General features: G+C 43.6%; 3 protein-coding genes across 5 annotated transcripts in view; 2 read left to right on the forward strand and 1 right to left on the reverse strand.

Annotated features, from left to right (window-relative positions):
* Positions 1 to 37,355: 37,355 nt before the first annotated feature.
* Positions 37,356 to 39,638, reverse strand: ASCL1 (achaete-scute family bHLH transcription factor 1). The gene is made up of 2 exons (XM_081060452.1): positions 38,825 to 39,638; positions 37,356 to 38,403 (listed from the first exon to the last, which is right to left on the reverse strand). The coding sequence occupies exon 1, from the start codon at positions 39,541 to 39,543 to the stop codon at positions 38,872 to 38,874; it is 672 nt and encodes a 223-aa protein (XP_080916578.1). The 5' UTR covers positions 39,544 to 39,638; the 3' UTR covers positions 37,356 to 38,403; positions 38,825 to 38,871.
* Positions 39,639 to 60,314: 20,676 nt separating this feature from the next.
* On the forward strand, positions 60,315 to 121,186 carry PAH (phenylalanine hydroxylase). Of its 3 annotated transcripts, none has more exons than XM_081060450.1 (13): positions 60,315 to 60,512; positions 66,211 to 66,318; positions 77,556 to 77,739; positions 91,817 to 91,905; positions 103,149 to 103,216; positions 106,097 to 106,293; positions 108,642 to 108,777; positions 110,164 to 110,233; positions 113,830 to 113,886; positions 115,351 to 115,446; positions 116,112 to 116,245; positions 117,838 to 117,953; positions 120,521 to 121,186. In XM_081060450.1, exons 1-13 carry the CDS (start codon positions 60,453 to 60,455, stop codon positions 120,562 to 120,564), a joined length of 1,359 nt encoding a protein of 452 aa, XP_080916576.1. In that variant the 5' UTR covers positions 60,315 to 60,452; the 3' UTR covers positions 120,565 to 121,186. The 3 variants fall into 3 exon arrangements, with proteins under 3 accessions (XP_080916576.1, XP_080916577.1, XP_080916575.1); XM_081060449.1 differs by lacking the exon at positions 60,315 to 60,512 and adding an exon at positions 62,929 to 63,267 and having other exon boundaries at positions 120,521 to 121,117; XM_081060451.1 differs by lacking the exon at positions 115,351 to 115,446 and having other exon boundaries at positions 120,521 to 121,117.
* Positions 121,187 to 130,664: 9,478 nt separating this feature from the next.
* LOC308501824 (phenylalanine-4-hydroxylase-like) overlaps positions 130,665 to 133,180 on the forward strand; it is a gene marked incomplete at its 5' end in the record, with an annotated part of 49,300 nt that continues 46,784 nt past the window's right edge. The window contains one exon of the mRNA XM_081058915.1: positions 130,665 to 130,781. Within this exon, the coding sequence (XP_080915041.1) occupies positions 130,665 to 130,781 (117 nt within the window). The remainder of the gene's footprint in view (positions 130,782 to 133,180) is intronic.

The raw sequence follows: 133,180 nt of genomic DNA on the forward strand, positions 1-133,180 counted from the left end.
TACATAGCTTGAATTCTTAGTAAACCAAAAGAAGTAATTTAGGAGCACTGTGGAAGGTATTTTATATGCTAATTTAGGTACTCAAGTAATATCAAATGCCAATAAAAAAAAGCATAAGAGTCTCCCTAGTTCTCAGTAGGGACTCAATATGTTTTCCTTGAACTTGACTTAAATGTTGGTTTACATCCACATACTTCTTTTTGCCTCATTCTACACCTCTCTTGGCAATTTCTCTTATTCCTGCACTTCAACAATTATTTGTAGGTGTGTGTATAAATCCAGCTGGATTATTTTCCTTAGAGCTCTGTGCCTGTATATCTAATTGCCTAATAGGCTTTTCTGTGCCCTTGAGGTCAGCGCATCACAAAATGAGCTCATTGCTATCCTTCCCCCACCCCTTGCATTTTATCCCCATTACTTATCCCAGTAAATGAGACTCTAGTTGACTTATGCGAAACCCAGATTCTTCCTTACCCTTACATCCAATCAGCCCTCAACTTCTGTTAATTCTACCTCTAAAATATTTCTCCTTCCACATTCTTTCTCTTTCTCCACTCAAATTCTCCACTGCTGATATTTCCCAAGGTAAAATCTTCACTCTCTCTTTCCTCCTAACTCTTCCTACTATCCCCAATCTATGTTCCACCCAAGTGTCAAAGTGACCTTTTTAACATAAAAATCTTATGTTAAAAACCTTATGTGTTCACACGCTTCTGATTGCCTTCTTTCTCCAGGATAGAGTCTATCATCTTTAGTTTGCCTTGGCATTTCAAGGGATTAAAAAATAGTACCGCTTCACTCTACTCACATTTTGAGACAAACATCAAAATGTCATCTATATTAATGAAAATACAGTCAAAGAACAAGACTTAGGTTTGGGGAAACAATAGCTTCCTCATCCTACGCTCTAGAATTAGAGCTAGACACCCACAGTTAGGTCTCACCCTATAAGGACAGGCTCCTTTTACAGCATGGTCAAGAACAGATCAGAAAGCTTCCTCTGTATAGGATAGAAGGAGCAAGTAAGGAGAAACCCGGAAAATAATGCTAATAGAGGTCCCCATGCAGGTAAACATGAAACCAGCAGAAAGAAGGTTGCTGCTCATCACCCCATCCTCAAGAGCAGACATGTCAACGAAGCCTTTTATGTTGTTGTCACTAATTATTTCTCCAGTACCTTCCTTCTCAGCCCTCATCTCTCTGACTTCCATACTCTGAAGCCATTCTTGCTAAAGGGCTGTCAGGGGCATGAACACACTTCCCACTGCCTGGAATGCTCCCCATATAGCTCTCTGCCCAGTAAAATTGTCTCTGCTACTCATCCTTCAAATCACAGCTGCCTCCTCCTGAAGTCTCCACTTCACTCTGGCAGAGCCTGCTCTGGTGCTGCCATTGTATGTTGCACATGCCCAACCAGAAGGTTGGAAGCTTTTTGAGGAGAGGAACTTGCACGTTGGTCTTTAAATTTCCAGGACCTAGGATAGTGCTTGGCACACAGAATAACCTCTAATAAGTAGGTGATGATTGAATGATTGAATACTGGACCTCCATTATTTTGCTTCTTCAGCATTCCATTCTCCCTTCCTACAGAAACAGCAGCTTGATTTTCCTTTGGAGAGCTGACACCCTTTTCCCCTGCCCCATACATGACCAAAACAAGATCCAAGTTGAATCTGAACAGAGGATCACAAAAATCAAGAAGGGCAGTGTTTATTATTAATTTTGATAATGGTGCCCAAATGCACCTAGCTGATAATGAATGAGGAATGTTTGTTGAAGGAAAGGAGACAAAATGAGGGAAGTAGGAAGGGAGAAAGGAAAGGGAGAGGGATAGGGAAGGAGGGGAGAAGCAATTTTGGATAGCACTCTGGTCAGGACCCCGAGAACAGCTAGAATCACCCCCGCTGAGCAACAGACAGGGAGCTGTAAAGCCCGGGGTCTGCAATCCTCCTACCTTCTCGACTAAACAGCTCTGTATTTAAATGGCTGATTCCTTGCCTGAACTATTTTGGTACATCTATTATAGGCTCCCATTCAGTGTCTGTTTATTTAAATCTGCTTTCAACTGAATCAACTGGAACATAATTCTCTTGCTTATCGGTTGATGCTGTGACACAGTAGGGACACAGATAATTGTCACTGTGCACATTCTGCTGGAAATATAAAATTATTATCTTTACAGCAGTTGATAGGGTATTTGAGCTTGGATGTTATGCAGCGTGGGCACGTGGAATTTCTAGAGTGCTAATTTGTTGGCTCCTTTGCCATCCTCCAGGGTTGTCATCTGAGACTCCCCTGGGGACTCAGGCAGACACCCAGCTCCCCAGCATTCTACCCTTTACTCAGCTGTGAGGAGAGTGAAGTCTCCTCTCACTCCAAAGCTTGGGCTTTCCTTCGTGGTTATCAGGTACCAAGAGGCTGGAGGGACGGACCCAGGGTGCAGTCTCTGTCTCAGACTCCACTGCCTTTTGGGGGCTGCCTGAACTACAGTACAATATCTGACTGAGGGGGGAGCTGCACAGCCCAAGTACAGAGCAGCCTAAAGGCATGTAGTTAGAGCAGAGATTGATTGAGGCCGAGGTTTCTCCACTTTCCACCCCTCCACTCCTCACCTCCTCTTCCCCTCAGCCACTCGTCGCCTTGCCCCTACTTTTCACCTGCTCCCATCCCCTATCCCCCACACCTACCTCCAGCCCTTAGCTCCCCACCCTGAGGGAGCTGCCTCTTCATTTACAAGCAGCATCACTAATTGCTTTTTAGGGTCCCTTCTCTGCTCTCTGTTCAAAATTCACGGGGCGTTCCCCAGCCCCTTTTATGCTACTTTTCTGAACCTTTTCAGCCTCTTTTACAAACTTAGCACTTTCTGTGCCTCTTTTAGTCTTTGCAAAAAGAAAGAGACTTGAGAGGGTTTTTTTTTTTTTTTTTTTGGCAGGAAAGCTCCTTCTCCTGTACCCCCTCCCCCGCCCTTTCTCTCCACCCCCTGTCTCCACCCCCCCCAAAAGCACACGCATTGACCCTCCTCCCACTGAATGGGGCTTTGTGCAGAGAATTTCCGGAACATAGCCCAGTGCCCAGGCCTCTGTGTGAGGAGAGGAGGGGCCCAGCCGGGCAGGGAGACCCTTAAGCCCACCCCATTACCACGGTCACTGTTTGCCCTGGATTCTCTAAAAGGCCTATTGTTGCCGGTTGCCAGGTATTCCTTAGCAACACTTAAGCCAAGCTGCCTACCCTATTTAGGCCCAAAACTTTTCAATGGCCTCCAAAACCCGTGCTTGTCAGCACTGCAGACCGCTCCTCAAACAGCCTCAGAAGGGAGGGAGAAGATAACCATCCCCCCAGCGTCTCTGCCTTTCAAATATCTGTGTTTGAGGCTGCTTGGGGGCTTCTTGTCATTTGCCTAGGATCAGCAGGCCAAACAATTGCAATTAAAATTTCTCTCTCCCCAACCCCGGCATCTCCCTCTCTTTCCACCCACCCCCCACCTCAGTTGCAGACCTCCCTCTAACTTAATATTCAGCTATGACTGGATTTCATCATATTCTGCAAGAGCCTCCTGACTTTCCTCTTCAACCATTTCAAAGGAAATTGCTTTATTATTTTAGGGGAGTTTTGGTGCACTTGCAGGCAGGGTGTTATGCTCCTTTCTATCTCTGGTGAAAAGGAAAATAATAGAATCATAGGGTCTGTGTTCTAGAAGGAATCTTAATGATGGTCCCCAATGAGGGTCTGGAGGCCCAGATCCGGCAATGGACTGGCTCATGTCACAGATTTATTTAATAACCTATGGGGCTCCAGAGCCCAAGGCCCCTGGCCCCCAATCCTGTGCTTTCCCCCACAACACAGCCCCAGAGTGACATGAGTAGCAGACTGGCAGAGAAAGAAAAACACAACAAGTGCTCCTCAAAAATTGAAAGTGAAAAGAGGGCCAGTTCTGATTGCAAAAGAATATGGTATACCAGACCTGAGTTCTTTCCACTCCTTTTTTTCCCAAGAAATGTCATTGACGTGCATACATATGATTTTTTTTGTGTGTTCTTTTTATAATTTTTTCCCCATTGGGGAATATTGGAGAACAGTGTCTTTTTCCAGGGCCCATCAGCTCCAAGTCATTGTCCTTCATTCTAGTTGTGGAGGGCGCAGCTCAGCTCCAAGTCCAGTGGCCATTTTCAGTCTTTAGTTGCAGGGGGCACAGCCCACCATCCCATGCGGGAATTGAACTGGCAGCCTTATTGTTAAGAGCCTGGGCTCTAACCAACGGAGCCATCCAGCTGCTCCAGGAGATGTATAAGTTTTATTGTCTACCTTATTTTCCTCACTGTCAAGATTCCAGGCATCTCTCCCAGGTCCTGAATTAGATGAGGCTCGATTTAGCATTCTAGAACTATTCAGCTGCTTTACCCCCACCGCCCTATACTCACCATTTGACAGAAATTGAATGACTTGCCCAACGTCACAGAGCACTTAGAATGAAATCAAGCTCTTCCCAATGGCCGGGCCCATCTCCTGCCTCATCTTCTACCTCTCTCCCCTGACTCAATCCATTCCAGCCACATCTTTCTGTTCCTTGCACACGATAAGTTCACCCCTGTCTCAGGACTTCCATCCTTGCTCTTCTCTCTGCCTGGAAAGCTCTGCCCCCAGATCTTTGTGGGTCTGAATCCTTCTTACCATTGAGACTCAGCTCATGTGTCACTGTCTCAGGGATACCATCTCTTTTCATGCTCAGCTTTTCCTGTTGTCCTTTTAAAGTGTCCTTATAGCATGTATTATTACAAATTTTTAATTAATTATTATATACTATAGACATATCTTGTAATTGTATTTATTATCATCATTATTATTGATAAACATTTGGAGCTTAATTATTATTTGCTCCATTCCCAAACGTAAACGTCATGAGAACTCTATACCTTGTTTATCATTGTACCTGCAGAGTCTGTGGTGCCTGGAATATAGAAGGTATTCATAAATGCTTGAGGAATAAATACATGAAGGCCTGTGTTCACCGGTGGTAGATATGAAAATGAGAACTCGGGTCTCCTAACTCTCAATATGATATCCTTTTTCTTGAGGGCACCGTGAGGATGAGAAAAAGAACAGCATTTGTGTGTGTTTAAGTATTTTCTTAAAACCAGTGTTTCCCAAAGTTCAAAACAAAATTTTATTACTATTATAGTTGTAATTATTATAACTCCTCTAAGGAGATTTTTTTAGACAGTTTTTGTCTTGTTGGCCTGTATGAAATTATCAAAGATATAATGTATATATTAGGGGTGCCCCAAAAATGTACATACATTTTAAGAGATGTTATCTATGCTCAAGCAGTAGTTCGCCATAATCAGAAGTGCCTGGATGCTGATGGTAACCACTTTGAGCACCTCTTGTAATTGCAGAAGTCAAATGTGACTTGTATTCATCTTTTGTTATCGGTATATACTGAGTGCCACAATTGTAATACAGTTTTCCTTTTTTAAAATGTGTATACAGTTTTTCGGCACCCTCTGTATATTTATGTACTGTGGTCCTTGTAATGTCTAAAATTCCCCCACCCCAAAAACCAATTTTTGCCTTTTTGAGAGTGTTATCTCCTCCCTGGAGAATGTAAGTTATAACAAACACAGTCATTCACAGTGGAAGGATACAGATTTCTGATGGTGCTACAAAACCAGGAAATTTATTCTGTCCCAGATGACAATGAAGGAGAGTTGTCTCGGAGCTTAGGTATGGAAGAATTTTAACCATGAAAAGTGACAAGAATGGGCAGAAAGGATAGTGGATGTGTTAACTTTGGGCTTCAAGCCCAGCCCTCATATTACATACTTCACAAAGGTGCTTTTTTTTTTTTTAAGATCTTTAGAAAAATCCTTTCAGCTTAGGTAAATGTGGTGTTAAACCTCTAATCGTTAACCCCTTGCCTCTTCTTATTCAGCTCTTAATCAGATTATACAAAACCTTTCAGAAGTTCTTGGTTTCCAATGCCAATGTGTGAGGAGGAGATGGAGTTTCTAAAATTCTGGTTGGGAACTCTAACTTTTAAACTTTTACTGCTGAATATAGGACCACAAAATAAATTCTTCATTAAAAACAAAAACAAAAGACAGCACTGCCTCCTGAAAGTACCTGTAGATTAAAGGCTGATAAATCTGTATTCGGTATATTCATTTATGCAGTCTTTAATTCAGCAAGTGTTTATTGAGTCCCTCCTATGTGCCATGCACTGTGCGAGGGCCCACTCAATTATGTTGTCTTCCATGCATAGTTTTTGATGATGCTACACAAATTTCATTATCTTCTTAGTAGAAAAGTGGGAGGTCTATCAGCGGTGTAGTTTACATCTGCCAGCATCCTTCCTTTCCTTCTTATAGTTATAACAATCCTCTCTTCTTAGGGGAACTAAGCTCCCCATTCTACATGGTTCTGGAATTATTGCAATTCAGAGTATATTACTCTTCACCTGGACAGAGGATAGATAACCCAGGCACAGACAATCCTTGGCCAATTGATTGCATAAGACATGGAGCACATGGCCCCAAAGTGACAGACAAGAGCCTTTCTCTGGGTGCTTCTATCTTTTAAAGATCCAGGTGACACCTCCAGAACCTTCTGCTCAAGGGGTCTGATGGAAGGAAGAGATCAATTCTAGAAGTTGATGGTCCCTGGGGTTCTTGAAGCCTGCTGTAACTGCTACCACATTGAAAAAGAATGGAACCAACCCAAATTCCAAAAAGGAAGATCAGGGGCCATATTCCTGAATATCAAGTCTGGATTTATACCGAGGAGTCAAGCCAGGAGTTTGAGTTGATCAGGGAAGTCCTAGAGAGCAAATCTCTAGGTAAATAGGTCCTGGACAATTGTATCATATGCCATTTGGTATTTTTGTTGACTTCATAAGCCAGCAATAAGGTAAACTTAATGACTGGCAGGCTTATAGGCTCAAAACAAGGAAGACTCTTAGGTTTTAATTCCTTCTTTCAGAAAGTTCTTGATCCATTGACTTTTGAGAAACATTTATTGTGCAGTTACCTTCCTTCCTCTTTTTGCCCATTGATGTGCCCCGGAGTTTTGCATTTAGTCCTTCTATTTACTCATTCTACCATACTTTCCTCATCTACCCCTGTGGTAGGCTGAATAATGTTCCTCCCCAAAGATGTCCACATCCTAATCTCTAAGTTGGGAATATGTTATTATATGGCAAAAAGGAATTGTGCAGGTTTGATTAAGTTAAATATCTTGAGATGAGAGGATTATCCTGGATTATCTAGATTGGGAGTGGGGTCAGAATCAGAGAAGGGGGTGTGATGACAGACGCAGAGTTTGGGTGATGCACTTTGAAAATGGAAGAAGGGGGCATAAGCCAAGGAATCAAGGCAGCTTCTAGAACCTGGAAAGGGCAAGGGAACAAAATCTCCACCCTAGAATCTCCAGAAGGAACACAGTCCTGCTAACATTTTGATTTCAGTCCCGAAAGACTCATTTCAGGCTTCTGAAAGATAATAAATTTGTGTTGTTTTAAGACCCTAAATTTGTGGTAATTTCTTATAACAGCAGTAGGAAGCTAATACAATCTCTATTTTCTAATGATTCCCAAATTCGTTAACCTTCCGTTCTGACCTCTCTCCTGAGGTCCAGTAGTCATTTGTAATTGATGGCTTGGACATCTCCACCGTGGTGTTTTCCAGGTATTTTAAACTCAACACCTGAGTGTCTTCTCCCATCTCGCTCTTCTAGTTGTGCACTCTCTCAGTAACAGCATCACCACCTACCTGAAAGAGGCTCATTGCATCCTTTGGTTCTTCCTTTAGTCTTCCTTTTCTATGAAATATCACTCCATCATATTCTCTATGCCTACCTATCACTCCAGCTACCCTCGTTCAGATCTCTGAAAAGTAGGCTATCCTGACAGCCTTTTAACTGCCTCCCTACCTCCAGTCTCTCCCCCAACAAGTCATACTCAATAATGCCAACAAGATTATCTCTGATAACTGAGCATATCATTCTGCCACTTAAAAATATTAACAGGCTACATCACCTAGGGCCAACATACCTACAAAATAAAGCCCAAACTCAATATATTCAACTCTCTTTGACATCTCACTTTTCCCTTTTTAGTCTCATCCTTTATCATTCCTTCCCCAGCAAATGCACACACACACACACACACACACACACACACACAGAGGGAGAGTATAATCATATAGACTACATACAATTCTCCCACTCAAAGACTTCTATATCTTCATACATGCAGTGTTCTGTACCTCACGTGCCTTTTACCATCACACTTCTCTGACACCAAACCTCTTCTAATATTTCACTGTCCAGGCCAATGGGAAGTCTGCACCAGCCCCTCCATGTTTCCATCTGAAGTGAAGGGTCCGTTTTTTTACCCTACCCCATTTAGTTCATGCTCTGTTATAGTATTTATCACATTGTATTATGGTCTTTTATTTGTACATCTACATTTTCCCCCAATGAAAGGTGACCTCCTTGACCACAAAGATTGTCACATTTCATCTTTCTAGTCTTAATACCTGAATCCCAATATGCTGCATTACCTGGACCGGCTCCTTTGAGAGGCCAAAGGGGAAAAATAGACCAGCAAAGTGCTTGTTTCCTATTCCCAGAAGGCATCAGGGGCTATAATTTAGTTTCCTATTCCCAGGGGCATCCAGGGCTAAAATTCAACTCCTCTGTGTGACAGTAGACCTGGATTTCTGGTTCCATGGCAAGTCCAAGAAGACTTTCTGGCTCCATGGCAAGAGGTGCCTTGCAAGTTATAAGACCATTGGGTAAGGATTTTGTTCCGTCTCAGGGGTTTGGGGTTTACTGGCACCGAGAATTCATGTTTGTCCTTCAGAAATACGTTTATGTGCATAATGAAATAGGTGAATGTTTTTTAACCTGCAAAATATTAAACAGAATAAATAGGTGTGACTAATTTGCACGGATGGGGGGAACCTCAAAGGAGGCTATACCTGGAAAGTTTCTGCAATTTTCTATAAAACCTGGAGCCCTAAACATACCTTAGCCCAGCCTCTTTGGCGGAATCCAAGGTGTGAAAGGTCATAAATATATGTTCCGAAAAGCTCCCATCTTCCCCATATCTCATCTATAGTGAGCCTGAGACAAAATGGTAACAAATTGTAGGGAAGAACCACAGAAGGTGGGAATGTCAGGAAATAGGATTCTTCCTGGACAGGAAAGAAGAGTAGTTCACATTAGGGAAGTTAGAGAAAACAGGTCCTTTAGGACACATAAAAACTCACTAAAAAACCAAACGAATATCTTGAAATGTGTCCCCTTTTAGAAATAGATCTAACACCGTGCCTAGCACATAGTAAATGTCAAATCAATAGTTCTTGAATTTAAAAAGTGTAGAATTTAGTGTTTTATATGCTTTCCCTTTGATTCTGGAAAAGTCGTAATTATCATACAGCTTTTCGATTTTTCCCTTCCAACATTATAATTTTCTCTAATTACTCATCAACTGTTTGTTAAGGGAAGCCATAATCACTCCAGCAGCTTTGTGTGGAGTGGTGCTGGGGGTTAAAGGGGCAGAACAGTTAGAGAGGACAGTGGTCCATACTCATCCATTTCTCTGCTGTCCTGCAGTAAATCAAGAAGTGACCCAAGGTAGAACAGAGAGTGACAGAGATTACAGGACACTGAGAAGCAGATTCCAAAGCTCAGTTCCAAGAAAACATCAGAGAAAAACTCCTACTTTTCCAACCATACACTCAAGGAAGAAAGCCCTAGAAAGGCAGATTGGGGAAGTGGGAGATGAAACACGCTGGAGTATCAGTCGGCTGCTACCGACTTACAAAAGCCAATTGCTGAATTTTCCTCAGTTTTGTGAGTCAGTTTTTAAATATAACAATTATTAAAAATTAAATTAACTTACAATACATTATGTTAAAAAACAAAGGTAATAATGTCCCAAAGTAATTACTTGCTATTTTACTACATCTTACGCTATTTACATCTAATGTATCAGTAACTGTACGAGGTCTGACAACTACGTTCGCAAACTCATCCTTGTCCAACCTCGTATATTCAGCCTCTAGTGGGAGGAACTAGAAGGTCACATGGCAATAGTAGTAAATACAAAAAGGAGTGAGGAAATGGGAACAATTACCCAGTCTTCCAACAATTGCCAGATAAAAGAAAGAGAAAATGAATACCTTTTCAAAATAGATAATATTTGTGAAGTTGAAGAAGATAAAGGCGGTCTACTTCTATGATGCAGGCTCAGGTAATCTCAGGTGATGGGAGATTGCAGATGGAAAGATGAAAGCACAGAGAGCAGCCTCACAGCCAGCTCTCAAAGGACAAAATGACCACTTCTTTGACTCCCCCCCGCACCCATCATCCAGGCCCCCATATTTTAGTAAAGGAGCCTAATTTCTGTCAAACAAGATTTCCTACAAGTCTCTAACTACAAGCAGTTCCAGATGAGGCATTCGGGCTATCTCAGCGATTTTAACTCTTGGAGTGAAGTTGGAGTTGAAGTTGACTCATTGCAGACGCAGAACTGGGGAGGGCCTTGCTTCCAGGATTCCCAGAGATGTCTGTCTTCTGCTCTTTGCCACACCTGTTTCCACAATTACCCTTTAGTTCTAAGAGCCTTCCCACATCTTTCCAACACACTTCTTTTTTCCTCAAGTTACCAGAGCTCATTTTTATACTGTGCAGTCTAAGAGCAAACTAATTTTGGGATTACTATTTGGGGTGCTTCAAAAACCCAGTGGTCTGGATCAAGTCTCTGGTGACGCAATAACCACATTATTAGCAGTCCCCTCAGAAGGCCCTGCGATAACTTCTCCATAGTGAGGACTCCCGTTCTATCTGCTTGCACTACACCTCTCTCTAGATAATCTGTTCTTCTGCCTCTCAGCTTCTCCTTCCTAGTGGTTTCTGTTTACTGCTTTCCCTCAGCTGATACCACTTCATCGTCCATCTTTCTTTTTGCATGTCTCCAGTCCAACCCTCTCAAGAGAAAAGAGTTGTATGGGTTCTGTGGTCATCATATGGCATAGAGCTCCCTTGCTGGCCAGAAATCTTACGCTACCCTAGTCTACTTCTTAGACTGCCTGCAGATAGCTCCCTTTGAGGCAGCACTGATGCCTATAGTCAAATTTATGTGGACAGAAACCATCAACATGTGTGCATAAAGTGACTTCCCTCAGAAAGGGCTGTAGGTACGGCAGGCTCCCTGAACGCTGCACGCGTATCAGCCTTCATGTAGGTGAGAAAGAAGTGAGGATGAGATACAGGGAAGGGATGGGAATGGAAATTAAAAGTCTAAGTTTATAAATGAGGGACCTCCAAGGGTTTCAGCAGAGGGAGTCAAGCAGATGTTTCCAAGAGTGATTAAAGTGCCTCGGTGAATATCTTCACAGACATTTGTCTTGCCCGGAGTTACTCAAGTTGAAACAGGTCTAGAGCAGCCAGCCACGAGAGAACTTGGAACAACCACAGACCGGTGCAGGCTGCACAGGTCATGGAGTGTGCAAACAAGGGTGAGCTCATGAGGGACTTGTCAGAGACCCTGAGCCTCAAAGAGCCTAAAACCTGCTGATGCTACCCCCTACCCCTTGCCAGCAGTAGAGCATTCGGGAAGTCTGTGGCAGGTGCTTTTGTCCTCCTATGTGGCAAATCTCCAGCCAAGGGAGTAGCTCTGCCTTTTAGAGTTGTGCAGAAGTTAAAGTTATAGTTAATGATCAAACCTGGGTGATTTTCAGTGGGAAAAACAAACAAACAAACAAACAAAAAACAAAACAAAACATAAAAAACAGAGAAATTGCCCTGTCTTCTCAGAGCATATGGTTCCACAAAAAAACAAACTAAAATGTAATTTTAATCACTGGCATTAATTGGAACTTTGCTCTTTAGAAAATCTTTAAATACCTAACTATAAATTGTCTTTGAGGGCTTGTTATGGCTAGATAGTAAGCTAAATGTGTTAAATATATAATGCTACTGGATCTTTGCAATAAACCTTTAAAGTAGAGGATAGTATCTCCTTTTTACAGATAAAGAAATTAAGGCTTAGAAAGCTTATATGACATGCCCAGAGTCCCATAGAGCCAAGACCCCAACTTAAGGCTGTTTGAACCCAAAATCCAGCCCTTCCACCACATTCTACTTCATGTTTCTAGATCCTCATAAAAACTCATAAGGATGACATTTATTAGCTCAATTTTACAGAGGCAGGATTTCAGCAAAATTAAAAGAGAATGAGAGACACTCCGGGTCACACCACTCAGTAGAAAATGGACCAGGAATAGAATCCAGAACTCCGGACACCAAAGGTGAGGCACCAGGGTCCAGTAGAAAGATAATGTCTTTGCAATCAGACAGACTTACATACAAAGGCCTGTTGCAGAATGTATTTACTGAGTGACTTAGGTCAATTTCTCAATATCTCTGAGTTATAAAATGGGATTTTTATACCTACACAAAAGAGGAATGGTAATGATTTAATGAGACAACTTAGTATCATCCACGTTTGCTTCCTTCTTCCTCTCCAAAGTCTCTGCTCTTTCCATCAAGCTAGACAAAATGGCACACTCCCAGCTCGAACCCACAAATATATACATAAAGATAAGATGCCCAACTTACACTGGGTAGTCTTCAAAGGATTCCTTTACCAGGTATTATTTGGAACCCTAAATATTCAATACTGTATTTCCAGTACAAGTAATTAAATAATGTATGTTTTTGGTTGAACTGTGTCTCCCCAAAAAGATGTTGAAATTCTAACCCCTGGAACCTGTGAATGTGACATTTGGAAATAGACTTTTTGAAGATGTAATCAAGTTGAAGTCATACTGGATTAGGGTGGATCCTAATCCAATGACTGGTGTTCTTATAAGATGAGGGAAATTTGGACACAGATGCACAGAAAAAAGAACAGAGAGACAAGCGTTGGCGTAATGCATCTATATGCAAGGAATGGCAAGGATTGCTGGCAATTACGAGAAGTTAGGAAGAAAGGCATGAAACAGGCTCTTCCTTGACCTTCAGAGGAAACTAACCCTGCTCACACCTTGATGTCAGACGTCGAGCCTCCAGAACTGTGAGAGAACAAGTTTCTGTTGTTTGAAGTCATCCAGCTTTTGCTGCCTACAAAATAAAACAAGCACAAAGCTCAGTGGCTTAAAACCACAACGATGTATTTAGCTAATGATTATGTGGGTAGGCAGTTCGGGCTGGGCTCAGCTGAGCGGTTCCTCTGGTCCTGGCTGGGTTCAATGGTGCAGCTGCCGTCAGCTAGTGAGTCAGCTAGGGAGTAGCTGATCTCTGGAGGCCACAGCTGGAATGGCGGGTCTCTGTACCTCTGGGTCTTTTATCTTCCAGCGGGGTTGTCTGGTCTACTTCTGATGGCAGCAAGGCAGAGGTCCAGAGGCACACAGAGCAGAAACACACAAAGCCTTTGCGGTCTAGATTTGGAACTGGCATGGCATTTTTGCCATACTTTATTGGCCAAACAAGTCAGAAGGCCAGTCCAGATTCAAAATGGGGCAATAATTCTATCTCTTGATGGGAAGCTCTGCAAAGTCATGTGGCAACAGGGCTTGGATACAGGGAAGGGAATAATGGTGGCCATTTTCACCAACCATCCACCTCAAGAGGTACAGGGAGCCACTATCCTGCTTAAGATAGATCTGCAGTGGGTTCTGCTCAGTCCCTTTGCTCCAACAAGTTACAGAACAAGGAGTTTTGCCTTTGCTCCCAGCACAGCTCTGTTGGGTATCTGGGGCCTCACCCTCCTTCTCTTGGATTTACAAGTGTCCTGGGATATTTAAGGAGAGAGATGTCCTTATGAGTGTATCAGATGGGATGAAGCAAACAAAGTCTTGGGGTCCACCCTTCTCCCCATTGCCTCACTCCTGTACAAGGCAAGGTGCTGGAGCTATAGAAAGTCTTTGTCAGATGCTGGCCATACAATCAATCGGCTCTCATAGTCTTGGGACACCAAGAGTGGGCAAACACACTCACTGAAGTGAGGGCTTGGAAGCCTTACAGATGATTCAATTTCTAGGCACTCTGAAAAGGTCCTGCATCCTTAATTCCTGAATGCATAGTCTTAGGGCCCCCTGACCTCTTCAGTCTTTATCCTACCTATTCCATTTTACCCAGAATTCCCTCTATTACTAAATAGATAGGTAATGAAAATGAGTCAATTGGACCAGGTCCTCTGGGGATCCTGTCCCTTTGGAAAGGAACTGGCATGACCAACTAACTGTTGCCATGAGTAGGTCCTTGTTCCCAAACTTTGCAAATTTTTAAAAGAGGCCAACGATCTGTATTTTTATGTGAAATCCAAGGATTTTTAAATATTGGCAATTAAAATTCTAAGCATATACGAATATGCAGTTTTAAAAGATGTTCATTGGAACATATCATTAGGCTAGATTTGGCCAGAGGGGGATGAGACTGTGAAATTTTGGAGAGGAAGGAATATTCCTTTATTTCTATTTCCTGTCCTCTTAATCTTTCCCTTGAGGCAATGAGTACAGAAGTGACTATCTTCTTGACATAAGTCCTGTTTGGGGAGGGAACACAGGTAAGATGCTGGAAAGGTGTGGGCCCCGAGGACCAAAGCATATGAAGTTATTAGGGGTACAGCCCAGTGTGAAGTCAGCCTGCCTGGGTTTGTGACATGGCCCTGCCATAGTTAAGGCCTGGGGTCTGGCAAGTTGATTGACCTCTTGTTAATCAAAGGGCAATGCAGAGACCAGTAGAATTAGCACCACCTGGGAACTCATTAGAAACCCAGAATCTCAAGCCCCACCCTAGGTTTACAGAGTCAGAACCAACATTTTGACAAAATCCTCGATTCTTATGCACATTACAAGTTGAGAAGTACTAATTAACACATCTAAGTCAGGCTTCTATCCATAAAATGGATATAACAATAACAGACTCATAGGATATATAAAGATGAAATGAGTGGCAAGTATAAAACTCTTAGCACAATGTCTGCACACACCAAGCACCCAAGCACCTTACACAAACAAGGCTTGGGTTTCTAGACCTACATATAAAGCGCTATACAAACTATAAAAAGAAACATGTGAGAACCTAACCACCCTCTGTCAGCCGCAAACAAACTGATTGAATGTGGTTGGTATCGGTCGTCACTTTGTGGAAACGATTCATTGTGGAGAACAGAAAACAGTTTGTATTTACACAGAGAAATATTTATTTTCACAACCCAGGATTTGACTACAATGTCATATTAAGGTACACTACCTTAGGTTTCCTTAGTTAGTTCACCTGAAGATGACTTTGTAGTCAAATCCTGGGTTGTGAAAATAAATATTTCTCTGTGTAAATATAAACTGTTTTCTGTTCTCCATGATCAAATGTGCTCGATTTACAAGAGCTAAAATTAGCTGGTCATGTGATATCTGATTCTGTTGTCGCAAGTACATATTTGGAGGCGTGTAACATTGGAACACAACGTAATTTTAGATAGTGATAAACAGGAAAAATGTCTAAGAGATACATTGTGACTAGAACGTTTATTTCCCATTGTGGGTATTACTGGGTTCAATGAGCCTATTTTCCCAATTTCCCGACCAACTTTTCTTGGGATTCGGGAAGGGGAAAGCAGAAAAAATTCCCAAGAAAGTGCAGGAAGGAATTCCCACCCGGAAACCCTAGGTCCATCCATGTTGTCGTAATTTACAACATTTCATTCTTTTTTATTGCTGAGTAATATATATTCCATTATATATGTACACGTATGTATATACAATATCTAAGTACTTCATTTAAAATTTCATTTAATTAATTATTGGTGACATTAAATGTTTTTCTAATCTTTATCGACCATTCTCATATTTTATAAATTATCTATTTATAAATTTTTGGTACAGTCTATTGATTTATAAAAAACTCTTTTCTGATTGAAAATACTAAATAGTTGTAATACATGTTGCACATATTTTTCCAGTTTGTCCTTCACTTTTTAATTTGATTATAACAATTTAAAGTATTACATTTTAAATTGTCTTTACAGTCTAATCTATTTTTTCTCTTTTGTGGTTTCTTCCATTGTTTTTATGCTTAAAGATGTTTTCACATCCCGCAGAATAGTTAAATAAAGACCTGTGTTACCTTCTAATTGTTCATTATGTATACTCAGTCCCTCACTCAAGCCAGATTTTATTTTGTATTATAGAGTAAGGTCAGAAACGAACTTACTCTTTTCTCCTCAAATAGCCAATTTTTCAACATCATTTGTTGAATAAATCATTCATTCCTGATTGGTTCATAATACTTCCATTATCTTATACTACTTTTTGGTAAATATTGTTTCAAGATGTTGTATTCTCTTCCATTGATTCATGTATTCATTTGTGAATTCATTTGAATTCATTTGAAAACAAAACCATACTGTTTTAATTGTTGTATGTTTCTAGGAACCTTTAACTTCTGGAGGTTGCACCCAGACTTTACTGGGTCCTTACTCTGTTAGGACTTCTACACATGCTGGTTACACATTAAAAAAATCATTAACCATTATACATTTGAGGTATAAGAGCCCTCGTATCTTGTATTGCATTGAACAGACAAGTTTATTCATGTCAAAAAAGCTGAAGTGATCTGCCCAAGATTTCTCAGCTCACTAGAAATAGGGCTAGAACTTGAACCTAGGCCTCTTCCCCCAGTTTAGAGAACCTTCCACCACATCATACAATGTTTTCCTTTTACTGGGTCTCAACAACATGCAGCATTTGTGGTCTCAGTTCAGCAAGGAGTGAGCGTCAACTATGACGTAGGCATCCTGTTCAACCAGCAGGCGATATAACATGGTTCCTGACAGCGGGGGCACTAATACGCTACAAATGGCTTCAATAAAGTATCAGGTGTAGGAAGTGTCGAACAAAGAGGAGAGAGGCAGAGAGAGATTCATTCCAAACAGAGGCTAGAGGTTTCCAGCCAGGGGTGACCTCTGAGCTGATGCTTAAAAGGTGGGTCGAGTTGGGGAAAATAGAAATGAGAGGTGCCTGCCCTACAGAACGAACAAAAGCATGAAGCGTAAAAACATTAGTATCTTCAGAGAATCTTTTCCTTGGCTCCCCCCATCCCAATCCCACCCAGCCAATCCTCTACCTAGCTCTACTATTGACTCTACTTTCAAAATAAATCCTGATTACCTGCGTTCATCATGTTAGTGGTCATCTGAGGTAGAGTGTGTCCCTTCAAAATGCCATTTACCCCTCTGGTCCTGTGTGTCTGCTGAGCTCCTCAGAACTGCCTCTGTATACCCTCCACCTTTCCTCTCTACATAGTTATTTCTAACTAGCTGTCACTTCTGTATCCTAAAAAGAAGGATCTCTACTTCTCTCAGAAATATGATCTTCTGCAGAATCAAGTTTGGGGATAATAGGAGTGTGCTCCATTCATGACCAAATGGGGCTTTTAAATTAAGTAGATAGCAGCTCACCAGGGCTGTTTGTAGCATGATTTTTCTGAATGGTCCATTCTGTAGGTTCTTGGGTTCCACCCTCCGCGTTTTTGTAACTCACGGGATTATGTGAAGACAAAATGAGACAACATCGGAGATCTGACAATTAAGTTCACAAACTTGTTGCAACGATGTTGCTAACCTTTTTTGAGATCAGAGGGATAATTCATTATGGATTTGTACCAACTGGACAGTTAACCAAGTTTACTATTTGGAAGTGCTGAAAAGGCTGTGTGAAAAAGTTAGACGACCTGAACTTTTGGCCAACAATTCATAGCTCTTGCATCATGACAACGCACCAGCTCACATGGCACTGTCTGTGAGGGAGTTTTTAGCCAGTAAACAAATAATCAGAAACAGTTTTGGGGACAAAGAGGAAAAACTGAGAGTTGTTAGATGGGCGGGGGTGTGGGGATAAGGGGGAAGGTGAAGGGATTAGGAAACAGTTGGTAACCACAAGATGGCCTCAGGGTTTTTGAAAATTAATTTGGGGAACGTAATCAATAATATTGTAAAGATTTTGTAGGGTATCCGATGGACACGTGTCCCATTTGGGAGACCACCTCAGGGATACTATAGATGCCTGATCACGGCACTGTACACCAGAAGCTAAACATTAATGAATGCCAACTATAATTTTATATATATAATGTGATGGCTTGGTGCGAGGTCACAGGGATAGTGGATGGGGGGAGGGAGGGTTCACAGTGTAAGGGATATAAATGATAAACGTCTAAGTATTATCTTGTCTTGTACACCTGAAACTAATAAAAAAAAAACAAATAAAACAAATAACTGTATTGGAACACCTCCCTACTCACCTGATCTGGTCCCCAATGACTTCTTTCTTTATCTGAATATAAAGGGAATGTTGAAAGGAAGACATTTTGATGATATTCAGGATGACAGCTCTGATGGCCATTCCAGAAGAAGAGTTCCAAAATTCCTTTGAAGGGTAGAGTAGGCGCTGGCATCAGTGCATAGCTTCCCAAGGGGAGTACTTCGAAGGTGACTATAGTGATATTCAGCAATGAGGTATGTAGCACTTTTTCTAGGATGAGTTCACGAACTTAATTGTCTGACCTTGTGTATAGAAATGCTTTGTAAAATATAAATGACTCTATAGGTATGGAGTGTGCCGTTGTCCCTGTTGTAATGGCCCTTTTGACATATGGAGCAAGATTGCTGTTGTCCGCCAATATCTGTTCTCATTTTCTCTTTCATAGTAATAGAACCACTGATTTTTTCAGCTGGGTGCATGGCTATTTGAAAACAACCACCACCACCAACATTTTCGGACCTCTTTGCAAGTAGATGTGGCCATGTGACTAAATTTTGTGTATGAGCAGATTGAATGTGATTTCCGCGTGTGTCTTCCTCCTCCCTCTAGCTGGAACGTGGATGTACCTAAGACGCTGGACCACTGCTTAGCTCAGTTGGCCAAAGCACAGTGCTCAAACAAGGAGAATCATCCCTACCGGGTCCAGAGAATTCCACACTGTTTCCAACCACCTCTAACAAACTTCTCTGGGTTGAATTGGCCCAAATTGAAAAAGCAATTAGCATTCATTTATATGGAAAAAAATTGAGTATTCCCAGACCCAGTTTTCAATGCACATACAATATTTTGTTCACCACAATCAAAACACTTAATTACGTCTAGTGTTACGCCACACGTAGCACCCTTACAAGCTCCCTTAAGCGTTTCTGATACCTAAGGACCCTTCCTGCTAATGGATACACAAAATAAATTGAGATAAAACACAGAGGCTCGCAGACACAGTTCAAAGCTTTGGTGGTTTGATGTTGAGATGCCAAGTGTAGTTCCCGGGGACAGAGCTTGGGGGGGAGGGCGCTCTGCTTTGCTTGTTGCTCAGGGTGGGCGTTGCGTGGAGGACAGCTCACGGCAAAATAAACCCTGAATGCTAATTTTGCTTTCTGCCTTTTTTCATAAAAGTAAAAATCCTCTTTGGATTTCTTTCAGTTAGTGACAACAGGTATTACTTGGGCCTTTTATAAAAGTGAAGTGGAGTGAATGCAAACTTTTGAAAAGTGAGGGATACCTATACTTTGTTTGACATTATAAAGTGTGAGATGGCTTTTCCATGACAAGCACCCCCTGGAAAGGTTATGGTGGAATTGAACTGGTTGCTCGAGATCAGTGGTTCTCAACTTGACTGCGTATAAGACATACCTGGGAAGCTTTGTCAACTCTCGATGCCCAAACTGGAATCCAGACCAATTAAATCAGAATCTCTGGAATTAGGACCCAGGTGTCTGTATTTTTGTAGTCTCCAGGGCACATTCAACATGCGGCCAAAGTTGAAACCATGGACCTGGGTGATCAAGTTGCCACGAGCGAGCTAAGTGACTGAAAACCAGTCAGTGTCAAAGAGAATGATGGCATCAGTAGACTCATAGGCTTTGCTCGAGAGATGCTCTCTCTGCCTGGATGTTTCCCCTGGGATATGTGCTTGGCTGACTCTCTCATCTCCTGAAGATCACTGCCAAGGCCCACTTGCTCTCCAAGGCCTGCCCTGACCACCACATTTCATATCGCAGTCTGCCTCCAACGCCCCACCCCGTGGCTCTCCTGTTCCTCCTGACTCTGCTCTACTTTTTTCCTTTTCCAGAGTACTGATTAGCCTCTAACATACACAATTTACATATTAATTATCTTTATTGTGCATGACTCTCTCACCCTGCTAGACTGTAAGCTTCTTGGGCACAGGGATCTTTGTCTGCTTTCTTCCCTAAACGTCTCGAGAGCCTGGAAGAGTGCCAGAGTACATGGTGGGCACTCAATACATATCTGCTAAATGAATAAAACTTAGAGCTGCAAAAGGTCTGCTAAATTCTGTGCTAAACTCAACCTTCTCATTCAACGGATTTGAACATTGCAGCCCAGATGAGAGAAGAAATGCACCCAGGGCCACAGAGCAAGGCAGAACCCCAACTGGGATTAGCCCTCAGGTTCCCTGACTCCCAGCTCAATACCCTTTCATTCCAATATGCAAGTTTCCTGGTTAGAAGTATATATGCAAAGAGTTCTAAAGAGTAAACCTTGAAGAGCAGCCTTTGTTTCTACCTAGAGTTTTCCAAAACCTACTCTTTGCTTTTGGAGGACATTATCAGTGTTAGGCCTTGATGAAGCTGATTCAAAATTTGGGAACGCCACTGTGTGCTGTTTGTGTAATCACTCAGAACCTAGAGACCATTTGGAGAGATAGGTTTTTACCAGGCTTTTTTTTCTTTCTTTCTTTTTTTTTTTTTTTTGGAGCGATGTTTGTTTGTTTTATTTTGTTTTGTTTTCCGTAATCTGGGCTGAAATAAAGAAGCTGTGAGATCTGCGCTTTGGATTTTGTAAATTAGCCCGCTGCTCATCGCACTTTTCAGCAAGATAAGGCCCAAATGGCATCTGCAGAAATGCTTCACTATCTCTCAAGCAATCCGGCTCCTGTTCGGGCCCCTTGGTAACAGCTTGGCAAATCCGCAAAAGGAATGCTACTATATAGTTTGTGTGGGGAGCGCGGAGTTATTACGGCGTCCAAATTGCCTAGCAGGTCATTAATCACAGGCCAAGATAGGCCATCGCCACAGCAGTGGAGTGAAAGCACCCCGCATAATACCAGCGAAATCATGTTTAACATGCAGCTCTTGCCGGCATAGATATGGAAGGGGGAGAGGGTAGGGAAAACATCGTTCCCCTTTTAGGAAAGAAAACTTCTACTTATCTTTGATTTGCATTCAGTCCTCCCTCAATAGTCCTTAAGCCTGTTATTTAATTCATTTTGGTGCCAGGGTTCATCACAAAGCAAAAACCCTAAGCGAGACCTATGCAGTCTGTGACCTCCAAACCCCCTGTCTTTTCTTGTCAGTTCTGTGTCATTTGTGCAGTTGAACTCCACCAATTTGAAATGCTGACCTCTTCCATAGACAACCTTATTCTCCTCCAGTGAAAGAAAAGGCCCGGGGCCGACAAACCACTCAAGCGGGAGATGGCAAGAAAAGAGAAAAGTGGTTGACTCGTAAATCAATTTCCACAGCCCACCCAAAACCCACACATACATTGAATGTCTATAAATTTAAAAAAAAAATTGCTGAATGGATTTATAAAGAAGAGAATTCCAAGAACAAAATTAAAAAAAAAAAAATTATGAATTGGAGCCAGAAAGAATGGAAGTCGAAACCTTGCTCCCAGTGGGCCAGGACAGTGCTGAGGGTCCACCCTCTTCTTTTACACCTGGACTCCTAGAGGTTGTTTGAAAAGTTGAAACTAAAATGCAGGAATAAAGTTCCATGTCACTGGCAGAGGCAACAAAAGAGAAGGGGGTGGGGAGACTACTAGAAAAACAGGACTTAGGTTATGGAGACTATGAGTTGTTAGGCATGAAAATTGGGATGTATACACAGCCCATCTGTAGTGTGCTACATGTGTGCACATAACACTGGGTGCAGGTCCTGCCCCCAAATATCGAACGAGACAATCCCCTGTGACCTGCGGTTTTACACAGCTAGTGTTTTTATTGTTTGTTTTTAATGCCATGTCTACCATGTCTCTTGGATTTTAGATCTTTTCCTATCAAAAGCAGTCATCACCTATATAATGGTATTTCATTAAAACCTGCATTTATTGAGCACTTTCTATGTTTCTGCCCTAGGCACTGAGGATATAAAGCACACAGTCCCTTTTCCAAGTACCTAACAATCTAGTGCGGAAACAAAATATAAAAGCCACCTCTTACAGGACAAAAAAAAAATATGAGAATAGAAATATGAGTTTCTCCTTTAACACGTGAATCAGTTTTTCTTAGCTTTTTCTCTCCATGCTCCCATTTTTTTAGGCTGAGAAGAAAAGACCCAAATCAGTTTGCATTTTGCTATAGCCTGTTCTTTCTGTTTCCTAGAATCTTCTGACACCTAAAGTATAAGAAAAAAAAAAAATAGTTCTATTCTTGTGTTCTGAAAATTGAGTGTTTCTCCGTATTATGAAGCACACACTAATGACCCCTCTTATTTCAGTTACTTTTAAGACTTGTGAAACATTGTTGGACAATTAATGAGGATTCACAAATTGTTATAGTTGAGTAAGATGAAGCATCATGGAGTTTCCTAGATGCTTTTCTTAAGAGCTATTGTTCTCAGAGCTACAAAATGCTCATTGTAACTCCTGGTGGTCAATATGAAAATTGTCACCATTTCTCTTCTTGATACAGCAGAGTCTATTTAAGAAATGTGATTCTGGCAGTTTTTCTGAATTTTAAACACCATTCAAAGTCCTTGGGTTTTGATCATTTCTCCACCCTAGGAAAAAAAGAAGGGCTGTAATGAAATAAATGTACATCAAATAAATCACATTGTGAAAAACAACAGAATATGTAAAAGTTTCAGAGAAAAAGTAATCTGTGTAAAGTGAGGTCAAGGAAAGCTTCCTGGAGGAAGCAATGTCCAAGCTGGAACTTAAAGGTAAATGAATATACTTGACCAACAAAGAGAACATGTGCCAAGGTAGTGAGAGGACAAAAATGCAAGGTGTGCACAGGGAACCATGCAACGTTTGGTATTTCTGGGATATAAAGGTCAACAGGGATGAATGGAGATCTGGATGAGGTTGCAGACAAAAGTTAGGTCATCACTATCCTTACCGACCATTTATTAGAGCAGAAGCTCCAGGAGAGTAGCCACCATGTTTGCCTTATTCAGCAAAGCATTGACATCGCATTGTCAAGCCTAGTACTGGCACATAGTAGGAGCTCCATAAATACATGTAGAGTAAATAAAGTGACTACTATCGTGGGCAGTGAGGAAACCATAGAAATGTTTTAAACAAGAGAGATGTATGATCACACTTCAAAAAGATCACTTTGGTGGCAGTGGTGTGGTCTGCATATTATTTTTAAGATACTCAGGTGGCCACAATGTGGAGGATGGATTGGAGTGATAAAAAACGAGACTGTGTAAGAAGCAGAACTCCAGGGAGAAATGATAAGGGCCTGAACAAAGGCAGAAACAATGGGGTTGAGCAAGCAGGAGATAAAAACAGGGTATCTAAAAAGTCTGGAAACTGAGAAAAATTATGTTTAAATAATACAGTAGTTACATTTTCAAACACTAGGCCCCATATGCTTCCTTCGACCTCTAGACACTTTTACAGGCAAAATATCTCTAAATTTAAAGCCTAATGTGTCTAATAATTAATCTGATGAAAGAGTTCAATAATTTGAATATTTTCCTGTTTTTATAAATTTTTCAGACATTATATAGAATCTTTTGAACTTAATGATGTTCGTTGGGTGCCAGTTGGAGAGAATGAGAGAGAGAGGATCAGACATGACTCTTGGGTTTCTGCTTAAAGATATTGGGGAGACGGCAATATCACAAACAAAGATCTGAAAACATGTTTGGCATGTTTTTGTCAACCAACATATTCAGAGCCTACTAAACACCTAATGAGGGTTGGATTAAGATCTTTAGAGGCTCTAGGAATGGGGAAAAAAAATAGGAAGGACTGAAAATGTAGTTCAAACACCAGTGTCAGTTCTTTGGGCTTAAAATGCTGATTCCAATAATGAAAGGAACTAGTCAGAGAAGATTCAACCTGCTCTTGATGGTTTGCAATTCTTGCAATCTTGAAATCTGACTGATACCATAATCTTTTGAAAGAATATACCGGCATTCTTTCCAGGTTCTAACCTTGGGTATACCCCTTACTAGCTATGTGATGGTGGGCAAGTCATTTAATATATCTGGGCCTCCATTTCACCATATGTACTCATGGGGTTGAAAGAGGAGACTTCTTAGGCAGAAGCCTTTAAATATTTAGTGACTCCATGAATTAAATGATGACACTGTGTTGAGAAAACTGACCTACTTTCCACCTTAGAAGTGCAGACAAATAAAGAAGACTGAACCGCTTGGGAGCAGACACCAGCTTGTCAGTGGGGCCCATGAATTGATGCAAAGCAACTTCTAGGGTAAAATCTATTGTAAAGGGACCTTGAGTCTCTTTGAGACCCAGTATTCATTGTCTTCTTCCTTTCTAACTGAATCCCACTTGTGTTTGAAGCAATTACATTTCTGGCGTCTAAAGTCCATTTCTGGCCTTTTATGCTCATTCTGTTAGCCATTCGATATAGTTCTGTCTAAAGAGATATAAGTGGGACTTACTTAGGGGACTCACAGGAAGGCATTGTAGAGGAGAACAGCTTCAGCTGACACGGCCCTTCTGCTCTTTATCCTTCCCCTTGTTGCCTAGAAAGCACACATGATCCGGAGATGGAGCAGTCATCCTGGGACCATAGGGCACTAAGCCCATAAGTAAGGATAGAGTGCTGGTCAGCACCTATGGCTTATAAGTATTGTGAGCCATCATACCAACCCCAAATTCCACATCCAGACTTCTCAGAGAGTAAGGAAGGGAAGGAGGGAGAAAGGAAGGAACAAGTCCCTCATATTTGGCTTCAACATCACAGGTTGGGTTTTCTGCACAAGCCATCAAACCTATTTCTGATAAAAATGATGACTGACCTCCCTCACGTACTGATGAATGAGCCCATTTTCCTGCAATATTTAGCAAGCGTGGGAGATACAGATATAATTAAAAGCTTGCTCATAAAGACAACACTATTTGAACATCCTTCAGGACAGAGACCATATTTCGTTCATCTTTATAGCCCCACTGCCCATTGTTGACATGCATACTTACGGATCACAATTCCTATGAGTTAAATGAATGATGTACAGAAGGAAACAATCGTTTTCCAACCATGAGCTATATTCACTATATCATTGCTAACATTCACGTGTGATGATTTGTCATTAAGTCCATTGGATTGGCTCTCCTCCTTCCCCAAGTCACATAAACCATTTATGGGAACACTACATAGAAAACTTAAGAAAGTACCGATTATTTCACCTATGTGGCTGACATGCCCTTAGAAAGAAACTCCAGGATCCTGGAGTAGATTCAGTGCCCTTCTGATACCATCCACAGCAGGCAAGGATGATACTGCCCCTAAAAGGTGTAATAATGAGGCAGAGCTGAGGAGAGAAGCATGTAGGAGACTCAGAAGAGACCAGGAATGATTATGCAGGAGGACAGAAGATGGAAGAAGCTTCCTCTTCTGTTCCCTCTACTCTCCCACACTCCTCACCCCAGTGAATGCTGAGATCTTAACTGCAGTTCTCTTTGAATGCAAACAATTTACATGTCATTAACCCCCAGGCTAGGAAACAGTTTTCACAGTGAAACCAGCAGTTACCAGGGGCAAGATATCTGAACGAGGACAGACATCTTGCTAGAGCACAATTTACAGAATTGTTACTATCTCCACTGCCTCCATTTCCAGTCAGGATTCAAAGAACAGTTTCTAAAGTTGCTCAAGTTGTCACCATCATCATCACTCTAGAGCAAAGACCTGCCAGCTATGATCTGAAAGCCAAATCCTATTTTTGTAAATAAAGTTTTATTGAAACACAGACACACTTTCATTTACATATTGTTCCTGCTGCTCTTACACGATAATCACAGAAAATATTTACTTGTCACCCTTTACAGAAGTAGTTTGCTGACCCCAGGTCTGAAAGCTTTTTGCCTTTTTTTGTTGTTGTTTGTTGTTTCGTTTTGTTTTGGGCTATCTAGCGTCTGAGCACACTTTCTTTGGGTGTTCTTACGCATTTTGGTAGAAAGCAGAGCCCATCTCCTAGAATATAAGTGAGCGAGACTAGACACCACTTTCCTGGCCTCCCTAGCATCTATGTCTCAACTAATCAGACTCGATAACGAGTGGCACAAAGAAGCAAGGACTGCAGAGAATCCATCTTTGTCACAATGGCAGCTAGAGCAATGGCTACAGCTACCCAGTTTCCAGGAAGCGGCACCATCAGTGCCAGCAGGACATCTAGGGTCTAGTCCTGGAGATGGTGTCAGTACAAATGGTGGTATCCACCCACCTATGCTGGGGTGTGGTTTTAGCCATGATTTTGGCTGCTGTTCAGCTTCACCTTTCCTAGCCCATTTTCTGATTCTGCAATCAGCTTTTCCAGTAATTTAATAAATGACTCAAAACCTTTCAATAAGTTTCTTTTCTGTTTAAATCAGCCGAAGTTTGTTTCTGTTGCTTGCAACTGAGAGCTCTGACCAAAAAAAAAAAAAAAAAACCCATTATTTATTTATTTGTTTATTTATTTATTTACATTTGTAGAACAGCTAGCAGGTTACAAATCACCATCACCTAACCTGTTTTGTTCTTATGACAACCCTGTGAAGTGTGTTTTTATGCCCACTTACCAGATGAAGAAACTGAGGCTAAGAAAGGTTAAGTAATCTCTTTGAGCCAACACTGGAATCCCTTTTGATGAATCTCTTTCCACATGGAATCTCTTTCCACTGTGCCAAGCAGCAGAACTCTCCTGGAACATCAGGCACACGCTCATTGGTTTTCATTATAAATTAAACCACCCCTACCTCTTCTTTAAAGCCCTGTTAATGCTTACCAGCATCTTGTCATTTTTCGCCTTCTTTATTCCAGTCCAGGTGGCTTTGTCTTTCATTTGAAAAATGTCATCACCACGTCATTAGCAATGTGCTGTTACCTGACAGTAGGAAGAAGGGTCTCCAGGCCATATGGCTAAACTTAATCTACAGTCACGGTGTAATCCCTTTGAAATGGCTTCCCTTTGCAATCAAAACTGAATTTCACACTTTACCGAGATGGGGACAGCTCTTGTCTTCCCCAGAGTAATATAGATCTCCCCAGGTAGCCAAGGGCAATGGGAGTGGCTTTTTTCTCTAGGCCAGCAGCAGGTGGGGGGCAGGGCTGGGAGGTCAGCATGAATGGGAAGAGGCTGGAGAGGAGAGGCTGGAGCACTTGGGGAATCAGAGTCCAGAGTAAGCCTCCACATTCCCCTCCTATGGTTCACGCTGGGGACATTTAACCCCTGGAACTTTGGCAAAATAAATTGGGGATATGTCACCTTTATACTACTGGAGGTTTATCTTACCCACAATTGCCATTTCTCAATTAGTCATCTGGCTTATCTCCCCAGATGAGCTAAAATTAACATCACTGTCCACAAACTGGCCTTTTATCAGAGCCACTTAGTTCATCAGAATCTCCAGAAATATGTATTTTAAGCAAATGTTCCCCCATTTATTATAATGTAGCTCATCTCAGCCCAGTGTATGCTGATCACCAGTGTAAATAAATATGAAAAAAAACTGAATGTCACCAGTGATATAGAAGAAGCCGTACAAAAGCACAAGATCACTTCTTTTTAAATTTACCAATTGGTAAAGTTATTTGTGTAACAATACCCAGTGTTGGATATATCATATCACTGTATTTTAGTACTCATATCACCGCTGATGAAATCATGACTGATTCAAATTTTCTGAAGGCAGTTAGGTAACATGAATTCAAACAACTTCAAAAAAACACATCCTTTGACAAAGCAGCTCTTCAGAGGACATAATTATGTATTATTATTTGACTATAAGGTTTTTCATCACAGGATCTATTTACAAATATCAAAAAATAAAAATAAGGAGAAAGAAACCTCTGTGTAAAAATACACAGATTGGTTAAGATGTTATTGTACTTTCAATCAACATTGAAAATTATGTTGTAGAAGACTACTTGGTGACTCAGAAATATGCAACTACTAGATTTTGTAATGTCTTTCTTACCTCATAAACTTTAAGGTCTGAGATCATGTTGGTCTTCTTCATTACTGTATCCTGAACGCCTAGAATAGGGTTTGGAAAAATATTTGTTGAATTAGTAACTCAACTGATTAATGTTCGTATTTTAGTAGAAACATGAATTACATGATGTCATTTTGTTAAAAAAAAACATAGATTAGAGGTTGACTGGTTTTCTCTGGTTAGTAGAATTATATATAGGTGATGGCTATTCTCTTTTTTTTCACTTATGTATAATATATTACAGATATATTCCATGAGAGTAACTATAAATCTACACCACCATTTAACATTCTTCACAATATATACCATTATATGAGCCTGCCAATATTTATTTGGACCAATAGACCAACACTCAAATTTCAGGTTGTTTTATACTTTTCAACATTATTTTTAAAATAATAATAATAATAATAATAATAGAACAACTACTCTTTGCTGGGGGTCTTTTGAGCATGTCTGACATTTTTCCTTAGAAAAAGTACCTGGAATTAGAATTAGCATGTCTATTCCCATCTGTAGATTCTCTCTAGCAACTAGCTGTTAGTCTCTCAATCAATTAGCTGTTTACTGAAATGTGCACCCTATTTAGATGCCACAAAATTAATCCCATTTATTTGTGTATCCCAGTGAAACAGGGTAATAATATTCTAGAGAGTGGGGAGAGGGATGTAGAGCAGACCTCTTCTTGGCTGCTCCAACAGGAAAAGACCAAGGGGGGTGCTGCATTCTCTCCCAAGCTTGGTTTTCACAATGACTGTCTGAACACTCTTTCCCCAGGCTGCATGTTTGCTCATTCTGTTTTATCATGGACAAGATCTCAGCATTACTTTATATAAACCTCCATTGGCTACATCACAGCAGTTATACAAACACAGATTTCACTTCAGCAGTCTTATTACCATGTGCTTGGGGTGGGGGCGGGTGTTTTCCTAAGGTGGGCCTGAATTTCAAACATGATTGCATTCTGAACATCTTCAGACAATGTAATATTTTCACAAAATATCCCCAAAGTAGACCTGAGTTTACACTCCTTTATTTTTGGCCAGTAGTCTGAAGTAATCAATATCTATCAAGAACAGAATCTGTCTTCTGGAAAACAAGAGAAGTGCTCAGAAAAGGAGGAAAAAGGAAAAATGTGGGAAAAAATGTTGTGTGGAAACCAAAACATTCACACAAGGAAATCAGTGAAAAAACAGTGATTGAGGAGCTGACCAACTGTTGTAGAATTATTAAATATTTCTGGCATTATAAATTAGAGCTTTCCTTCTTTCCTTCCTTCCTCCCTTCCTCCCTTGCTCCCTTCCTTCCTTCCTTCCTTCTTTCCTTCTTTGTTTCCTTCCTTCCTTCCTTCCTTCCTTCCTTCCTTCCTTCCTTCCTTCCTTCCTTCCTTCCTTCCTTCTCTCTCTCTCTCTCTCTCTCTCTCTCTCTCTCTCTCTCTCTCTCTCTTTCTTTCTTTGTTTCTCTCTTTCTTTAATTGTTTTAGCACTAGGAAGTGGAGTCAGAATGAGGTGGGGACAGCAATCCTGGAGGTTTGGGAATTCATGCAAATTTAAATAATCTCACCAGTGACAGATGTAATGGAAGTGGTGGCCATCCCTTGAATTTCTACAAATAGTTTTCTAAACATTTTTTCTCTAAGGCTTGGGGAAGAGGCCAAAGTTTGGAATCACTCCAGAATGCTGAGAGGATAAGGCTCCCTCAGGAGAGCACAGAGGCCAGTGCTAACGTCTAGTGCTTACTATCTCCTAGCAAAGTCAGCACTTCTAGGTGCTTCATTCTTGTCTTCCACAAAACGGCCTGAGGTTTCCTACCTGCTTCACCTGCTTTCACTGGAGGATGACTACTCACTCCTTGGAAGCCCTGAAACTCTTCCACACAACTGTACAGTCTCCCTATAACCCATGAACGTGGACTCTGCTTTATCTCACGCCGCCCTGGTGGCATGAACAGCATAGAACAACAGAAAACAAAATTTCCTGATGACGTAGCTGTAGTACAGCATTTTTATCTCGTGGATATAATCGTGTGTGTGACATATATTTTCCTGATACACAAAAATAAAAGACTAAATCTTATTTCATTTTCAACGCAATTTTCTTTAGCACCTACTATGTGCTGGATACCATGCTAGGCACTTTTGCATAGTTGATCTTATTCTGTCTTCATAATTACCCTCGCAGTTAGGTGTTATCTCTACTTATACAGATGAGAAAACACGGATTTAACTCCCTACCTACTTGATGGTGCATGGAGAATTCCAGCCAGAATGCTTGACCCCAAAATCATGTTCAGAGAAAATCAAATAACCTTTCTTTACAAGGAATCCCTCCTTTCCTCCTTCCTTTTGTTTCTCCTTTTCTTCCCTCTTTCCTTCCTTCCCCGAATTTTTGAGTGTCAAGCAAATGCCAGATACGTTCTAGAAGCAGGGGAGGGTCTTTAGAATACAAGGAAGATGGCAAAGAACGTGCTCGCATGTTGGTAATGTTTTCAGAAGCAGACAAGCACAGAGTTGGTCTCTGGATCTTATTGGAGAAACTATCAGCTAGATGATGGTGGAAGAAACAGGAATTTGGAGTCAGGCAGAGCTGACTTCAAATCCTGGCTCTGCCACTATCTAGCTACGTGATCATGGACAAGTCATATAGCTTCTCTGAGCCTCTCAGATTTTTCATCTATAAAGTAAATATAATAATACACCACCTTATAGGATTGCTTTGATTAAAAACAAAATAAGATGCCTGGCACTTGGAAAATGCTCAGTAAACAGGAGATGAGAGGGTGTAGCCATGTGCATATATTTTAACCAGGTCCATTGCAGGCAAAGGTCCTACTAGACTGCTCTGGTCTGGGAGGTCTGTCCATCTGCCCATTGGTAGGGCTACTCGATGACCTCTCCCAGGCGTCTTGTACTGACTCAAAAGGAAAACACTGGGGGTATCTCCACACATCCCGACACTGCAGAAACCACACTTAGGCAGGCTCCATCTCCTTTGGCTTTCAAATCCCCTGCTCCTTTGGCTGGCGGGTGCTTCACAGGGTGGAGGGCCAATTCGCCATGGCGGTTTGTATCTGGAGCAGGCCTGACAGGCTGGGAGAGGAAGGCGTTAATGTTTTCTGACAGGCGACCCCTAATTGTGGGAGCTTTTCTTCTTGGCCTTTCTGTGAAATTCTGACTTAGGCGAGCAGCATAACAAAGTGGTAGGGCATTGATCTGGGCTTGCACTACACTGAGTGGGGAGCGGTGCGGGGACTTGGGGAGGGGGCAGCATTATTCATGAAGACTTTCAGCTGTTTTTGTCTTTTAACTAACCTTTGAGTTTGATCTGAGGGCTGGCCGGCCTCCCTTTTGCCCAAGGCCCTGCTGGCACCTGGACAATGGAGACAGACTGTTTTTCCTAGTACAGAAGATAGCTGGGGGAGGCCAAGGGCTGTGTGTTCTGGAGGTGGGAGGGGAGGGCTGGGGGGACAGCTTTACTTCTGTCTTGGTCTTGGGGACAGGGGTTGTTATTGATAGAATTTCCAGCTCCCCAAACACAAGCAGCTGACTCTGACTGCTGACTCTCTAAGCTCAACAACTTTATCCAGGAAAATGCAGTGGACTGGTTTCCCCATGTGATTTTCAAGTGCCACATACCCTTCCCCCTCCAATATCTTTCTTCTGCTCTTTCCCCTCACCCCACTCCCTCCTTCCAAAGGGCATTAGCTGGAGTGGCGCTCCAACCTAGAAGTGTTTGGGTATGGTGGTTGGTTTTTTTTATTGTCAAAAATGAGGGCAACAAGGGAAAAGAGAAAATGAGTGAAGAAAGAAGAGGGGAAGGAAGAAGGGAGAAAGGGCAATGAGAGAGGAGAGGGAGAAAGTGACTCAGAGGAGTGTTGTTAGAGAAAGACCCAAAGAAAGGCAGGCAGAAGTGCTTTGGTCCAGAGAGGATTCAGGAGCTGGGATTCAGCTGCGGTGGGCGCCAGAGGCGGTGCTGGGTAGCGCCGGAGCCCAGCGCTGCAGCGTCCCCCGCCCGCCCTCAGGGGAGCAGAGAGCGTGGTGAGGGGGAGGTACTCTCCAAGTGCTCTCGCTTTTGGCAGGTGCCGAGCTTTTGTCCCCTGCATCCCCTTCCTGCCCGGATCGCCGGACCAGGGCCAGTCCTCTCAAACGGACTTTGCAGAAGTGACTCCCTTCAAGGAGTGTGAGTTGGCGCCTTTCCCCCATTTCGTCCCCAAAATAGCCCTGGTAGCCAGGGCATCAAAGAAGGCTTTGTGAGCAGCCGCCTGCAGGCTGCCTGGAGGGGGGCGCACGTGGGACGTTCTGGGAGCGCGTCCCACTCCTCTCCCCAACCCCTCTCTCTAGTCTCATTCATTCTTCTCCTCTCCTCTCCTTCTTTTTGTCTCTCCTTGTTTTTCTCCTCTTCTTTCTCTCTCCATCTCTCCCTCTCTCGTCCCCTCTCTTCTTCCCTACCTCATCCTTTATTTTTCCTTCCTCCTCTACTTCCTTCCTCTGTCCTGCCCTTTTCTCCTCTCTCCCTCTCCCTCTCTGCCAACCTTCCACTCTTTCTCCTTTTCCTCTCTCCCACTCCTCTCTCTCCCCCTACCTCCATCTCTCTCATTCCCCCCCACCCCATACACACACCACTACAGTCTTTTCACACCTTTCCCTTCCGGGCGGAGGCCCAGGCCTCAGCTGCCCTCCACCCCGCCTCCCCCGTCCCCGCACCACCCCTGCGGTCAGGTAGCCAGGCGAGGCCCCGGCGCGCGCAGCTGACAGCGGACGCATGCCTGCAGCCAATCACCGCCGGGGTGCGCGGCAGCTTGAATAAATCATTAAACCTGACACGCGCTCCCGGCCCGCGTCGGCGCTGCAACTTGCTTCCTGCCATTAACCTACACACCCTCTTTTGTAACAACCTAATCTTGCATACAAAGGAAGAAGGAATATAACTTCGACCTGCGCTAGAGCCCAGCCCTTGGCGTTCGCAGCTGGAAAAGAACGTTAGTGTCGGCGAATCCACTTCCCTTCCCACCTTTGACTCCGGATAACCTGGAGTTTCTGGGGAAATCCGAAAATGGATCATTTCTTGGCCCAGGAATGGAGAGAGGTAGAAAAATGTTCAGAGACTTCTCAACAGCAGGAAAAGGGAAATAGGGTTGATGAAGGCATTGGTGCATCAAAGAAGCAAGTATCCGTAGTGTGTTTAAAAGGGGTTGCAATAAAACAAGTTCCTCGGAGCTACCTCTAGAAGATACAAATTACGATAATTAGGTCCTAGAAATGTTGACTAAATTTAATCATTTGTCCCTCCCTTTTTAAATGAGAGCATAAATGGCTAGTGAATGAAGGGGTGAATGAAAGCATGAATAGCTTCTCAACGCCAGCATGGTCTTTGTTCATCTTGGTGGCATGGGCCCAGCACCACCTCCTACCTGGTCCAGGACGGTTGTGAGAAGTGGTTATCTCTTTCACTGATATAAGTCATTGAGAACTCTAAAGCCATTTCATTTTGGCCTCTTCAGGTTGATCTATAAAAGGGAAGAATTATCCTCATTTTCCAGAAGAGAAAACTGTACTTGACTTCTTTTGCAAAACTTTGGGTAAGACATTCCCAGCTCAAAAACCATGAAGTGATTTTTCCAGAGTTAGGTTTTGAATAGAGCTAGGTTCCCCTCTGCCCTAGGAAGTTTCTTACTGATAGCCCTATGAGTCCCAGAGAATCTTACACAAAACTAGTACATCCCTGAGCACCTGTGCGAGAATGGCCTGCGTAGCCAGCGTCAGCAGGAGCACATAGCACGTTTGGAAGGTTCAATGAGAATAGTTTAATAGAGAGACAGAGATAAGCATGGGGCTAAGAGAACCAGAATGATGCAGCACCCAGAGACTGCTAATGAGGGGAGCTGCTACCACCTCTGGGCCTAAACCAGCAAAAGGAAGCTGTTACTACAGCTCAGCGAGAGCTGTTGCTGTGGGAGAGAAGCCTCCTGACCAAGCAGCAAACCACTGCCAAGCAATTGAGCCAAAGCAGTGAGCAGTAAGCGACAGGGATCGAAAGGTCCTACCTACCTCCTCTCCCAGTCTCCTATTGGTGCCTCCTAGTGGTCAAATCTAACAGGAAGCCAGAGGGCGAGGACCTCTAGTGATGAAGTACATTGAGATCAGCCTACTCAGACACAGGACAGAGCAGAGAGGGCAGAGGGTAGGTCTGGAGAAAGAAAAGAAGACTAGGTCACACAGCTGTCGATGCAGCACAGCAGACCATCATTCAGTCACCAAGTACCTGTCTCCCCAGGGGCTGGGGAGATACCAGTGAACAACACAGGTAGGGTCCCTGACCTTATGAAGTTTACCGTCGACTAGGGGGCGGTTGACAGCCATCGTATAAGCAAAGGCAAATGGAGTTTTCTAAGATACTGGTAAATGGCAGAAAGGAGAAACAGCCTCACGGATGGATAGTGAATGTGGTCCATAGAATGCAGCTGTAGGTAGAGTTCCCAGGAAAACCTACCTTCACTCCACATCTATTCTCAGACTTCTTTCTCTGTGGTTGTACATGAGCCTCCAAGCAAAGCTGTGATTTAGAGGCGTGTACTGACCAGTCCCCATGAAAACCAGAGGCAGGACTGGAAGATAAGAATAACAACAGGCACTCACAGTTACAGATAGCTTGCGACCTCCCCCACAAGGCCGTGTGCTAACCTCCTCACATTGCCTCCTCTTGCCAGCTGTGGGTCCAGTCAACCCCATGTTACAAACAAGAATACGTAAGCTCAGAAGTCACTGGGCTGTCGGTTCTGTGTTCTAAGATCCCCAGCACTGCAAGAGTGGGGCAGTGGAAATACACAATCGACTCCCTCTTTTTTACTGCGTCTCAGTCCTACTCCTTTAATGCCCTATGCAGGGAACAGACCAGTTTTTTATTCTCTCTTCCTGGGTGGGCCCGCCTGATGCGAACTTGAGGTAGATTGTTGTTCATAGATACGCTCCTATTCCCAGTTTAAAATTTTTTGCAGGCTGTGTCAGAGAGGTGAAACGTGTGTCCCAATGGCTGTAACCCAGCCTCTGCTAATACTAGTCTTCAACAGTTTTGTGGCCAGCCGCAGGTCTGTTATTTCTTTCCCCGCACTCCCCGCTCCTCCTCGTCAATCTCAGGCGTGTCTCCAGGCTTAGCTCAGTGGTCTCCGGGCCAGGGCTTTGAATAGGTGAGATTTCTCAGTCAATAAAGTCAAGGAAGTTTTCTTCCCCAACACCACCCCTTACCCACCCCCAACCCCGCAAAGGAAAGAGCGGTGGGGGCTAGGACGGGGAGAGGCCGCGATTGCTGGCCGCTGGGGTCTACATTTTGTATTTCGCTGACAGCCCAGAGCCGCTCCAAAGCCCGCTGCGCAGCCAATGGGCAGCGGTGATTTATGGAGCTGACTAATGCTGGCTGAATGCGGCCTGTCACAGCTCTGTGAATGGCTTCCCTTCCCCGCACAAGTCCAGGCTTTGTGTTGCTAAGCGATTAGAGCAGATGTAATGAGATTTTGCCCAATCCTCGCTTTGCCCTTTCCTAGCTTCGGCAAAATTGTGTGTGTGTTTGTGAATTTTTAGAGTTTGCCTTCGCATTGTGGCAAACAACGACTAACTTTGCCTCGAGTTTAACGAGACTGGATATTTCCTATTCAGAAGTGAGTAAAAGAACACCTGTCTTCACAAGGAGAAGGGAGGGGAAAAACCTTTTGTGGGGGCTGAAACGTTATCCTAATGTTATATTCATAGCCATAAATGACTTGCTACACTTTCTTTGCATACCTTATCTGAAAACTTGCAAAGGAGCTAAATTAAAAGAAAAAGAAACTGGGGGGGGAGGGGGCCCGCGGGGGAGGGGAGCCCAGCCCTGGTCCTCCAAAAGAGAAGGTAAAAATAAAAGCAGGCATCACAAAAGCATTACTTCCCTCAAGTAAGCTCTAAATTGGCCCACTGCTGGCAGAAAGTCCGATTATTTATGGCGATGAGGAATTTACTGATTTTTTTCCCCCTTAATTACGCTCATCTCTTTGAAAGGGACTGAAGCCTCAATGTGCATTCTATAGAGGGTCATTTAGCAAAATGACATCAGACGCTGTGGCGTGCTCCGCGCATCGCAGCTTTAAAAAATGATTATTCTGTGCCACTAAATGGTATAGATGTACCAACACAGACTAGATTTTTAACTCTGGAAGACGTGCTGGCTCCCCGTTCTTTGTTGGGTTTTGTAAGATGCATTTTGCGCTCGGCTTTCCGCTTGGGTGGAGACACGCAAACTGAATGTGCAAGTAATGCAGTCGGCGAGCGAGGAGCTGGCGAGAAGCGGAGTGGAATTCTGATCACGTCCTTGCTAACTGACAAGAAGCAAGCCAGCCAAAAACCCACCAATTTCTTTTTGAATCTTGGTAATTGGGTACTTTTACACGCAGCTCACGCTATTCGGATAGAGTCACAAGCTTAGATAGGCCAGCGTCTCAAAGCGACCACACATTTCTAAGGCTTTTATTTCTTCAAATCTAACTCCTTTCACAAGGAATTCATATCATGCGTGCCCTTTACTTAAAATCAATATGAAAAGTGTGTGTCCTGGGGAAAAGGAATAGAAAATGTGTGCCTGGAAGGGAAGGACGGACACACCCACCACTGCCAGCATGGAGAAGGCTACCTCCTCCAGGCCCAAAACCTGGAACCACCATTCTTCCACCTAACCCTGGTGCCTATTAGCTCACCCAGCCCTTCCACAGTTTCACAATGAGAAATGCAGAATGGGGGTTAGAGTTAGAAAGTAGGGTGAGGACTCTCTTTCCAGTTCAATTTTGGGGGCATTTAAAAAATGTACAATCATTTTACTTAAAGATGATGCAGCCATTAATCACCACCTATCTCTAGGTGTAGGTGTACATTTGCAGCATAAAAGGAGAATAAAACCGTTTTTACCTATATGTCTTTTTCCTCTACGTTCAGCAGAGAGCCAACTCAGGTACGACCGGTCATAGCACTTATCTGTGTCATTTCTGCCATGTAGCATGGGTTTCCCCACCCTCCTCTCTCTCACCCACCCCTTCCTTTGGGTGTTTAGATAACTAGGATAGGGCACTGGCGTCAAAGAAGACTTAGAGGCAGCTGATTATTTTCACTTGTAAAAAAAAAGTTTTATTACGAAACTAGTTTGTATAAAACAGGGTTATACATTTTTTGTAAGTTTGTAATAAAACAGTAAGAAAAAAAAAAAGGCAGTGATAGAAATTTCCCAAAAGGCAACCTGTCATAAGCACTGGCTGCCCCTTTGCGTTTGGACAGTAGCTGCATAAATTTTGTTCTGGAACAGTATTTAATAACATCATTAATACATTAACAAAGTTTCTATAAAGTAAGACACATTGGTGCTTAAGTACATCTGGTGGCCTTTTGATCTCACCTATGAGGAGAGTTCTTTACAAAACCACATAGGGAAAATGGCAGTTATAAGAGAACTACACATCTAAAATATGCAGAGGTAATAGCATTACATGTTAAAGTATCAAGATATACACATTTTAAACCATTTGTACAAAACTCTATAAAATTTTTTTTCTCTTTCTCTCTTATGTACAAAAATATCTTAATATATCCCCAAACTGGTTAGGATAGATAGAAATAGATTTTTCTTATAATAAAAAAATTCACAAAAGATTGGAAGCATTCTATGATGAAAACGGTAGAAAAGACGGTGTGAGGGAGTGGGGCTCCGGGAGGGGACCCAGAGGATCTGGTTTCAAAAGACTGAGTATAGCATAATTCCACTGCAGACGATGTCCACAGCTTATTGGGATGGAGGATACTGAGAGGAAAGACACCAACCCATTGCTGGAGGCTTAAGAACTGCGCTTTCAAAGAGGGCGGGGAGGTGAAGGCACCCGAGCAAGCGCTTTCAGCTCTGTGGGTTAGTGGTGGGTGGGAATTTCTACAGGGCTTGTGCTGCTCCCTTCCGCCAGGAGCCCAATGCGTTTGCACACAAGCTGCCTTTTGCGCATTGGCTCAGGTCTAGTCACTCTTCGTATCTCTGTGAATGGTTGGAGTGTAACGACACGGTTCCGAGCGCATCCCTGTTTTCTGAGAGCCTTGCTTCGCAGGCCTGTGTTGCTTAGTTGGCTTGGGGTTGGTGGCCTGGGTGTTTTTTCCTTCTTTTTTTCTCCCTTCCAACATCAATGACGAGAACGCACTAAAGATGCAGGTTGTGCAGTCACCCTATAACAGAAGGAGAAGAACAAGAGAGGTTAATTCGAACTTGGAAGCAAGTGGTGGTGGGAGGTGGGGGTGGGGAATAGTGGTTTTGTAGCTCTACACCTCTATTTAGGGGAGGATGTGTCAAGTAGGGGAGGATCTGTCAGGTAGAGCGCCTCTTTGGGCAGGTCCTAGTGCTCGGTTCTCCAGCGTCTCTCCACCTCACCCCTATCCTCCAGTCTTTGGAGACCTGGCCAAAGGCACCCTCAGAGGCCGGTGCTGAAACTAACAAACCAGGATTTCAAATCGACTCACAAAGCCTTGAAATCAACTCCCCCCACCCCATCTCCATGGAGATCACCCTTCCTAGTGATCTGGGGTGCGTGAGTGGGGTGCGTGGATGAAGACAAGTAAACCCGCTTGTTCACTCTGAAATGCAACCTACCTGCTTCAAAAGTCCATTCGCACCGGGGCCTGACCAGGCCAAGGCCCTCAGAACCAGTTGGTGAAGTCGAGCAGCTCTTGCTCCTCGGGGCTGAGCGGGTCGTAAGAACCCTCGTCCGAAGAGTAGGACGAGACCGGCGAGCCGGCCATGGAGTTCATGTCGTTGGAGTAGTTGGGGGAGATGGTGGGAGACAGGACGCCGGCTTGGAAGGCGGCGCTCACGGCGTCGTGCTCGTCCAGCAGCTGCTGCAGCGCGCGGATGTACTCGACCGCGGAGCGCAGTGTCTCCACCTTGCTCATCTTCTTGTTGGCCGCGCCGTTGGGGACGTGCTCCCGGAGGGTGGCAAAGCCCAGATTGACCAGCTTGACGCGGTTGCGCTCGCGCTCGTTGCGGCGCGCCACGGCCGCCGGCTGCTGCTGCGGCAGGCTGTAGCCGAAGCCGCTGAAGTTGAGCCGGCGTTTGCAGCGCATCAGTTCAGGCGAGGACGAGCGCTGTCGCTTGACTTGCTTGGGCGCTGATTTGTGACCGCCCCCTGAGGGCTGTCCGTCGGTCGCCGGACTCAGTTGCGGCACCTGCTGCTGCTGTGCGCTCTGCGCCGCCGCCGCCGCGGCTGCAGCCGTGGCAAAGAAGCAGGCTGCCGGCGGCAGGAAGGGCTGCTGGGGCTGCGTCTGGGGCTGCTGGCCCGCGCCGCCGCTCTCCATCTTGGCAGAGCTCTCCATGCGCAGCGGCTGCCAAGGAGTCGCGGGATCCGAGCGAGAGGGGACGCGAGGTGTGGGGCGCGCGAGGGAAGACACGAGGACTCGGGGGGGAGAGAAGGAGAGAGATGAAGAGGGAGCCCCGAGGGAAGTTAACAAAAAATACAAAATCCCCGGGAGACTTCTTAGGGTGGGAGCAAAGAAGGTGCAAATGCTTTTCCTCCTCCCTCCACTTTTCTCCTCCTCCCACCCCTCCTCCCTTCGCGGGTTGGCTTCGGGAGCCTCGCGTGGCGCTCGCGTGTGAGGCTGCCGCTAGCGCCTTCTTGTTTCAAAAAAAAAGAAAAAAGAAAAAGCAGCAGAAGAAGCAAAAGTCAGTGATGAGCGCGCTCTGCTGAGTCTCCCGTTCCTCTCCCACTAGGGCTGCGCTCTCTTGCTCGGGGTCTCGGTCTCTCCAGCCGTGGCTCAGGCTGTTTTTATGATTTTGTTAACCTCTTTTCTAATTTCCTTCTTTCACTCGCCCTCCCTGGCCGGCTCCCTGTCGGTGCGCCTTCCACGTTCCCTGGCCAGAAGTGAGAGAGTGCTGGGCGGCCGGAGAGCGGCTGCCTTTTCAATGGGACACCCAGCCCCACGCGCAGCCCTGGCCCCGCCTCGCCCCCCACTCCCCGCTGCTGCAGCGAGCGGCTGCAGCCCCCACTTCCCCCTCCTCCTACCTCCTCCTCCCACCCATTCCCTAAACTCCCCTCCTCTCCTCCCCTCCCCCGCCCGTTCCCTGCGCCCGCTCCTTGCAAACTCCCCCATTCCAGCCGGGTTTGTTGTTGCAGTGCGTGCGCCTGGCGCGTGCCGGACTCTCGGCTGAATAAACAGGCGGCGCGCTCGGGGTGGACTGCAGCGGGGGTGGCTCTGGAAAGGGGGGGCCGGCGTTGCAGGAGGGGCGATGGCTTTGGAGTTGGGGTGTATGAGTGGAAAGGTCTAGGGTGAATTCCCTCTGGAGTCTCCCGAGAACTTGGAGCAAAGTACAGGAAAGGATTTGGGCAGAAAAATGGGGCACCGGGCGTTGTGGAGGTTAGCGGGGAGTGGAGCTCCTTGTTTCCTGCTTTCTTCTCCTACCCACTGTCATTCTCTTGGGGGTCTTCGCTGTCCTTGGGAGCTGAAGCAAATTTGTGATGGAAGTTTAGAAAGAAGGGGGGCAACTCTGTCAGAAGTCCTTGGCTATTAAAGGAAAAGCACTGCTAAGACGGTTCTAGCCCCAGTGCGTCATCTCATTAGCTCTGTGGCTCATGGTAAGTGACATCTTCTCTGAGCCTCAGTTTCCTTGTCTGTAACAATAGAGGTTGGATTAGATGGTCTCCAATGTCCCATCCAGGTCTGAAAACTAGGATGTGCTGGTCACAACGAAGCGAGTGTGGCGGGCGGAGGAGAAGGGAAGTGTGATCGCATTGAGGGATGGTTGTGCTCAGCGCCTTAGGTAGGGAGGCCCCCAGGATGACCTCCGGCTGCCTGTAGTATTGCCCCCCCCCCCCCGCTAATTTCCAGACTGGCTGGGGGTGAGGGTGCATAAAGAAGGGAGTGATCTGGGATATTCCGGGTTGGGTCTCAGAAAAAAGATACGGGGCACCGAATGGGGGAGGGTGATGGAGCTTGAGGGCCGGAGGAGCTTCTCTGGTCGTTCCGCGCCGCCACAGGCACCTCGGCGGCCCTGGCGCAGTCTCCACCCCGCCCCAGGCGTGTGCCCGGCGGGCCGGTGGCAGGCGACTGGGAGCCGAGCCCGGCGGGGCCGCGTGCTGGCGCTGCGAGGGAGGGGGAGGCGCTTGCAGCGGTCGCTCCGCTGCTTGGACAGCGCCCGCCCAGGAGCCCTTTCTGGGCCCTTGGCCCTGGCGCTCTCTGGCCGGAGCCTGGTCCAGCTTCGGGGCGCCTTGGGACGCAGCGCTGCGGGGAAAGCTGACCGAGCAACCGCGCCCCATCTCTGTACGTCTTTGGTGGAGGCAAGGGAAAGAGGATGGGGCGCATCTCAACCCGCGTCTACATAGGCAGAAGAAAGCAGAGGGTAATCATCGGGTTGATTTGTCCAATAGCAATAGGCAGTTTTGATTAGAGACCTGGGTGCAGGGAGGGACGGTCCTGGTGAATTCTCCAGGTAATGGCTTCTCATTGAACTCTTTGTGGAGATGGGTCTTTCTAAAGGATCCGTGGGGGTGACCCAGGGAACTGCCCTGGGTGTGCGCGGCCGCCTCTGAGTTTTGCGAACAATAATGGTGGTGGTGGTCAGTAAGGGCTGGTGGCTCCCCAAGCGAATCAACTCTATTCTCTGCCTCAGTTTCCTCTTTTAAAACGAGTGGGTTTGGGAAGTATATCACCGAATCGTCCCAACGGAGATCGGTTCCGTAAAACATCCCGACCCACACCTCCCCCCTTCCCCTATTAACCTATGGCTGATCCCACAAGACTTCGCTGAACATTACTGGGTTTACACCCCTGGCCTCTCCTCCTATCCCTACACCCCACCCCAGGAAAGGAGCCGAGAGGTCTCCCAAATCACATTTGTTTCCACCCCCGGGAAGTGTCAGAGGCGATGGGGCCCAAAGCAGAGAGCCACACCACCTGCTTTCCAGGGAGCCTCAACCACCTGGCCAAAGAGGTTATTCGGGGCCTTCCCGCCACTCACTTGCCCCAGCTGTGAGCTTTGGGTACAGGCCGCTAGGAGGCGTCGAGGAAAAGCCTCGTGGGGTCCCACCCACTCCTCTCCAGCAAATATGTGTGTGTGGAGGGGTGGGGGGCGGGGCAGATAGAGGGGGGTCACCAACATCAACATATCTAAGTGCGGTTTCTTTCGCGTTAGTCTGAACAATGCGTGCTGAGCTCTCTTTCAACTCAGACTCTAATCATTTCAACTTAAAGGTCCTTAGTCCTGCCTCGACCACTCTTTTGGGTTGTAACCTTGAATAAGTCCCGCTTCCTTTACTGCCCTCAATTTCCCGATCTGTACAGGAGGGGCGTACACCAACTAATTTCGAATATATCCAGGAGCGCAAAACGTTTGAGGAAGCCAGCACAGGTTCTTGGTTTCCTTTTCGGGTGCAGGTTTCACGCGTGCACGGAGACCCTAACTATCAGGGACATAAAGCCTAAACACACACACACACACACACACACACACACACACACACACACACACACAACCACGAAACGCGCCCAAATAGAAGCCTGCGCCAACCAATGAAGCCGTGCATTGTAGCGGCCCTACGCGTTGGCCTCTGCCCAGGAGAAAAGACAGCGGGCGCTGGGATCCTTCCGGCCAAAGCCACTGGAACATTTGTCCCTATTCTCCCCGCTCCAGTCCCGAGCCAAAAGTCTGCCCTCACTCTCCCCACTCCTGCATCCTAAGCCTACTTCCTCATATGCTTTGCAAAGCTCTCCAAGAACCCAGAAATTCTCTTCCTCCAACTGGAGTAAATACAAAGAACGTTCCCAATCCCAATCCCAGACCAACACTGTCGTCTCCACCTTCTCCTCCAACCCTAAGGGAGGGCAGTCTAGAATCTCTTTTTAGGGATTTGCTCCTCTGCCTTTGGGGATTGTGCACCACCAATGGGAGTATCCCAGGGAAATTGGCTTTCTGGTGGTTTTCCCGTTTGGAGCAAAAGACTGAGGCTCTAGAGCCAATTAGAATCCTGCCTCAGATCCTGCAACCTAGAATATGACAACCCCCCACCCCACCCCCACACACATGCCTGAGACAATCGCCATATACTGTCTTACGCCCAGGGAACTCCAGATCTTGCAGTGGGGAATGATGCAGATAGACTTGATTTGGTATCCAGGCTGTTCCTTACCAACGGTGTGACCTGGAGCAGGTAGCCTGCACTGGGAGTCTTGCTTTCCTCATCTACCATGCCCCTAGTTATAGCATCTACCTCCAAGAGTTGTGAGATTTCAAGGAGATGTATGTGGAGCACTCTGGAGCAGGTCTAAATAGGGCGAGATGAATAAGAATAGCCTTTCTAAAACAAGGAGAAAGTCCTGCTGCTGCTCAAACAGCCCAGCCAGGAAGGCGTTTGTAGGAGGAGGATGCCCACCTCTTGGTTTCCTGAAACCACACTTGGATAATTGCTAGAGCCATTGGAGATCGAATGCCATCCTGACCCACGGTTTCAGCCCCTGGGAGTGGGTAATTTCTGTCATATTTGAGGAATGGTGGGGATGCTTGCAAATCAAGGTCATGGAGATAGGAACCAAGTGTTTAAACATAAACAGTGGAAAGTGAGATCAAATGCAGGCATGCTTCATGGTGGGCATGTGGAAGGGGCCTCCACAGACCCACTGGCCCTGCCCTCCCTCGCCACCCAGTGGACCTGACTCTGAACAAGACCCCAGGCTTTACTTGACCAGGACACTCAAGGTTCCATTTATCTAAATGTGAAGGAGAAAGTAGCAACTCACAAAAGGAGTGTTGGATGTCTTCATCCCCAAATGCAGCAGTGGTGCTCCCTCTGATCACCTGTCAAGGCTGTCAGGAGAATCAAATCTGAAGTTGCTTGTGAATTAATTTTGTAACTCCTTCCCCACTTATCAGAGATTGCCATTCTTGTGATGGGGAGGCAAGAGACTCACCTCAGAATATGGACATCCCAGAAAAATGGGAAGGTTTCTCTGTCTTCTGCCATACAATAAGAGTTTTAATTTCTGCACCTTCAGCCCCTTTTACTATGTTAGGGAATCCCGGAGCTGGACCACATCCTACAATAGATTAAACTTTATCTACATTCAACACCAGGAACTACATGGGGAGACAGCTTTTCTAATGATGCACAAGATTGCTGCCCTGAATATCTGAAACTCCGGTGCTGAGTCTCCTGCCACCTTACTTTCCACTAATAGTTGAAGGCCAGGCCAGTGCCATCTCTGCTCACACACTATCCTCATGCTCCAGGATTGTGCCCTTTCTCTCTGTGGAAAAGAGATATGCCTTGTCTCTTTGAAAAAGTTCACTCTGTGCTTTTCCTTTGGGGATGGAGGTGGGGAAGGAAAGTTAATATTAAAAGTAAAATTAGGGTTTTCATTGAACAAATAATTTAATAAAATTATACTTATAGTGGGTCCTGAATAAGATACAAAGAGAGGATAAAGATGAGCACCAGCCTTAGATGTTTGATTGGGTGTAAGAGTTTTCATGCGGCCCTCAATTTTGATAAGCACTAAGCCAGAGAAGCCATGGGTGCTTCGAAAAGAGTGTGCTGGGTGTATGTAGCAGATACTCGGGTTCCAGTAGCGATTACAGTAGCTATTACAGGGCCTCTCTCCTGGGGTGTCTGCTGCTCTAAGCCACAGAGCGGTGTCTAAACTAGACACTGTCTTTCCCAGGGAAATGGAAAAGTACATTACGGCACAATGTAGTGTCTTCAGCACATTCTCCCCAAGGTAACTTCAGAAATGGCTGCTGCCTAGCCTGAGTTAAGTCTGACCAGCCTGGGATGGCCTGTTCAGGGGGGCAGACTAGCACAAACCACGGATTTGGCTGGGCTTCTTGGTCACAGCAGCCAGGCCTGCACCTGCATTAAGGAATCCAGGCTGCTAACAAATCTATTTGCTTTTTCAATATGCCTGAAAAAGAAAAAAAATGCTGGAAAACAAAACAAGAGAAGCACAAACTATTATTTTACTACGGCTTTTTGGTTAGGAAGGGGAGGTTAGGGTGGAGGGAGGGGGTAATTTGCAGCCACCCTCACAAGTCCTTTTGAAGTTCTCCAAATAAGGAGAAGTAACGCTAAGTCTTTATTTTTTTTGTAAAGCCCCATTTACATTATGATTAAATACCTTCCTGGGATAAGCATAAAGAAAGTCGTTAATCTATATAGCTCTCCAAAGAATCAATACATTCTAAACTTTTGTAAGATTTGTTACACTCTATTTTGTTACAGTAGGCCAGCTCCTCTGTGTCTAGGCACATGGCTTTCCTACCGTCCCCCTCCCCACCTCCTCCAAGAATGAAAATAAAGTAAAGGTCTTTCACGGTAAACAAAACCAGCTGATTCTTCACAGAGAACCCATGAATAGTAGGAGAAGAAAAAAAACTTACAATAAATGGTGCATTTTTTTCTCTGCTGGGTATAGTATTCAAGGATGGGGCAGTATTGAAACAGAGGTCCATTTTTTGCTCAGCAAGAGAGTTTAGAAAAGAAGCGTGGGGTCCATTCAGCGCTTTCCCCCCTTCACAATCGCAGGGTTCTATGAAACCTATCTTCCATGCCTTGTCGGAGTGTTTCTGGGGACCAATTAGTGCTTTGTTGCACGGCTTCTTTGCTGAATCTTTGAGCAGCAAGAAAAAGCGCTCTCGAGTCTCCCCTTATTTTGACCATTTCAGTCATTACTCAGTGTAATAATTAATATGACAACTGGACGCTCAAGTTTGTATAGAAACACCTCAGCTACAGGAGTGAGCGTGCAGTGGGTGGTAACGAGCCGCACATCAGCCGGGGAAGCCACACACACAAAGAAGGACTGAATGGCCAGAGAGAAAGAGAAGGAATAAAGATAAAATAGTTGGCACAACGCAGGGGAACATAAAATAGACTCGAATGGGGAGAAAGAGGAGGGGGAGGAGGACAATTAGAAAGGGAGGGGGAAAAACACCCTACAGAGGTTAACTTATTTTGAAACTGTTTTCTGAATAGAACCGTGGACGTGAGCGGACGCGCCCCACCCCCCCAACTTTATGAACTCTCTTGGAACGTGGTATGAGGCTGGGTGCGAGAGAAGGCAAGGCAACGTTTGGGTTCACCCCAGGGTCCTTCTGGATGGTGCACTAAGCATACCACCCAGCCCGAGTTCCCAGCTCCTTGTTTGGCTTCCATTTTTGCATTTTTGCAAAAATCCTGTGCTCCTTCGCTCCAGCTTGGGGGCTAGCAATAGAGAAGATCCAGCGCCAGTGTAGACGAGAGAAATGGGTGCTGCGCCACCACCCTGGGGGTGAATTTTGAGGAGAGGGCTTTTCTGATACACCCCAACAACGGTGCAACGTTGCCTCGAGTAACAGAGGCCTGTGGGGTTCCGGGCGGAAAGGTCTCGCTGGCTGCGCGCAGCCAGACTGGGCGCTGCGCCCCGGCCCCCGCGCGGTGCCCGCCTCTGCCAGTCGCGGCAAGGGCGCCCCGGGGTTGCGACCTGCTCCGTGACGGCATAATAAATAATTAGAGGGTTTAAGCGCGTTAGCCACAGCTCATGCTAATGAGCCAGATAAGGACTCACGCTAACCCGAAGTGACAGTTTGCATATAGGAGGGAAGAAAAAAAGCCCTGCTGTTTTTCCCAACTTGATTGCTCCCTCTCAAATTCATATGCGCCCAATTCCCTGACGCCAGTCCTCTGATTTCCCTCTCTTCGTATCTCCCCATCACGCCACACACACACACACACACACACACCCTCCACACCTTTTTGACCTTCCTCCGTCTGCCCCCTGTCCCCCACCCCCCGCATTATGATGTCACAAAGTCCCCGGGTGCCTACATGTGACCTTCGGGGAAAGTTCACTGCCAGCGCGTCCTGGCCAGTCGCAGTGCCCAAACGGAGATTGTTCGTGTGCCTTTCTTTACACAGTGTGGAACGCACCAAGGCTCCCATCCTAGGGAGAGGACTTCGAAGCTGGGTCAGGGGCCTCTGGGAGCTCCGGGGCCCTCGCACCCCCTTGGGTGTTCTCTGTGCTCAACAGAGCTAGGGGAGCTCCCGGCTGGAGCGATGAACGCAGGCGCCAGAGCACTGGAGCTCCTGAAACAATCCTGCCGCCTCCTTAAAGCAGGGGCAGTTTGCCGAAGTGACTGAGGTCAGTCGTGTGTCCCCATTGTGTGGCCACGTGTCCTATGTCCATCATCACCTCCCCAAAGTCCGAGCGCAGCCCGACTCCTTGCGGCGCGGCCGGGGAATGCCCTGGCGGATAAATCAGCCGGGAGGCTGCGAGCCGTCTCCCCCTCGGGGCAGACCTGGACAACCGCCCCGCCGGGCCCGGGGGAACGTTTGCTCATCACGGTTAGGAAGCAAGCAGCCTGCCACAGCACGACGTCGACCTGGGAAACTGTGCGCCCCCAGGTCGTCCAATTAACTCTTTCCTCCCTCCAACCTCTCTTCCCCAGGTGGTATTTGCATCACTGGCAGGTTTTTTTTTTTTTTTTTTTTTTTTTTTTTTAAGAGGAGATGGAGGATGGGGAGGAAGAAGGCGATTTCTAATACATAAATATTCATGGACATGGACTTTTAAAGAAACAGCAACAAAACCAAAAAGCAATGAGTTAATATTTTGTAAAATGCTGAGAACAGTGCCTGGCACACAGTGAACACTGTATATGCATTATTAAATACGTACACGCATACTGGATACATGAAAGGAGGGAGGTAAGTGCTGGTCATCAAAGTTGTTAGAAAACACCATTTAGATGTAAAATGATCAACTTTGATACGCTCACTGATTCATCAAAAACCGTTGAACATAATCAGAGATAAATAAGACAATCATTGCCTTTGATAAACTTGTAGTTTAATGGGCAGAAAAGAAGGTCCAATCAAACACACAGTGGGGCAATCAGATGGAGAGCTCTCTTCCCTCATTCTCCATTAGCCTGGACTCCCATTCTACCTCATCTGCCAGATTACCCCCAAATAAACACACAATCTAGGTGTTTTTTTAAAGGTAGGTTTGTTATGCAAACACATCCTAAAGTCACCCAGCCCCTCTTCCCCAACCAGAATAGTCACCCCTCGCTTCTATAGGACAATTCATGAGCCGAAACTAATGCACTAAACACACGCCTTTAAACACCTTTAACACATGTGGGTCAAGTCGCTTGAAGTTGAGACAGACTCCCGGTTCTGGAACGTTCTAGCTCTATGTCCTCAGGGAAAGTGATCACCCTGTCCCAGGCTGTTCTACAAAATGGAGAGGCTGAGAAAGATGCCTCCTCTCCAGCTCCAACTATACAGACGATATAGGCAGGACCACATATCCTCTAGTGGCAACAGGCTTTCCTGTTTGAGCAGGTAAACATCATCTGCTGTTCTTTTCCGCAAGAACCTTTAGAGGGTAAATGACCTCATCCACAGCTTCACGACTAGACCAGTCCTTGCTGGTGCCAGGATTATGGATGGCCAGAAGGCGGCGTCATGGATTCGGTAGGGCTTGAGGCCTCGGGGCCAGGGTAAAATGTGGGCCATTGGCTCATCGGAACTCCCGGGGAAAGAGAAGACACTCACTACTCTCGCTAACGGCATTGCTTGGGAAACAGGATTCCTCACCACTTGCCTGAGCAGTTTTTAATTTGAGATTTGGTGGCGGGGCTACTCGAAGATTTTTCTTTGCGGGTTGTGTGAGTCGCTCGCCACCTCCCGGTCGTTCCTCGAACTGCAGCGAAAATTGTGTGAGTCTTGCAATTTGATTCATTGCATACTGCTGTCACGAGCCAATCTTACAAATACTACTCCACACAATTCAGTTCAGCCGTAAAGTACCGTGTTGCCTGTATCACGTCCCCCCTCCAAATATCCACATTAGAAATATATGAGGTGCCTGTTAATATTCAGATTCTGAAACTTCAACTCAGACCCACCAACCCAAAATCTAGCCAATCGGCCTTTTTAACAATCTATAGTCCTTTTTTTTTTTCCATTAAAGTTTATTGGGATGACAATTGTTAGTAAAGTTATATAGATTTACAGCGTACAATTCTGTAATACATCATTTATATATCACCATTGTGTGTTCACCATCCAGAGTCAGTTCTCCTTCCATCACCATATATTTGATTTGTTGTTTTCAGTTTTGTATACCACATATCAGTGAAATCATATGATTCTCAACTTTTTCTGTATGTCTTATTTCATTTAGCATAATAATCTCAAGATCCATCTATGTTGTTGAAATGGAACTATTTCATCTTTTCTTATGGCTGAATAGTATTCCATTGTGTATATATACCACAACTTCTTTATCCATTCATCTATCGAAGGACATGTTGGTTGTTTCTATGTCTTGGCCACTGTAAATACAGCTGCAATGAACATTGGAACACATATGTCTTTATGGATAAATGTTTTCAGATTTTTTGGGTAGATACCCAGGAGAGGGATTGCTGAGTCAATTCCTTATAATAAATCTCTCTCTCTCTTTCTCTCTAGATAGTTAGATAGATAGATAGATAGATAGATAGATAGATAGATAGATAGATAGATAGACAGATAGATAAATAGACAGATTTGGTAATTCTATTCGTAATTTTTTGAGGAACCTCCACACTGCCTTCCATAATGGCTGCACCAGTCTGCATTCCCACCAACAGTGGATGTGGGTTCCTTTTTCTCCACAGCCTCTCCAACACTTGTTACTATTTGTCTTGTTGATGATAGCCATTCTGAATGGGGTGAGGTGATATCTCATTGTGGTTTTTATTTGCATTTCTCTGATGATTAGTGATGTTGAGCATTTTTTCATATGTCTATTGGCCATTTGTATGTCCTCTTTGGAGAAATGTCTCTTCAGGTCCTCTGTCTATTTTTCAGTTTGTTTGTTTGTTTGTTTTTTGTTGTTGTTGAGTTGTATGAGTTCCTTATAATTTTGGATATTAGCCCCTTTTCAGAGGCGTTGTTTGCAAAGATCTTTTCTAATTCAGTTGGTAGCCTCTTTATTTTCTTGATGGTTTCTTTTGCTATGCAGAAGCTTTTAAGTTTGATATAGTCCCATTCATTTATTTTAGCTTTTACTTCCCTTGTCTTTGGAGTCAAATTCATAAAATGCTCTTTGAACCCAAAGTCCATAAGTTTAGTACCTATGCTTTCTTCTATGCAGTTTATTGTTTCAGGCCTTATGTTTAGGTCTTTTATCCATTTTGAGTTAATTTTGGTACATGGTGACAGATAGCAGTCTAGTTTCATTCTTTTGAATGTGGCTTTCCAATTCTCCCTTCACCATTTATTGAAGAGGCTGTCTTTTCTCCATTGTATGTTTTTTGCTTCTTTGTCAAAAATTATCTGTCCATAGTTATGTGGGTTTATTTCTGGGTTCTCAATTTTATTCCATTGGTCTGTGTGTCTGTTTTTCTGCCAATACCATACTATTTTGATTATTGTTGCCCTGTAGTACAAGCTGAAATCAAGGAGTGTGATACCTCCAGCATTGTTCTTTTTCTTAGGATTACTTTGGCTATTCAGGGTCTTTCATGGTTTCATACAAATCTGATGATTTTTTGTTCTATCTTTAAAAAAATGCCATTGGGATTTTGATGGGGATTGCACTAAATCTGCATATAGCTTTGGGTAATATGGCCATTTTAACTATGTTGATTCTTCCAATCCATGAACATGGAACGTCTTTCCATTTCTTTGTGTCTTTTAAACATGTCTTATAGTTTTCATTGTATAGGTCTTTTAGATCCTTGGTTAAGTTTATTCCTAGGTATTTTATTCTTTTTGTTGCAATTGCAAAACTAATTGGTTTTTTAAATTTATTTTTCTGAGATTTCATTGTTAATACATAGGAATCCAATGGACTTTTGTACATTGATTTTCAGCCGGCAATTTTACTGTATTCGTTTATTGTTTCTAACAGCTTTTTGGTGGAGTCTTTGGGGATTTCTATATACATAGCATCATTTCATCTGCAAAAAGTGATGATGTAACTTCTTCATTCCTAATTTGGATGCCATTTATTTCTTTCTCTTGCTTGATTGCTCTGGCTAAGACTTCCAATACTATGTTGAAAAACAGAGGTGATAGGGGATAGCCCTGTTGTGTTCCTGAATGTAGAGTGAAGGGCTTCAGTTTTTCACTGTTAATTATGATACTAACTGAGGGTTTGTCATATATGGCCTTTATTATGTTAAGGTATTTTCCTTCTATACCCATTTCATTAAGTGTTTTAATCATAAATGGATGTTGTGTCTTGTCAAATGCTTTTTCTATGTCTATTGATATAATCATGATTTTTGTCCTTTATTTTGTTTATGTGATGTAGCACATTGATGGATTTGCGTATGTTGAACCATCCTTGTGCCCTTGGGATGAACCCCACTTGGTCGTGATGTATATTCTTTTTAATGCATTGCTGCATTAGGTTTGTTAGAATTTTGTTCAGGATATTTGCATCTGTATTCATCAGAGATACTGGTCTGTAATTTTTTTTGTGTGTGTTGTCCTTACCAGGTTTTGGTATCAGGATAGCTATAGTCCTTTTTTACACTGAAGATGGAAAACGAGTAATCTAAAGATATTTGAGGTGGTTTAGACACAGTCTCTATTACTGAGACCAGTGAAGAACAATTCTCTCCTGATACAGAAGTTATACTAGTCCCATAAATATACTTTCTTTGGGGAAAGGGATGCCCCTCGTGACTTCTGAACGGGGTGAAGAGGATTGGTAAGTTATCACAGAGGTGGTCTCTGATGCTGGCCCTGAAGAATGGTTAGAAGTTTGCAGTGGAAAAAAGGACCATGGGAACAACTTGCTCCACATGGAGCCTTTCACTTCCTTCACTTTGAGACTCTAGCAGCCTTAACCTCACTCCACTTTGGCCACCCCTTTCAAGGCTACATATTGGGCTTTGTCTGTACTCAGAACAGCTCCCCTTTGAAATCTTAATTTTCCATCGTTCACTGTGATTACTTCTTATCCTCATTTCTGCTATTATACCTCCCTCTAGCCTCCTTTCCCAAGCTCCATTTCTTCCCAACTTGGTCTCTCCTCAATGGAATGCATGATTGATTATTCAATAAACCTATAACTTATAAAATGTTTACCTTCCCATTTTAAAAACCAGTCAACTCATTCCTTGATCTTATGACCACCTTTACTCCTCAGTCAAATTTTTTAGAACAGTAGTCTACACCCATGGTTCCATTTGTTTATCTCCTACCCACCCCTCTGAGGTTCATCACTACTGGAGTTCCTCACTGTGATGGTTAATTTTATGTGCCAACTTGACTGGGCACATAATGTTTCTTTGGTTAAACATTATTCCGTGTGTATCTGAGGGTATTCTGGGTGAGTTTACATCTGAACTGTAGACCATGTAGAGCAGATGGACCTCCCCAGAGTGGGTGGGCCTCATTCAATCCATGAAAGGCCAGAATAGAACAGAAAGATGAGTAAGGGAGAATTCATATACACATTCTCTCTGCCTGATTGTCTTCAAGCTGGGTCATTGGTCTTCCTCTGCCTTCAGACTTGAACTCAGACTGAAACTACACCATCTTCTCTCCTAGGTCTCTAGTTTGCTGACTGAAGATTTTGGAACTTCTCAGCTGTTATAACCACTAGAGCCAATTCCTTATAACAAATATCTCTTTCTTCCTCGATAGATAGCTAAATAGGTAGGTAGGTAGATAGATAGATAGATAGATAGATAGATAGATAGATAGATAGATAGATAGATAGTCTGGACCTCTCCTGAGGATCTCAAACTGTGTGACCAGCATCTCTACTGGAGTGTTCCACTGTAGACTCTAAACATGGTCTACAAGTCTCTGCCTGGTCTGGCACTCCCTAGCTCTCCAGCTGCATCTTCAGCCACGTTCCCCATTGTTTCCACCACATGACTTTTGTGTATGCTGCTTCTTTTGCCTGAAAGATTCCAGGTGATTCTAGGTTCTTCCCTTTCCCTTTCGTTTAGGTATTTTCTACTTCCTATCCTTAGATCAAGAACACTTCCTGGAGAAATGTTCTTATAGCATGAAATATATCTTCTTCATTTGTTGAAATTGTGGATTTGGATTTATTCCTATGGTTTGATTAATGTCCATCTCCTAAAAAGAACATAAATTTATGGAGGCAGTCGTATCCTTGAACTTAGAAGAATGGCTGTCTTACAGCAAAAACTGAGTATTTTTATGTTGGATGGATGAATCTCACTCACTGCTAGTCCCACAAGTATCCCCTCCTTCTCCTTAGAGATCAGCTAGCTTCCCCAACAATGAGACAGAGGCAGAGGAATTAGAGATATAATCCATGCTTAAGATCATGTACATGTCTTACCAAGAAACTGAGTACCCCATGGTCTGCTGGGCTTTGTGCCTCGTAGATGTGCTTCCACAAATTATTACTCACTCAATAATGACTACAGTCACCAAGAACACAGCTTTCAAATGCTCAAACCTACGAAGGCTCTGCAAGGGGCTGGAGTCTCTGAGTGGACAGGGGTGTTTATACCACCCTCTCCTTCTACCAAGGGAAAATGTGATGGGTACTTTTCCTAACCCTAACATCACTATCCCAAGTCATTTGCCTCCTATCCCACAAGACCATAGTACTTCTGATTCCTCATCCATACAATGGGTATAATAAAAAATTATCTCATTAGATATAGAAGTAATTAAATAAAATGACCTCTGCAATATGCCTAGTACTTAATAAATATTTAAGTGCTGGATACATATTTGTCTCTTTCTATTCCCAGAGAGGATGACATGGAAAAAATAAAGCTGAGGAACAGCTCATTTATGTCTAATAGAAATCCAGTATGACTATGGGCAAATTCTCTAGGCAAGCACGTTAGTTTTCTTTGCAACTTTACTTCTTTACATACATTTAAATGGAAAAGTAAAAGACGAAAAAAAGTAATCTCTTTTCTAATCCCACTACCCAGAGAAAACACTTCTTTCTCATTCTTTGATGATGTTATTGTATGCCTCTTGACATATCTACACATGGAGAATACAAAATTTTACATCTAACTTTTATCAATAACTAGTTTAATTGTGTGCATTTAAGATATGATAAAATTTTTGTGATTTAAAAATAATCTTTATGTCTGCCTCTATTAAGTGAATGAACTGTAATTGATTTAATTATTCCCTCATTGCTTTTTCTCCAAACTTTTTTGAATAATGTTGCATTGAACACTTTTCTGCATGTTTTTCTACATTTCTGATTAAAGTAATACGAATTGAGTACTGACTATGTATCAGGCACTAGGCTTAGTCTTGGAATTTAGAAAGACTAAGATTTAGTCTATGGTGTGAAAGGTCTTAATCCAGGAGGAGACAGAAGAGCAAAAACAAGAGTTGGTGAGTTTAGCTATAGAAAAAAGTTCAAGATGCTATGTGATCCAAAGACGGGTGACCACACTTGACTGGGGGTAATGAGTCAGAGAAGTGTTTTTGGAAGACGTGGTACTTGGGCTGACCGATTGAGTGCCAGCCCTAACTCCTAAGCCTCACCATTGTGGCAGCCTCCCTTGGCTTTGACCTTGGAAGTTCCTTCAGACCACCTCTTACCCTGATCTGCTTGGACTTGATGCTCTGTTGACTAGTAGCTGAGCCCCCTATGCCCAAAGTGTCTTCAATCTCTGAGTGACACTATTTTCCTGCCCTCTGAGGCACATGGCTTCAATCCAGTCCTACTCGTGGCTTTGCTGTCATAGTTATAGATGGTGGGATGATGGTAATTGTTTAGCACCCCACTAACTTCACCCCTTATTTGTAGTGTTTGCTGATTTTCATGGAGTAAATGTTCCTAGGATGGCAGAATTCAAGCTACCAATGTGAACATGGAGTTGAGAAGAGATGTGCAGTAGCATATTATTATGTGCTATTTCTACCACACCACACAGGTATAATGGGCATAAATAACTCCAAGAGCATGGATGATAAAGTAATTATGAAATAATGAATTTTGAGTATTACCTTTATTTCTAATATAATGTATTTAATTGTAAGCTTACACAATTTAATTTTTAATAATGGATGTGTTTAGCAACAGGCTCACAGAACTCCTTAAAAAAATCAGCTCTAAGTCTTCCCTATACATCCAACTTAAATCAGCCTCTTTAAAACAGCTTATCATTTTTATAACATTTCTTTTTAAAACTTTATTCTTTGGCTATTGTCATAACTAAGTGTATGTCTTGACTTTCTCTTTCTTTCTCATTTTTAAAATTTTTTAAATTTTTTGGGTCTTCTTGTTTATTGGCCCTGTCTCTAATAGAGTGTGAGAATATGAGAACATGACTGCTTTGCTCATCAGTGCCTTGCTTATCAGTAGAACCATGCCTAACACATAGCATGTATTCAACAAATATCTGTTGAATGAACGAGTATATGAATGACAATACTCAGTGACCTCATTCTGATGTTGCCAAGCAAGAATCATAATGTAATGGCTCCAGAGTCTTGAGATTTTATATATATTTCATTTAATAAACCACTGATCAAATGTACTTGATTTACCAACTGATGTTATTATTAAGAAATGTCTAAGTTCTGCTAAGAATTCCTGGAATAGCCCACTATAAATCTTATTCTGATGAAAGCATGACTTCATACATTAATTGCATTTATTTTGTGTGGGCATTGGTTGATAGTGACCTTCAGATTTCTGGGTTGTCTGCGTGGGGAAAGTTCCACCAAAAATAAGAATGATATAGAAATGAGGTTCTGAAGAAGCTCTCAGCCAGCTGACTTTGCAGGGTGGGACTTTCCCAAATTTTTGCAATGAGATATTGCATTGTTGTCTATATCTCATTGCAAAAACTGATCTGCAAAAAGGAGAAGAAGGACAAGTCCATGCTTCCTTTAGGGACACACCTTAGATGTTGCACAGACTACTTCTTGAATTTGTTTGGTCAAATATTAGGCCTGTAGCTACAGCTAGCTGCAAGGAAGGCTGGGAAATGTAGTTTTTATTCTGGGAGACATAGAGCTGGCTAGCTAACATTCAGAGCTTCTATTTCCATGAGAGAGAAGGAAGGCAAACAGGGTGACTAGACATATATGCACACATCAATTTCTTCTTTGTCAAGTTGGTCGAGCAGTTTCTAAACATCAATGTAACTGCTATGCTGATTTGCCACACTTCCATGAAATTGGCCAGTAAGGATAAATCAAGCTCATATGGATTCAGACAGTCTATTACTCAGAGCACAATGGGCAACATGAGTTTCATGTTTATATTGGTCTCCCTTGTTCCCCAAGTCCCGTGGAAGTCAGTGCAGAGTGAATTCACGCAGATGCTGAACAACATTGGACCTATGTCACAGCTGAGGAGCGCTGAGCTTAGGAAACTCTCCTCCTCTCCAAAGAGAGACATTATCTTTACAAACATAAGCAAATATTCTCTGGGGGTAGGGGAAGAACTTATTATCATGGAGTGTCCTCAGGGACGAAGATGTTCTCTGTCATACTGTCAGGAAACAAATCTGCCTTTTGTCCTGAGCAAAATACTACCATGTTTCCCTGAAAATAAAACCTAACTGGAAGATAAGCCCTAGCATGATTTTTCAGAAGGACATCCCCTGAACATAAGCCCTATGTGTCTTTTGGAGCAAACCTTAATACAAGAGCTGGTCTTATTTTGGGGGAAACACGGTACCTCCCTCTTCCAAGTCTGTTGGCTGCACACACAGCAAACAAAATCCTTGAAAAGGTAGTCCAAGACATGTGGAAATGCCAGAGAAATTATCTCCCAACATTTCCCCTTTCTAAATTCTGCTTATATGTTTAGACCTAGTTAAATATTTAAGGGAATAACTCATGTTTTTCGAAACCCATAGATTTAGTTACTATTCCAATAGTGTATTAAATTCTCACACAGATCTATAAGGGGTCAAGCATGGGGATGTTGATCTCAGCACTCTTTGGGGATGGTGAGAAGTTAGAGGCAGCCTAGGTGCCCATCACTGGGGAATGGAGAAGTCAAATGTGGTGGATACACACTATAGAATACTCTACACAAGTTTTTAAGAAAGCAAAACACTAGACCTACATGTATCAGCAAGGCAAGATCCTAAGAACATGGTTGAAAGAAAAAAGTTAGAAACTACCAAATCTATAGTACATCCAGGTACTATAATGAACTTGTACTACAATATCACTCATACTCATAAACAAGACATACATGCTCCAGGGTTTTCCACACATTTAAAAAATCCAAGGCTCATTAGTAAACATATTAGGGACATTGCCTCTGAAGGAGGGGAATGAAGATAAAAGAGAATGAATAAATAAAACATGAGAAGGGGTTCTATGTGCCAGGAACTCATAGATTATGATTAACTCAACCCTCTACACATGAGGTTAAATGAAAAGGGATCGATAACCCCCAGTGGTTGGGAAATCTTCAACTTCTGAATCGGTGAAGGTCAGCTCTAATTTTACCAGGTTCACAACCGCACATCTTGTGACAGGGTGCCCACCTCTTCATGGCCATTGGCAACATCTCAGTGGTTTACAGGCTGAATTCTTGGATGCTCCTTCTAGACTGACACTGTCAAGTGCAATTTTGTTAGGAAGGACCCAGCATTGTCCTTTTTAGTAACAGCAGCACAGTGCATTTTACCCACATTAAATAAGAAGGTAGCTTAAAAATCATTTACAAAATTCAAATCACAAGCAATCTCATCTAAAGTGGGTTTTTATTTTAGTACATGGATACGTTTTACTTTTTTTTTTCCGCCAGAAATAGTTTTGTTTTTTTTAAAAGAGGCTATTAGTGTTTTTCTCAGAGGTAGCAGACAATTAAGTGTGTTCTCCTCCCATCCCAGATCTGGGGCATTTTTTTATGGGAGATGGGATTAAGAATTCCATTTTCAGTTGGTGTGAGGAGAAAAGAGAAGTGTTATTATTTCGTTGTCCTAAAAAAAAAAAATCACTAGTTCCAAAAGGAAAGAGTGTTTAAGACCCAGTACCTTGGAACTGGGTGAAATGTAGTATGGCTTTGGACTGACTATTCATTTAAGCTTTATGGGCCTCAGTTTCCTCGTCTATAAAGTGAGGACGCGTAGTTCACAGGCTTGTGGAACCATCCATGCGGAGAACTTGGCTCAGTGTCTAACATATAGTGAGCATGGAAATAAGAAGCTGTTTTTGCTTGTCCTTATTTATTGTGTGCCTTTTATATCACTGGTGCTGTCACATTCATTGCTCTCCTTAGCATACCAGCAGCCTCCAGGGAAGAAATGATGTTTGCAAGGCAGTCCTGGGACGGAGGAAAACTCTTCATTTTATGTCTACCACACTAGAAAAACGCTGGAGTCAGGTAAAGGATACAGAGTCCCTTGAGGGTGGAAGTCAAAGTTTTGCCTTTTATGTTCAACAACACTGAGCTTCCAATCTACCACAGGAAATACTAATCAGACACCCAACGGCTCTTGGATAGAAATTATACTCAATTATGTCTGTATTCTTAGGAGTCAGTAGAAAGCCTGGCATATGAAAGAGGTTCAAGGAATCTTAAATAACAACCTTTAAAACACCAATTTTAAAGACAAAGAAACTGAGGCATGGACTTGAGACCTGACTAAAGCTCCACAGTTAATCAGTCGTGGAATCCATTTGTTTTGAATTACAAATGTGAGGTTTTTTGTTTTTCTCTCTTTTGGCAGACGTTTGGTCATTCCATCAAAGAATTGTGGGAGGGGCAGGGGTGGATTTCTAGCCACCTGTATTATTGGCTTGTTTTCTCTCAGTCCATTACCCTCTCCTGGGTAAATATTAGGCAGCCACTCAAGGCCTTGATGCCCCTGATTTTTCACATCCTTTCTGAACCTCTGACTTCGCGGCATTCTTTCATATTTTGTTTTTTTCCGTCGCTGGCCAAGAATGCTTCATTTGAGTTTCCTAATTTGAAAAAACCCAGTGAAGGACATCTTCGTGCCTTCTTGAAGAAGTCTACTCTCCAACACCCACCAGCTCACTCCTAGCCCATCCCCTTATTTTATTTTCTTCAGAAAGTTTAGCTCTGCCTAAACTTATCTGTGTGTGTATTTTCTGTCTTCCTCCCAGAATGGCAGCATGGTGGGGGAGGCAGGGTCCTCTATTTCACTCACTGCGGTGTCCCCAATGCCTACAATACTTCCTGACACACAGTAGAGGTCCTCAATAATTATTTGTGGTCATATGCTTTTAAACAATATCTTCGATTTACTGAGCGTTTAACTCTGTGGTAAGAACTGTACTGAATGTTTAAAACATTTTTATTCATATTCTTTTAAAAAATTTATTTATTGGGGTGACAATTGTTAGCAAAATTACATAGATTTCAGGTGTACAATTCTGTATTACATCATCTATAAATCCCATTGTGTGTTCACCACCCAGAGTCAGTTCTCCTTCCATCACCATATATTGGATCCCCTTTACCCTCATCTCCCACCCCCCACCCCCTTTACCCTCTGGTAACCACTAAACTATTGTCTGTGTCTATGAGTTTTTGTTTCTCATTTGTTTGTCTTGTTCTTTTGTTGTTTTTGGTTTATACACCACATATCAGTGAAATCATAGGGTTCTCTGCTTATTCATATTCTTAAAACACCCTGGCACGGTGGCTCTGCCGTCCTCTTTAGGGAGCTCCCAGCAGTTAGGTAAATAGCGAGAGGACACATGGCTGGATTCCCACCAAGGTTTCTCTCTTTCTTACCTTTGCTCTTTTGCAGCTGTGCTCAGCGTTCACAACATCGCCTTGTGTATAGTTAAAGCCCAGAAAGGTAGTTTGCCTAGTGGTTAATAGAAAGGACAAAAAATAAATAAACAAATAAAAATTCGGGATCCTGGCTCAGCATCTATGGGTGGAGGCCGGGCTAGAAAGGATTATTTCTTATCACTGTTATCATCAGGTGGTCGCAGGTTTAGTCCAAAGCAGAACACACGCTTGCCATGCTTCTGAGAGTCCCGGAAAGGCCAAATCTGTCTCATCGCCTGTCACAGGTGACCCTGCGCGCGCAGAGCGTGTTCCTCCATCCTGGGCTGGCAGCCAGCAGTCAGATCTCCGCCCCACCTCCGGCCCCGGGCGGTGACCTGGAGCTCCCTGCGTCAGGACAACGCCCACTGGGGGCCGTACTGTGGCGGGGAGCTCCGCAGGAGACACCTTTGGAACCCTACCGTCAGGTTAAAAACCCCCGCACCACGTGCTGTTGACACACCTGCCGGCGACTGACCGTCTCGAGCTCGAGACCTCACCCATCCCGAGCCAGCATGTCGGCGGTGGTCCTGGAGAGCCAGCCCATGGGCAGGAAACTGTCTGACTTCGGCCTGGTGAGCCAGGGCGGCCCTCAGCTGCGCAGGGAGGGGAGCGTGGCCCCGGGTTCAAAGAGGTCCCAGGAACGTTGGTGTTTCCTACTTCTGTAAGCACACCACGAAGTCTGAAGCCATTTGAAGAGCTTGCAATGTGCAGGAAATCAACAGATACCACAGGTCCTCAACAACTGTTTCCCAGGGAGAACTCCTGTCCTGCGTGGCTCTCAGGGGAAAGAGAGAGAGACACTGTAGGAGTTGCTGTCTGGCTTCAGGGGCTGCCGCCAACTCTCTGTGTGTCTTTGGGCGGGTCCCCTTTCTTCCCTGTCGCCTGCTTTCTCTTCGGTCCAGGGGCTGGTCCTGAACGATCTGGAATGGGAGATGGGATGGTTCTGCTCTGCTCTTCTATGATGTTTATATAGTGCTCTCAGCCAGGTAGTTAAATGGCAAAATTGCAGCCTCTTTTCACCTTTGGGAGAATATGAGGCATGATGAAGAAAACAAGGGATGAAGAAAGTCTCAGACTTTCTTAGACCCGGGGAAGGAGAAAATTACACAGAGAGGAACATGAACAAGAGTTAGACTTGGATTTGGAAGGGGAGAGAGCCCTAAATGTGACTTGGGGATAATGCTCAGGGTGTGTCCCAGTCTCTGGGATTTGTTGCTTTTCTCCTGAGGTGAACAATGGCAGAATGCATTCTTGAACTGATTCATCACACTCCTGGGAGTTAGAGTTCAGGCATCACCCCCAGCTCGGAGTGATAACGTGACTCTGCAGGCACCTATCTTCTGGAGGGCTAGTGAAAATTGTCTAGAGAACAGGAAGGTTGGGGAGGAGAGGGTGCCTGATGCTTTAGTATAACCAGAGAAACTGCAGAACTTCGGACTGACTTTTTTTTTTACGTCCCGAGAGAAAGACTTCCTTTGAAACTGATCTGTGGTGCTTGGGAGATGGCATGACTTGTGTTGAACAGGGATAGCGTGGGGGCCAGATGGGTCCCAGAACAGATCCAGGCTCTGTCCTCATTGAGTTTCTGTGTTGCTGGCAGCAGGGTCCCCACAACCATGGGCGGAGGGTAGAGGCAACAGTAGGGTTAGGGAGCCACGGGAACTTAAAGTTTTATGTACAAAGCACTTAGAAGATTGAGAACCCCAAATTGTCACTCTCCGTGACGACGGGTAAACAGGAAGGTACCCCCTCTGCATGGAAAGTAGGCTTTCCATGCAGAGGCTCAGGTTTATTCATTTGAAAAATTGGGATAAAAATACCCACATCCTAGGGTTGATATGAGAATTAGATGAAATAATGTCTATAAAGCTCTTAGCACTGTTCCTGGAAGAATAGGCAAGTGCCAATGGTGCCTAGCGGGAACTGATTCATTCGTTCAACAAAATGTGTCTGGGACACTGGCAGGAGGGACAAGCAGTGAGTCGAGCACAGTGACTGGTATAGCTTCTTCACGGGACGATGCGGGACATAAAGTCAGTAGAGCTGGGCTCTCATCTTTGGTTTTCCTCAGCAATGCATTGGGAAAGCAACCTAACCGGGGCGAGGAGGCTCCATTTGGTGTCTGCAAAACGGGGGGAGGGTTTGGACCAGAATAGTCTTTAGGACTCCTTTTGGCTCTGGCAGTCTGCAGAAAAGACAGTTGATGCCTTCGTGCAGCTCCTAACTTAGATGAAGAGCACACAGTGAGTGCAATTCTGGTAGAAGGCTGGAGGGCATATGGTATGTCAAGCACTCTATATATGCAACAAGCACAACAATCCTGCAAGAGACGTTGGCTCATTCATTCACCCAATGAAGACTTATTGAGCACCTACTATGTGCCAAGCACAGCAGAGTTTCTACCCTGCTGAGACTTAACATTCTGGTGGAGGAGACAGACAATAAAAAAGTTAACCAAATGAACATGTAATCTAATGTGGAGATAGTGCCGTGAAGAAACGTAGAGTAGAGCAATGGAATAAAAGATAAGGAGACTCAGAAATCACAGCTCTGAATGGCAAAGCCAGTGTTCTAACCCAGATCTGACTGGGACACTTGGCACGGTTCTCTACCCCACGGCTTCCCCCTGTAGCTAAATGCTAGAATGTAGAGAGAGAGTGTGTTCATGGCAAGATGTTTGTATCTTGTTTTCAGTTGTCTTACACTGTAGATTTGTGTGTGTATAATCACACAGGCAAATATACACCTTCTATCATGCCCCCCAAAAGCACTAAGATTGAAAGGCAGTGCCCCTGGAATATCCTTGCCCAAGAGTATCATTGCTTGTAAATTTGAAAAGCGTTCTTTCCCAAAGATAATACATGTATTTGTTAGGCACAACCAAAGCGAATATATTTCTATTGTTAAATGCATTGCTCAATCATCAAAATTCTTTCCTTCCTGGTTCCTAGTAAAGTTCTTTCTCTCTGTCCTACTTCTTCCTATTAGTGTCCGAGCTACTCTGCTCGACCTTGACCCATCTTGGATGTACCTGTGTTTCTAAGTCAACTCACATGTCTGTTGGAAACAAATAAGGTAGAGATTATGAGCCAACAGAAACATTTCTGGAAGAGATCGCCCAAGGTCTAATGCTGGATCAACATAGCAATGTTGGAATTAGTATCCACCCAAGGCCACACCATTTCACAAACTTCCATGAGCTTCCTTTCACCTAAAGTCCCTTGGCCTTGGAAAAGGGGACCTATCGTCCCACTTGCGTCTGTCACTCGGAGGCAGAATGAGGACTTCAGTTGTTCAAGTCCAGGCCCTGCCTCTCATTGTGCCCTGGTAAAGCTACTTAAACTTGCTGAGTCTATTTCCTCATTTGCAAAATTGTAGCCCCCGCTTCATGGGGGCTATTGTGCAGACTAAGTGAGCTGTTACATGTAAACTCTTAGAACTGTGCTAGTTGCTGCCAATGATGAGGCTTATTCACTGTGAAAGTACCAAGTATGGCTCCTGGCACATAATGGGTACTCAGGCAATGGCAGGCCCTACTACTATTATGAAGGACATCAAAGAGTAGTGACTTATTGTACAGTAAATGTGAATTTGCAGACACATTTGAGAAAAGTCATAATTTAAAAAATAGGATGTGTATTTGTCAGTGGTTTCAAAATCTGCCAAAAAATCTGCCTGGTTAGGAATCGTCTGGGATGCTTTTGAAAATGCAGATTCTAAGATCCTACCCCAGATATTCTGATTTGATAGATTTGGGAGGAGCCCAGGAATCTGTCTTTGAGCAAGGAATGACCAGGTCATTTTAGAGTGGCAATCTAAGGAACACTCACTGAGAAACCCTAATTAGAAAGTGTTTGGGGAGAATGGGTACAGGCATGGGTAAGGAGTCACTGAGTAACTGGGGAGTAGACTAGAGTAAAGCCCTTGCTTTGGAAGAAACTAAGGCCTTAATATATGGACCTTATGTTCATAGAAGAGGGAATTGTATAGAATGATATTTAAGAGCCTCAGTAAGCTATTTGAAAGGGAGAGAGAGAGGGGTGCCATGCATTTACCCCAATAAGGAGTTGAAAAGGCAAGAAGGAAACAAGTTTGTTGTGGGGGCTCGAGGGAGGTTCCTGTGGCTGGGCCTCAGGAGACTCTTGAATATCAGGAGGTATTTGATCCTGCTGGCCATGGGGAAACTGAGGAACTCTGAGTAGAAGGATGTGAGCAAAATTCTGTGAGGGCTGAATCAATGTGGATCACTAAGAGCTGGATTAGTATGGTGGCAATGGGAACAAAAGAAGGACCTGACCTCTAGAGTCATGTCTGCAGAAGGTCAGATTGGACTTGATGATTGGCTGGACATGCACAGGAGTGGGAAGTTGGTGCTGATGGAGTTTGGAGCATGATGCATTCGAGTCTGAATTGCCCCAGTCATAGGTGACATCTGTGGAGACGTATCAGGAATATGTTATGTTTCTTGGAAGCCAACAGGATAAGAGAATGTTGCTAAGGGAACTAGAAACAGGGATGTTCTTTGTCATTGCAAGGAAACCAGGAAGGACTAAGGGCTCAGTGTCCTCTGGTAGGAAGAAGACTGACGTCAGAAACTCACCTGCATATCTTTGGCAGGGCTTAAAAGACGGAGAAGGCAGGGTAGGGTCTGTAAGAAGTTGTGATTTGTAGATAATATGCTGGGATCAATGGCCTGGGTTCCTATCCTAGGTCCACTGCTAACTGTGTAACTATGGGTAAGTTACTTGACTTCTCTAAGGCTTCATTTGGTCATCAGTGAAAGGAGACACTTGGAGATTAATAAAATCTACCTTCTCTAGATTGTTATAAAAATTAAATGCATCATCCAAATCAAGTGCTTATTATAATGCCTGCAATATTATAGACTCTGAATAAATGATGGGTTAAAAAATTTTTAGAAAGATAACATCATGGTTCGTATAGGGATATACAACTGTTCAGTTTTCCAGTTCAGTCTTCCAGTTCTAATCATACCAACTGATAATTTTGGTTCTTCTTCCACTCCTCTGTTTCGGGTGAGCTTTTGGGAAAATCTGAATTTTCTGAATTGAAAGAATTTCGTCCTAAGGGCCATCAGTATTTCTGTAGGGTTTATTATGCAGTCACTGACAGCACCTGACCAATACAGCCTTCTTGCTGAGATAACGTAACACCCATTCCACTAATTTCTTTAACTTGCGTACAAGAAAGTAATTCTTCAGCACATTTTTTTCTTTCCAGTTTTAGGGACATGCCGCTTCTTTGTAGGCACACGTAGAACTTTATATCTTATTACAAAATTTAATATAAAAATTTTAAGATTTCAGCAAACTTTCTGGAATGCCAACCATAATCCCACTGTAATTTGCTGTTACATGCACATAGAAAGTGCTAGATCCTTGATATTCTTCACTATTTTGTTTAAGATACCTACCTTCTAATAGGTTATTTGTGTACTTTTATGTATTGTGTGACTATTTTTGTACAATTGGATATCTAAGATCCTAGTATAGAAGAACGAGTTACTGCTTCCTTGAGATCTTTGCCAAAGGCTAAGAAGTCATTCCTGCATATATATAATATTTCCATCATTTTTATAGACTTCTCTGAATATTTTATGTAAGCAATTTTATCTTTTTCTTTTCTCATCTGAATACCATTTAGACAGGGCTTATAATTAGCGTGATTTTACAGGTAAGGAAACTAAGAAGGCTAAATGATTTGCTCAAAGTGGTCCAGCTGATAAGTGAAAGAGACAATGCCAACCCAGGTCTTTAGACTCAAAAGCCTGCATGTGTTCTATTTTTATGACTTTCCATCATATGTTGTTCAACGGTTTTTCTTGGGATGCTTTTTGAACCACCTCTAAGGAGTTTTTGTTGTTGTTATTTGATTTACTGTGTGTCTATTGAGCCAAATTTTGAGCTCCTGGAGGATGGGGCATTGTCTTTTTCGTCTTTGTGTCTTAGAGCCCTGGCACTTGGTAGGTGCTGATTAAAAGCGTAGAATATAGGGTGATGGGTGACATCAGTGAATGACTGAAGCTTCCTAAAGTTGAAATCTGACCTAGGACCATAACTGAAAATATCACTGCCCTTGACTTACTTGTTTTCCACCATACTATATACTTCCGTATAGAATATATGTAGCTCTTTGTATTCCAGTGCTTAAACTAGAAGGAAGTTCGTGATGGAGTCTTCCTTGCACATTTCACAGGAATGAATCGCAAACTGTAGAAAACATTGTAACCAAGTGCATTTAATCCTGTAGGAAACAAGCTATATTGAAGACAACACCGGATCAAATGGTGCCATATCACTGATATTCTCACTCAAAGAAGAAATTGGTGCTCTGGCCAAAGTGTTGCGCTTATTTGAGGTAAGAGAGTTATTCATTTCTGCCCTGGGTAATGGCATCGTTGACTTCTGTGTCATTTTCTGGTTGGATGCAGTGAACATAGGATCTGGCATCAGAAGACTTGATTTTCAGCTTAGCTCTTACATTAACCAACTGCGTGACTCTATGTGGTTGTCTTTCATTTTCTCTGAGCTTCAGATTCTGCATTCCTAATCAGAATCAGTCAGAATTACTGCTTGCACACCCAGGAAGCCAGCCCAGGCATCAGAGTTCTTTTCTCAAACTTTTCTTGAATTAATTACTACCTTCTCAGTTTTCCAAAACACTTGTTTCTTTCTTTGTTGTTTCTTTTCTTTCTTTTTTTTAAAGCACTTTTAACTGCAGTGCTTATTTGCCCTAAGTGTATATATTTCTCTCTGGCCCTGGATAGTTTCCTCAGGCAGGAAACCTTGGCTCAGTCACCTTGTATCCTCTACAGACCCACATTTTTATATATTAAAGTATTCAATTAGAAAAGAAATTAAATTTAAATATAAGCAAAAGAAAGACTTTTCTGTTACCCCTTTGCCCTGGATTTTAAGAAGGAATATTTTTGAGCCAATTAATTTTTTACCTCGAGTTCTTTACTAAAATTAACTCTGATGACTGAATGCATAAGCAAATGGAGAAGAGACAAATCTCCCTTGCAGAAGAATTCCAAATAATTTAAGTAGACACTCTGTACTCAAAGAAGGACAGCAAAACTCCTCACTCCTTGAGTGTGGGCAGCACAGAGTGATCTTTTTTCCCAAAGAAAACAGTATGAAAATGGGAGGAAAGGGTAACTTTTCAGTGGAGAACTCAACAAACAGTAGCTCACCCCGGTGATCAAGGTCAACATCAGTGGTGATAAGTCATGTAGATAGTATGTACCTTTGAGATGATGTGACAGTAATAGCACTTTCCCTCTGTTCTCTTCCTCTCTAAAACCCATAACCCCAGTGCAACCATGAGAAAAAAAAAATCTGACAAATTCCAATTAAGGGACATTATGCAAAATACCTGACCTGTATACCTTCAAATTGTCAAGGCCATCAAAAACAAGAAATAGCTGAGAAATTGTCATAGCCAAGCGGAGCCTTAAGGGACATAATGACTAAATGTAATATGGTATCTTGAATGGGATCCTAGAACAGAAAAACAGACATTAGATATAAATAAACTAGAGAAATTCAAGTACAGTATAGCCTTTAGTTTATGATACTGTGTCTATATTCCTTCATTGAGGTTTCACCATCAATAGAAGATGTTAATAATGAGGAAAACTGGGTGCAGAGGCTATGGGAATTCTCTGTATTAGCCTCTCAATTTTTCTGTAAGGCTAAAATTGATCTAAAAAAAATAAGGTCTATTAAGGAAACTTAAACTTGGCTATCCCAAAAGGGGGTGGGGTGGGGAAATGTCAGCTTGAGTGAGAGCAAGCACTGAGTGGAGACTAGAAATAGAGTGTTCTCTGAATGACAAGCTGTTCATGAGAAATAATATTTCTGTAAAATGTTCCTTTGTAACATTTTAGCCTTTGTATTATGCAGTTAATCAGCATTTTCCCCATGAGAGGTCACGCCTTAGTCAGAGTTAATAAAGAAAATAATAGTAAAGTAAGAGGGTGTTTTCAACTTAATAAATAAACCACAAGTCACTAAATTACTCAGACTGGATGAAATGTATCCTGGGTGGCGGGGAACTCTGGGTGAACTTTTTAAAAATTGAGGAGACATTTGTTGGTAACATTATATAAGTTTCAAGTATACAATTCTATAATTCATCATGTGTATATTGCGTTGTGTACTCACCATCTGGGATAACTTTTTAAAGCATTATTTAAAATTTCAATTGCCCTGGTCAATAAGTGGTATTATTACATGCATTTACCAAGGAGGAAACAGAGGTTCCTGTACTGGATTAGTGGAGAAAGGGTTGCTATGAGTGTGTATTGATTTTTTTTTTCTGGACCTATTTCAGAAGTTGCCTTAGACATTGTACAGGCCAGCAAACCTTCTATCCTTATTACCAGCCTGGCAAAATGCAGAGTTAAGTTATAATCATTCAAAGTGCCAAGGCAAGAAAAAAAATCTCATTCTAGTATTTGTGGAGCCACATTATGTAATAAGCCATGCACGGATGATGCTTCATTTCATTCTCATTTAACTTGGTGAAGAAGGTATTACTCCATGAATGAGGGAACTTTCATTCTGAAAGGCGACCATGCAGTTAATGTGTGGTGGGTGGAGATGGGGTTGAACTCTGGATCTCGGGGTCTAAAGCCCGTGAGCTCCCTCTGACCCCCACACTTCTGCTAAGTGTAGCTGTCTATGCACATCTGAAGGCACCTCTGCAGATTGTTAAAAATGCAAATATTCTGGCCCCATCCTCCCATTCTCTAGGGGGAGGGGAATCTGTAACCAAGTATTTTTTTCTATTTTTCAAATTGAACAATGAGTCGAAGTACAAGAAAAATAACTACTCATAATTCCACCATCGGCAATCAACCACTGTCCACATTTTGGCATATTCACTTTCATTTTTTTCATGTATGATTATGGTTTCCAAAATTACAAATTAACATATTGTTTGTTAAAAATGCTTAGAACGTTTACGATATAGCTGTAGTCCTCTCTGATCGCCCCTCAATCCTGTCACTCTACAAACTTCCTGGTCGAGGCAGCATTCTTATGAGTTTAGTATATTTCCTCCCAGTCCTTTAAAAAGCTATATTGATATTGATAGGTACCATGCTATGCACATTGTCTGGAAACCTCTTGAAGTCAGTTCAAGGGCACAGAGTCAGTTCAAGGGCACGGACTCTGGGCAGACAGGGCTGTGGCTTTGGGAAGGTTGTTTGATTTCTCGGTGCTTTTAGTTCTTATCTGTAAAAAGGGAATAATAATAATGTCTGCTTCAAAAGGTAGTTCTGAGGAGTAAATGATGTAAGAATACATGTAAAACCTTCCGAGGAGTTACGTAGTAAGTGTTCAGTAAGAATTGCTACATATAGTTTTTGAAAGCAATGTTTTTGAGAGATATAGTTGTTAACATATGCAGTTCAAGTTCATAACCTTTACATTCTGAAGAGTAGTTCTGAAAATGTGTACTCCATGTGATGGAAGCTTTCTTAGCCCCTGAGCAAGACATACAAGGAAGACATCCCCGCTCCTCAGAGAACAAGAGAGGTCTGCAGATTTCTCCCAGGATGGCCAGGTTTCATGCCCTGCCTGAGAACCCATCTTGTTTCTCAGATGATTAGCTCCCAGGTCACCATTCCATGAAGACATGACCTTCCTTGCCCAGGGGTTTGTGGCTTTGGAGACCTCAGCCACTAACAACATCAGAACACAACACAATGGGTTTGAGGTTTATAATAGAGACACAGAGGTGTTACGTTTATATGTGTTTGGTGGGTGGTGGGGGCAAAGAAGCAGATGTTTTAGTGAGTTGGGACCAAATTCCAACTATATTATGAACATACCGAAACCTCTACCTACTACATGCAAATGTCCCACTGTCCTCAGTACATTGTTCTAATCCTCAATCCTTTATGGATTTATTGAAACATTTTCCATAACTCTCTAGTTTTTAGCTTCCACTACTTCATGTCCCGTGTTTTCTTCTTTTTTAAAAAAGTCTCTTGAATCTTTACTGCAAATGGCTTAGTAATGGGGTATAAGATTAGAAGCAGACTCCTTGGGGAAGTTGCAAAGAAGAGGTCTCCTTTCCTGCACCAGCACTCCACTAATCACCTTACTGAGGTATTTTTGTGAGTTCACGCAAATCAGCAGATATACGGAGCTCTGAAGTGCAGGGGTATGTTCTCTTTGCATCACTGAATTGATGGAGACACTTAGGTTTAGATGAAGCACGCTGCCCACGGCTAGACACGGGGAGATAAACATTGCTTCAGGGTTCCCCCTTCATTTGCACAGCAGAATGGTCTTTTGGAAACACATGGAAAAGGCACAGTCTTTTTGTCACATTCACTGCCTGCACTTGACCTCTGCCCCGATGACCCACGCCTTCCCCTCACCAGATATTCAGTGAGCTAAGACTCTCTCATTTATGCAATTCAGTTAATAGTTTTTGAGTATCTACTGTCATCAGACCTTATGTAGGTGCTGGGGAGACTGTGGTGAGCCAGGCATTTTCCGCCCCTACACGCCTTAGATGAGCTCAGGGTTCCCTGAGCATTCTTAACCCAGCCTTGAGATAAAGTTGGCCAGGGGTGGTTTCTTGCAGACAATGTTTAAATGGAAACTGAAGGGGTTGGCCAGGGGAGAGGCAGGGGGAAGTAAATTCCAGAACAAAGAAACACATGACTTGAAGTGAGAGAATAAACAAGCAGTCAGTTCACAAAATCTTCAAATCCTTTCTCGTCTGCCAATCTCAGCATTCCTGGGGACAGAGGCTGGGTAGCAGAAGGGACATCCAGGCAGATACATGGTTCATTACTCTACAGTTTGGATTTTAAGGCCTGCCAGTGACCTCTGGGCCTGGTGAGCAGGACAGGACCAACAGTGAATCACGAGGGTTGCTTTTACCCCTTTGTGGCCTTAGGTCCAGGACAGAGGTGCACAGTAAAATGTTTACAGGGAACATTTCTTTTTTAATCAAAGTAAGAAAAGCTTTGAGTCCCACTGGAGCAAAAACGTTCTTAAAACCCAGATGAATTTTTCATTTTATTTAAACCCTGAAATGTAGACAGAGAACCATGTAGCTAGCTTCCTGCTTAAGAAATAAAACATTGTAAAAATAGCTCATATCGCTGGATACCCCTCCCCATATACTCCCTCCTCACAGGTACCTATTAATCTGAATTTAATATATGTTATTCCCATGCATCTCTTTGTACTTTGTAATATGTAGCTATCCATTTGTGATACATGGCATAGTTTTGCAAGTTTTAATCTTCATAACATTGTACTCATATTGTAACTCTCCTTTGGTAGCTTTCTTTCTTTTGTTTTTTTAATCGGGGAATATTGGGGAACAGTGTGTTTCTCCAGGTTCCATCAGCTCCAAGTCGTTGTCCTTCAACCTAGTTGTGGAGGGCGCAGCTCAGCTCCAAGTCCAGTCGCTGTTTTCATTCTAGTTGTGGGGGGCACAGCCCACCATCCCAAGTGGGAATTGAACCGGCAACCTTGTTGTTAAGAGCTCACGCTCTAACCAACTGAGCCATCCGGCCACCGGTAGCTTTCTTTCTTGAGGAGAGGCTAGTGAACATGATATTTGAGATTTGTCTATACAGTTCTTGCTCATTCACTTTCCCCTCTCTCTATTTAGCTCTAACTTCCTCACTTGCTATTGGTGGAAGTGGCTCAGTAATGAGCTGTAAGGTGGATACTTAGATGGTTCCCAGCGTTTGTCCATACAGGTAGAGCTGCACTAAACACTTTGTACAGGTCTGATGACCTATTTTTTGACCAGAAGAACCTCAAAAGGAAAACCAGCCCTGTTTTTAGCTGCTGAACAGTTCAGAGCTGGGCACACTTGAGAAACAGCAACACAGAGCTTACTTTTCAAACTTGCTTTATGCACTTAGATCTCACACCTGTGACCATTTCGACACAGTGCTGTGGCCCATTAACGGCATGTGTGTTCTGATTGTCCTGGGCTGGAACAGGCCACAGAGCCTTTTTGATTTTTATTGCTCTGGGGGCAAGACAGGGTATAGAATGAGGAACATAAGAAAAAGTCCTTTTTCTCTAAAGACTTGAAAAGAATCTGGATTAAGCTACTCCCCCAGCCCTCCCCAGAAAGGGGTCTCCTCTGAGTTAGATGCAATCCCAACTGCATGGAGGGGAGGGTGGGGAAGAAATAATCTAACAAAGAGGGAGAAGACTGAGGAAGAAAAGGCCAAGAGATTACAACAGAGACACTTCCAGAGCAAGCAATTACAGGATCCTGAAAGATGGTCTCCAGGGTGTGAATCCTACTGAAAGGCTGCTTGTCCCAGTAGATTTAATTTCCAGACTCTTGATCAATCAGCGCTGTTGCTCGCCCTGTCACAAGAGAAGATCAGTAAAATGTATCAGAAGCCCTGCCTGAACCTCCATGAGACTTCTTCTCTAATATTTGTTACTGTCATTTCTTACCCCCAATACTGCAGTAGCATCCAGAGTGTTTCTGCCCTTGCCCCACTACCATCTATTCTTACAACAGCTACCAGAGTGTTCCTTTTAAAACACGAATCAAAGGACATCTCTCCATTGCCTGATCACGTGGCGTCTTACGTCACTTGGAGTGTAAACTAGAGTCCAGGTAATGGCTAACAGTGCATTGCCAGTTCCTTCTCTGCCTCATGTCCTATCACGCTGCTCCCTCTTGCTCACTCTGCCCCAGTCACTCTGGCCTCCTTGAGGGTCCTCAGTCATACTGTACACTATCGTACCCCAGGACCCTTGCATTTGCTGTTCCCTTATGGCTTGCTCCCTCACTGACTTCAGGTCTATGCTTAAGTGTCGCCTGTTTATTTGTCGAGTCCTTCCTGCCCACACTGTTGAAAATAGCACCTCCATTGCACGCCTGGAATAACTGATTCCTCTTTCCTGCTTTATTTTTCCGCATTCCATCCGAGGACTATATTTTATTTATCACAGTTACTGTACGTTTTTCTCCTTTGAGAATGTAAGCTCCAGGAGGGCAGGGGTATTTTCTTACTCTGTTCACTGTTGTACCCCAGCACCTAGAACAAAGTCTGGCACATGGAAGGTGCTTGATTGGATGCGTCATGCGAAGCTCCTGTCTGTTGACTTGAGACCAATGATTTGGGACATTCTCAGTGAATGTCTTTGATGTTACCTCTGAAATGGGCCACCACATAACTTCTTTGATGCTTCCTCTAAGGCAGCAGCACGCAATGGTCCAAGAAGTCCTCCCATTCCAGTCTAGTATCATCTGAAAACATGCTCACCTTTTCCTTCTCCTTTTTGAAACACGCTCTCAGAAAAGGAGCTGAGAAAAAATTGAGGGCAAAGTAAATATTAAAGGGTAAAATGACACATAAAACTTAATGTATTTCTATTCCCAGGGAAATGTGTATCTATACCAAGTTGAGAGAGGCAGAAGAGTATAATGAGTTCTTACTGAATACATATGAATGATGCCAAAATTGTGCCTTTTCTCTTTTCAATGCTCACTAAGCTGCCAGGTAATATTATTATCTTTACTTTAAACACAAACAAACTAAAGTTCAGAATGGCCAACTAATGTATCCAAAGGTGGTGAGTAACAGAACCAGAATTTGAACTCAAATTAGTTCCAACCAAAGCGTACACTTGTCTCACTATACCAGTCTCCTTTCCTCAAGAAATGAAACAGAGAAGGAGAGGAAAGGGCCCTAGGCTTGAAGTCAAGAAAATATCCAGAAGGACAAATTCATTTTTCACCGTTGTGAATTCTGTGTATTTATAGTTTTATTCTCTTGTGACCAATTCCCCTTTCAAAAGATTTTCCTCAAGGATGGGAGAAGAAAGGGGTTTCTGATCAATCTTTATTAAAATGGACTATTTATTTCACTTTTCTTTTCTCTGGGCTCCACTCTCTGCTCAAGAGCTCTCACTATCAAGGTGTTACACAGCTATCTTTTATGCATAAATTAACCATTAGGTCACGAGATTGTCTTTGAAATATTTAATTCTAAACCTTCCTTGCCTCCTCTCAGATGTCCACATGGAGTAACAGAGAGTTTTTTTTTTTTTAACTTTTATTTATTTTAAGTGTGTTTTTCCAGGACCCATCAGCTCAAGTCAAGTAGTTGTTTCAGTCTAGTTGTGGAGGGCGCAGCTCACAGTGGCCCATGTGGGGAGCGAACTGGCAAGCCTGGTGTTATGAACATCGTGCTCTAACCAACTGAGCTAACCAGCCGCCCCCCCCTCCCAGAAAGAGTTCTTTCTTTATCCCTCCCCCAGAAATGTGATGAGTGTGTATGGGTCTTTTTGTAAACCTACATAGAGCCCTTGTTTAAAAATAAAAATTGATTTACTAAAAAGTAACTATAATCATAATCAGGTTTGGAGGTTCATTTGTAAAGCTTTGCTTAGCAACCAAAATTATTGGTATCTAAGTATCTATACTGATAAGCTGGAAAAACTTCAATAGAGAAATTGCATGACAAACTAGAGAGTTAATTATTAACAAATTGATTAAAATGGGAAAGAAAGAGTTTAAGGAACTTGGCTGGGTGTGCTTAGTCAGAAACTTCACTCACGTTTAAAAGTTATATTTTTCTTTTCCTTGTACAGGTAATATTATAAGACTTTTGGCAAATAAATGGAAGTTACATATAATCTTGTCATAACTCATTTTTGATGCATTTCATTCTAGTTTTTTGGGGGAGACTGGGCATAGTTTTTTAAAACATGTTTTAGTTATCATATACCTATATCTGTCTTAAGTATTTTCCCAACTGGTTGTCATTATAACAATGTAAGAGGTAAAGTGAATTTTTCGTTATAAAAGTAATAAATGTTGTTTTCAGCAAAACTGAACTATGTTTAAAAAAAAGAAAATAGAAAGAAGGAAACAAAATCCCCTGTTGGCCCATTATCTAGAGACCACCTCTGTTAATATATCTTGGAGTGATTATTGACACTTTATTTTATGCAGGGTGGTATTGCTTGCTTTTTTAAATCTCCACTGAATGATTATACTATTGTCCACCTAACCATTCCCCTATTATGGGAATTGCTTTAGTTTACAAATTTTGGTAAAAAAATGTCCCCGTAAATTAGACCTCCAAAATTGTAAAAACTGAGGCTTAGGGCATAAATTGTTTTATGGCTAATCCCAAAGTCATAAGCTTCCCTCTGGAAGTGCTGATGCCAGGGGTGGGGTGTGGGTGGTGCACAGGAACAGCCTATCGTCAGCCTCCCACCCTTCTTCCACCCTACACCTCCCCTCACACACACACCACCACTTTCCCTTAGTCAGCACATCAGCTCGTCATTGCTATGGCCAGTCTGGCTATTGGCTTTGCTCTAGTCTCTGCTCTCCACAAGGCAGGCATTGGCTATTTCTCCTTTTGAAGTTTCAATTTAGGTAAACAGCAGGTGGAGCTTACCCATTCTCTTTTTTCCTGTGCCAAGAACGATGACATTATTCTTTGCTTTGCTTAGGAAGTTACCTGTGTTTGCCTGGAAAGCTTCACACAATGCTATCGCCCTGGCCTTCCCTCCTCCCCGGTCTCTGTCTCTCTAGTCGGTGTCCTCCTGTCGGGTAACCTGGCATCGCTGCCAGGGGTCTGTGCAGTGCATCTGGCATTCCCAGATAATGACTCTGTCATGTGCCCTTGGGGATTATGAGAAGAAAGAGCAGGAAGGGTGCCTGCCGGGGGGCTATTTATTATTGTGCTTACTACACCCAGAGGTTTTCAGTTTTTGTGTGCTTGGCATCAGAGTCATAATAATGACAAAAGGTGATATTTGGGTAATGCTCACTATTTCCCTGGCAGGAAAGGCAGTGTGGTCAGAAGACCAGTGACTCTGAAGTTAGAAAAAATGGGCCTCTCTCTCCCTCCACTTTTGGCAAAGCATCTTCATTCCTGATTTCATTTTTTCCATCTCCTTTAACCTTCTCAAAGGATTGTTGGGGAAGTCACAGAACAGAATTCTAAGCGGTAAAGTAATAGTCAAAGTGACACGGTACCATTGTCGTATTGTCCTTGTTGTTTGTCTTTAACCACAGGCCATTAACCATCAGGGAAATAAAAAATACACTTCTTGAATTATCAAGTTGATGAATTTTGTTTCTTGAAATTGTGGAGTTATTGAAGTTCAGCATTTTTTTCAGGGTACATTTTGTCCATTTTAGTCATCGGGGTAACCGATGTTATTTGTTTATTTTAATAAAGTTTAGGGGGTACTCCTTAGTTTTTTTCACAAGGAACATTACTATCCATGAAATCACAGACTTTCTGAATAAGTAGCAGATAACTTGCCATGCATTTAAATTTGAGGGCCAATTTAAGTAAATGACTCTTTTTTAATGACAAAACCTCTAGAGCTAAAATATCACCAGCCAAAGACATGGAACTTGAGTAACTATCAGTAATGATCATTTTTATGGCATTTGATAAAAGCAGCGCGTATGCGAATCTCCCCTTTTCTTTGACGCCTCATGCATGCACCCTAGTAAATATTGCCATCTGCCCCACTCCCTCCAGGACTGCCTGTCTCTCCCACTCTGTTCTGCCTTGTGTATTTTCCTTAGCCCTTATCATTATAAACTAATAAATAAATCAGTTATCTTTTATGTTTGTTGTCTCCCCACAACTTGAATGTCTGCTGTATAAAGGGAAGTACATTTGTTTTGTTCATTGAAGTATCCCTACCATGTAGAAGAGTAATCAGTACCTGGTAGGTGCTACAGATGCGTTTGTTGTATATTTGAATGAAAATTATAATTATATATTATTAATTATATAATTAATATAAAATTATATAAAGTAATTAAATAAAATTAATATTAGTAAAGTAAAAAATTAGTAAAGTAGAATTAGTAAAGTAAAATATTAATAAAGTAATTATATAAAATTATATAAAGTATATAAAGTAAAATTATATAAAGTAATTATATGAAAACATCAGTGGTAATTATATTAGATCGATTTTACTGAGAATTTACCATGTCCCTGGCTGCGTGCACAGCTCGTCCAATGTGCACCAATTGATAAGGCAGGTACTATTAAAACCATCAAAGTACAGATGGGGACACAGGATTAGAAACATGAAAACAAATCATTTCAGGTCTCATAGCCAATGTAATTCAGACCTTCGATTTAAACCCAGTAAGTCTGACTCCGGTGGATCTTCTTCAAGCAGAATGATGTTGCATCTATATTCTTGATTTGTTGAGATATTATTATTGAGATTCTATGGGATTTAATTTTGGAAAGGGTTTTTTTCCTATGTAAATATTTTTAGCAACCGTTGTCCTAGACATTAGAAACAAATCAATATCCTATGGTCGCAACTCTAGGCCTTCAGCTGATGTCCATGTGATGAAATCTTGCAGCATTGGATTGCTTTCCCCCACCTCATGCCATTCGTTCTAAAAAAATAAATAAATAAAAACAAAAGTAAACAGCTTGTGCAACTTTAAGGACTTTCTTTTACTGGAATAACAAAAACAATCCCCTTCCTCCCGTGTCTGCATTTCCCTGTGTTGCGTGTTTGGTCTGTGTTAATTCCAGTGTCTGTCCCCTTCACGTGCCCAATTCTCTTTTCTAGGAGAATGACATAAACCTGACCCACATTGAGTCCAGACCTTCGCGTTTAAAGAAAGATGAGTATGAATTTTTCACCTACCTGGACAAACGCAGCGTGCCTGCTCTGGCCAAGATCATCAAGATCTTGAGACATGACATCGGCGCCACCGTGCATGAGCTGTCCCGAGACAAGACAAAAGATACCGGTGAGCAACAGGGGATTGTGCAACACCAGTGACTCTACCATCTAGTCCTCAAATAATGGCAACATTAGTATGTCCCCTGGAACACCCCTGAGGGATTAGGGAAGAGGATGTAGTTTAGGGACCCAGACCAATCCCTAGCACATTTTAGACATGCAATAAATGTTAGTTCTTTCCCCCTTCCTCCGGATAGCTATTTCTTTTATTAGTCACTTTCTTTCTGTTGCTGTAATTTTTATACAGTTTTCATTCCTGCATGATCATGCTTTCAATCTCCTGTCTGCAGAAGTGGGATGATGAGGGTGTCCAACTGCAAGACAAATGCTGTCGTTATCTCCGTTCCAACCAGAGGGCTGTCCCTGTGTCCTCACCACATGCCAATTCTGGGCCTGGGCACTGCCTGGCTCCATGTTCCTAGGCTCTCACTGTCATTGTCCCTCTCTTTATTTTCTCTTCCACTAGATTAGGAGCTTCTTACAGGCAGGGGAGTCTCTTACTTATATTTATATTCTCGGAGTTTAGCCCCGAGCTTAGAGCACAGGTGCTGAGCAAATCTTTGGGAGTAAATGATTAAGCTGAGGAGTTGTCAAGACTTGATCTACCTCTGAATCAACTTGCTGAAATGCTGCGCGTTGATGTCCCCTGAACAGTAAGGCAGTAAAGTAGAGCAATCAAGTGTAGGCATTACAAGTATGGGTTTGGGGTCGGACAGACTTCAGTTCAAGTCCTGCCTCTTCCACTTCTTGACTTTGAGACCCCTGACAAGTCCCATAAATGGCTCTAAGGGCTTTTGTGAGGGTTGAATGAGATCAGCTATAAACAATGCTCAGAATAGTACCTGTCGGGATAAATGATCATAAGGGGCTGTGTTATGATTATGATCATCCTGAAAAGAATAGAGGGGAGCAAGGTGACTGCTTTTTAGGATACAAAGCCTATTCATATGAACTATTTTTAATAGACTTTTTATTTTTTAAAGCAGTTTTAAGTGTACAGAAAAATTATACAGAGGTCAAGGAACTACAGAGTTCCCATGTACTCTCTTTCTCCCTACCCCCCATACGCCAGCTCCCCGTTATTGTCATCTTGCATTAGTGTGGTCCATTTTTATAATTGATGAGCCAAAGTGATATGTTATTATTAACTAAAGTCCATAGGTGACATTAGAGGTCATGCTTTGTTTTATTCAGTTCTCTTCTACTTTTTTTTTTTTTTAAGATTTTATTGGGGAAGGGGAACAGGACTTTATTGGGGAACAGTGTGTACTTCCAGGATGTTTTTTTTTTTCTCCCCAAGTCAAGTTGTTGTCCTTTCAGTCTCAGTTGTGGAGGGCACAGCTCAGCTCCAGGTCCAGTTGCCGTTGCTAGTTGTAGCGGGAGTAGCCCACCATCCCTTGCAGGAGTCGAACCGGCAACTTTGTGGTTAAGAGGATGTGCTCCAACCAACTGAACCATCCAGGAGCTCAGTGGCAGCTCAGCTCAAGGTGCCGTGTTCAATCTTAGTTGCAGGGGGCGCAGCCCACCATCCCTTGTGGGATTCATTCCTTGTGGGATTGAACTGGCAACCTTGTGGTTGAGAGCCCACTGGCCCCTGTGGGAATCGAACCAGCAGTCTTCGGAGTTAGGAGCACAGAGCTCCTACCGCCTGAGCCACCGGGCCAGCCCCAGTTCTCTTGGTTTTGACAACTGCAGATAATGACGTGATGATTGACAATAGTGGGTGATGTCATGTATCCAGCATAACTGTCTCATGCAGAATGGTTTCACTGCCCCTAGAATGCCCCATGCTCCACTGGTTCCCTCCTTTCCTTACTCGGTCCCTCTGGCAACCGCTGATTTTTTTTACTATCTTTACTTGTCTTTCCCAGAATGTCATATAGTCGGAATTACAGAGTATGTAGCCTTTTAAGACTGGTTTGTTCCACTTAAGAAATTGTGCGTAAGGTTTCTCCATGTCTTTTTGTGACTGACTAGCTCATTTCCTTTTAGTACTGAATAATGTTCCATTGTATGGATGTACTATATTTTGTTTATCCATTCATCTACCAAGGGACATTTTGGTTGCTTCCAAATTTTGGCAATTATAGATCAAGCTGTTATAAACATTCATGTGCAGGTTTTATTGTGGGCCGAGTTTTTAGCTCATTTGGATAAATACTTAGGAGTGCAATTGCTGAGAGGAATTATTTTTTTCCTAAATAATAAAATAATTTTCCTATTGTAAAATCAAGTTTTTTTTTTGTTTGTTTTTGTTTTTTTTGTGAAAACACTGAAGACTTCACATCAAGAAGATTTCAGGCTCTGTAGCTGAAAATAGCATTTTAATAGGCAGAAATGCTTTAAAATGAGACAAGACTCACCTCTTTGCACAGGCCATTGAAATAGTTTCTAAAAGATCGCTACAAGGCCTTCCTAGGAGATCTCTCCTCTCCTGCCCTCGTCCTCCTATGGCTGTCACCCAGACGAGGAGGTCCCAGGGTCCTGTCCTTGCCGAGGGTTGACAACCCTGCTCACAGGCTCAGGTCACTGTGGGTGGGAACTTGGAATTCCTCCTGCGATCAACCCTATCTGCCTTCCTCCCCCTTCCACCTTCCAAACTGCTTCCCTGATGATCGTCTTCTTTTGCTTTTCCGGCCACCTGCTCCCAACAGGAGCCGCAGGCTCTCAGGACAAAGGGCCTGCTGGACCCGGGGCCAAGCTCTGCCTCTGCTTGGAGCAGGTGGAGGCCCGGCCAGCTGGGGCTGGGGCCCTGGGATAGGAAATCAAAGCAATTGACAGGCAGGCACGCGGCCCCTTGGGGGTAAGGGAGGATGTATGTAGATCAGCTGAATGGCTGGCAGCCTGTACTGGAGACTCAGAAAGGAGGAACTGAATGGCCATGGAAGAATAGTGAGGAGCAGAGACTCTGAGACGAGGGCGCACCACACTTGGTGTAACTTTGGGCAAATTGTTGACCTTCCCAATCTCCCACGGGATGAGATGGGAGTAACAAGAGTCTCTATCTCATAGGATTAATGAAATAACACCAGTGGAGCATTATGAACAGGAGTCACGAAAAGCCAGCCTGTACACAACTACTTTTTCAGAGATTCTGAGAACTGGAAAATGACCTCAGAGGTCACGCAGCCCGACAGACTCCTTCATTTTCCATTGGAAAGGACAGAGGCCGTGACTTGCCTTAAGGCACAGAGTGAATTCTGTGCAGTTGTGGGTGTGTGTTGAGTGAGGCTTTGTGTCGGGCGCTGTGCGAGGAGCTGACAGAGGAGGGTCAACACTGCCTTTTCTTAAGGAGCTTGCAAGGCGGAGGAGGGTGCCGGGACACTGAAGGAAATACAGTATGAGGGACAAGTACTGTAATGGGACAAGGCTGTGGAACTTGGCCTCTTTTCCACTGTTTAACTCTAAGGACCCAGCAAGTGTGAAAGTGAAAATGCCCACATTTTCACACAGAGGTATTATGTCGTCTGTGTCAGGCTTAGGAGAGGCTAAACCTAGCACAGGTTCAAGTCCCTGGTGAGGTTCAAGATAGTAGGACATTGACATTTGAAGTTGGGTTGACAGTCTACTTAGTGAAGAAAAATTGCTAAGACTAACCCTTTAAAACAACACATGTTTTGTGACCCATATTTCTTCAGATGGTTGGTTACCCCATCCCACACTGGCTGCCCTTACGTGACACGGTTTCCCGACTTTCATTGCCATGTAATAGAACAGCTGCTATGGAATGGCGAAACAGCACGGCTTTGCACCTGCAGAGAGAGACGGGCCCTGTGGGTTTCTGGGATAGTTTTTGTGAACTGGAATCTGGGCCCAGAAATAGATCTTTTTAGGGGCAACAACCATCCCTTTGCAGAATTATTCTTTCTGTAGAACTCAGTGGGAGAATGATTAGAGGAAGAAAAGCATCATTGGAGATCTGAACCTTTGATTCTTTTCACTGACAAAATGCCCTTTCTAGTGAAGGGCTCAGATCTCAGGGGCGAGTCTGACAGCAGGTTGAAGTGGGAGATCTGAACCCCTCAAATCAATTAGGCTAAACCACTTTCCACTTAGTTTTTAAACCTTTCAAAAGGCTATGTGGGTGATAGAAAATGAAACTTTTCAGTTTCTTAATTGCTAAAGTTCTCCACCCAAAACAGCTTAAGGGAAGGTTAATTATGGTGACATGTTAAAGAAACCCCAAACTTCTAAAATGCCTCCTGGAGAAGCTGATGTAAGTTTAATAGGATTTTAATCCAGAAAGTCTTTTGAATACTTGAGGTCTATTCTCCTGCTACTCTCTCTCCTGATGACCTCAAATCCTTCTTCAACCCAACATGAAAGAGCATTAATATCGTCCATCGATCCATCTCCTAATCCTTTTACCTTTCCCTTTGAGTCTTCTGCATGACATTGCATTTAGAGGGGGAGGGAAAATTCCTACGTGGAGACAGATTGCAGCCAAGAAAAGCAGACGGACACAATGTCTTGGCTAGACAGGATCATCACCTTTTGAGAAAATTAACTGTTGGGAGTTATTTTCTAAGAGCAAATGGACATTTAGTAGGTTTTGTTCAAGTTGTGGTGAATATAAGCACCTTGGTGTGGAAGCAAAGAGAGTCCAGATTGCTCTGTGGGGAGCAGAAGGGTCATGTATTTATTATCTATCTATCTATCTATCTATCTATCTATCTATCTATCTATCTATCTATCTATCATCTATCTATCTATCTATCTATCTATCTATCTATCTATCTATCTATCTATCATCTATCTATCTAGCTATCATCTATCTATCTTTCCACCTAGCCTGGAAGCAATTGGGATTTTATCTGTCTTTTTTATTTAGATAAATTCCTAAAGCAATGGTGTGGGGATAGAGTCCCGGAGAGCAGTTTCCAAGCTGTCGGCCTCACGTGGAAAGGTGCTGGCTCAGGTAGTAGGTGGCCATCAGCTGTGACTAGCTGGCCATCAGCTGTAATCAGTTAGCCATTGGCCACTAATATTACTGCCATGGCTACGCTAGTAAGCGCAGATTGTGGCTAGCAAGTTGTTGGTTGGTTGGTAGAGAAGCGGAGTGCGGATTGCGCATCATGGGCTCCTGCCTCCTGTGTCTCCGACCCAGCCACCAGCAAGACTATAGTGTTATGATTCCCCTATCTGTGGCTCCGCTGGTCTTCCTTTTTGGCCTCACCATGTCCTGTGTTCTTAGGTGGGGAGCGGGAGCTGAGACCCTGCATGACAAATGATTTAAGGGAAAACATTATTGTGAGAAGACAAAGGAACATTGTTATCCGTATTCCTCCTCTCTTATACACCCTGCTTCCCCTCCCAGTCCTCCTGAGTTTCCTCTTTTCTGCTTCATTAGTGCTGCCCTGAATAGTGCCATGGTAAGGTTGAAGTTTCAGATCAATTGCTGGGGGAAGCAGGATAGCATTCCTTGGAGGAGTCTAAAAAGCTCCTCGGATGGTGGGCAAAAGGGTACACTGTGTATACATGAATATTTTTTCATGTAAGAGAGAAGATTTTCTGATTCCCAAAGAGGTTGGGAACCTTTAGAGAAAGCAGCTTAAGGTGAGATGATGGGTCCAGGTGGTCAAATATTTCCCCATTCCCACCACCTGTGCCTGCCTTTCTTCTCTCCCTTTCTCTGCTCCTCTGTTCTGTTGTTTCCTTCTTCCCTCTGACCTCCTCTCAGTTCCAAAACGTCTCCCATGCATTTCACTTGGACCCATGGGTGTCTCTCAGGGCTGTAGATGCTCGTGGCTCTGTGTCTGCAGGAGACCAAGTACCTATTTGTAAAAACACACAGGATTGATGTCCTTTTGCAGTCTACCTGGATGCTGGATGTGTCAAAGTCCTGGCCACTGGTGGTGGGACTTTTGCTTCAACAGATCCCCATATCCCTCAACACCCAGAACTTAACCTCTCCTGGGTCTCATTGCCTTGACTTGTCCCTGCTCTTCAGGATGACGGCTGGTGAAGTCTTTCTCTTAATCTTAGGCCTGGCCAGGACCCTCTGAAGCCAGCAGGGCCAAGGAAGGGATTCTGTGTGTGTGTGTGTGTGTGTGTGTGGGGGGGTGATGAATATTCTACGGAAGAGGTTTTAGATGTCTTCTCTTTGATCCAATGTAGGTTGACCATAACTCCAGTGGTGAGATCTCAGTACGATGTGAGCGCTCAGAAAGTAGCATTCGGTATTTGGGGATATTATGGGCAACCTGCCAAAATACATATTTATGAGATATGTGACATCTTAAGAAGGATATTAGGAAGACAGTTCCAGTTTAGATTTGCAATTGGAATAAATGACCTTGCAGGTCATTTTTACTTTATTCATTATTTCACTCATATCCATTTACTTATTCCATCCATTTATTCATTTTAAGACATTTTCACTCTTTACTTTATGGCTAGATCCCTTTTATTCATATGGTTCTCATTCTCATTTTAACACGTGAACAGAGAGATCAAATGCTTTGCCCATTGTGCCAATAATAGAAGTAGGTCCTGAAGCCATCATGCCCGGCCACTGCCTGTTCCAGCAGGAGGAGGCAAAGAGCTTGGCAGCATTAGCCAGCTTTTGGCTCACTCATTCTTGCCTACACTTTCCTGAAGGGTGTTCCTTCTCTAGAAAGAAAGTAGAGGCTCCTTAAAAGAGGAAAATATAACCATCAAAAGTCTTCTTCCTGCAAGATGTTTGCAAGCCATCCCTTTTCTCTTAGGGGGAGGTGTTGTGTTTAGCACAGCCACTGCTTTTCTTGGGGGCTGGAGGCCATTGCCTGGGGAGGAGAGACATCCAGGAGCCAGGCAACAGGGGGTGAAAACATCTTTCTATTTTGGGCCTGAGAAATGGAGGATTTATTGCTCTCCCTGAGACAGGCTGGAGGCAGAAGTCTGGAGCAAGCCTGGGTGCCTTGTTGGCTAAGCCCTGGGGCTGGTGAACGTCTGGTGGACGGAGGGGGTTAGATGGGACTCGGTCTGCACCTTGAACTGCTATAAATTTAAGAGCCCTTCTCTGACTCGCTGGCCAGGAAGGAGGCTCCCGCCAGGCCTGTGGGGTCTTTAGCTCAGGAGCCCTCTTGAGCCAGCCACCGCTTGGCGTCCGGGCTGAGCAGTTGACCCCGACTTAATGAGACCACGACGTGGGTGTCCAGGGCCAGTTCTCCCCCGGGCTGCTTCCCTCAGAACCAAATCAATATTTATTAATGATCTGCCCCCCGCCCCGGGTGCCTCTGGCTTCACAGACGGCCTCTGTTGCACCAGCCTGCCCGAGTCATTCATTAACCACCAAGCCCAGCAGCCCGTGAGGCCATGACGGGCTCGCAGAGGCCAGCCCACCACCGAGGTATTTGCAAAGGTCATTAATGAACTAATCTGATTTAACTTTTCAAAACAGAGGCCTGGGTCACTGGGGTCAGTCACTATTCCCAGCATTGTGAGTGAGACCGGGTGAGGGGAGAAGCCTGCCACCTTCATTGAAGAAGAGAAAGGGAATGTGAAGGTGTCTTTAAGGAGCCAAGACCTTAGGTGCTAAAAAGCTATGCCCTAAAGGTTTGGGATGAAAGGTGGGAGGACCCAGAGCTGTCCTAGGGATTCTCCTCAAATCCCTTTAGATCCCTGTGTGAGTTCATCACCTCCTTTCCCTCTCCAGGTGGGAGAACAGGAATCTAAAATCGAGGGCCCCCATACCTCCTACCTATTCTAAGCCAGCCCAGCCCGGTGGTTAAGTAAACCACCTGGTGGTTTAAGTAAACCCACCAGGGTTAAGTAAACATGCTGCAGAGGTCTAATTCCGGCTCAGGGATCCTGAGCAAGTCCCTCCATCACTTTGAGCCTCAGTTTGCTCGTCAGTAAAGCAGAAATCATAGTCGTACAGCCCAGGACTGCTTCGAGAATGAAAACAGACAATGGAGTGCTGAGCACAGCGTCTGGTGCAGCGTAAGCTTGTGAGCTGTCAAAAAAATGTAACTTTAAAGGAAAAAAAGGTAGGTAGCTACAATTTTTTTGGCTGGGAAAATTGAAAGAGCCCAGTTGTAGAGGAAGGGATGCGGCACTGCCACCAGTGGGCTGTGTGACCTTACTTACCTAACTAGACAAGTGTCTCTGCGTGTGTGTGTGTGTGTGTGTGTGTGTGTGTGTGTTTCAAGTGTAATGACCACACAGATTGACCTGTGGGTGGTGTGCTTCTTACCCCTATCCAGGAGGCTGGCAAGGGATTGGCTGCCTCACCCATTTCACAGATGAGAAGCTAGAGTCTCAGGCATCAAGTGACTTGCTCAAAGTCACAGTTTGTGGGTGGGAGGGAGAGAACTTGAACACAGACCTGCTGGCTTCCAATCCAGGAGGCGCACAGCCTCTGTACAATATCAAGCGTAGGCACAAATGTAAAGGCTTTGTCCTGATTTTGTTGGGGGTCCTCTGCAGTCTCCCTGCCTTGAGCACCTGGTGTCCCCACACTGCTTGCTTCACAGCGCGGCTCAAGTTGCCTGTTCCCCAGGAAGTAAGGCATGTCAGGACCTTGATCCCTCACCCCCCACAACCAGAACTTGCCTCCCCTGGGTCTCATTTCCTTAGGTCTCTTCCCTTCTCTCTAAGGTGACAGCTGGTGAACTCTTAATCATTAGGCCTGGCTCGGGTCCTCCTTCTACCCGGATGACACATACCCAGGGAGACAACGCCTTAGGGTCTGAGGAAGGAAGGATGGATACATTCAGAGGGATGGCTGGGCTGCTGCCTGGAGAGAGTGTGTACTGGCCTGTCACCCATTATCACTTGATAATAATGATAATAATACCACCAAATACTTACAAAGCACTTGCTCTATGCCAAGCATTGTTCTATGCACTATTCATGCATTAGCTGATTAAATCCTCACATACGATTATTACAGCCATTTTATAGTCGGGACACTGAAGAACAAAGAGGTTAAGTAATTTGCCCAAAGTCCCAAAGTTATGAAGCAGCAGAGGCAAGATTTGGACCCAGGCAATCTTTCTCCAGAGCCTATGTGATTAGCTACCAACTTTGCCACTTCTCCAGCTTGCTGTGTCCTGGGCCTTTTCTGGATGATGATGAGGACACAGAAGCCTCTGGAGGTGCCTGGACTTGGATGTGCGCCCCTCTAGTACTGTCTAGGGGTCCCTCCCAGACTCTGTGACAACAGCCGGTTGCTTTGTCAGCTGCTTCTACCTTTGTCTCCTCTTTGCCAAGACTTGAATCCTTTGACTCTTTGCAAACGTCTCAAGTTCTCTGATCCCCCCCCCCCCCGCCCACCACCACCAAAGGGTCTGAACCCAGCCATGTGGCGTGTTTTCCTTTTGGAAGAGGGGGGAAAAAAGTCACCCAGAGCTGAAAAATATGCTGATTCTGCTGCCCTCTGGCGTTCAGTTGGGGAACAGCCAGCACACAGCTCTGAATCAAGGTGGGGCCCCAAAGGCTTCTATCTGTGGAGTAGAACCTTGTTTCTTTGATGACAGGGGAAAGGTAGGGGCAATGCATTTTGGATACTGAACAAATGTAGTGACTATGCTTCCAGAAACAAGCGAGTTTGGCACACTGATTGGACTGGAAGTGTATTTTCATGTGTCTTCTGGCCAGCCTCAGCTCTTCACAGACATTCTACAGGTCTCGGAATATGAAACACAAAAGGAATTGCAGCAACAAGTAAATGCAACAACCCACTTTTTGTGGAGGGGAAACTGAGGCCCAAGATTAGGAAGCCTGTTAATATCTGAGCTGGACTGACCACCACTTCCCTGACTTTAGTTTCCCCTCTTTCCTCTCCTCCTCCTCCCCCCCACCTCTTCTTTTTTTATCGTCATCATTATAATTTGTGTCACCCTCATGGTTAACACTGAATACTTACTGTGAGCCAGTCACTGTGCTAAGATGTGTCACATTGGCTACAGTATTTAACTCATGCAATAATGCAATCAGACAGATAATTTGTGTCCATTTTGTGGATTAAAAAACTAAGGCTCTGAGAAATACTATACTTGCTTAATTACACAAAAAATAAGTGGCAGACTTCCTGGCCTCACTGGAAGACTTTCTGCTCTGTTCTCTGTGCTATACTGAGCTAATGTTAGAGTGAAGAAAAAAAACACACAAAACCCCTGGAGCTTCCAGCTGAACAATAAGATTACAGTTGACCTTTGAAAAACACGGGGATTGGGGGCATTGACACCCCCCCATGCAGTCAAAAATCTGCACATAACTTTTGACTCCTCCAAATTTATCTACTAATAGTCCACTGTTGACTGGAAGCCTTACCAATAACATAAACAGTCAGTTAACACATGTTTTGCATATCATATGTATTATACTGTATTCTTACAATACAGTAAGCTAGACATGTTATTAAGAAAAATCATAAGGAAAATACAATTACAGTATTTATTGGGTCAAAAAAGACACATATAGGTGGACCCGTGCAGCTCAAATCCATGTGCAGTTCAAGAGTCAACTGTATTTACTATGTGCCTGTACTATTCTCAGCAAATCACACATAGTAACTCATTTAACCTCATATTGTTCCTATAAAGTAGTACTTTATAGTGCTATAATTACCCCCATTTGACAGTTGGGAAGACAGAGGCACCGAGAGGTTTAATAATTTGTTCTGGGTGCCAGCGATAGTGAGTGCAGAGACAGCATTCCAGCTTAGGCTGTCTGGCTCTGTTGCCCAGGTCCTTAACGGTTGCCAGACTGACTGTCGCTGAGACACAGGGAACCAGCTCTGGATTAGTGCTGAACCCTGGGTTATGGCAAGGCAGTGTCAAGTCACCAAGCCCCCAGTCTGGGGTCTAGAGCCTTACGAGGTCATGTAAAATAGCATCCCCATCCCTCTCCATCTCCTTACACTGCTTTCTTCTTCTTCAGGAACTTCCTGGCATTGTTATATATTTACATTTATTTCTTACTTACTTTTTGTTGCCCCTGCTAGAATTTAAGGATGACAGGGGTGACTATTCCACCGTACTCACCCCTCGACGTCCAGTGCCTGGTAGTAGTAGTTGCTGAGCACATATTTGTGGGATCTCTTTTGGCAAGTCTAAGGGTCCACCGAGTCGGAAGGTGGTATAGCAAGAAAGGGCTAGCTTGTCCTGTGTGTGGGGGAAGCTGTTACTGCCGGAAGTATGGATGATTCCCAGGCAAAAGAGAGATGATGAATGAGTAGTGGGGGGATGTCTTGGAAATAAAGTGATGGGGAAACGGGAAGGGTCTCAGAGGGGATCACAGCCTTGGCTCTGACTGCAATGGCGTGTCCTTTCTCAAGTCCTTCCAAACCTGAGTGAGGAAGAGACCCCATTTCAAGTACTGATGGCAGAGATCCATTGTACAAGGCCAAGCACTGGCCTCATGAAAAAAGGAAAGCTTGGTGAAAAGTTCAGGTGACAAAGTGGGAAGCCAGGTTGCATGCGACGTGAGCAGAGCAGGGCTCTGAGTTATCCCAGACTCCAAAGTCTGGCAGTTGGGACCAAGGAGGTCTGTGAAGAGACTTACCCTCCCTGGTCCTCAGTTTCCTCTTCTGTAAACTGAAGGTAGTAACACCCCGTATGTCATGGGAGAGGTAGTACATGAAAGTGTTTAGGACAGTACCTGGCACACAGCAAGGGCCATCTAAGCATTAGCCGGAACTACTCCTACAACGTTTGTTCCTATTCGCGTCATGATAGGGAGCCTATCTTGAGATGTGGCCTGGGCTTTGGGGGCATGGAAACCTCCAGGTGGGAAACTGCAAAGACAATCAGACAGTCCTGGCCCCCGGCCAGCCCTCCTGACCAGCGAGCGCTGCCACCCTCCTGTGAGGGGCAGGTTGGACTCACGGTCAAAACCTGACACCACGGAGTCAGCCAGGCCTGAGTTTGAATCCTGATGCTGCTGTTTCCTAGCAGTGTATCTGGGTTTGCCCCTTAACCTCTCTGTACCTCAGTTTCCTCATTTGTGCTCTGGGGAGACTGATAGTACCCACCGCATAGGTAACGTATTTAGAACAGTACTTAGTGTTAGTTTTTATTACTGACATAGGCAGTAGAGAGCTTAGCACCTCAGACCTGTGGAAACAAGGCTTTATGTGATCCTTTATTCATGCTGTCAAGATAAGCATCTTGTTTTGGTGGAATGTGGCTGATTCTTGCCGGATAATTCTACGTATAGCTCATGGATGACAGTTCCCCAGTTTGGCCACTAGATGGCACACACGTTCTTTTCTGCCCTACCTAGCAGGGCCAGAATAAGGAGCGTGAGATGGAAAGCTACCTTTTATGGGCCAGACGCTGGGCTTCTATGCGCCCTTTGCCTACATTCTCATTTACTCCTCACAGCGATCCTCATACTAAAAGAGGCATTCCATCAAACATGCTTAGCACAGTGCCTGGAACATGGTAAGGCCTCAAAAAATGTTTGCTATACTTTGTATTGTGGTGACTATTATTCACAATTTTAGAGAATTTGGAATGAGAGAGGATAAGGAGGTAGGTGGAGCCTGGATTCTAAGCCAGACCTGACGGACTGCAAGTTCAGCATCTTGTTACCTAAACCTCATTTCAGGAGAATGACGGGTGTCTTGGGCTCACTTCACAGCCCCCTACCGTGTCGACGTTTGTTCTCTGATTTTTTTTCTGGATCTACCACTTTCTTCCTTCCTGTGTAATCTTAAAATCATTATTTAGGTGTTCAGACGCTCAGTTTCTCATCTGCACAGTAGGAGTCCTAATACCTTCCTAATTCTGGAGATACTTCAGGACAGCAGCTAGACCAGAGCTGGCACTCTGAGGGTTATTGTGGTTAATGCCTTACATGTTAACATAATCGGACTTCCTTCCTCCCTCCATCCATCCTTCCCTCCTTTCCTCTATGCACCTGGAACTACAGTGCATGCAGGCTTCCTGCTCCCATGGAACTTACCGTCTAAAATGTCCTACTCTCTGGTCATTCCTGGGACATTTCCACCCCCAGGGTGTCTTTTCTCCTTTAGGCCACCTACTCACGCCCTCCCCTCCACCAGGGTTCCTCCTTTTGCAGGACCCAGTCACTGTAGGCTGCACAGCTCAGGATTCATTTTCTCCTCCACTCTGCTGCTCCAAACATAAGCCCACAGTTGCTTAGGTTCCTCCAGGCACCATCAAATCCCAGGCTACCTGACTCCATTCATTCCGCTTCACCAGGGGCTTTCACATTGGCTTTGCCATCAAACGATTCTGCCAGGAAGCCTGGGGCCTTTGGGAGGGAGACATGTGATAGGAAGATGTGGTCTCATGGGCTAGTCCTTGCTTACAATAGAAGAGTTCTGGCTTTGTTTGATGTGTATTCTGGGGTTACATGTAATATTCTGCTGCGAAAGAAAAACATCAAAAACTACTCGATCACGATAGGTGGGAGGGAGACGAATTTTCAGATAATTCAGAGAAAATCTCCAGGAAATTGAATATGTTTGGGAATGGATTTAAAATTAGATTCCAAGGTGCTAAGTGACATTGACCAGACAGAGAAAGAACTACTGCATGGTATCACTTCTATATGAAACCTGAAAAAAAGTTAAACTCATAGAAACAGAGAGGAGATAAGTGGTTGCCAGGGGCTGGGGGTGGGGGAAACAGGGAGAGGCTGGTAACAGGGTACAGACTTTCAAGCATAAGGTGAAAAAGGTCGGGGGGCTAATGTAAAACATGGTGACTATGGTTGATAGCACTGTATTATATGGTTGAAATTTGCTGAGAGTAGAACTTAAATGTTCTTACCTCCCAAAAAATATAAATACATATGAGGTGAGGAATGTGTTCCTTAACTAGATGGGGGAATGCTTTCACAGTGTTTATGTATATCAAATCACAGTCATGTACATTTTAAATATCGTACAGTTTTATCTGCCAATTATACCTCCATAAAGCTGAAATTTTAAAAAGTCATAAAATTAGTTTCCAAGGAAAATGGGATTTAACTTTTGAATCATAGTAATTTGGGGGTTATCTGGAACCCCACTTGCTACCACCATTGACTTGACTAACTGGGGCTGACCCCACACCTCTGACCTTGCTGTGGCCCTTGGCCATGTGTTGCCAACCTGCTGCTCAGGATTTTGCCTTTTTGTGTTGCAGTGCCCTGGTTCCCCAGAACCATTCAAGAGCTTGACAAATTTGCCAACCAGATCCTCAGCTATGGAGCGGAACTGGATGCAGACCACCCCGTGAGTCCATGGCCCGTGTATGAGATGCTCCCCGTTCCTCCCTCCCCCATCCTGCCCCCCTCCCTTGGAGCAATGTGTCGTTATTTATTTGCTTGTACAGCAATCATTTATTGAGTGCCTACTTACCCAGCATCACCATCATGGTCCTTTTTATGGTTGGAGCAAATATGGATTACCACCCAGAAACTATTGTTTATGTATAGTAGTGATAGACGAATGTAAGTGTGTGTATACACACACACACACACACACACACACACACACACACACACACGAGTACATCATCTTTATTTCCAACTTTGTACGATTCCAGAAGTTTAATTCAAGTGCTTGGGAAACTGTAAACTGTATTAACAACTCTGCCAGGTCCAGTCAGGTGTGGGGATGGTTCACATTGGAACTGGATCTTACAAACTGAGTGGAAGATGCTAGTCAAATAAGCAAATGGGAAGCATGACAGGCTGAGGAAACTGTATATGCAGAAGCTCAGAGTCCTGAAAGAGCCAGAATATTTTAGAAGGGCTGGTTGGTGCTTTAGGTATGAAGATCAGATTTTTAAAGGTCTGATGACGTACCAGACAGAGAACTCAGGCTGTCTGTGTCCTGTGGGTAGGGGAGTGGGTCCTTTAATGGTTTCTGGGTACAGGACTAGTGTGGGGAGATTTTATCCCCCTTTTCTCTGGGGTGGAGGGACCTGGGGAGGAGCAGCCCGGGCTGGGCTCAATGTCTGAGAGCCTTCGTGGGGTGGGGGGGAGAAGTGCCACCATCAGGCTGACTGTCCTGTATTCCTCACACAGGCGAATGGCTCCCTTTATCTTTTTAAATGACTTGAAAGCTGTTTTCATTTGCAGTGATTTAGCATAACTCAATGGGAGCGTCTGCATTTCCTCAGGAGTCTGTTTTCGCCTCACTTCTATGGGGGTCCTTACAGATGAGTAAGTTGTGAACCATTCCCTTTGACAGGTCTGTGTTTGGGGCCTCTCAGCTGTGGGCCCAGAGAGCAAAGCATTTCCAAAGATGTCGTTTTTCTGGAAAAGCTTTCTGGCTGCCTTTGACCCGGTTCCATGGGATCGGCCCTTCAGGGACCTTCCTACTCTTACCCAGGCCTCCTGCCCCGACCCATGTCCCTTCCATTGGGAGCACTGTCTACTCCTCTAGGGAGGTGGGAGAAGAGACCAGTCCACAAACACAGCCATTTCCATCCCTTTATCCTCGCGTCTCCTCAGAGGCAGATGGGCTGACCTTAAAACTGGAATTAATTTCTCCTTACAGACCCAACCCATATCTTTGGCTTCCTGGACTCTCAGAGTTGTGAATTTTATCATAAAAATGCAATTTACCAGGTACACAGTCCCCCTGAAGAGGGGGCCAGGCTCTCTGTGTTCCCTCTTGTGGCTTCTCATCAGATCTGGGAACTGATGGCCAAGGACAGAGTAAACCCTCCAGGGCGCTTCCCCACAGCCCTGCGGGCCCCACAGGCCCTGGCCTCGATGAGTGAGGAGAGGCTTGGGTGTTCTTGTTCAAAGAACCCTCTGTTCCACTCTGTCCCCTGGCTCTCAGGATGATCTTGTCTTCCCCTGACCCCTTGCTTTTGGCAGTATGCACTGATATTTGACCTAATATCTCATTTCAGGGTCTCCAAAACAGCTGCTCTGAGAAATGAGGCCAGGGGCGGGTTGTCCCTGAAACAGACGGCAAAGGGTATCTGCCTTTCAGTGTTCATGTAGTGGGAAAATGAAGTAGGATAGCTGTACTCCTGTCTGTCCATCCCGCTTTCTTCCCTCTGTTGCGAGCTTCCTCTGCCCCCCTCCCACCCCTCCATCCTTGCTCCCTTTCTTCCTTCCACAAACATTTATTAAGAAAATGATTTTCAGAGCTAACATTTCCTGAGCATCGACTGTATGCCAGGCACTCTGCTAAATACCTGCATTTACAACTTTTAAATGTTATAACCCCTGGGAGGGTTGTCATTTCTCATTTTCAGATGAGACATCTCAGAGAGGGCTGTGTGGCCTCACGTGTGTGTGAACTGTGTCCGAGGCCATGTGCAGGCTAAGGGGTTGAAATGATTAAGAAGACAGGACCCCTGCCCTCCAGGAGCCTCCAGGGGTGGGGTGCAGGGAGGAAGGGGGCCTACTTTTCCACAGGGATGGCAGAGGGGCCTGGGTTACAACCTGGGTCTGTTTGATTTCCATTTCTGAAAGTGACTCCTTTTTCTGACCGTTCCCCAGCTCCTGTCCATGTTGTATCCTGGGTCCGGGATGCTTTTCCTTATCCTCTCACCTGCTCTTTTCCTGCCGGAAAACCTCTATTCCCCTTTTAAGGCCCAACTCATATGTCTTGACCTCCCTAAAGCCTTCCACCTACCTGCTCCCTTGGCCCAGTGACTTTCCCACTGGTGCTGTAGAACATTGTGCACTGTGATTTATACTTTGAGCACAGAGTATCAGATCAAAATAAATTCACTACTTTATGACTTACAACTTCATGGGAGGCATAAGATATATATATATATGGGAAAGGGTTATATGCATATTTCCCGAACTATAGTCTATGAAACAAAATCTCGTGATCAGAGGGAGAAATCCTGTGTTCTAGGACCCAATTTTCAGCATTTACAAGTCCCATTATTTCATTAGAGGTTTTGGAAAGCCCTTCAAAAATGAAACCCATTTAACCTAATGTTTCTCAAACTTATTTACCTACGGAACCCCTTTTTAACCCTTAGCAACAATATCTTGAAGGGTAGTGTTCCGTGGAACACAAATATTACACAAATATTTGGGTCATATTTGGTCTAGTCATGAAACAAAAAAAGGTACCTGATTAAATACCACGTTTAAGGAGTTAGACCATGTGTGCTATCCACAGTTCCAAGGTCACTGTGGACTGGAATGCTTAGGGAGGGCTCCTGGAAAGAGGGAGATGTGAGTGGAGCCCTCTAGCAACCAGGGTAGACTAACTGCTTATCACACAACCCCTAAATCTCAATGGCTTAACCCGAGGAAAGGTTATTTCCCTGTAGTCAATAGGGAAATTGCTCCCCACAGTCTTGCAGAGATCAAGTGGCCTTCCACCTTATGGCTGCACCCTCCTCCAAATCCTTGGAGCCCTCTGCACTCTGCCAGTGCATGGGAAAGAGAGTGAGACTTGCTCTCTGGAGGTTTTATGGGCCAGGGTTGAAGGCGACTCACGTCCCCCCCACTCATATTCCACTGACTACAGCTCAGCCCCCCTCAGGGCCACTACTGACTGCAAAGGAGACAGAGAAAAGTAATCCAACAGTATTCTCTGAAAGGTGGCGGCGGGGCAGAGCTTGGGGAGCAGCAGCAGCCACTACCACACAGCCCCTCACCCCACTGCTCCCTGTTTTCAGTTTCCCTAATACTTGCACCTGTGTCTAGGTGGAGACCTGTACCTGAAGGGATCTCCTGGTGGAGAAAATGTCGGCCAACACAACTACTCCTCTGTGTTTATTTCGACCTTTTCATCCAAGTCTTTCCTACTGCTTTTCCATCTTTCCACGTGTAGGTATTAACTTTTTCTACTCACCAACAAGAGCCTTACTCTTGCCCAAGAGCAGAACTCTATTTCCAATCCTTCTCTCCTTTGCTCTTCCGCACCCTAGCCTTCTCCAACGTAGGGTAGGGCCCTGACAGAATCTATCCTAAGGGTGAGGCAACAGTTGAGTTATCAAAGATTTGTTCCTTTTCTACTAAGTTGCTCTGTCAAAGCGCAATTTTCACAAAGTAAGAAAGAACTGTCCCATAGGTATATATAGTGGACATCTGTCAATGCTCCATTTCCTGAGTGGTGAGGGACTCAGCAAGATGAGAAAGGTGGTGTGAGGGAGGATATAAGAGACCAAAGGATATATGGTTATTGAGAACTAGAATACCAGAATAAGACCACAAAGATGGCTCCACAAATGCTTACTGTCCTGTAATGCAATAAAGACATAACTCCTCTGAGTGATCTCTTGTCTACCGGACAGGAATCATTTGCAATTTGATCATAAAGTAAGTGTTGCAATTTATCAATCTTCAGTAAGTCAGCATCTAACTTTGAAGAGTTTGGGCCTTACCAGGTAGTCAATTGTACATCGAGCAAATATACGTGCCCCTAGAGTTCCCAGCGAACTTGTTAAACAGTGATCTAATGACATTCAAAAGGGACACAGTCATTTTTTTTGCCTAAGTTTTGCGTAGTTTTCTAACAGCTCTTACTCAGGAATGTGCTGAGTATGCCGTGCACTGAAAATTCAGTGATAGGACAGATTCTTGAGTTTAATAATTATTAACAAGTATGATTGTCTGGAGAGAGAAACACTCAGATTGCTGAGAGAGCAAATTACAGAGGAAAACCAATAAACGTCAATAAAGGTCTCTAAAAGTTTAAACCAGGATGGAAAGGCCAGGTAGTAGCTTATTGGTCTGAGAGAGTGGGGAAGAGTGTTCTAATCAGAGGGAACAGCATGTGTGAAAGCCTTAGTGTGGGAAAAAGCATGGTGTGTTTAAATACTTAAAATAAGACCAATCTGGAAAAATTTGGAGACATGATATGTGGGCAATTGTAGGTCAGTACAGAAAAATGTAGGCAGAGCCAAATCACACGAAGCCTTTGTAGACTATGTTACAGATTTTGAACTTTAACCTAAAAGTGACGAGAAGCCCCTGAAAGTTTTTAAGGTGGGGAGTGGCCCCACCATATTTGCATATTATAAGTCTACTTAGGCTGAAGTGAATTGGGGGAGTTGTGGAGAAGAGACAAAGGAAGGCCACTTGGGAAGCAGTTAATAGTAGTCCAGGCAAAAAAGGAAGGGGGCCTGAGTTAAGGGATAGCAGTGAGAGAATAAAATGAAAAGGACAAACTCAAAATTTTTGGAAGGAAGAATGGACATAAATTGATTATTGGATGTGAAGGAAGAGAGAAGAGTAGTAAAACACTGACTCCCAGGTAACTGGCTTGGGCAACCAGGTATCTGAATCCTTTCCCGAACAGCACTCTTGGTCTTATTGGTGGTGACCATGGCCAGCAATGCAGAGTGGGCAAGGAGACGGGGTGTGGTCAGCACTGCCTTTGTCTATTGGTCGCAAGTCTTTGGCCATTGTGTCTACAGGATGGCAATGGTAGATACTTCAAAAATACCACTTTGAACCTCTCCTGTGTACTGTCTTTCCTCCAGTTGGCATGGGACTGATGGAATGTAAAAAAGGCTCTCATTATTGGCCTAGATGAAATATGAATAGCAAGATAAGAATTCTACAGATGCTGTATACAGTATAGTAAACAGTATAGTGTGTCCTCTATACTGTTTACTTGATGCCCTGCCTACATTGCCTAATCTACTCCACTCGCTGCTGTGAGGTAGCTACCATTAACAGTCTCATTTTACTGATGAAGAAACTAAGGCTGACCAACCTCAGGCCATGTTCCTAGTGACTGAATGGGTTGGTAATCCAACCCAGCGTGCCCTACTTTAAAACCCCTGTTCTTGTTTGCATTTCTCTGATGATTAGTGGTGTTGAGCATTTTTTCATATGTCTATTTGCCATTTGTATATCCTCTTTGGAGAAATGTCTCTTCAGGTCCTCTGCCCATTTTTAAATTGGATTGTTTGTCTTTTTGTTGTTGAGTTGTATGAGTTCCTTATATATTTCGGATATGAGCCCCTTATCAGAGGCACTGTTTGCAAAAATCGTCTCCCATTCGGTTGGTTGCCTCTTTATTTTGTCGATGGTTTCTTTTGCTGTGCAGAAGCTTTTTAGTTTGATATAGTCCCATTCGTTTATTTTAGCTTTTACTTCCCTTGCCTTTGAGGTCAAATTCATAAAATCTTCTTTGAACCCAAAGTCCATAAGTTTAGTACTTATGTTTCCTTCTATGCAGTGTATTGTTTCAGGTCTTATGTTTAGGTGTTTGAGCCATTGATTCTGGGTAGTGAACACACAATGTGATAAATAGATGGTATACTACAGAATTGTACACCTTAAGTCTATGTAACTTTGCTAACAATTTTCACCCCAATAAACTTAAAAAAAACCCACAAAAAACAATTTAAAAAAACCAACACCTGTTCTTCTCACTAGTCTAAAGATGGCATTTCTAAGGTTTGACCTCAGCCATGATATTGAGAAACAATGAAGTAAAAATCTCAGTTATCCTCTCCCAAAACTCCCACAAAAACAAAATCACACACTTCAACACCCTCAGGTAATAAAAATTCTAATTAAGAAAAGTGATCGCATGTAGACTGCAAGTGATATTATAACTTTGCATTCTGTAGAATTCTCTCTATGTTTTTCCATCCTTCCTCCCCCTTTCCCTCATCACTCCTTCACCAACAATATATTTTCCTGTCAAAATATACTTAGTTACATGCAGTGCAACCAAAATTGCTGCTATTAGCCTAATTGAGACAGGGTGATTATAAATAAATTACATGCAGTGCTACTGAAATTGCTGCTATTAGTCTAAATTGAGGCAGGATGATTAGTCATGACCAACTGTAGCTTAATTCACAGTGTACTCACATGGCGGCAGAAGCCCTGTGGTCACCTGGCAGCCCGAAGGATGCGAGGCCAAATCCCCGAGAGATGGACTTCAAGGTTACAGCTCTCTTTCACGGGTAAGAGAGAGCAAAAGTCCAAAGCCCACACAGCCTAGTTGGTGGGGTTCCCTTGTAGGCTGATCATGAACTTCTTAGCAACTCTTAGCTGGATAGGACAATGGTTAGAAACCTTCCCATACAGAAAATCTGTGCGACATATTATATATGTATGTGTTGCTACATCTAAATGTATGCATATGCCGTCACTTTCCATAATGATCTGAAATGGATTTTTTACTATTAATTTTTTCCCAATTATAAAAGAAATCCACATTCGCAGTTGAAAACTTCAGAAGCATAGTGTAGAAGATTTTAGTATAGAAGATGAAAGTAGTTACTGTTTCTTATTTTGGGGACATTTGTTAGACTTTGGTGTATTCCTTTTATCACTTCATTTATGTATTGATGTATTTTCTCTGATGTAGATGCTACCTACTGGATATACAATTTTATATTAAGCTTTTTTTCACTGGGAAAAATATTTAAACTACCTAGACAAAGTACATTATAGATTAAAGATAAAGGGTCTCATGGAGAAGAGAAATGATAATGGACATCCCATTTCTGGACATAGCAGGATGAGGTGGAAATCCACTGGTTAAGGGAATTCTTCTTTGTCTCCTTGGTTTCCTGCCTCAACCCTCAAACCTCCACTCATCAGCTCGGGTAGGACCAGAAAACCCGAGTGGAGGTGCTGGTTCTGCAGGTAAGGGCCCTTGCGCCACTGGCTCTATGAGCTTCGCCCTCTGAAGATCTAGAAAAAAATACAGAAATAGATGTTCTCCAGGGCACCTGCAAGTGCGAAAGTCTACACTTCATACATAGGAGCTGGAGAAAGCCATTTACTACTAACTGTTAATAAGACTGGTAGGTAGGGATGACTGTAACAGTAAGCCTTCATAACTGAGAAACATGACATTTATATTTTGAGTTCTAAGTGTGGAGATGTGTCCTTCCTTTAGCCCAGTAGACAGGTTCATAAAAGGGTGTGTTAGTGCTGCTTGGAAATCCAATCACGGTGCCCAGTTTTCTTAGCACATCATCCCAAAGCAGTTTATCTTCACCCAGTAGAACAGACCCAATGGTAGTTTTAAGTTTTCAGGTTCCTAAGCTTTTCCCCCTGTAATTAATGATTCAAAACCATTCAGTGTGCTAGGGAAAACAATAGTTATACTTTGTAATAATCATGTCATTGACTCTTTTCTAAACCTTAATTTATCTGGAACTTTAGTTAGAATGAAGAATGTCTGGTAATTTTACTTTTTATTTCCCAGCGTAAAACATTTGGATTTCTCTATTTTTCAAAATATATCCTAGAAAATAAACTAAGAAGCTCCTTTCTTGCCTCCCTCTCTCCCCGCCTCCTTCCTTCCATTTCTCCCTCCTTTGCTTCCTTTCCTCTTTCAACAAGTGCTTGTAGTTCTTTCCGTATGCTAGACTCTATGCCACAGATCCTCAGATGAAATGACATTATGTATATGAAATATAATAGAATTTAATTTTGCATTACTAGTAGGGCCTGATTTAGAAAAAAACAACAAAAATAACCCAACCAGCCAAACAAAACAAAACAAAACAAAAAATAGTATCTGAGAACCAGGGAGTATTTATCCTTTTAAAAGATTCCTTTAAATATTATACTCCATGATATGAGCCTTTATTTTTGATTCAATAATGCCTTGGTTTGGAAGGATAAATTGGAACAGATAAATTGGATAAATTGGAACAGATAAATTGCAAGCTAAAGTGGTAGACGACACAGCTTATTGGGAAATGCTTGGAAAGACCAAAGCAAAATTCTACCATGATGACACCAGGCTCTCTCTTGTCTTATTATAATTTATATTACAACAATTATTTTTGAAAAATATCTTTTTTTAAAAAAATTTATTGGGGTGACATTTGTTAGTAAAATTACATAGATTTCAGGTGTACAATTCTGTATTACATCATCTATAAATCCCATTATGTGTTCACCACCCAGAGTCAGTTCTCCTTCCATCACCATATATTTGATCCCCCTTACCCTCATCTCCAACCCCCTACCCCCTTACCCTCTGGTAACCACTAAACTATTGTCTGTGTCTATGAGTTTTTGTTTCTCATTTGTTTGTCTTGTTCTTTTGTTGTTTTTGGTTTATATATCACATATCAGTGAAATCATACTGATATCTGAGCCACCAACTTTATTGGATATGTAATCGACATACAACATTGTGTAAATTCAAGGTGTACACCATGATGACCTGATACACGTGTATATTGTGGTTAATTAACACGTCACCTCACATAATTACCTTTTTGTGTGGATGTGGTGAGAACGTTTAAGATCTACTCTCAGCAACTTCCACATGTGTAATACAGTGTTGTTAACTATGGTCACCATGCTGTATATTAGATCCCCCAGAACTTGTTCACCTTATAACTGACAGTTGTACCCTTTTTAGCAACATCTCCCTGATTCTCCTACCCCTCAGCTCCTGGCAATGCTTGGACCATTTCTGTTTCTAGGAATTCGGCTTTTTTAGATTCCACATATAACTGAGATCATACAGTATTTGTTTTTCGCTGTCTGACTTATTTCATTTAGCATAATGCCATCAAAGTCCATGCTGTCAAAAGTTTTCCTTTTTTCATATGGCTGAATAATGTATACGTGTGTGTGTGTGTGTGTGTGTGTGTGTGTGTGTGTGTTTATCACATTTTCTTTATCCATCCACCCATCAGTGAAGCTGTAGGTAGTTTCCATGTCTTGGCTATTGTGAATAATGCTGCAGTGAACGTGGAAGTGCAGATACCTCTTCAAAATAGTGACTTCATTTTCTTTGAATAAACACCCAGTAGTGGGATTGCTGGGTCATATGGTAGTTCTATTTTTAATTTTTTGAGGAACCTCCATACTGTTTGCCATAGTGGCTGCACCAATTTACATTCCCACCAACAGTGCACAAAAACTCCCTTTTCTTTACATCCTAACTAATTACTTATCTCTTATCTTTTTGATAATAGCTATTCTAACAGGTGTGGGGTGATATTTCTTTGTGGTTGTGCTTTGCATTTCTCTGATGAGTAGTGATGTTGAGCATCTGTATGTCTTTGTTGGAAAAATGTCTATTCAGGTCCTCTGCCCATTTTTAAATCAGATTTGCTTTTTGACTATTGAGTTGTATGAGTCCTCTATATGTTTTGGATATTAACCCCTTATTGGATATATGCTTTGCAAATATTTTCTCCCATTCCACAGATTGCCTTTTCATTTTCTTGATTGTTTCTTTTGCTGTGCAGAAGTTTTTTTGTTTGATATATTCCTGTTAGTTTATTTTTCATTTTGCTGCTTGTGCTTTTGGTGTTATATCCCCCCTGCCAAAAAAAATGTTACCTAGACCAATGTCAAGAAGCAATCCTGAGAAAGAACAAAGCTGGAGATATCACACTTCCTTTCAAACTATATAACAAAGCTATAGTAATCAAAACAGTATGGTACTGACATAAAAACATACACATAGACCAATGGAACAGAAATGAGAGCCCAGAAATAAACATGCATACACAGTCAATTAATATTTGACAAGGGAGTCAGGAATTTTCAATGGGGATACTCTCTTCAATAAACAGTGTTGGGAAAACTGGATATTCACATGCAAAAGAGTGAAATTGGACACTTACATCACTTACTAAAAAGGAATTCAAAATGGATTAAGGACTAAATCCAAGACCTGAAACTATAAACCTCCTAGAAGAAAATTTAGGGGAAATGCCCATTTAATCAATTGGGATCACCTCTGACTCAGAGGTATGCTCCCCCAACCCCCCCCCAACATGGAAAGACACGTGTGTCCTCTTCACTTGGAAATGTGCAGCTTATGAATTGCCAGGGAAAGGCTGGCTGCAAGTCAACCTCAGAGGAGAAGCAATCATCATCTTCTTTATGTACTGGGACAGATTTCTCAGTTCCTTGAGCCTCTGCCAAGTTGTAAAGTTTGGCAATTACTGATGTGTAGTGAAAAGAGCACAGACCTGGGTGAGTCAAATCGTGGCCTCAACTCCTTTTGACTCCATTTCTCTGAGCCACTGTTGATTCTTGAAAGCCACTGTCTACCTTACACGTTTGTTGTGAGAGTTATAAATTGAATAAGCTCCTAGCACACACAGGCTGGCACATAGTAGGCGCTCAATAAATGGTATTTTAAAAAGTTGCAATGGCAGCATGCATGTACTGTTTGTCTAGCAAGAAGTTAGCAAGAGGCAGTGCTGGACACACTGATCAAACACTCAGTGGCGGTTATATGTCTTCATCATAGACATCTATCCTACTGACTTTGCCTCATTTAGGAAGTTTACAAGTAGAAATGCTGTGGATAAGATTTCTTTGAAACTTGTACACTGTTGGCACTTTGCAATCCTGTGGCCCTGAGGCTCATACTGAACTGAAGGTGTTGCTAATAATGTGTCACTCATGATGTTGGAGGGAGAGCTTACCCACAATTTAACTGCGGCTTTCTCTTCAGGGTATAACCAGGGGAAGGAGAGATGCACTCTCAAAGCTCAAGAGCCCCCATGCAAAACATGCACAGATACGCCAGTCCTCTCCCTCCAAAGCCACTTGAGATATTAAGTGTCTGCTTTCTCCTAGGGTTTTAAAGATCCTGTGTACCGAGAAAGACGGAAATATTTTGCTGACATAGCCTACAACTACCGACAGTAAGTCTGTTTTGATTGTTGGGATGGAAGAAGAAGAGCACATTCCTAGCCTACCTTCCCTTGCCCACTGTTGGAAAATACCATCCTGGAGAATCCTGCCGTGTGTGTGTGTGTGTGTGTGTGTGTGTGTGTATGTGTGTGTGTATGTTTAAACCCTCCCTTTAATAACATGTATTTAAAAAAATGCTGTTAGACCAAACACAATTACCCACTGCACCAGGGCCCAGCTCTCACCCAAGCTTTGTTACATAATTACACAGTGATGTCTGGAGTAATTCTAAAAGGCGTCAGTCCTGAATAGAACCGCCTCTGGTATTCTCCATGTTAAACATGGGAGAAGCAAAAAGAGAATCATTTATATTCAAGAAGGAGGTGGCTGCTTTACTGAAATAATCAATCATATGAGGTTTCAGGTGAGCACAGCCTCAGCGTTCTACTTTTGTCTGATCTGACCCAGCTGCAAAGGGCAATTTTCGGAGGAGTTGATGTTTTCCTGTCTGGGACTCTATGCACCTCCTCTACCCTATTTTAGCTGAAGGAAAATGCAAATACCAAATACATTATTTAGGAAAAGAACTGTTTTGCTATTTCGAGTCCTCAGGAACTGCAGAGATGCTACCATTGGAACCGTAGTGTTTGGGGCCCGAGCTCCATTCCCAAGTTAAGGGCATGAGAAAAGATGAATGAGCCCAGGAAGAAACTTAACAGTTGACCAGAATGCTGAGGAAATGGTACTTTCACCATTTTGGTAGAATCTGAGGGAGATAAAGGAGAAGATAGGGCTCTGTATACAAAATACAAAGTCACCTTTCAAATGGAAGGACTTGTAAAGAAAATGAGAATGTTTCCTTTTCTGAATGACTCCTGGTAGTGGAAGGATTCAGAACTGTGCTGACCATGGTCAGATCTAGGCCCCTAGGGGACTTGGCTTGTGGCAAGCAGGAATCACAGAACATGGTGATTCTTCTCGCCTCTGTCCCCATCTTTGCCCTCGCATGGTCAGGTGGACACCACCATCCAATCGGGTAGAGACAAGAGTCCTTCTTTAGCTACTCAATAATAATAGATCCCAATTATTATCTCCTTCCTATGTCTGGGGCTTTGCTAAATGCTTTGTTTACATTATTTCATTTAATCTTAATAATATCTCTCCATTTTCCTGATGGGAAAACTAAAGCTTAAAAGAGTTAAGTACCTTGCCAAAGTCACATTCTAGTAGGTGGCATTATCTGGCTTTGAACGCAAGGTTGTGTAACTCTGAAGTCATTCTCAACCACTTTCCTGAGTATGGGTTCTCAGAATCAGGAGACCACACTTCTTCACATATTTTACTTTCTGCTGGTTTCTCTCCTCCCTTTACTCAGCCTCCTCTGGCCTCTTCCTCTGACCTCAGAAATTGTAACATCTTTCAGGACTCAACTTTGGCCCTCTTCCCTGGCTTCAGCCACCATCCATACCAACAGCCTCACCGCATTCAGGTCTCTAGCACCACCCAATAATTGTTCCACATGGGGATCAAACCCATGCATCATGAATCAGAGAATCCCAGTATATTGATAAGTTGATCAAATGTGTCACTGAATAGTTAGCCCAAGCTAGGCTCGGAGAGGTTTACTAGATTGCCCAAGGCCATTCAGCTCATTCAGCAGAGCCATGTTCTGAACCCATCTCTGTCCCTCTCCAAAGCCTGTTCTTTTCCTTGATCAGCATTTAGCCCTGAAATAATGCTGTATCCGTAGCAGGGGCTTACCTGATGTTTTTTTTTTTTTATTTTTTGTTTACAATCCCGGCTGGCCATTGCAGGACCTTCTGAGCTTGTCTTGCTTTCAATGCTTAAGCAAAAATCTGTCTTTCCCCCCTAATCCCCACCCACCTTCTGTGGAACGTAACGGTGACATTGTTTTCATGTCCTTGGATGAGCTACAATTTTGAAAGGGCAGGAGGGCCCTACTTGGGAGCATGATGACGACCCATTATTCTCAGGTAACAGTCTCATCTTGTGCCAGACACTCTGTACCCTGTTAAGAAACAGGCCTGCCGCCCAGAGAACAGTCACTGGGCTTTGAAGTCAGGCTTTCTTTGGTTTTCATTTGTTTTTACTGTTCATTCTTAGATGTTTTTCATAAGGGACCTTTCAGACTAATGAGTCTCAAACTATAGTGTGGGAACTTATTAAAATCTAGATTCAGGATCTATGGGGCAGGGCCAACATATGTAGTTTAACAAGCTTCCTGTAATTCTGCTAGGTCATAGCAGAAAATGTTAGGTGAGCAGATCTTACCCCTCGCATGCATACAAACACCTTTATAACTTCCCAAGGGCCGAAATATAAAATCCAGCAAGTGTATGGCCACTAAAAAAGGGTCTCAAACTCCTAGTGCACATATTAAATCTGCTTTAACCCAAGATATAATTGCTTTAGTTGACATAATACAAAACTTTCATTGAACTTGGATGCCTTTGTTTAGAAAGAGGATGCATTCTTCAGTTGTCTTAGTCCCACTCTCCTATTGTCTATACCTGCTACTTGACACATTTACATTACCTGCCTGCCTGGCTCCTGATGGTAAGTGAATTCCCACCTTAGGTAAACAATTGGAGAGATAGGAGAGCAGAAAGACCAAATGATTCCCCAGTGTGAGAGCAAATCCTTGGTGCAGTTGGTGAGGTGAGAGCTTGTATTGTTGCTTAACTAAATCAGTTGAATGTTTCCCACATCAAGAAGTGGAATTTTCCTCTTTCAAATAACTTACGGAGTCCCCTGGAGTCTGGGTGGTGGCTGCTCACAGACTCTGGACCCCTCTCCCTCTGCGAATGCTCCTTCACCCTCCCCTCTTTACGTGCTCTGCTGGAGACAAATATCTCATGCCTGTATTCTAGTGGGCAGCCCATCCCTCGAGTGGAATACTCGGAGGAAGAAAAGAAAACATGGGGGATTGTGTTCAAGACCCTGAAGTCCTTGTATAAAACCCACGCCTGCTATGAGCACAATCACATTTTCCCACTTCTGGAAAAGTACTGTGGCTTCCGTGAAGATAACATTCCCCAGCTGGAAGATGTTTCTCAATTTCTGCAGAGTAAGTCTACGTCAGGGTCAAAAGTGAGGTGAGAGAGGGGAAGAACAGTAAATGGAGGCCGGTGTGAGTGTGTTTGTGGTAATGCCTGCAGGTTGATTCTCGTAGGGAAAAGGGAACTTCACTGCTTTGCTCTGCCTCCCTTCTAGCGTCCACCGTTAACCCACTCTTACCCAACCCCCCCAAAGGCACCGGGCATTGTTTTTCCATTATCTGTGTCCCCAAGAAGTATTTTTTTCATACTCAAAGCCCAGGCTGTACAGTCGTGATACTCCTTGCAGATGTGCTATGTTATGAGATGTCTGTAGTGTGCGTTTGTGAAAGAAATGTGCTCTTCCTGGGGCAGTGCTAAGAGCCCTGAGCCCTAAATCTATGTACCCATCTGGTAGGAATCTTGCTGTGACCTCCTCTAGTTGGCTGAGCCTACCTCAGTACAGTCTTCTATCAAATGGAGTCTGTGTCAGCCTTTTAGCCTTCTCATAGGGAAATTGTGAAAATGAAAACGATGTTACATGTGAAAATACCCAGCATAGTGCTGTAGGCGCTCAGTGCATTTGGGCTGAATTGCACCGAGAATAATATGAATAACTCAGTGGAGGAATACATTATTGGGATGACTGGCCTCTCCACATCATTTCCAGGGCAGGTAAGTATTTTCCTGTCTGCCAGGAGGTGTCAGTTCAGCAAAACCAAAATAAAACAAGCAACTAACCCATATTAAACACCTATGATATGCCAGCTAGACTGGGGGAAAGTGAGAAGACAGACCACAGGTTTATAGAAATGAAAAACTTTCTATGCCTCTGAGCTATGTGGAGATGATAGGGCCAGCTCTGAGGCAAGGGGCCTGGGAAATGATTAGGTTGGTGCAAAAGTAATTGTGGTTTAAAAGGTTAAAAATAATTGCAAAAACTGCAATTACTTTTGCACCAACCTACTACGTGGCAGAGAAAGAAGTGGCAGCTTGAATAGATTGGGGAGGGGCTAGATGACCTTTGGGGTCCTTTCCATGTACAGAGTGTTTACTTCTCAGGTAAATAGGGGAATGAGAGCTCAAGCAGAGTGAACTTCACTCTGAAGGTCCAGGGAACATAGGTGGGACAAGGGGTCCTAAAAACATTCTTTGGCTAATTACCCATGTTGCCATGGCCAGTAATAAGGAGAAGAAAACAGTAACACTAGCAGCTAGAGGGTTCTAGAGTAGAAATTAAGAGAACAGCCTCTGTACCTGTGACCATGGATGACAATGTTAACCTCTCTGTGTCTCTTGGTCTCAGCTTCCCCATTTGTAAAATGGGGATAACAAGAGCAGCTACCTTATAGGGTTATTATGAGGATTAATTAGTATACTGGGGGTACCAAAAAATGTATACACATGATTTGTATGCATCTTTTGTTATCAGTATATATTGAGTATTAAAATTTTAATACCGTTTTTTCCTTTCTTAAAATGTGTATACATTTTTTTTGGTACCTTCTGTATATAAAGTGCTTAGAACAGTGTCTGACACATGATAGGTAGCATATAGTGTTAGTTATTATTATTAGGGCCACTGTAGGTATTATCCTCCTCCTAAGTCTAAAATAAATTGAGAGTCAGATATAGGAACCAAAGAGATGGTGAACAAAATGTCAGCTTTTTAACTGATAAACTTACAGAATGTGGTGGAGATGTGCAACCGCATCCCATTATTTCCCCCCTAGATTAGATGAACCCACTTGCCAATTCACTGGCACAGTGTATAGCCCATTGCATGGCCAAGAGCAGACCAGGGTGGACTCCTCTGTGGACACTCAAGAGAGAAAGGGAAGAAAGGGTCAAATTAAGAATATTCGTCCCTCTTCCCAAAAACTCCAATCAGAGAAGTTATTATTCCCCATGGGTGGACTGTGTGAGGTGCAGGAGAGAAGCTGGAAGTGGTTCTATTATACTTTTCCTTCCTGGGAAATGGAGTGAAACTTCCCTCTGCACTCTGGAAACCTGAGGAGTAGGGAATAAATGTTCCACTTTCACAGACAATAATGAAAGCTGAATTTATTGGAGGTTTCCCAAGTCAAGGCCCTGTGCTAAATACTTTCTATTCATTAGCTCTTTTGATTCTCAGAATAATCCTAGGAAGTATTTATCCACATTTTGCAGACGAGGAAATGGGGGCTCAGAGAAGTGAACTTACTTCCCCTGAATCTCCCAGCGAGAAAGAATTGGTGCAGAGATTTGAAGCCAAGTCTACTTGGCGTCGGCGCCCGCGCTCCTGAACAGCTGGGTGTACTGCTTTCCTACCTAAAAGTCTTCAGGCCCCTCTGGCTCTGCTGTGATGGGCTCTGAGTTTTCTTTCTCCTTCGCTTCCTAGCTTGCACTGGTTTCCGCCTCCGACCTGTGGCTGGCCTGCTTTCCTCTCGGGATTTCCTGGGTGGCCTGGCCTTCCGAGTCTTCCACTGCACGCAGTACATCAGACATGGGTCCAAACCCATGTACACACCCGAACCGTGAGTACTGTCCTCTTGCTACCAGTTGCCAGCCGCAGTGAGTGCCACCTTTCCTTGCTCCAGGAATGCAGTTTGGGTTCATTGTGGACTGATCCATAGAACAAGTTGCCTAGATTGTTTGATGATACGAAGAGAAGAATTCATCTCTGCAGGGGATTTTCTCTGTTCAAATAGACCATACTGATTGGAGATTTGGGCATTCTGTGAGCCAAAGAGTCAGACCGTTCCTGGCTATGGGAAGCAGAAGTCACATTCAAGTTCCAGAGGGATTGTAGGAGTCAGAACTGTGAATTTCCAAACGGGAACAGGAACAAATGGCACAGAACTATCTCAACATCTCCTAAATACATGTCTAGATGATTCTAAGCTTTCTTTGCCTAGATTGTGTTTTGGCTGGCCGTAGATAATGGCTGGCCACTATGCTGCTTGCTTTTGTCTTTATCTATCTTCTTAGTCAGCTACAGTGTTTCCCCAAAAATAAGACCTAGCCGGATAATCGGCTCTAAAGCATGTTTTGTAGCAAAAATTAATATAAGACCTGGCCTTATTTTACTATAATATAAGACTGGGTCTCTAATATAATTTAATGTAATCTAGTGTAATGTGATATGGTATGATATAATATAATATAAGTAACATAATATAATATAATACACTCATATAATACCGATTTTTATATTAATTTTTGCTCCAAAAGACGCATTAGAGCTGATTGTTTGGCTAGGTCTTATTTTCGGGGAAACAGGTAGAACTTAAGCAATTTATATAGAAAGTCAGCGGGACATCCAAAATGGTCTTTCTGTGCCCACAAAGTTCATTACTTTAAATCAGTAAAGATCTGTTCCTAATGGTCTGGCACAAAAAGTATTAAATGTATGTTTTCTTCCCTGACTGACTGCTGCCCACTCCAGAATAAGGGAGGAATGGCACTATTTAAAATATATATATATATATAAATATAAATATATATATATATATATATATATATATATTAATTTCCCATGGGGAATAACTGAGCACATTGTATCTGCCCAGGGTGAAAACTTGGGATGGGAAGTATTCATGGCCCACAGCTCACTCAGGTGTTTGGGAGGATGCCCATAGGAATATTGGCCCTTCTGTTCTACACCCACTAGACATACACCTAAGACCCCCCAGCTGATGTCTCCTGCCCTGTCCTTTACTTTTCTTTCCTCTTCTTCCCATTCTCTTATACCTTGTATCATCAGATCCCAAGTTTTACACATGTCACTTATTCTTAGGAGTGAGGTCATAAACCTGAATAAGTCACTTCATTTCTTCCCGACCATTCTTTTGTAGAAAGACTGAGTTTGGCTTGTCTTGTAACCCTCCTCCTCTCCAAGCTCTGTTTTTTCTGTCTTTCAGCGACATCTGCCATGAGCTGTTGGGACACGTGCCCTTGTTTTCAGATCCCAGCTTTGCCCAGTTTTCCCAGGTAAGGAATGGATCTCTTTAGCCTTAGAGCTACAGAGTTGAGACTTGGATTGCCTAAATGAATTGAGCCTAACGAGGGGCACTCATGTCCACTGCAAGGCACCGTTCTGTGCTCCCACTTGAGATGGGTGTGTGGTCTCACGTAGAGGGCTAAATACACATTCCAGGGGCCACAGCATGGGATTGGTGAATCAATCATCATTTGAATTACACTGTTGAATTTGCTAAGGTGACTTGACCCACCACTGTAGTTTAAGAACCTTTTCATCATGAAAGCCTCCCTGATCCCCCTGTAGAAGTAACCTTACGTCTGTCAAGTTCTCCTAACACCTTTAGGGCCTTTGCCACTTTCTACCTTGTCAAGCAGTCATTTTTGTATATGCTGTCATTAAGCAAGATTATATTTGCCAAGAATTCAATGCCAACAGCCCAACTCATAGTTGGCAAACTATAAAGAGCCAAACATCTTACCACCATCATCGAAGCAGCAGGCTAGACCTTGATTCATCGATCACACTGGTGAGCAGGCAAAAAAAAAAAAAATCCTTTCTGGATCAGTGAAAGAATTCTACTTATGTTCTCTGGGCACAGAGAGGCAGCCTAGAACCATGGTTGGGTAGGTGGGATCACAGGATTGTTGAAGATGCACATGAAAACGCACATCACCACACCACCAACCAGCTGTGTGACCTGGGGCACATTGCCAGGCCATCACCCTGTGCCTCAGACTCCACAAAAGTGCATCAATAAAAAGCCCTCCCTGCCATTCTTCTTCCCCAGAAAGAAAAATGAGGACCACATGGAATGACCCATGAGCAAATGCTGGACCAAATATGAATTTCAGAGTAATGGAATTGTGTGAACTTTATAAGCATTTTCCCTCAGTTGGGAGACATAAATATTTCCACTGTTGAATGAAGAGGCTACCACTTAATAACTGAAACAAACAGACAAAAAGCTGAATTAACTGTTTGCTGAGTAAGAGAGAACTGTACTTGTAAGACATAGCCACTCCCAACAAACAAAATTGTTGCTTTTATGGAGGGTGTGGGGGATTGTGGAATTCAGAGATTGTTGGACTTTCAGAAGTGGGATGGTTGAACTCTGACTGTGGAAGTATCACCACAGGACTGAGGCTATTGCTGGCCATCTGGCTTTCAGAAATGTGGTTCCTGCTGCCAAGATGTCATTGATTACATGGGAAGATTTAAAACTGGGATTTGTTACTGAGCCCAAAGAAAAATCAGTTTTCTCCTTGGAGAATAGGAACTTCTTGTTCTCACCACCAGAAGCTATTCTACCCAGTCAAAGGCTAAGTCACAATCCTCCTTAGGCCATTTCCATTTTGGGGAGTCCCACAGAGGAGTGGACAAGTACCTGAGTCAAGAGACGGAAGCTGTGGGCCATCAAGTGTCACGTGGTTCCAACTTTGACCTGGACAGTCCTAAGGCAGGGAACCATTTTGAAGGTCCCCTGAGCACCTTCCTTTTGGATGTACAGTCAGTATTTGCTTTGCACTAGAGTACAGATGGGGTCGGGAGGGAGCACGGAAATCTCAGGACCTCTTGTTCTAGGCAAGCTCTGGGCTAACAAAGAATGGTGACTACTAGAACAGGGTACTATTGTGATCTTGGATGTATCAGTGGCTTCTGATAGACTTAGAATGTGGCATGTCTGTAGCAGAGATGGGAAGGGGCAGGAGCGTAGAGCCGGGAGAAGGCAGTATCTGAATCACTCTAACTCAGACAGCATTTTCTCAGCATGTAATCTAGGCCAGGCTCTGGGTTTGGCCCAGGCAGGAATACAGGGATGAAGACGATGTGGCCTCTTGCTTCGAAGTGGGTCCAATTCTTAAGTCCTTCTTTGTGTTTACACAAATTCCTTGGTCACCTCACCCAATTTCATGGCTTTAAATACCGTCTCTACCCTGACGCTGAACACATCCCTGTCTACACCACTGACTTTAATCTCAAAACTCAGATTGACATATCTAACCACCTACTCAATACCCCCATTTGAGTGTCGAGTACAGATCTCTATTCATCCTGTCCAAAACTGAATTCCTGATCTTTCTGCTCAAACCTTCTCCACTCACAGCCCTCTATATATTATTCATGGCAATTCCATCCTTCCAGTTGCTCAAAGTAAAAGCACCTGAGAGAAATCACTTCTTTTTCTCTCACATACATACAACCAACCTTCCAGAAAATTCTGTGTGTTTTATCTTCAAAATACATGTAGAATCTGGCCATTGCCCATCACATCCACTGCTACCAAACTGATCTCAGGCACCATCATTTCTCACCTGGTGACTTCAGTAGCCTTCCAACTGGTCTCCCTGCCTCTACCCTTGACCCCTCTACAACCTACTCTCACACAGCAGCCAGAGTGAATCTTTGATGATAAACCAGATCTTGCCATTTCTCTTCTCAGAGTCCTGCAATGGCTCCCCATCTCAGTGAAAGGAAAACCCTAAGTCCTAAATAGCCAGAAAGGTCCTACATGATTGAGCATATCACCTGTCACTCCCCCCACCCTCTTACTCTGCTCTAACCACACTCCTCCCTCTCTGTTATCGAACAAACTAATATTTCTTCTCCTCAGAGAGCTTTTCATTGGCTGTACACTCGACCTACGTAAGGCTCTTCTCTCAGATGTCAGCACAGCCAACAACCTCACTTCCATCAAGTCTTTGCCCAAATATCACCTTCTCAAGGATGCTGACCCTGGAGCCCTCTTTAAACTCACACATTTCTCACCCCACCCTGCTCTTCTAGCACACCCCATCCCTTTTGCCCCTTTATCCTTTTGTTTCTTCTTTCCAAAGAACTTATCACCTTCTAACATACTGTGTACAGCCTTATTATTTATTGTCTATCTCCACCGACTCAAATGTAAACACCATGAAGTCAAGGACCTTTGTCAGTTTTGTATACCTCCAGCCACATACAAGGCACTCGGTAGATATTTTTGCAATGAATGAATGGATATAGCAGGGAAGACAAAAGTATATATTTGTACATATACACTGCCCGATACAAAGCAGGCTTCCGGAATTGCTGTAACAGAGACAAAGAGACCACCAGACATTCTGCAGTTGGAGCTGTGATGAGAAGCGGTCCATGACATTTCCGACTCTCCAACTTTATATACCTGGATAGATGTCAAGCACATCTCTGCAGTTCTCCTGTGGTGTCTTCAGGGTACGTGAAGACCCATCTAATGCTCCAGGGAAGTTCCACTTCTGCTGCGGGAGAATAATTCCTGAGCTGGAATCAAGAGATGAAGCTTTAGACACAAAGTACTGTGTGACCTGGAGCAGATCATCTCCCTTTTCTGTGCCGCACGCAGCTTTCTCATTTGTGAAGTGAATACAAAGGACAAACTCTTAGGGAACGGTTTCCCCCTAGAGATCTGTGATTCTATGATGTGTGGTAGGGGAGACTTTACAGAACAATCAGGGTCTCTCTGGGCCCTTCTGAAGGCATCTGGCCAACTCTCACCTCCCTGTGGCCAAGTACGAGATAGAGGCTGAGGGTAAGGGTTGAAGATAGGCAGACCCCAGGCCTGCCAGTGACTGTTTCTCCACAATTACAGGAAATTGGCCTCGCCTCTCTGGGTGCACCTGATGAGTACGTTGAGAAACTTGCCACGGTAAGTTCCCTCTCTTCTTGGTGGACAGTGGGAGTGATATAGGCTGTTGCCCTCAGGTCTTTGAAACTTTGATGCTGAAAGCTAGGCCATTTGGGAAGAAAATCAGAATGTGCTGGGTCATCTTTGCATAAGTGAAATTTCACGTTTGGATTTCTCCTTAATGGGTTGATTTTGAAATCAATGGCATGCCGATGTTTACATGGAATTTTAAACAGAGTGTCTTGAAAGCATCAACAGGCTGTAAGGATAGCCCTTGGGAACTCCTGGGCATAAAGTGTGTGGGGCGGGAGTAGTCTCGATTCATGGCTTTGAAGAAGGAATATATACTCTCAGCCTTTGCAGCACAGCCAGCACTGGGGACTTTCCTTTTTCACACGTAAGGTAGCAATTGGGGTGGGCTTTTCCCCTTTTACCAAACACTTCCCTCTCCCCACTGAAGGTGATGGCTCTCATCCACTGAAGCCTGGAATCAGCACCTCTGCACAGGAGGGCGTTTCCTTCCTACAGACTCCTTTCCAACTTGAGTGGTTCCTCCCCAGCCTCTCAGCCACATTTCTGACAATGTACTTAGCCTGGAAGATGAAAAATAAAACGTTACATGGAATTAGGGATCGCAAATGCATGCAAATCTATCATTAAAATGTATCAGTTTAGAAGTGTATGAATTCAACCTATCAGAAGGGCAAAAACTCCCAGCAGGTTCTTTTTCACTGACCAGCTTTCTCTGAGACCGTGAGCGAGTGGCTTTTGCTGCCTTATCTTTAAGAAGGGATACACTAGTTTCTATCCTACCCATCGCAGTGTATCATAAGGATCTAAAGAGTTAAAATTGGTGTGAATGTGAATTTTGAAATGCCGGATGCTGTAGAGATGCAATGAGCAATTTTCAGAGAAGCTGCAGAGCTTGAGAGAATCCCTCACTCATAAGAAGAAAATAAACTCAGAACTCGGAGTATCACGTTACCTGCTGTAACATGATAAAAGTACTCATCACCAACCTAATTTATTTTTTTAAAAAGTATCTTATTGATATACTGGGCTGGGAACAGTCCTGGGTTCTTGACCTGCTCTTGATTTGCTGTATAACTGTATGCATGTTGCTTGCCTTCTCTGGGCTGAAGACTCTCATCTGTAGATGATGGCACAGAGAAGAAAGCATAGGGGAATGGAGGAATTCCTGTCACAGAGAGAGGAACTTGTTGGAGGTGTCCTTTTGGGGCTTCCTCAATACCTTCCCTCTCGTCCCCCACTGCTTCCTATCACATCCTGCATTCAGCCGACTCTTGATTCAATAGGTGATAGGTTAGGGAGAAGCACAGGACACAGAGAAGTGACCCCAGGTCACAATGATTCAGAGAACAGAACTGCACATACTCCCAGCTGGGCAGTCCTACCCTTGGCCCTAGAGCATCTGCTGCTTTCCCCTTCCTTGGGGCGTGCTCTCAATTTGACTCTTTATTCCAGATTTACTGGTTTACTGTAGAGTTTGGGCTCTGCAAACAAGGAGACTCCATAAAAGCCTATGGTGCTGGGCTCCTGTCATCCTTTGGTGAATTACAGGTACGACCCTAACAGGAACCAAGGATGGATTTTAAAGTGGTGGGTACAACCAACCATCCTATCTCTCTTGGCGCTGTGGAAACCCCATGTACATCCATTTGAAATTCAACCCAGGGGCTTAACTTCAAGTAATTGGTTTCTCAGCAGCTATGATTTGATCATGACTATGGATGTTAGAGGTAAAAATTGGGGGGCGGGGATGATGGCTAGTCAGCTCAGTTGGTTAGAGCGTGGTGCTAATAACACCAAGGTTGCTGGTTTGATCCCCGCATGGGCCACTGTGAGCTGTGCCCTCCTTAAAAAAAAAAAGGGGGGAAGTAGAAATTGAACTGCAAGTACACAGGTCTCCAGGACACAGGAGCCTCCTGATTCCAAGGCTGAACTGTGCATACGGATGTTTGCAAACACACGTCAGAAAATGTGCTTGGCTTTCACATTGTCTGTTGATCACCTTACATGAAAATGGTTGGAGTGAATTACTTCTCTCTATCTTACTGGAGGTGTTAGATGGGCTATGAAGGGTAGTATCTAGTATATGCAAAAGAATTGGGCTATGGTGTGAGAGGAATCAGGGTGGGATGGGAGAAAATGCACAAATGACCCACAGGTGCAGCAGGGACCACCGGCCCTGGTTTAACCTTGAACTTTCTGCTTGGGGCCTGCAGTACTGCTTGTCTGGTAAGCCAAAGCTCCTGCCCCTGGAGCTGGAGAAGACAGCCACCCAGGAGTATACAATCACAGAGTTCCAGCCCCTGTACTACGTGGCCGAGAGTTTTAATGATGCCAAGGAGAAAGTGAGGTGAGGTGGTGACTAAGGGGGGTCAGCAGCTCTTGGGACCTCCTGACTCAACCTGGTGCCCCTGATCTGTGGGTGGCTGGCCAGGAGGTGGACTCCAGTATCCACAGCAACAGAGTGCAGCAGATGGGGCCTCCCCACCCTTGCCCTTTCCACCCTCTGTTGGGAGGGGCCCCTGAGCGGGATTCTGTTGCACAGCTTTTTGTCTGGACGTGCTCCACCCTGCAGAGCACTCTGCCACCTGATCCTTGCTCTGTGCAGCCCCCATGTCCGCCCACTAAATGCTCCTGGGTACGGGTGGCCACAGAGGTCCCTCCACCAAATCAGTCCTCGAAATCTTCTAACCCCATGGGGAAATCTCTTGTTCACTATATGACACCCGCATAACTCGCTCTCCAACCTCCTTCAAATCCTCATCCACATTTCACCTTTGTGTGTCTTTCTTGAACCAACGTATTTGAAATCAGTACTCAGCCATAACTGCCCTTGCTACAACCTTCTGAGGTGGTCATGCTCTTGTTCCAGTATTATGGAAGTATAAGCCCCTTGCCCATGGCCACGAGGGCTGTCATCGGCAGAGGCAGGAGAGGAGCCCAGGCAGTTTGGCTCTGGAACTTGGGTCACAGAGTTCCAGCCCCTGTATTGCTGTATGCTCCCCTGTATGCTCCACCACTCTTGCCAAATTTGGAGAGCCCTACTAACCTCCCTTATAACTGTCTCCACAGTTATGGCAGCTTCTCCTGTCACCAGAAGCCAACTTAGAAATAGCATTTGCGATGCCTTTGCCTTTTATAGGACATTTTGGAATAGCTTCTTAATTATATTGCTTGATGTGCCTCCTAAGGCCTTCACGGTGCATTCCTCCCAGACACAGCAGTAATGCATCGGGAAGGCAGGGAGGTGAAGAGCACAGGCCAGGGTAAGACTACCTGGGTCCCTTCCCAGCTTCACCATGTATTGCCTGTATGGCCTTGGTAGTCACGTAGCCTTCCCAAGCCACAGTTTCCTCATCTGTAAAATGGAGATAATAACAGCACCTTCCTCCTAAGGTTTTTAGGAAGATTAAAATAGGAATGATCATTGTGAAGACTACAGAGCGGAAGAACTTAACATAGTTTTTGGTACACAGGAAGCACTCAATCCATGCTAAATTTCATTAATAATAATGTGTTTTCTCCAACTCTTGAGAGTTGTGTTTCCCCCCCTGCACTGATTGTCAAGAGCTTATTTTTTTCTATAACATTCTTCAGCTGGATTTTACTTACTCTTTTTATTTTAATGGATGATGAGAATTTTGACCTTAAGGTATATGTGCTTTTGTTGTAAGCTACCTCTTTCTTCCTGGAGGTAGGTGACCAAATAAATGAATGCATACATTTGTTTGTATATTCACATAGACACACATACAGAGCACAAAGAGTCCCCCAGAGGACCTCACTAAAACACCATTTCACTTCTCAGCCTGGTTTCTAAACCTCCTGTTCTAGCGAGGTTTCAGGGCTACTAATATCCAAGTGAAATGCCACCGAGAAATCCTTTAGGATGACTTTTCCCAAAATGGTGCTCTTCACTTAGATCTGTGGTTTTGGTTTCAGGAACTTTGCTGCTACAATCCCGCGGCCTTTCTCAGTTCGTTATGACCCATACACCCAAAGGATTGAGGTTTTGGACAATACCCAGCAGCTTAAGATTTTGGCTGACTCCATCAACAGTAAGTAACTTACCCCCTTTGAGACCACCCTCTTTTCCAGAAATAGAGGCTTGTGTTTTCTTACCTTCACTATAGGAACAGTAAGAAATATATTAAATATTCAACTAAGAGGAAAAGCACCTCCAGGTAAGCCGCTGGCTTATTAGGGAGAAAAACTTGACAAAACGTTCAGCATTGCTTTGAGCATTTTTTTCTTTTTTGGCCTTCCTAGATACCACCCCACTTCCTACCAGCATACCATCTTTCCAGCCTTGCTCATCACTGCCACATTCCTCTTCCTCCTTTGTGTCTCCACCCGCTTTCCTCTAAGTGTCCATTGGATATTGTTTTGCCTGGAATCTCAGCCCCTAAGAGAAAAGTTCTGTCTACTTTATCAGCCACCTGGTAGCTCATCAGTTGGCCTTCCACGCTTCGTGGGCAATGAGGATATTGTAACAGTTGCTCTTTAAAAAATCAGTGTTATTGTGTTCGTTGCCCAGTTCTCTCTCTAGCCCTTCAAACTCCCCTCTAGCAGCACTGACCACTGTAAGTTCCCACGCTCTTCCTTTGGCTCCTGGCCTCTGCCCCTACAGTTCTTACTTAAGATAGTCTTCTTACCATTCCCATTTCAAGGTCCCCAACTCCAGTTTATTCTCTCAGCCCTTCACAGATCTCTCTTCTTGTAGGAAGGAACACTGGTTTGGGTGCCCATCCTACCCCTTGGAATTCCCATAGATCCCTCTTTCAGAGTGCTTATCACTATATTTTTTGTAATTGTCTACTTGTCTATTTCCCCAGCTAAACCTGAGCAGAAGGTCATGTCATGTTCATTGTAAATCCCCAGCTCTTAGCCCTATTCCTAAAAATTATATTAGGTACTTAGCAGCTTAATTTGCTCTAGGACACACTTGCTTGTCTTTCTGGTGGTCCAGGGTATCTGTAGAACTTTCCTTAACACCGTATTTCAAATGAATCAAATTATTTTCTATTAGCTTTCTGCACCGCTGCACAATTGCCTCCATTCACATTGATTGGGAATACAAGGGTTTGAATGATCTTAGCCTTGGTGTCTAATAACACATCTTTACTCTTAGTGGTCATTCCTAATTCTTCCATTGCTGCCCTTCCAAGTCTCAGCCTTCTCTTGATTTCCTGGCTGCAGTCTCAATTTGAATTGATGACTGAACCAAGTCATATGCATGAGTCTACAAAGCTGAGCAGGGCTGTTGAGGACGGGGCACTGTGGACATCACTCATTCATAAGGTAGCCAGAAGTCTGAGCTAACTCAATGGCCTGTAACACACACTTAAGAGTTATTGAGTAAATGGACAAAAACACCAAAGGATAGAGATGGCAGGGAGGAATTCTAGGTCACATGGGGGTTCCTTTGTAATGTTAACAAAGCCTAAAAGGGCAGGTAGGCTTCAAGTATCCCTCTAATACCCCTCTGACATTGTCTGAGGCCACTTCTAATACATAGAGCTGGCCCTGGCCATTATAATCACTCCTTATTAGTTATGGCCACTAGTGATCAGCCATTTGAAAAAGCCCAAAGCTGATTCACCCCAACAGACTCTATATTGGACACTCAGCTGCAACAGATCTATTCACCAAAGAGGCCAGCTAAGTGCTCCACAGGTAGGGATGGATTAGGAGGGGTCAGGCCATAGCTGTTTTCTCTCTTTGTCTTATTTCCCCTGAAAAGGCAAAAATAACTCCATAGGCTGTTGTTTATAAGGGAATCTTGAAAATCCCAGAGTAACAAATTTAAGAATTGAAGGGTTCTTGGAGTTATGTGACCTTAAGCAAAAGCCCCACTTCTCTGTACTTGTATGTCTTCAGGATCTAGAAGGGAGTGAGACTTGTCTGTCTCCGAGGTCCCTTCTACTTCTATGAAGAGACTGTGTCCCTGTGGCCCCTTGGCATGTGAGAACATGGCATGAATGAAAGAGGCTCCATCATATCTAGTCCAGTGGTCTAGCAATCTAGGCTGAGGTATCTGCTTAGACTGTGCATTCTCAAACCTAGTGTGCGTCGGAATCACTTGGAAAGCTAGCTAAAAATGAATAGTCCCTGTCTAATCACTATGTTGTTTTTGTACACCTAAAACTAATAAAAAATTAATAGTCCTGAGTCATAGCCCCAGACTAAATTCATTAAATTTGTGGTAAGACTTGGGAATTTGTATATGTAAGATGATCCCAGGTGATTCTGACACAGGAAATTTGTATGAACCAACGTTTAGGCCGAGTGGCTTAGTTCCTTTGCAAGCATCTATGGATGGTCACGTAAAAGAGAAACAGAACAGCTAGTGATTTCCCTGAGAAAACTATTAACTCCTTCCCCGAGAAATAGCCTATGGAAAGAGGAAGCTAATTAATTAATAGCTTTACCACGTCCTAAAACTTGGAATTACCTATGCTATAACTGCCCTAATTCTATTACTATAGCTAAGCTGTAAGCTCCTTGAAGGTTGGGGTCTAGAGATAGCATATCTGCATTCTACTTATCCCTACTGCTTTATACACTGTGGACACTTGAAAGGTGCTTGTTAATGATATGAGTGGCTCATCTGTTTTCCTTGTAGGTGAAGTTGGAATCCTTTGCAGTGCTCTTCAGAAAATAAAGTGAAGCCATGGACAGAATCGGGCCTGTCAACTGAGAATCTGTTGATGGAAATCCAACAACTTCTTTTATTTTATCTGAAAAAGTCTGGAGATCAAACCTTAATTTGAAATGACTGTCTTAAATCATTTTTTGAACAAGATGGAGGATCGACAAATAAATCTAATCTAAAACGATGGCATATTCATACATACCTACAAGCATATTGGTGGATCTTTGGGGGTCATCTTTGATTTAGAGATAGTAATCATCTACTCTCAATTGAGTTAAAATTAATAATCTGTGGCATTTCATCAAAGTTAATTAAAATTTGTGACCTGCTTCATACATGCTTTTGTTATTTGCCACAGAGCATTCCTAAAGGAGTATATATCACTAAATGTAAAACACATGCCTATGATCAGAATTGAATTTTTGGATTGAACATAAATCTTAGCTTTCAAAAGTGATCTTCTATCTCAGTGAACTATGATTCTAACTACTGTCTTGCTATGTTGCCTGTGCAGATTTTCTGTAATTAAAATAATTATAAACATTAAAGTTCATAGCATAATATCAGAACATTTGTCTATGTTTTATAATCATAAATACTGCTGTGGAAGATAATAGAACTCCCTACCTGACTCCCACAACTTGCAGTATCCTTTTCCAGTTAACTGTCAAGTTTGTTTTGGGAGACATTTTGAAGATACTTAAGATACAACTGTCAGGCAGGGTCTCTGCTCCCGCTCCCCACACAAGAACGCAGGATATGGTGAGGCCGAAAACGAAGGCCGAAAACGAACACTAGCGGAGCCATAGATACGGGAGTCATACCACTATATTCTCACTGGCGGCTGGGTAGGAGACATAGGAAGCAGGAGCCACGCGATCCGCAATCTGCCATTGCTTCTCTGCCAACCGACCCCACTTGCTAACTGCAATCTGCACTTGCTAGCTCAGCCACGGCAGGTATATCAGTGGCCAATGGCTAACTGGTTACAGCTGATGGCCATCTACTACCCAAGCCAGCACCTTTCTACATGAGTCCGACAGTCTGGAAACTGCTCTCTGGGGCTCTGTCCCCACTCTCCACCCCCCAGGGTCTCGCCTCACAATCTATGCAACAAACGTCTTCCACGAGGGGCCCTGTGTCAGGGACCCAGCTCACGAAATTAGTTTTAGTCCATTTCAAGTAATGTCCCAGGAGGTGTCCCTCAATGTCCACGTACTTTCTGGGCACAACCAGAGTTTCTCAGGGCACCACCAGTCCTACTGGGCATAGCCAGGGTTTTTACAAATAAGACTGCAGTCTGCGCCGGTATCAACTAGAGCCAAAACCCTCTGCACATTAGGAGGAGACCAATGTATGGACAGTTCCACATGGGGTCTCCAGTTCCTTCTTGTCTCCTCTGACCAGGTACCTTGCCCCTCTCCCCTCCCAATCGAGCTGGAAGTAGTCGGCCTCAAGCAGCCACATGAAGTCCTGGATTGACACCGGTCGCACTTTCCCAGACTTCACCTTTAGCCTTCGTCAGAGTTGCTGTTCTGGACACAACTGTTTCCAAAGTTCCAACAAGAGTGCATTGGGTTGTCGGTCTATTTTTTCCTGATCAACCCCCGCTGCTACGAGATCCCGCCATATCTGCGTGTGTGTTACTTTCTGAGGCCCACAACCTCGCCCGCTTACTTTTGACTTGGGCTTCCAGGTCTCGACTTCTCGGACCTCCTGTCTTAACTCCCCTTGCCACCAGCTATCAACATCCCCCAGGGTGTCCATGGCGGTGGTAACTTCATGGATCTGCCGCCCCACGTAGGGAGTAAGAATGGCAACCAAGGATCCAAAAGCACTTGCAGGTGCAGTATCCAAAACCAGATCTCTCATGCTGGTTGTAAACAGCTCATCATCCGGCCCCCACCTATTAGGGTTGAACATAGCATGTCTCATACCCATTTCACAGATGATTTGAGTAAGTTCAGTATATGACTGCCATTGACTCACAGTGTCTGGCAGCTCGCCAGCCTGTCCCCATACTGTGCGTACCGCAGCAGTGAGCCACTCCATGAGAGTGTGGTTGCCCTGGTTTTGGGCCAACCTATGGCAGTACTGTTACCTTTGTCACAAGGACGGACACACCGTCATGAAGGCTAGCTTTTCCATTTTGCCTGGGGGCAGAGAATGTTGTCTGCTCCCTCATCCCATAAACGTAATAGCTAAGCTGAGACTGGCTCTCCAGGGCGCTGTCAGCACCACCCCCCTAGCTCCTTCAACTCAGTGGGAGTGTAAGGTGTGCAGGCTGTGAATTCAGTCATGGCTGGGTTGCCGGCAGCAATGCCCCCGGGGCCCAAATGTTGCTCATGCTTTACCTTTTGCTTCATGATGGGCCAGGCGTGGGGGTTGGGAGCTACACTGTCTCCACTCATGTACGCCTCTGCCTCAGAGTCTCCACTGTGGGGCTCCTCCTCTAACAGGCAGACCCGAGCTTCCAGCGCCTCCCACCTGGACTGCTGTTCCTGTACCTGGGCTATTTCATTAAGCACGTCTTCCGTGCTACAACACAACGCAGTGAGGAACACCCCGCCCACACGGCCGGCTGTACCCCTCGCCTCCTCCGGCAACCTCTCAACCAGAGCCTGCAGGGCCCTCTCCAAGCTGGCTGGAGAGCCATCCATGTCCTCCCATCCCTCCTCAGGGGTCCAACTCCTAAGAACAGTGGCTACCAGGTACTGCACACTCTATGGGGGTCACCTGTCCTCCTACCCAGAGTCAGACACCATTCCTACATGGCCAGAATTCTGCTCGCCGTGCCAGGTGTCCGAGTGGGTGGTGGCCTCAGTGTAAAATGTCCACAACTCTAGGAACCCACGGCAGCAGCAGACCACCAAAAGAAAGATGACACTTGCTTTGGCCAATAGAACGGCATGCCATCCAGTGGCTTAAGAGGACCACCAATTCACCGAGGGGTCACATTTCTCCCAGGCAGATTGCGTTTCCTGTTCCTGGCGCCACTCTACATGGGCTTCCTGAGACTGAGTGTTCATACTCACAAACTGCTCCAACATCCTTCGGAGAGCTTTGGCCCATGCCGTACCCTCCTGCTCACGAAACTGAGCTTTCATACATATAAACTGCTCCATTACCCCTTTGAAAATTCTGGCCGGCACCATACCCTGCTCGCTGAGCCATATGTCATGCAGGGTCTTTGGTGCTGCTCCCCACATAAGAACGCAGGACATGGTGAGGCCAAAAAGAAACACCCATGGAGCCATAGATAAGGGAATCATACCACTATATTCTCGCTGGCAGCTGGGTTGGAGACACGGGAAGCAGGAGCCACACGATCCACAACCTGCCGTCCGCTTCTCTGCCAACCAACCAACACTCACGCTAACAGCAATCGCACTTGCTGTCTCAGCCATGGCAGTTACCGTGTTTCCCCGAAAATAAGACCTAACCAGACAATCAGCTCTAATGCGTCTTTTAGAGCGAAAATTAATATAAGACCTGGTATTTATTATATTATATTATATTATATTATATTATATTATATTATATTATATTATATTAGGCCCAGTCATATACTATAGTAAAATTAGACCGGGTCTTATATTAATTTTTGCTCCAAAAGACGCATTAGAGCTGATTATCTGGCTAGGTCTTATTTTAGGGGAAACATGGTAGCTGGGTAATCTTGTGTCATGAAAGAATGATCAAAGTCTCAGATTTCCAATTTTAGGAGCTCATTGTGATCATCTAAGACATGTCTGCATAGTCAACAGACTTCGACTTTTGTTGGTTGTGCATTTTATATGAAGAAATGACTATCCGAGAAACAGTAGAGAGAATAACAATGTCTTGCAAGCTATGCTTTGAAATAATTCTCATACCACTTTAACGGTTTATTTCAGAAAAATCTTAAAGGATTTTTTTTCAAGAGTGATCTTTGGACCAGCTGTGTCATCATCAACAGTCAATAAATCCTACGCACCACCCCAGCTCTGCCCAACAAGAATATCTGGGGATGGGGCACAGACCCCTGAATTTTGAAGTACCCCAGGTGATTTGTATTTATGCCCAGCCAAATGAACTAGGTACACTAGGTTTGAAACAACCTGACTTCTGGTGGTCGGTTCTGCCACTTGCCAATTATGTCACCTGGCATAAAGTCACTTTCCCTCTTTGGACCTTAGTTTTACTCTAACAATGAGGGGATTAAACTGGATGAATCAAGGTCCTTTCCAGCCTTGAAATACAGTTCAAATACTAACATGTAACTTTAAACAGCTGTCCCTAATCCACTAACAGGGTGTAATGATACCCGTCTAAGTATGCCAGCTAGGCGGAAAGAGCAATTTGGTCTGAATATGTGTGAGGTTTCATTGCTTTGAAGTCGGGATTTCCGTGTCTGTATCTTTTTCTTCCTGCCTTTCTAGGACCATCGACAAGTCCTGACTGTAAAAATGGAAGTGGACTTTCCCCCTATTGCTTCTCTAGAGGTCAAACACTCTGCAGAGACGATTTTGATAAATGTTTCTTTACTTCATGTTAAATGAAAATTAGACAATTTCTTGACCTTGGAACTGAAATATTATGTAGTATTTTAGACTGGGTATTTTATTTTATAATGATTTTTAGTCCTACTGACGATAATTCAGTGTGTTTGAAGTAAAAGCTTAGGTTTAGTTTGGAATTTTGTCAGGAAGACATTACATACTGAATGGATGATAATCTCTGAATTTTTAGAAATGTGCTACTCAGTACTTAGCTCTTTTTATCTGGATATAAAAGCCCAGCCTCCAGCAATGGGATTCAATACATTTCCATATGTTACTGTTACTATCTGTTTAACATGTAGTATATGAGTACTTTTTAGAAATAATAATGTTTTACTGACAGCTAATCTTGCTGTATCCAAACAAAAGGAATACATGTAAGAAGATTCCCAATGTGTCGTATTCATGCTCAATACATTTCTGGAAGGAGGAATCTAACTTTCAACTCTAGGTGTCTAAGTATATAATTTAGTTGGACTAGTTCGTGTCTACATAGTTTGTATTTAAATATTTCAATAACAACATATATGGGAGTGCTTAATAAATGTTTGTTAATTAATAAAGGGGAAAAATTGCATCAATGAAACTTTTCAGTTATCCATAGTAGGGCTGAAATGGTCAGAAAGTAAGTGACTTGCCTAACAATTGAAAATAATCACAGAGGAAACAAAACAGGAAAGCCTATAAAAAATGGACCTTGCAAAGGCAAGACAAAAAAATGGGATCAAAGCTTTCTGTTCTTAATGGAGTGTTTTCAGTCTCTCTCTCTCTCTCTCTCTCTCTCTCTCTCTCTCTCTCTCTCTCTCTCTCTCTCTCTCTCTCTCTCTCTCTCTGTCTCTCTCTCTCTCTCTCTCTCTCTCTCTCTCTCTCTCTCTCACACACACACACACACACACACAAAATCACTCTTAATAGCTTTCCTGTGCAGTTTCAAAAATTATAAGCAGTAGTAAATTTGATACGTGCTATAAATGGCTCTAAATTTTTTGTGCTTTGAAATTTCTCCTCAGTTATAATTTTATTTTCAACTGCTAGCTTCAAAGCACAGTTTACCTTTTCATCTGTAGTAAGCACAATTCCTTTAAAAAAATAAGCTCAGAGTAATAAGCAATTTCAGAGAAGATTGATTCTAGCCCTCCAGCGTATATAAAACTCTCCTCTATAACATTATTCATAATTGTCCAGAGTTACTCTTTAATATTTGTTTTGTATGTTTCTTGCACATTGTTTCTTTTATGACAACAATCTCTAAATAGCATAACATTCAAGAAATGACAAAAAGACAATAAAATGTGCCTGAGAGATGGATTTAAGCCTGTAAGAAGGAGATGTTACTCAAGGAAGCAACACCTGCTTACTTGTTAGTTTGCCTAAATAGATAAAAGGTGAATGGAAATTAGCTTAAACTGCAGTCCTTACTTTTCCTCAGATCATTCTTAGGAGGAAGGTGATGCCCAAAGAAACGAAGTGGATCAGTATCCTTGTGGGGACAGAGCCAGGAGTGCAGTTTCCAGGCTCTCGGATTCACGTGGAAAGGTGATGGCTCAGGTAGTAAATGACCATCAACTGTGATTGGATGGCCATCAGCTGTGGCTAGTTGGCCATCAGCTGTAACCAGTGAGCCATTGGCCACTAATATAACTGCCATGGCTGCGCTAGCAGAATGAATGGGGGCTAGCAAGAAGATGGTGGCTGGCAAAGGCGGATTGCAGTTAGGATGGTAGGTTGCGAACAGTGTGGCTCCTGCTTCCTGTGTCTCCAACCCAGCTGCCAGCAAGACCATAGTGGTATGACTCCCCTATCTATGGCTCCGTGGGTGTTCTTTTTTGGCCTCACCATGTCCTGCGTTCTCATGTGGGGAGCGGGAGCTGAAACCCCGCGTGACAACCTGCATGACAATTCTTCATTGAGCTTATTAAAATCAGTGCGTAATTTGGATGCCTATGGCTTACTCTTCCTGGACATAAATGAAAGAATATCTATTAGAGAAGAAATAAACTTAGTTCTCTTTGAGGTCTCTTTACTTCTAAAGTAACATCAAACAAACATGTTTACTTCAAACAAACATCACCTGCATCCTGTCCTTTTCTGCAACCACTTTGCAAACAGAGAGGTTGATGGCAAAGGGCTGATTTCCACTGTTACTGTGAGTGGTCAGGAGAGAGTGGAGTTTGGACTTAAAAAGGAGGGATGAAGCATGCACCTTCCTTTGTGTCTTTGAGCTTCTCCCTTTGTCTCTTTTCAAAAGTATGGCTCTTAGGTTTTGTTGAGAAGTCATTCTCTTTCTCTCTCTCTCTCTCTCTCTCTCTCTCTCTCTCACACACACACACACACACACACCTTTCCTTTGACCTCTAAGAGGCCACAGGATGAGTTGGGGCTGACTTAAGAACTCTGACAGTGATAGCACAAAGTGACTGACCCTTTCCCTAAGCCTCCACTTACCGTGTTTGGGGAAGAAACCATTTTCAAGTTGTTCCCTAGAGGGTCTCCAGCCATTGGCCCCACCCAGAAGTAGAGACTCAGCCTGGAACAACAGCATTACTTGCAAAGGGTTAACTGTTGGCCTAGGAAGGTTTTCAAGCTCCTCCAGTATCCAAATCCTCAGGACTGCCAACCCTGAAGCTGTGGAACCTGACAGATGAGCTCTGAAACCCTAACCTAATCAAAAAAAAAAAAAAAAGAAAGAAAGAAAATCTAATTTCTGGGTAAGGAAGGAAGAAGCTGAACATTTGCCAAACTTCCCATTCCCAGAATGCCCTTGGGAAAACCAGGGAGACAAAATGTTCTCTGAATGCAGAGTCTCTCCTGGGGAATTTTCCCCCCCAGTGCGTAGGGCAGTCTGGGATTACAAAACAGCGGTTTTATTATCACCAGAATGTGCCTAAGAGAGCGTGCCTGAGGCTGGAGCAGAGGGAGAATGGAATGGTCTCTCACAATGCCCAGAGTGAAGTTTCTCACCACTGCAGACAGCACCCAGGCCACACTGGCAGGAAACGGGGTGGTAAAGTCCTAAAGCCTATCCTTTTATGAAGCAAAGGTTAGAGAGTGGGGGGATTGGAGAATCCAGAAGGAGTTAGTACAAAGACCAGGAAACACAACTCTGATGATTGTCTTGCTCACTGCAAACTTTGAATGAATTTCGACTGAGTAAAGGACAGACAGAATGGACAAGTGTGACATTTATCTCCTTGGTGACAACATCTGGTGTTTTGCGCTTTGCACAGACCAAAGCCATGTATCCTATTTTTGTTAGTGGTGCGTTCCCACGTGATACTATTTGAGTTCGGAGGATGTAGCATCTTTCAGGAGTGCTGCTCTGGCGATCTATTCAAATGCCAGTTTTCTATCAAGCTGAACCTACTTGGAGAGATTTTTAATCTCCCTGAGTCTCAATTTCCTGTCTATAAAATGGGGAAGAGGCGATGCCTACTTGGTAAGATTGTCACAAAGCTCAAATAACATCTTGTGTATATAGAAACCCTGTCAATCACTTTCTGTCGCATCTAACAATTAAAAAATGTTTATTGTTCTGATATAAAGCAGAAATGGGCTCCTATAAGAATTGGTTATTATCATTCTGGTCATTTTGGTCCATCAACATGATTCCAGTTGACCACTCTTTCCAAAGAGATGAACAATCAGTCATGGGACACCCTACGAGAAAGACTCTGGCTTCCATTTGAGAAAAGAGTAACTAAAACAGAATTTTTAGTGACACAGTCCAAATCTATACATACTTCATGTTGTGAGTGATAAAATAATGAAATATGCATCAACCCAAAGCTTAAACTGTATCTTGAAAAAGGTAACTTTGGAAATTGAAATGGAAATTTCCAGTTTGAAGCTAAAAAGCAATGGATATTCACTCTTCTCCCATTTCTGACATTTGCACACCATTTTGCAGTTCCCTTTTCCTTCTAGACTTGTAACAATACCAGTTTTAAAGCATAACCTCCAAAAAGTCAGCATTTACTCTGCTGCTAATGACACTTCTTTCAGCCAGGAATATTGTGTTGTGCTTGTTTTATGAAATAGTTAACATAAATAAAATTGATTTTTTTTTTAAATCACCTTTCTCCATACATATTGTTTTCCTGAGGAACCAACAGAAGAAAACATGCCTTAACTTTGCAGCCCAAATTTAAGATTGTCTTGAGTAGTGAGAATGGTCAGACTTTTTGTCTTTCCGGAGGCAGGAAGTGGAGACCAAATTTTAAAAGTAGTTGGTTCTACGGTCCAGCCATTTTCTCCTCTGAGCACTTTGTTCCAAAGCCAACCTTAGAAAAAGCCAATGTAGAGAGAGGGCCAAACGGAAATAACAATTCTTGCAAAATTGCATAGGACACATTAGTCCCTCAACTATGGATGTGATAAGAAAGCATTCCTGTTATTTTAAGAGTACTGCTCCATCCCCACTTATTAAAGGATTGTAGAATAAACGTTGCCAAAGTCAGCCATTACCTGTATAGTTTGACAGATGGAAGAGGGAATCAACTAACATATAATGCTTAAAAATACAACTTATTGCACTTTTTGATTCAACACGTATTTACTTGAGCATCTACTTCCTGGCCAGCTGAGGACCAGGCTCATTAAAGGGTTACTGCGAGGTCCATGCAGCAGCACCTTGGTGGCCCCACCACGCTGAGTTGATCTGACAGACCTATGTTTCCATCTAGGCTCCACCCCTTCCCTGGACTTCCTTTGCTCCTCCCTCCCTCGGAGCTCCCGGAACGAAAAGGGAGAGCTTCAATTTTTCAGTCCTGGCTTAGAATCAGCTCAGATGGACCGGCAAACAGAAGGGGTTCAAACCCCAGCGTTCCAAAGATCCAGTTTCTATTTGACAAAATTAAAATTCCAGTCCCCTCGACTTACAGGCCAGGGCAGTGGGTTTCAAACCAATCCCAGCCTTAGTCTGCTCTGGACTTCCCAGGGCCAGCTTTGGGGCCCAGCGATCAGGAGTACAGCTGAAAACGACCACGTGGCTACTCAGCCCTCACTTTGAGCTTTTCTGCCTAGATCCAGATGTGGGGGAGGGGAGGGAGCTGGAAGGGGAATCAATTCCAAGAGGGGGGAGGGTGAGAGGGTGGGAGGCATCAAAGTACTTAAAGTCTTTTAAGTCCACAAGGGAAAATGGCACTGAAAGGGATCATGAAAAGAAACTTTCAGATTCGTCTACTCAATGACATACGCTCAGGTGGTTGAGGAAACGCGGCTCTCAGGCTTTGCCTGCGAGCCAGTTAATGCAAACCAATTCCTGCCACACAGCCCCAGACTCCTCCATCCACTGTAGTAGAAGATGGGAGGGCTGCTCGCGACCCTCAGTATCCAAGCATTGACATCTACCAGGACCACGGACAGCTCCTGCCCCTGTCCTTTGGCCCCCTCCTGGCTCTGAGCAGTCTCCAGTCACACCCACAAAGACCAGTAGTGTGGCTGACCCGATCGGCCTCCTCTTGGTCTGCTTCCTCCCCAGCCACCCCCAGTGTCTTCCAAGACCCTGGAGTCTAGCCTTGAGCTAGGCGCCCCACCAAGGGGCAGAGCTCGGAGAGCAAAGAAAGGCACGCCCCATGAAGACCAAGGTCCATAACTCCCTGGAAACTCAGCCTCAGCATCGGAGAGGCAGCGTCCAGGCAGATGACAGCGAAGAGAAGGCAACTGCGGCCCCAGGAGACCTCAGGGCACAGGTGACCTTGCTTTTCTCCCTGAGGGAGGCTGGCTTGTCAAACCAGCCCAAGGTGTCGAGGTACCGTTCACTTTGGGTCTGTGTTGGATTCCAACTGAGGGAAAGGAGAGAGAGACATGTCAGAAGCCTCTCTGCACAGTGGAGCTGAGATTTCCAAGGAAGATAAGCCTAGTCACTAGTTTTCCCCTTCATACCTCATCTTCAGCCCCTCCTGCCCCAGATCTTTGGTGGGCAGGGTTTGGCCAGATGTGGAATTCCTTCACCCATAGGCCCCCTTTTCAGTATCCCAGTTTCACTAACCACTGGGTGGTCTCTAGACTCCCCACCTCTCCTCCTTCCAGATATGCCAATCTTCAAGTTCTGTAGAAAGAGCTGAGAGGAAGGTTGGTTGCCGGGGCCAGGCTGGAGCAGAGGCCTGAGGGTTCTTGCTGGAAGCAGGGGGGTTTCTGTTGGAAAGTATGGAGGGAATGTACTATCCTTCTGTTCTAAGTTAGTCTTCTCTGTTGGCTTCCATTCTAACTGTAGAGGCAAAGCTCAAGAAGAAAAAGTCTTCCTGCTCCTCCAAGACTAAAGAAGTTTTTCACAGCTACAACCTTTGTTCAAGGAGCTCTCTCTTTCTCTCTCTCTCTCTCTCTCTCTCTCTCTCTCTCTCTCTCTCTCTGGTGGGTGTGGGGAGGGATGGGAAACATATTTCAATTCAACTGAGCAATATCTTCTAAGGCTTTGGTCTCTGTGAATCCCAAAATGACTCAGGGCTGGCCTAGAAGACAGCAGTCAGGCTAGAAGTCTTGATGTATGTGAAGGTGGGAGATAGGGAGAGAAAAAGGAGGGAGAAGGACAGATGCCCACTAGGTTTTCTTCCTGGTAGGATATTAGAAAGCGAATGCAGACCCGCAATTGCCTTTGGGGATTTATAATTTAGAGTACTGCTTCTGGTTGTGGGCATCTAAATGAGAATCACAAGTAGGAAATGTTTGTGGAAGGGAGTCTGGGACTCTGAGAACTGAATACTCAGTTAGGCTTAACCTGGTTCAAAGAGGGAAAATCGCCACTATCTGACACCTTCAGGCAAGTGTTAAATGCTCTGAGAAGACACCAATTTGGGGAGTGTAAAAAGATACACCAAGATGATTTTGGTAGCACTTTTTGTATTGGCAAATATTTTGAAACAAGACAAATGTCTACCAACAGGAGATTTTTCAATAAATTATAATCTATATATTGGAATATTGTGTGGGAGCTAAAAATAAACTGAAGTAAATCTGTAAATACTACCAGGGAAGTATAAGGTATTGTTAAGTTGAAATTAAAGTTTCATTACGTTTTCATTAAAAAAAAAAAAGCTGTCAATAGTGTATGTGTACGTACCTGTTCTATAGGTATATCTTTATGATCACAGAGAAAAAAAGACTGGTGAGTACCAGAATCTTCACAGTAGTTGCTTCTGGGGTTGGGATGGGGTTTAGAGACTGCTGCTCTCACTCGTTACCTTATATACTGTTTTAAAGAGAAGGGAAATGATGTGATCAAAGATAATTTGAACTTTGTTTTTCTGTTGTTTTTATTTTATTTATTTCAATAATTTCTGTAATGAACAAATGCCACTGAAATCAGAGAAACAACAACAAGTACATAAAGATGCTAATTACTGATATGTCTCTCCTTTTTAGTCCTTTGAAACAAAGATCCACCATCCAGAATCTAAATCTGCTTCCAAGCCCAAGGGTGTTTTGTCCCACCTGGAACTTTACATGAATATGAATCTGTCAGACTGTTTATTGATGCTTTAAAACACGAGCTTTAAAACACGAGGTATGCGTGTTCACACACCCAGAAGGCACGTATCACTATATTTCCCTATTCACACTTTCTGAATCAAAACTTAGCAGAAATGTGTACACCTGAAGCTGAAGCTGAACAATAATGAATGTCAATTACAATTATATATATACACATATATAGTAACAAGAAGCAGAGTACAGCATTAGGAATAGAGACAGTGGAAATGTAATGGCTGTGTGCGATGTCAGAGGGATAGTGGATGGGGAAGAGGGGTTGTCACTGTGTGAGGGATATACATGATAAATGTCTATTATATTGTTTTGTGCACCTGCAACTAATAAAAAAAGAAATTGAAAATAAAATAAAGTACATACGGTATCAGATGGGTAATAAATAGACTTACTGGGGTTAAAAAAAAAAAAACTTTGTAGAAATGAAGTTCCACCATTTCCTGGGATTGGTTATGTTCACTAACCTTGTCTCATTTTAAAGGTAGTTCCTGGAATAGCCAAGTGCCAGAGAATACACAAAACTTTGTTTTTGTAAACATTTCTGAATAAGGAGACAACAGAACATAGCGAGTAATCAAGGGACTTAAAGTCGGACTGAAGCTCGAGT

The sequence above is a fragment of the Rhinolophus hipposideros genome (assembly GCF_964194185.1).
Source record: "Rhinolophus hipposideros genome assembly, chromosome: 9".
Classification (NCBI taxonomy): Eukaryota; Metazoa; Chordata; class Mammalia; order Chiroptera; family Rhinolophidae; genus Rhinolophus; species Rhinolophus hipposideros.

Coding starts and splice junctions, on each gene's coding strand:
- PAH (XM_081060449.1), top strand. CDS start 63,088: ATGTTGGAATTAGTATCCACCCAAGGCCACACCATTTCACAAACTTCC. Junction 66,319..77,555: donor AAGTGTTGCGCTTATTTGAG/GTAAGAGAGTTA, acceptor TCTCTTTTCTAG/GAGAATGACATAAACCTGAC. Junction 103,217..106,096: donor ATAGCCTACAACTACCGACA/GTAAGTCTGTTT, acceptor CCTGTATTCTAG/TGGGCAGCCCATCCCTCGAG.
- ASCL1 (XM_081060452.1), bottom strand. CDS start 39,543: ATGGAGAGCTCTGCCAAGATGGAGAGCGGCGGCGCGGGCCAGCAGCCC.